At 41.7% G+C, this 117,500-nt stretch overlaps 2 protein-coding genes across 8 annotated transcripts in view; both read right to left on the bottom strand.

Annotated features, from left to right (window-relative positions):
- Positions 1-8,683: 8,683 nt before the first annotated feature.
- On the bottom strand, positions 8,684-72,976 carry wbp4 (WW domain binding protein 4). Of its 5 annotated transcripts, none has more exons than XM_078559585.1 (10): positions 72,803-72,976; positions 60,608-60,680; positions 57,012-57,074; positions 56,782-56,908; positions 52,947-53,093; positions 32,564-32,634; positions 30,716-30,791; positions 29,776-30,008; positions 16,608-16,777; positions 8,684-9,418 (listed from the first exon to the last, which is right to left on the bottom strand). In XM_078559585.1, coding segments are annotated over exons 1-10 (1,164 nt in total). In that variant the 5' UTR covers positions 72,805-72,976; the 3' UTR covers positions 8,684-9,216. The 5 variants fall into 5 exon arrangements, with proteins under 5 accessions (XP_078415711.1, XP_078415710.1, XP_078415712.1 ...); XM_078559584.1 differs by having other exon boundaries at positions 16,608-16,780; XM_078559586.1 differs by lacking the exon at positions 57,012-57,074 and having other exon boundaries at positions 16,608-16,780; positions 72,803-72,957.
- A 34,196-nt stretch (positions 72,977-107,172) lies between these two features.
- LOC144691476 (diamine acetyltransferase 1-like) overlaps positions 107,173-117,500 on the bottom strand; it is a 24,530-nt gene continuing 14,202 nt past the window's right edge. For all 3 annotated transcript variants that reach the window (XM_078559591.1, XM_078559590.1, XM_078559592.1), the window contains 3 exons: positions 115,587-115,688; positions 112,157-112,197; positions 107,173-107,819 (listed from right to left, as the gene is read on the bottom strand). In XM_078559591.1, the coding sequence (XP_078415717.1) occupies positions 107,649-107,819; positions 112,157-112,197; positions 115,587-115,688 (314 nt within the window). In that variant the 3' untranslated portion in view covers positions 107,173-107,648. The remainder of the gene's footprint in view (positions 107,820-112,156; positions 112,198-115,586; positions 115,689-117,500) is intronic.

The raw sequence follows: 117,500 nt of genomic DNA on the forward strand, positions 1-117,500 counted from the left end.
GGATGAGCAGAAATTTCCCCCAATTAAATATTGGAAAAGTCGAAGCCATTCCATCTGATCCCCGCCCCAAACCCCATTCTCCAGTCCTCTCTCTGGCAACTGTCTGAGGCTGAATCAGACTAATCGCAACCTTGGCATCCAGTTTGACACTGAGCTGGACTTCCAACCCCATATCCACCCCATCAACAAGGCCGCCCACTTTCATCTCCTTGACCTGTCGCTGGTCCTGCCTTAAATCATATGCTGCTGCAATCCTGAGCCACATCTTTGTTACCTCTGGACTTGACTGTTGACCAATCGTCTTCTGGCCAGTCCTCTCATCTACCACCCTCCTAAGCTCTGAGTTAAGGTAGAAAATCAGCCGTGGTTTATTTAAAGGCTGGTGGAGGCAGGTTTGATGGAGGTACTCAAGTGGGAATTGGATTGCTGAATCCTGAAACCTGAAAAAAAAGACTGTGCAAGGTTCTGGGGATAAGGCAGGGGAGTGGGGCTAGGTGGAATGCTCTTTCAGAGAGACAGTGCAGACTCGATGGGCCGAATTGCCTCCTACTGCACTGTAAAGATACTGCGATATGAGCTTATTGGTGGAGCACGCTCAAAGGGCCAAATGGACTATTCCTGCTGATATTTTGTATGTACATATTGTAGCTCTGCCTTGCTTAAAATCAATGCCGATGAAGATTTTGCTGCTTTTCAGCCAACCTTCAGCGGTGAGATGTATCATTCCAAGATCAGTTTGAAAATGGAGAAGCAACAAAATCAAATCAATCTCACCTGAACTATCAGCATGGTGAGCTGAATGAGCTCCTTCTGTGCTGTTTCATTCTGTGAACAGAACTGTTGCTGAAACAATTATCATCAGCAGCATAATCATGATCCAGTATTTCTTGACAAAGAAGTTTTGCCTTAATGCTCTGAAGAAGGGTCATACGGACTTGAAACGTCAACTCTGTTTTTCTCTGCGCAGATGCTGCCAGATCTGCTGAGTTTTTCCAGCATTTTCTGTTTTTCTTTCAGATTTCCAGCATCCGCAGTATTTTGCTTTTAAGTTATGCCTTAATCATGATTCAATTGGTGTAGAACAGACACTGTAGTTCCAGTCATACGGCAGATTTCATTCCCTAAAGGACATTAGTGAACCAGATGGATTTTTACGATAACTGACAATGGTTTCATGGTCATCATTGCTGAGACTAGCCTTTTAATTCCATATACATTAATTGAACCCACGTCCCCAGAGCATTAGCCCGGGCCTCTGGATTACTAGCCCAGGGACATTTCCACAACGCCACCTCCCAAATTTGACAAGACACTCGGTCCCTGTGGCACTTCACTAGTTAGCTTGCCAATCTGAAAATGACCCATTTATCCCAACTCTCCATGTCCTGTTAGTTAGCCAATCCCCTATCCATATTACCCCGAACACCATGAGCTCTTATCTATTTGCCACCTTCCAATCCTCTGGAACCCCTCATATTGAAAGAAGATTGGAGACTTATGGCAAAGCTGTCTGCTATCTCCATTCCCACTTCCTTTAGCAATCTAGGAAGCAAACCACTCGGACCAGGCAACTTATCCACTCCAAGCATTGCCAGCCTTTCCAGTGCACCCCATCCATTATCTCTATCATCTTCGCTTCCACCGATATTTTGTCAGCACCCAGTTCCTTCGTAAGCACTGATACAAAGCACTCTAAGTATTCTAGACTTGCCCTGGGCTTCTCAACAGATATCATCCTCTTTATCCAGAATCTCCTCCTGTCAGTCACCCATTTCTCTTCCAATCCCACTGTGTTTAAGTTTATCGCCACTGCATCTTTCCATCTGGTTTTGGGCCTTCCTCCTCTTCTTCCTGGCAGTCCCATCTCCATCACTCTTGTCACCACATTTCCTCTCTCTCTCTCGCTACAACAGATTGACCATACCATTTCAATTTCTTCTCAGCTGCTTTCTTCGATGCTCCCACAACCTTCACTGACCCCAATGTACTGGTTCCTAATTTTGTCCTTTCTTGTTACTCCACATTCTTCTCAGCACCCGCAAATTATTAGTATCCATTGTTCCCCTCTTCTTGATGTTACTCAACTTTCTGCACGAACTAACAAGGTTGGTCTCACAACTCTTATTAATTCTTCCTTTCAGTTTCAGCGATATTTTTATGTTAACTGCCATTCTATCCTCATATTCTCTGTTTGCCAATCTTATTTTTCTCTTCATTTCCCCTCTCAACCCATTGTACTTGACCTGCTACTCTCTTGAAGAATTCACTTGGCACACATCACCTTTTTGTTTCATCATATTCTCTCTTCCTCATCATCCAAAGAACTCTTTGTATCCAGTTTGGTGCATGTTTTTTTTTACTTCATTTTATCATTGGAAAAATATTAACACTGAAATTTCCACACTAATCAAACTGAAATGCAGCAAACTTCTACTTTTGCATCGAGCTTGAGTATTAATCTATTGTTATGTTTTATCTGGGGCAATAGTAACTGTTGGTGCTGGCTGATGGGCTGGACTTAGTCTATTCAGAAATACGGATGGGAGGACATAGACTTAGCTTTGGTTTCTTCCTTTTCACAATACACATAGGGTTAATAAAAATGCATACACAGGAATTGAGAATGGAATGAGGTAACAGATCATCAGAGTCAAGTAATAGGCAAACTTTGACATTGAAGCTAGCTAGTGGTGTATAAATAGTCATAAGGAGGCCTGGAGAAATGGGAGATATGGAATTGTAGGGATACGCATGTTCCAGTGGTTTATGAACTTGGACGGTATCCTATCAAAGTCAGTTTCAGTACTCTATGCTAATTAGTCACTTTAATGATTTAAAGTAGCACACAACATTGAAACTGTTTTCATCCTATGTATACTGTTTTAATTAATTCATCAAACTTTAAACCAAGGAATCAATGTCAAGATAGCAGAGTGATCAGCTCTCATAGGCACTTGACTTCTTCTGCCTCCTCTCAAGGCTCTCACCAACTGTAGTGCCAGACCTGCCACTATGACCCAATTTTAGACTGTTCTTGCTGATTGGAGCGCAAGATAAAATTAGTTCCATTTTGACCGCCCACTGTTGCTGGACAGAAATGCTGAACACAGCCATTTGTTCAGGAACCATTAAACTTGGAAACTACACCAGCTTACTCATACAGCAGTTCTTGTTTTTCCCAACAATTTCTAATCATCTCAGTAGTATCAAACCAAGAATTGTTTTAACTCATTTTGTTTTTAATCGGTTTTTTGGGCTCCTTGCAGCAATTTCTTCAAAGGTTACCTTTTCATTTTAACAACCCTAGAGCATTGTGTATTTAATTCTTACCCTTTAGAATTAAAGCAGGGTTGAAAATGAGGTTATGGTTGAAGCCTGCAGTCGGTGCTCACTTCTAGGAACAAGATGAGATATTGTTCTTAGAGCTTATACTGTTTCAGCAAAGCTCTATGTATGTGACCAAAGACAGGAATCAGAGTGGAAACAGGAGGGTCAATTAATGCAACAAGCATAAGGGGGCTCAGGGTTGTACTTGTGGACAGAGTGGAGGTGTTTGGCACAGCAGGTGCCTTTCTTGGCTATTTACACACTCTCCAACCCACTCCCAACTATTTACTTCCTCCCATACACTACTACCCAACACCCATCTATCTCCACCCGTGCACTCCCCAATCAACTCCTTTCTATTTATATTCAATGGAAGCAATTATCCAAAGCAAATATTGTGAAGACTCGCTAGTGGGCAGAGTCTTGAAAAGTAGATTTGTACGAAATACAGTTAAGTCCTCGTTTTAACTATTAACATTGTTTCATTTTAAAGTCATTCTTTAGGGCGTTTGCCAGTGCTGCACTTAAATGACCCAAAAGCGAAAACGTCAATACAAATTAGGAAGAGTTGTGCGTTGTCATCGCCATCGGCAGATCAATAGAAGTGATATCGGGAGGTTTGTCTGCAACCTCAGGAGTTGGCTTGGGAGATTCCCAGTTCAGCCCTGCTTCCACCTCGCTCTCATCCTGCTCCTGTTGCCTCGCTTGTTCCTGCTCTCTCCCCATTTTTGCCTCATTCCAAGTGGCCAAAAGTACTATCAATTCACCGTTTCATGTTCACGATCCGCCAGGGATCGGGCGGGGTTAGCCATCGGCGATCAGGGGAGACATGCTGGGGAACCTAATTCCAATTTATACATTATAATAAAAGCAAAATGCTGCGGTTGTGGGAGATCTGAAATAAAAACAAAGTGCTGGAAAAACTCAACAGGTCTGACAGCATCTGTGGAGAGAGAAACTGAGTTAACGACTCATATGGACTCAAAACATTAACTCTGTTGCTGCCAGATCTGCTGAGTTTTTCCAGCACTTTGTTTTTATTCCTGTTTATACATCAATTTGTATGGAAAAATCTGATTTGCTTAACATTATACTTTTAAAGAACGCAACTAGGATAAGGAATTACTGGTAGAAGTGAGATTGATAAATTTGAGTCTGTATCCCACATTACCAAAACAACAGATACCTGCAAGTGTTTACAACATAGAAATTGAATGTGAAGCTCCAGAAAATTAAAGAACAAATGTGTATTTATATAACACTATTCACACTTTAGGGCATTCCAAAATGCTTCTTAACTCTAAGTACTTTGAAATTGTAACTGTTCTAATAATGGAAGGTTCTACAAACAGCAATAAGATAAATGACCAGGTGTGGAGCACAAGTCCTTGACTCTGAGGTAAGAGTGCCAGCACTAAAACAAAGCTAACACTGATCCAGAGACTAAAGCTCAATTTAAAACCAACAGCTAATCTAAGAGGCAACTATTACCCCAAAATTATTCAATTAAATAAAAGCAAAATACTGCGGATACTGGAAATCTGAAATAAAAACAGAAAACGTTGAAAATATTCAGTCTGGCAGCACCCATGGAGAAACAGTTAACATTGAGTCCAATATGATGCTTCTTCGGAATACAAAGAACAGTCATATTCAACTCGAAACGTTAACACTGTTTCTCTCTCCACAGATACTGCCAAACCTGAGTATTTCCGTTTTTATTTTATACATCATAAATTTTCCTCCTTCATGGGGATAGGGCCGATCAGACAACAGTTAGCCTCCAGGTCCTCATTATTCATGAATCAACCAACCTATACAATGAATGTAAAAACAAAAAGCTAAAAGCTACTGCGGATGCTGGAAATCCAAAACAAAAACAGAATTACCTGGAAAAACTCAGCAGGTCTGGCAGCATCGGCGGAGAAGAAATCAGTTAACGTTTCGAGCCTTCATGGCCCTTCGGCAGAACTGAAGCATAGTTAGAAGAAGGGAGAAATATAAACTGGTTTAAGGTGGGGTGGGGGGGGGGGGGAGAGACATTGAGGGTGTGGTGATTGTGGAGATGAGCGGATAATCAAAAGATGTCACAGACAAAAGGATCAAAGAGGTGTTGAAGGTGGTGATATTTGTCTAAGAAAAGTGCTAATTAAGAATGGAAGACAGGATATTCAAAGTACAGCTCTAGTGGGGGTGGGGTGGAAAGACTAACAAGGTTTTAGTTTTAGATTTAAAAATAATGGAAATAGGTGGGGAAAGAAGAATCTATATAAATTATTGAAAAAAAAGCGGGGGGGGGAGGGGGGTGGAGAAACGGGGTGGGGATGGGGGGAGGGGGAGTTTTAAGATCTAAAGTTGTTGAATTCAATATTCAGCCCGGAAGGCTGTAAAGTGCCTAGTCGGAAGATGAGGTGCTGTTCCTCCAGTTTGCGTTGGGCTTCACTGGAACAATGCAGCAAGCCAAGGACAGACATGTGGGCAAGAGAACAGGGTGGAGTGTTAAAATGGCAAGCGACAGGGAGGTTTGGGTCTTTCTTGCGGACAGACCGCAGGTGTTCCGCAAAACGGTCGCCCAGTTTGCGTTTGGTCTCTCCAATGTAGAGGAGACCGCATTGGGAGCAACGAATGCAGTAGACTAAGTTAGGGGAAATGCAAGTGAAATGCTGCTTCACTTGAAAGGAGTGTTTGGGCCCTTGGACAGTGAGGAGAGAGGAAGTGAAGGGGCAGGTGTTGCATCTTCTGCGTGGGCATAGGGAGGTGCCATAAGTGGGGGTTGAGGAGTAGGGGGTGATGGAGGAGTGGACCAGGGTGTCCCGGAGGGAACGATCCCTACGGAATGCCGTCAGGGGGGGTGAAGGGAAGATGTGTTTGGTGGTGGCATTATGCTGGATTTGGCGGAAATGGCGGAGGATGATCCTTTGAATGCGGAGGCTGGTGGGGTGATAAGTGAGCACAAGGGGGACCCTATCATGTTTCTGGGAAGGAAGAGAAGGCGTGAGGGAGGATGCGCGGGATATGGGCCGGACACGGTTGAGGGCCCTGTCAACGACCGTGGATGGAAAACCTCGGTTAAGGAAGAAGGAGGACATGTCAGAGGAGCTGTTTTTGAAGGTAGCGTCATCAGAACAGATGCGACGGAGGCGAAGGAACTGAGAGAATGGAATGGTGTCTTTACAAGAAGCGGGGTGTGAGGAGCTGTAGCTGTGGGAGTCGGTAGGCTTGTAATGGATATTGGTGGACAGTCCATGAAGGCTCGAAACGTTAACTGATTTCTTCTCCGCCGATGCTGCCAGACCTGCTGAGTTTTTCCAGGTAATTCTGTTTTTGTTCTATACAATGAATGATTGCATTTCCAAAGTACTTCTTTGCTTGTGAAGCACTTTGCATGTCCTAAGGTTCTAATAAATACAAGTCCTTTACTTTGGTTATTAAAAGTCTCTTTCTTGTTTCGTAAAGGATTTCAAATAAGTGCCAAAATTGCAGTTGAGAAGAGCAATTGTGACCTTCACCAGCTCCCGATTCCCCAATTTTCAAATTCTCACCTTTGTCTTTAAATCCCTTGCCCTTCCCCATCTCTGTTTTCAGCCTGACAATTAGTCTTTGAACACCACCCACACACTGTTCTCTGACTCTGGCCATGTGTTCTACCCCTCTTTTCAATTTACTCTTAGTGGCCAAGCTTCACTCGCTAGAATTCCCTCCACAATACCTAACTGCCTCCACCTCCCCTTGTTAAAGACCATATCTCTGCCCAACCTTGTGGTTACCCTTCAATCTCCCATTGGCTTAGACTTCTTTTCACCATGCATCTGTAAAGGACACTATAGGACATTTTTCTATGTTAACAGGCATTATATAAAAATTATGAGTAAGCATTTCATATGCCAAAGGAACAAGTTTTACAAACACTCAATTTACATGCAGACCAGAGAAGCTGACATTCTAATGATCTTTACAGTAATAAACCACATCAGCAAGTTAGGTGGAGTAACTCTTCATCTTCACTGCATGGCCAGTACATCTAGCAGAGTGGATCATCTGCCTATTGTTATAATCCATCTAATTTTTATTCCACTAAAATCAAAATCCAAGTGGTTATAGAACAAGTAGGTGATCAGCTCTGCCGGAATACTGCCAATTGGGTGAGGACAAAAATTTACCTCTTGCTTACTGACCACTAAACCTTTCCTAATTGATTGGAAGTGGTCCAGACAGGTCAAAAAACCTAAAAGTATATTGTTGACCTGTGTTGATGGACAGGAGGGCTTTACATTGCAACTGGGGACAATGTAGCTGCTGGAGGTACCTTTGGATGATTGCTTGCACATTTCAGATGTAGCAGTAATTCACCACAGTACTGCTAAATCTAGGACCACCACCCATCATCTTACCTCCCCTTCCCAATTTTTTGCAATAAACAATGTTAAGTGTTTTCCTGCTAACTGCAATAATTCCATCAGACTTCAGGTGAAAATAACTTGCATTTATTACTTACACCTATAACACAGTAAAAATGCCCAAGGCACTTCATAGAAGGGTTAACAAAATTTGACACCGAGCCACAAGGAGATATTAGGACAGGATGAAAATCTTGGTCAGAAGTGGGTTTTAAGGAGGAGACACACCCAGGGAATTTTAGGGAGGGAATTCTAGAGGCACAGTCAACGATGGTAGAACGATCAAAACTGGGCACGCGCAATGGGCCAGAACTGGAGGAACGCTGATATCTTAGAGGGTTGTGGGGCTGGAGGAGATTAGAGACAGGGAGGGGAAAGGTGATGGAGGGATTGAAAAATAAGAATGAGAATTTGCTAACCAGGTGTTGCCAGAAGCAGAGCTAATGCAAGTCAGCGAGCACAGGCACGATGAATAAATAGGACTTGATGTGAGTTAAGCCACAGGCAGCAGAGTTCTGGATGAGTTCATGTTTAAAGGAGTTGCAAATGGGAGACCAGCCAAGACAGCACAGGAATAGTCAACTCTAAAGGTAACAATGGCATGGATGAGGGTGTCAGCAGATGAGTTGAGGCAGAGGTGGAGATGGGCTTCAACACTATCAGAATACAATGCTGATTCCATTCTCATTCTCCACCTCCATATTTTTCAGCATTCTCGCCCAAAGCTATTCCCCTTTCAGTCAAACAAATAGCTGGGTGGGCTACACAACTGCCATCAATATGCCTCTATCTGACAGGAAACCCTCTCCCCCCCCCACAAAACTGTCTTTTCATCTGCACTTTTACTGCAACATTCTAACAGCTGGACTTGGATTTAAAGTAATGGTGCAGCAAAACACAATTGAAGGATCTGATGACACGCCAGTGTATTAGCACTCAGTAAAATCTCAATCAGTGGGCACATCTCACAATTTTATTTTTGACAGCATTATCTTTGCATACACAAGTTACTGTGCAAAAATATTTTAAACAGCTTTCTGTAAGGACTTTATGCAAAGATGCGATTATGTTTAAAAAATCATTAAATCCAGCATACACTCTACAGAGCTCAATTTAATGCATAACTATAGGCTGTCAGGGGATACATTACTTTCTTTTTTATTTAGTACAACAAAAAAAAACTTGACGTCTTAACAAAAGAATTACCAAGACAGATGCAGTAAATGCTGCTGTCAAACCAGTCACAAATCTAAATTAATCTGATAAAAATGGCCACTGAAACACTATGTTTTGCAGGATTTTGCACTCTTACTCAACTTGCAAGTTGTTAATTCTAAACCATATATTTTAAAAAGAAACACTTTTTAAAAAAAAATAATGCAGTATTTTACACCAAACAAGGCAATTAACTTTCATGAGTTGAAAATCTAGGCAAATTTATTTACTACAACAATCAAGACCGAATAGCACTGAACATATTTCTGAACTGCATTCAGTTATCATTTCCTTTCTGCCGCAGGTTTCTGGATTTGCCATTTTCAAGTTTTCTTTTTTTAAATACCGTCTCTCCACCTGCGTCATCCCTCAGGGAAGTTATTTCTTTTTGTTTAAACTTAACTTTGGGCTCATGCTTTACATCAATCACTGGTGTTGCTGAGCAGTCAACTGTCGGTAACTGCAAGTCGATCTGCTCTCTGTGGGGAAAAAGGCAAAAGTTTAAGTAAGCGGACCAATTAACAATTAACATTAATACTGCAGACACGGAACTAAATAAAGCTTCTGATCAATTTAAGCAGTTATAATTTATACAAAGAACAAAGTAAAGTACAGCACAGGAACAAGCCCTTGGGCCCTCCAAGCCTGCACCGATCATATTGCCTGTCAAACTAAAACATTTTGCACTTCCGGGGTCCGTATCCCTCTATTCCCATCCTATTCATGTATTTATCAAGCTGCCTCTTAAACACCACTATCGTACCTGCTTCCACCACCTCCTCTGGCAGCGAATTCCAGACACTCACTACCCTCTGCGTAAAAAACTTGCCCCGCACATCTCCTCTAAAGTTTTCTCCTCTCACCTTAAATCTATGTCCCCTAGTAATTGACTCTTCCACCCTGGGAAAAAGCTTCTGACTATCTACTCTGTCCATGCCACTCATAATTTTGTAAACAAGACCTTTCACATCCATAGCCAGTTCCAAAGCACTTTACAGAAACATAGTGACTATGTAATGTAGGAAAAGTGGCACCAATTGCCACACAGCAAGGTCCTATATACAGCAACAAGACTGTATGACTAGATTTCTATGATTTTTTATGTAATGCTAGTTGAGAGATGAACATTTACTGGGATACTGGGGAAAATTTCCCTGCTCTTCTTCAAATGCTGCCATGGGACTTTTTTTTAACATTCAGCCAAAAGGGTAGACAGAGTTTCAGTTTAACATCTCATCAAAACGATGACACCTCTGACAGTACAGCACCCCAAATACCAGACAGGAATGGGGAGTCTGGAACACGACTTAAATCCACAGCTGTCTGACTTGGAGGTGAGTGTGCTTCCGAATGGTTATGATCCTATGATTCTTTGAACTGAGCCAGGGCTAATATTAACACATCAACTGCTCTAATAATTAGACACGATTTTATCCTTATAATTTTCTCCTCCTGGTTTTCCTGTACACATTACCCAAATTATAACCATTTACCACCTATGTTGAATTCACTGTTACACCTACAGGAACTGTATCCTGCTGTAGTGCTACATACACACACTATTTTCTGATCACTTTTTTCAATATTGCCCCCCACTTCCACCATCTCCCATGCCCACATTGCTGACATTGTTACCCTTTACAGCCACAAAGTTCTTTAGGTGCCTGGCTACAGCCAGAGGAGGAAGTGACTGACAGTAGGTCACACCAATGGCATGTTGAGCTGCCAGGATCCCAATACCCTCCAGATTTACCTGACATTAGCATTTAAAGCCAAGAATATGGAGCCTTTTTTGGCCCCAATTAGAGCCTTGTTTAAGGTGACTGGTTAATTTCTCTTCAGAAGATGGCACTCTTTTGGAAGTACATTTGCAGTAGGGAGATGGTGGCATAGCAGCTAATGCAATGACGAGTTCAAAGCCCACCACGGCAGCTGCTGGAATTTGAATTCAATTAATAAATCTGGAATATAAAGCTAGTCTCAGTAATGGTGACCATGAAAATGTCGTCGATTGTTGTAAAAAACCCACCTGGTTCACTAATGTGCATTAGGGAAGGAAATCTGCCGTCCTTACCTGGTCTGGCCTACATGTGACTCCAGGCCCACAGCAATGTGCTTGACTCTTAAATGCTCGCCGAAATAGCCTAGCAAGCCACTCAGTTCAAGGGCAATTGGGGATTGGCAACAAACGTTGGCCTTGCCAGTGATGTCCACATTCCATGAAGGAATAATTTTTTTTAAAACTGCCTTCTATAGCACAAAGGCAAAGGCATATTAGCAGTGTCCTGTGCATTGTAAATCTCAAAGGAATGTCATCCATTGTTGTCCCAGGTGGAAAGATCAAAACGATCAAGTCACGTGACCAATGCTCCCTCTAATTTTTTTCCAGCCACGCGCTGAACCAATTTTGTCATGTACACTAATATCAAGGTAATATGGGGATGTACACTATGAGTAGAGACAAAAAACCCTCCGTGTAATAAATATTTTTTCAAAGTTACAAAAGGTATGGAAGGAGAAGAAAGAGTACCACAGCCAGCCATAGACATGGAACATCACATCTAGACAGTCCACAAATTTGGCATCTGAACTCAACCTCTAGGTTTTGAGTTCAGCACCATAACCACTACACTACCATGCACGAGAGGGGCATTTGTTAGTTTTTATATCGTAACTATATTTTAGTCATTTGACAGAAGAAAAGTTGAATTGGTAGCAATGGCCCAAGACAAGGCAAGTTCAAAATAGAAAGAGCCAAGGAGGTTTGTCTTTTGAATTGATGGAAAATGTGGAGAAGGCAACTTTTTTTTTCAGTTTACTGAGTGTTTTCTTTACTTAAAACTGCTAATGAATAGTGAGGTAAATAGCTCAGTAATTTCTTCACACAACAACCAAACAATCGGGCACAGGTAAAGGATCTCTGTGAATTTGGAGAGTAGTTGGCTCTTGTGAACTGGAGGGTGAAGGTCTGAGAGACACTGGGCTGAATTTTTGTCCAGGTTTAGAGGTGGGTTTTGGTGCACGAATGGCCACACTGGTTTTTTTTTGGAGGAAATCTGATTTCCCTCTGCATTCTTGACCCCATGCCATTTTCCTCTGGCCTTTTTGTGGGTCAGGAATGCCAAGCATGCAAATGCACACCCACCTCCACTGATGTTGGGTTCCCCATTTTAAACGGGGGATGAAGATCGGATTTGGTGGTGTGGGGTTCTGGGAGCCCATTAAAAGCAAATCAGGTTTGAGACTTTGTGAAGAAAATTAAAAGTCTGCTGAGGAGTCGGGAACATTTGGAAAGGTAAGTGTAAAATGTTTTCACTATTAGATGCTGAGCAGGGTGAGAGTTAAGGTTTAGGGGGTCTTTGAACAATGTTGGGAGCCATGCTTCTGTCGCTGAGAACCGAGGCAGACCTTTTCACCAGCCTGTTTCCACACCCGCACTGGTTTGCAGCTTGCACACTACACTGTGAACCTGAACCCTTCAGCAAAAGAGAAAAATCCCCAAAGTCACATCAGTTGGAAGTGCAGTTGGTGAGCTGCAAAATTGTCTGACTCACAAGTGGGCTCCCAAGAGAAAATCCAATCCACAGTGTCCCTGTGGTGAATTGAAGGTGGGAAACTATATCTGGGAACTGGGGAAGAGAGTGTTGTGGTGAAAAGAGAATAGAATCCCAGGAGGGAGAATAACTGTTGAGGTATTTCTTGAGGAAATGGTGTCATTTATTCTATCTAAAGTGTTTCAGAATTGATGGCCCATATTGAAGTAAATAAATACAATTTGATAGCAATTACAGAGACATAGCTGCAGGACGACAAAGATTGGGTCCTTAATATTGAGGGGTACATGACAATCAAGAAGAATAGGAAGCTAGATAAAGATGGAGGGGTAGTACTGTTAATCAAAGAGGGCATTGGTGCAATAGTTAGAGGTGACCTTGGAGATCAGGATGTAGAATCGGTTTGGGTAGAGATGAGGAATAGTAGGGGAAAAAAGTCATTAGTAGGAGTGGTCTACAGGCCCCCTAACAGTAGCCACAGTGTAGAGCTCAAGATTATTCAAGTATTCAAGAGAAAATACTGTGTGCTTGTGATAAAGTGACAGCAATAATCATGGGTGATTTTAATCTATACAAACTGGAAAAATCAGATTGGTAGTAGTAGCCTGGATGAGGAATTCTTAGAATGCTTTCGAGATAGTTTCTTGGAGCAGCATGTTCTGGAACCAACAACACATCAGGTTATATTAGACTTGATATTGTGTAATGTAACAGGATTAATTAATGACCTCGGAGTAAAGGCATCCCTAGAGAGCAGCGACCACAATATGATTGAATTTACATCCAGCTTGAAAGGGAGAAGAGTGGGACTAAAGCTAGTATCTTAAACTTAAACAAGGGCAACTATGTGGGGATGAAAGCTGAGCTAGCTGAAGTGAGCTAACTGGGAAACTAGGCTAGAGGATGGATCAATAGAGAATCAGTGGCAGACATTTAAGGTGATATTTCAGAGTATTCAGAATAAGTATCCTACTATAAAGAAAAATTCTAAGGGGAGGACCCACCATCCATGGTTAATTAAAGAAGTTAAGAAAAGCATCAAACTTAAGGAAAAAGCATTCAAACACCACAAAGATGAGTCACAGGACAGATGATTGGACAGAATATAAAGAATGGCAGAGAATGACTAAAAGGTTAATCAGGAGAAAGAAATTAAGGTATGAGAGGAGGCTAGCTAGAAATGTAAAACGGATAGCAAGAGTTTCTACAGGTATTTAAAAAGGAGTGAGTAAAGTGAGTATTGGTCCTCTAGAGAGTGACAGAGAGGAATTAATAGTAGATAATAAGGAAATGATGGAAGAAATGAACAAATATTTTGCTTCTGTGTTCACTATAGAGGATACAAAAAACATTCCAGTAATAGCTGCAAATCAGGTGGTGAACGGGAGAAAGGAACTTGGTGAAATTGAAATCACTAGGATACTGAGTAAATTGATGGAGCTGCAGGCTGGCAAGTCTCTGGATCCCAATGGGCTAAATGCTAGGGTCTTAAAAGAGTTGGCTAATGAGGTAGTCGATGCACTGGTGATCATTTTCCAAAATTCGTTAGATCCTGGAAAAGTTCCATCAGATTGGAAAGTAGAAAATATAACCCCTCTATTCAAAGGGAGGCAGGCAGAAAACCAGAAACTATAGGCCAGTTAGCTTGACGTCTGTCGTAGGGAAATTATTAGAATCGATCATTAGCGAGGTTATAGCTGGGCACTTAGAAGAGCTCAAGGTAATCAGAAAGAGTCAGCATGGTTTTGTGAAAGGAAAATCATGTTTAACCAATTTATTGGAGTTTTTTGACGGAGTAACATTCAAGCCTGTAGACATACTGTACTTGGATTTCCGAAAGGCATCTGATAAAGGTACATCAAAGGTTATTACGGAAAATAAAAGCACATGGTGTAGGGGGTAACATATTAGCATGGGTAGAAGATTGGCTGGCAGAAAGCAGAGAGTATGCATAAATGGGTCTTTTTCGGATTTGCAGGATGTCACGAGTGGAATCCCACAGGGGCCTGTACTTGGGCCTCAACGTTTTACGATTTACATCAATGACTTGGATGAGGGGAATGAAGACCATGATAGCTATATTTGCAGATGACACAAAGATTGGTAGGAAAGTATGTTGTGAAGAGGACATGAGGAGGTTGCAGATGGCTATGGATAGGTTGAGTGAGTGGGCAAAGATCTGACAAATGGAATTTAATGTGGGAAAATGTAAAGTTGTTCACTCTGGCAGTGAAAACAAAAAAGCAGAGTATTACTTAAATGGAGAATGGCTGCATAATTCTGAGGTGCAGAGGGATCTAGGTGTTCTAGTCACAGAAAGTTAGTATGCAGGGACAGCAAGTAATCAAGAAGGCTAATGGAATGCTATCCTTTATTACAAGGGGTTGAGCATAAAAGTAAGGATGTTATGTTTCAGTTACACAGGGCATTAGTGAGACCACACCTCGAATACTGTGTGCAGTTTGGTCTCCTTATTTAAGGAAGGATGTAAATGCATTGGTGGCGGTTCAAAGGAGGTTTACTAGATTGATACTTAGAACAAGTGGGTTGTCTTTCTACTGGGGTTTAGAAGAGTGAGGGGTGATTTGATTGAAGTATAAAAGATCCTGAACGGCCTTGACAAGGTGGACGTGGAAAATATGTTTCCTCTTGTGGGTGAGTCCAGAACTCGGGGGCACTGTTCTAAAATTAGGGGTCACCCTTTTAGGACAGATGAGGAGAATTTTTTTCTCTCAGAGGGTTGTGCAACTTTGGAACTCTCTGCCTCAGAAGATGGTGGAGGCAGGGTCATTGAATACTTTTAAGGCGGAGGTAGATAGATTCTCGTTAGGCAAGGGAATCAAAGGTTATCGGGGTTAGATCGGAATGTGGAAATTAAAAGACAAGATGATCAACCATGATCCTATTGAATGGCGAAGCAGGCTCAAGGGGCCGAATGGTCTACTCCTGTTCCTATTTCTTATGTTATGTTCTAGATTAAAGATTTATAATTTGTGTTGCAATTAACCACTTCACCATTTTTAAAGTAAACTGTCTCTCATAAAGCACACAAAAGTGAATTGGGGAGAGGGAGTATTTGGAAGCATGCATGGTTTAAATTGTCCCATGAGATAACCTCACAGGAACCTTTTAAATTATTATTTGGAGACTTGGTTTTAGAATCTAAAACTTTTCACAAACTCCCTAGAAATGCCCTTGTGTTTTTAAATGTGTTGGATGTCTTTGGGACCAATCTTCCTTTAATAATTCCACAAAACCAGCTGCAACAGAATGACTAGATCAGTGTATTAACAAGCCCAGACATCCTCCAACTCCTAATGCTTACTCGTCTTTCAACTTGCCTCATGCTCACTACTTCCTGCCACTCCCAACTTGACGACTCCCTCCCCAACTCTCCATCCCACTCGCTGCCCCACTCGCCGCCTCCCCTCCCAGACCCTCCCTCTCACTGCCTCCTCTCCCGATCCCTCCTGCTTGCTGCATCCCTTCCCACTCACCACCTCCCTCCCCGACACTCACTGTGAACAAGGACTCAGGAGAGGGGCTGCGAGGGTCGGAGAGGGAAGCAGCAAGCGCAAGGGAACCGAAGAGTCAAAGGCAAGCATGCCCCAGGAAAGACAAATGCTGATATAGCTTCAGGCTCCAGCAACTGACATGGGTGAATTTCAGCTGCTAATTCTACCTGATTAATCAGGTTAGGCTTGGCTCATATCCATTAATTTCCCACCATGTGGGAGGCTACCAGTTCTTTGCTCATCGGCTTGAGTGACAGTAAAACCTCACTGAACCATCAGGATGTGTGCAGCTGTAATAATTAAGTGCACAACACTTCATGAAGTGCACTGTTATGCGGCTGTGCAGGCACTTAGCTGAGAAGGAACACTGCATGTGACTAGGAGTTTAACATGTTTAACTGCACGATGATCAGATTTATAAGAGTCGAATTCACTGGTGCATGAGAAAAATGGGATCGAGCAGGGAATACATGCTGTGGCCTTAGAATTCACAAAAAAGTGATTAACAAGTGAATAAACAGTGGAAATGTAATTTTCTTTGAACATCAAATATTTGATATTGGAAGGAAGATTAGTGAGATAAGTGATTAGATACTCACTCCTCTTCCTCTTTTATAGTTTCCCATTCTCCATATGGGTTTACTTTCTTTTTATTTACAGTATTCTTTGCTTCTTGTTGGGGCTCATCTTGGGGCAAATTGTTTTCCTCTTCTGTGTTGAGCATTTCTCCAGGAGCCTTCACTTCACTGCCATCACCTGGACCACTTTCCTGCTGGAACACATCATATTTAACTACAATCTTTGAATACACACAGGTCATTTTCTACAACCAAAGAACACTTCAGCAGTTAAGGATTATTCAGGTCCTCATGGATTACAATGAAACATTTAAAAATGGCATTGAAACAAAGGATCATTCAAAGAAGTAAATTAGCTTGCCTGTATGGCAATGTGTATCTGATCCAAAACAAATGGGGCAGCAGGAGGCACTAATTCATTATTAGAAACCAAACGTAATCAGGATATCAGGAAATGTGGGTGTATATAGAACAGGACTGATGGTTAAATGCTGCAGGATAAACATTTTAAAAGGACAGGGAAGGAAGAAGGGGAAGGGATAGCTGCACTAATCAGAAATAACAATGGCAGTAGAAAAAAAAAGATCAAAAACAACATTGAGTTGAAACAAAATCACATGGATGGAAATAATGGGTAATAAAGGGACCAATCATACTAATAGGAGTAAACTATAGACTTGCTAAAAGGGAAAGAGAACTGGAGGGAGAAATATACAGGTAAGTCCATCAAATGAATAGAAGATATAGAATAACCATGGGGGATTTTAACTACCACCAAATAAAGTGCCAAGAAGAGGTACTGAAAGAAAAAAAGTGAATGGCGGTTTTCGTGAGTTCGGGAGTAACAGGAATCATGGCTGGGTCTAATAATGGGAAATGAACCACAGTAGACAAGAGAAGAAAGCACAGTGGATTACCTAGGCAAAGTATACTATACAATAGCGATCACAACATAATGACTGAGAACCAAGCAAGAAATTACGAAGCAAAAAAATTGGAAATAAGCAGATGAGAGGTGAGAATGAAACTAAGGAAGGTAAACTAGACAAATATATTAACAGAGGTTCAATAGAATAGGAAACAAGTGATCAGTAGGGCTCAGGAGAAACATATCTTACTAAAAACAAAAACTAAATAATGAATGATACCAGAACATTGAGGGTACAACTATCAGGAAAAACTCAAAGGCTGGAGCTCTTCTCTTAAAAAAAAGACAGAGATAACCTAAAAGAGCTATTTAAAACTATGAAGGTAATTGGCAAGGTAGAGAAGATATTTCCACTTGTGCAGAGTCCAAAACTAGGTGCCATAAATACTAAATGGTCACTAAAAAATCCAATAAAGAATTCAGAAGAAACATTTTTACTCAGTTAGAATGTGAACTCACTACCACAATATAACATAAGAAATAGAAGGAGTAGGCCATTTGGCCCTTCTTGCCTGCCATTCAATAAGATCATGGCTGATCTTATTGTGGCTCAACTCCACTTTCCTGCCTGTTCCCCAAAATCCTAGACTCCCTAGTAGGGCAAAAATCTGTCTAACTCAGCCTTGAATATATTCAATGACCCAGCCTCCACTGCTCTCTGGGGAAGAGAATTCTACAGACTAACAACCCTCTGACAGAAGAAATTCCTCCTCATCACTGTCTTAAATGGGATACCCCTTATTTTTAAACTGTGCCTCCTAGTTCTAGATCTCCCCACAAGGGGAAACATCCTCTCAGCATCCACCCTGCCAAGCCTCCTCAGAATCTTATGTTTCAATAAGATCCCCTCTCATTCTTCTAAACTCGAATGAGTATAGGCTCAATCTGCTCAACCTTTCCTCTTAGGACAACCCCTTTGTCTCAGGAATCAGCCTAGTGAACCTTCTCTAAAAAGCTGCAATGCAAATATGTCCCTCCTTAAAAAAGGTGATCAAAACTGTATACAGCATTCTAGACGTGGTCTCACCAATGCCCGTACAGTTGTAGCCAGACTTCCTTACTTTTATACTGCAACCTTCTTGCAATGAAGGCCAACATTCTGTTTGCCTTCCTAGTTACTTGCATGCTAACGTTTTGTGATTCATGTACAAGGACACTCATTCCTCTGTACAGCAGCATTCTGCAGTTTCTCTCCTTTTAAATAATATTCTGCTTTCCTATTTTTCCTACCAAATTGGACAACCTCACATTTTCCCACATATACTCTGCCAATTTTTTGCCCTCTCACTTAACCTATCTACATCCCTTTGCAGGCTTTTGCATCCTCCCCACAACTTGTTTTTTTTTAAACCTATCTTTGCATTAAATGTGTCAGAAAATTTGGCCACAATACACTCTGACCCTTCATCCAAGTCTTTAATTTAGATGGTAAACAGTTGACACCCCAGCACTAATCCTGTGATCCCACTAGTTACAGTTTGCCAACCTGAAAATGATCCATTTATCCTGATTCCATCGCCTGTTAGTTAGCCAATCCTCTATCCATGCTAATATATCATACCCAACACCCTGAGCTCTTATCTTGTATAGTATCCTTTTATGTGACATGTTATTGAATGCCTTTTGGAAAAGCAAATACACTGATCATTTTAAGTTCTTTCTTCCCTTTATCCCCTTTATTTTCTACAATTCTTGGGATGCTTTTTGTGTCTTCTACCATGAAGACAGACACAAAACTCTTGTTCAAAGTCTCTGCCATTTCCTGGTTTCCATTACTAATTCCTGTCTCATCCTCTAAGGAGCCAACACTCACTTTAGTTACTCTCTGCCTTTTTATATACTTGTAGAAGTTCTTACTGTCTGTTTTTATATTTCTTGCTAGATTACTCTCATACTCTTATTTCTCCCTATCTATAATTTTTAGTCATCCGTTGCTGATTTCTAAAATTTTTCCAATCTTCTGGCTTAGCAGCAATCTTCACTCATTGCATGTATTCTCTTTCAATTTGATACCATCCTTAAACTTTGTTATTAGCCTTAGGTATTACATCCTTTGCATAAGAGTCTGTCTTTCTCAATGGAATAATAGCTTTGTTGAGAGTTATGAAACATCCCCTTAAATATATTCCCATTGCTTTGCTACTATCTTAGCTTTGAATCTATTTTCCCAGTCCACTGCAGCCAACTCTGTCTTCTACTTTTGTAGTTGCCTGTATTTACGTTTAAGACACTAGTTTCAGACCCACATTTCTCACCCTCAAACCGAACATGAAATTCTATCATGTTATGATCACTCTAGCCAAGAGGATCCTTTACAATGAGGTCATTATTAATCATGCCTCATTACACATTACCAGGTCTAAAATAGTCTGTCCTCCGGTTGATTCCAGAACATATTGTTCTAAGAACTCTATGAACTCATCCTCAAGACTACCTTTGTCAATTTGATTCATCCAATCGAAAAGATCCTTAAAATTGATAATTGCAGGATGTTCTTACAGGCTCCACTCTGGCCTACAGTAGTTACTGTTAGGGGGCCTATAAACTTTTGAAAGCGACTTCTTTCCCTGCTATTTATATACGAACATACGAATTAGAAGGAGAATGCCACGCAGCCCCTCAAGTTTCTTATTTCCACTCAAACTGATTCTACATCTTGATCTTTTGAGCCAAGGTAATTTCTCACCACTGTACTGATCTCACCGTTTATTCACAGAGGTACCCCACCTTTTTTTTTTCTATCTTTCTGAAATGTCAAATACCTTTGAATATTCAGTTCCCAGCCTTGGTCACCTTGCAATCACATTTCTGTGACAGCTATCATATATGTATTTGTTTCAATTTGTGTTATCAATTCATCCATCTTGTTACGAATGCTGCAAGCATTCAGACAAAAAGCCTTTAGTTCTGTCTTTTCACCATTTTGCTCTACTCTGCACCAGCAAATAGGGTCAATCATGTTTGTACACACTGTTCCTTCCTGTCACACTCTGGTTATCATTGCCCAGATCACTACCTTGCACTACTGCCTTGTCCTTCCACGTGAACTTTCTACATCTCCTCTTCATATGAATCCTCCCCCCACTATTTAGTTCAAAACCGTCTCTACAGTCCTAGTTATATGATTCACCACTTGAAATATGCTAGTGTCCTGAAGGCCCCCACGTGCAGAGGTTGCAGCAAATAACACAAATGCATTTATGGGGAAGATCTATAAGTACTTGGTGGAGAAAGCAATACGAGTATATGTTGATAAGCTGCAATGAAGTAAGGCAGAAGTTTTCTTGACTGAAGAATAAACACTGGTATAGACCTGTTGAGTGAAATGGCGTGTTCCTGTGCTGTAAATTCTAAGTATGTAACAATGGATGTGTTGCAAAGTTTGTTTACAGAATACTCTTGATTTTTGAAAACAGAACCTGACAATTTGGAAATGGTACTCGATCAATACATGGTCAATGAGTTACTTAACAGCAAAGGAGCTGTATACATGAGACAATTGCTTCTTTTATTTATTTCTTAAAATCCAAGTGCCAATTCCTCAGTTAATTAAAAAAAACTAGAACTAGATCTTGGTATTCTCAGTACTTTCAACTGGAAATTCTAAGTGTAGTCCAATAGTAACAATCCAAACAATCATAGGCCAGTTATACTATGCCTTGCTATGGATGCCAGATGTACTGTGAGAAATGCATTTTTTAAAATATATTTTTGGGGAATATTGTGTTATACTGTGAAAAGGCTGTGTGCACACGCATGTGTGTATAATTTTGTTAAACTGGGCAGAGATTAATAGGAGACAGGTTGTTGGGGGGGGCGGGGTTTAAAACATGAAAAGGATTGAGGGGTTAAGTTTGAGGTACAAGTAAACAGGCTGGATCTAACATTTGCATTTTTAGATAAGTTGAGGGTTCGTTTGAATATCAAAGGGGAGTCAGAGGTAACACAAAACAAGTTTGCATTTTCCAGGAGGCCCATAGGCAAATAGAAGGGGGGATATTATATTTTATTTACCCGAAAAAAAGACAAGATGGAAACATGAAAGATCTTATATTTGGAAGGATCTGAGTTTCAAAGAGGTGTGAAAATAATGGAACCTCAGATGAAAGAAGAAAAAAAGGTATTTTAGAGTTATTGTGGAGAGCTTAGAGCAGCTGTTTGAACAGTAGTGGCTGCAGCTGGAGCTGTGAGATGTAGCAGCTGGAGATATAGCTGGAGCTGTGGCTGAGAGATGATGCAGTTTGAATCAGTCATCCAATCAAGCCAGAAAAGTCTTGGGTTGCAAAAAGGTTTTATTCTGAAGTTTGGATTTTCACAGCAGAGTGGAAGAGAGTTACAGGTCACGTGGTATGCCTTTACTGAAGCTACAGCACTTTGCCCTGGGTAATATTACTGGATTGTTTATAGTTAAACATCTATAACAGAGTGTTGCCTAGAAGGTGTTTACTTGTGGGTCTGGCCAAGTAGAGAGTATTTTTGGTATGACTAACTTTAACTGTGTATCTGTAATCTTGTGTGCTTAAGTTTTCTTTTTTCTTGTTAATAAAAAGTTTTATTTTTAATTTTTAAAATCCCAAAACTGTTATTGGACTTAATGCTGCTGAAGTCAGTATGTCCCTTTCTCATTTTCAGAATACAAAAAAAGTGTATGGCCCATAAGGCAAGTTTTCCTCTGGGATTTGGTTTGCGCAGCAATTAACACCGGCTGTGGTCATAACAGTACGTGGATCTAAACCCAGGTAGATTAGAGTCATCGCCTGACTTTCACACTGATACAGTGAAAATGTTCCCAGGTCTCTACAATGAAATTGTAAATGTTGGAGAAAGCACTAGTTATTGAATAACTACCACCAGCAATCATAGGAGTCTTGTGCTAGTTACATCAACTTTAAGAACTCTCAGTCAGTGATCGAGGGCTCCTCAAGTTTTGTAACATAGACCACTAAAGGACTTACAAAGCTGGATGGTCTAAAGTTTAGGGGACTCAGACATGCATTGATGGGAGGAGTCTAGAGTTTTACAATTCAAAGTATTTGGGGATTACTTCTGGCAATGAGAAACAATAACTTTGGACAATATTCTTGTGACCAGCATTCCTCAATGCTGTTTGAACTATTTAGGGATAATACCAATCTCTTATATAGTTTCAGCTCTAAAATGCTGAGATTTTGGAGACGTTCAGCTCATTTTCAATATGAAAAGCATCAACAAAAATTCTTATAAGTGGATATTGATCTTACTTTAAATAAATCAGTATAAAAGGTGATTAATGCCATTTTTAGAAGTATCAGTACTAAGCATTACCTATTAAAAACAGATGTTGTTGAAAATACTCAGCAGGTCTGATGAAAGATTATTGAACTGAACATCAATTCTATTTCTCCACAGATGCTGCCTGACCTCTGTATTTCTAGCAGTTTATGTTTTTATTTAATATTTCTAGCAACTGCAATGCTTTGCTTTTTTTCAAGCTAATTTGGGTATAGTTAAGCTCTTTATTCTATGAACATACAAATTAGGAGTAGGCCACTCACCCCCTGGAGCCTGCTCTACCATTCCATAAGATCATGGCTGATCTAATTGTAGGCTCGACCCCACATCCCTGCCAACCCCCGATAACTTTTCACCCCTCTTGTTACTCAAGAATCTATTTAGCTCTGTCTTAAAAATATTCAAAAACTCTGCTCCCACTGCTTTTGAGGAAGAGAGTTCCAAAGACTCATCACCTCTGGAAAAAAAAATGTTCTCCTCATCTCTGTCTTAAATGAGTGACCCCTTATTTTTAAAGTGACCCCTAGCTCTAGATTCCCCCACAAGATGAAACATCCTCTCCACATCCACCCTGCCAAGACCCCTCAGGGTCTTAAACGTTTCAATCAAGTCACCTCTTACTCTTTTAAATTCCAGTGGATACAAGCCTAACCTGTCCAACCTTTCCTCATTAGATAACCTGCCCATTCCAGGTATTAGTCTAGTAAGCCTTCTCTGAACTGCCTCTAACACAGTTACATCTTTCCTTAAATGAGAACAGTACTGTACACAGTACTCCAGGTGTGGTCTCACCAGTGCTCTGTACAACTGAAGCATAACCTCCCTACCTTTGTAATCAATTCACCTCATGATAAACAATAACATTCTATTAGCTTTCCTAATTACTTGCTGTACCTGCATACTAGTCTTTTGTGAATCATACACTAGGACACCCAGGTCTCTCTGAATTTCAGAGTTCTGCAATCCCTCCCCATTTAGATAAGAAGCTTTTTTTATTCTTCCTGCCAATATGGACAATTTCACATTTGCCCATATTATACTCAATTTTCCAGATCTTTGCCCAGTCACTTAAGCTATGTCCCTTTGTAGCCTCCTTATGTCCTCTTCACAGTTTACTTTCCTACCTATCTTTGTGTCGTCAGCAAATTTAGCAACCATACCTTTGGTGCCTTCATCCAAGTCATTTATATAAGTTGTAAAAAGTTGAGGCTCCAGCACTGATCCCTGTGGCACACCACTTGTCAACCAGAAAAAGGCCCATTTAAGCCAACTCTCTGCTTCCTGTCAGCTAGTCAATCTTCTATCCATGCCAACATGTTACCCCCTACACCATGAGCTTTTATTTTCCACAACAACCTTTGAAGTGGCACCTTATCAAATGCCTTCTGGAAATCGACGTACAGTACATCCACTGGTTCCCCTTTATCCACAGCACGTGACTCCTTCAAAAAAACTCCAAAGAAATTGGTTAAACATGATTTCCCTTTCACAAAACTATGCTGACTCTGCCTGATCACTTTGAATTTTTCTAAGTGCCCTGTTATAAGTTTCTGTAAATTTTTCCCATTCCCGATCAGTTGTTCCCATAACCTTTGCAAGATTGTCAATTCAAAGACAAACAATTCACTTCCATATAGAATGCTGATAACCTTAATAGAGAACGCTTATATGCCAACATCTTAGGCTGAAGGTGGTGGGGTAGCTCTATTAATTAAGGATGACACTAGTACAATACTAAGAAATGACCTTAGTTCTAAAGATCAAGATGTGGAATCAGTTTGGGTACAGATGAGAAATAACAAAGAAGTCACTTGTGGGAGTAATTTATAGGTCCCCCAACAGTAACTACATTGCAGAATGGGGTATACAGAAGAAATAATGGAGCTTGTAAGAAAAGTGTTGCAATAATCATGGGTGATAGCAATCTACATATAGATTGGATGAATCAGATAGGTAATGGTAACCTGGAAGATGAGTTCATAGTGTGTATTCGGGACAATTTCTTAGAGCAGCATATTCTACAGTCAACCAGAGAGCAGGCTATTCTAGACCTGGTAATGTGTAATAAGGCAGAATTAATTAATAATCTCACAGTAAAGGAGCCTCTGAGTAGCAGTGATCGTAACAAGATTGAACTTCACATTCAGTTTCAGGGTGATATTTGTGAGGCTTTTAAAAGACTAGCCTTTTAAACTGAAATAAAGGCAATTGAGAGGGAATGAAGACAGAACTGGCTAAAGTGAGCTGGGCAATTAGTTTAAAGGATAGGACATTTAAAGGAGATATTTCATAACTCTCAGTAAATGTATATTCCAGTGAGAAAGAAAGGCTATGAGAAGGACACACCATCTTTGCCTAACTAAAGTAGTTAAGGATAGTATCAAATTGAAAGGAAAACTGCACAATTCATGAAGATTAGTGGTAGATCAGAAGATTAGACAGAATTTAAAAACCAGCAAAGAATTACTAAAATCTAATAAAGGAGGGAGAAATGAGAGTATAAGAGAAAGCTAGCTAGAAATGTTGAAACTCAACATCTGTTTTTTCTGAGTATTTAAAAGGAAAACAGTAACTAAAGCAAGTGTGGGTTCTCTAGAGAGTCTGGGGAATTAATAATGAGTAATAAGGAAATGTCAGAAACGTTGAGTAGATATTGTGTCTGTCTTCACTGTAGAAGACACCAATAGCATCCCAGAAATACTTGTAAATCAAGAGGTGAAAAGGAAGGAGGAACTTAAAATAATAAAAATCATCAAAGGGTACTGAGAAAACCATTGAACAAAAGGTTGAAGAGTCGCCTAGGACTTGATGCCCTGTATCCTAGGGTCTTAAAAGAAGTGACTGCTGAGATAGCAGATGCATTGGTTGTAATTTTCCAAAATTCCCTAGATTCTAGAAAGGCCTATCAGATTGGAGAAAAGCAAATGTAACCAGCAGCAAACTACAGGCTAATTAGTCTAATTAATTAGTTAATTAGGGAAAACTTTAGCATCTATTATTAAGTAGGTTATAGCAGGGCAAAAGTCTTAATGCAACCAGGCAGAGTCAACATGGTTTCGTGAAAAGGAAATTGTGTTTGACTAATTTATTAGAATTCTTTGAGGAAGTAACAAGCAAGGTGGATAAAGGGGAACCTGTAGATATGGTGTACTTGGATTAAGGCATTTGATAAAGTGCCACATCAAAGGTTGCTACACAAATTAAGAACTCATGGTATAGGGGGTAACATTAGCATGAATAATGGATTGGCTAGCTAACAGAAAGTAGGAATAAATTGGTCATTTTCAGGTTGACAAGCTGTAACTAGTGGAGTGCCACAGGGAGCTGTGCTGGGACCTCAACTATTTACAATCGATATCAATGACTTGGATGAAGGGACTGAACAAATTGTTGTTAAATTTGCTGATGGCATCAAGGTAGGTGGGAGAGCAAGTTGTGAAGAGGACATAGAGAGTCTGCAGAATGATATAGATAGGTTAAGTGAGTGGGCAAAAATTTAGTAGATGGAGTATAAGGTGGGAAAATGTGAACTTATCCACCTTGACAGGAAGAACAGAAAAGTAGACATTATTTAAATCGAGATTGCAGAACTCAGTGGTAGAGAGAGATCTGGGTGTCCTCGTACATGAATCACAAAAAGGTTAGTATGCAGGTACAGCAGGTGATTAGGAAGGCATATGGAATGTTGTCATTTATTGAAAGGGGATTGGAATATAAAAGTAGGGATGTTTAGCTACAGTTGTACAGCATGTTAGTGACACTATATTGACAGTACTGTGTACAGTTTTGATGTCATTACTTACTGAATTGGCAGCAGTACAGGGAAGGTTCATTAAAGTGATGCAGGATGAAGGGGTTATGAGGAGATGTTGTACAGGTTGAGCCTGTAACCACTGGAGTTTAGAAGAATGAGAGGTGATCTTATTGAAACATACTAGGTTCCGAGGGGACTTGACAGGGAGGATGCTGCGAGGATGTTTCCCCTTAAGGGAGGGATTAGAATTAGGGGACAGAATCACAGTGTAGTAGAGGCCCTTCGGCCCATCGAGTCTGCACCGACACATGAGAAGTACCTGACCTACCTACCTAATCCCATTTACCAGCACTTGGCCCATAGCCTTGAATGTTATGATGTGCCAAGTGCTCATCCAGGTACTTTTTAAAGGATGTGAGGCAACCCGCCTCCACCACCCTCCCAGGCAGTGCATTCCAGACTTTCACCACCCTCTGGGTAAAAAAGGTTTTCCTCACATCCTCCCTAAACCTCCTGCCCCTCACCTTGAACTTATGCCCCCTTGTGGCTGACCCTTCAACTAAGGGGAACAGCTGCTCCCTATCCACCCTGTCCATGCCCCTCATAATCTTCTACACCTCGATCAGGTCGCCCCTCAGTCTTCTCTGCTCCAATGAAAACAACCCAAGTCTATCCAACCTCTCTTCATAGCCTAAATGTTTCGTCCCAGGCAACCTGGTGAATCTCCTCTGCACCCCTCCAGTGCAATCACATCCTTCCTATAATGTGGCAACCAGAACTGTACACACTACTCCAGCTGTGGCCTCATCAAGGTTCTATACAACTCCAACATGACCTTCCAGTTTTGTAATCTATGCCTTGATTGATAAAGGCAAGTGTCCCATATGCCTTTTTCACCACCCCACTAACATGCCCCTCCACCTTCAGAGATCTATGGACACACACGCCAAGGTCCCATTGTTCCTCTGAACTTCCTAGTGCCATGCCATTCATTGAATACTTCCTTGTCAAATTACTCCTTCCAAAGTGTATCACCTCACACTTTTCAGGGTTAAATTCCATCTGACACTTATCTGCCCATTTGACCATCCCGTCTTTATCTTCCTACAGGCCAAGACACTCAACCTCACTGTTAACCACCCGGCCAATCTTTGTGTCATCCACAAACTTACTAATCCTACCCCCCACATAGTCATCTATGTCATTTATATAAATGACAAATAATAGGGGACGCAGCACAGATCCCTGTGGTACGCCACTGGACACTGGCTTCCAGCCACTAAAGCATCCTTCTGTCATCACCCTCTGCCTCCTACAACTAAGCCAATTTTGAATCCACCTTATCAAATTACCCTGTATCCCATGTGCCTTTGCCTTCTTTATAAGTCTCCCATGTGGGACCTTGTCAAAGGCTTTGCTGAAATCCGTATAAACTACTTGTTCAAAAATAAGGGGTCTCCCATTTAAGACGGAGTAGAGGAGAATTTCTTTTCTCTCAAAAGGGTCATTAGTCTGTGGAAGTCTCCAGGGAGCTGTGAAGGCTGGGTCATTGAATATATCCAAGGCTGAGTTATATAGATTCTTGATTGACAAGGGAGTTATAAGGGGTAGACAGGAAAGTAGAGTTGAGACCACAATCAGATCAGCCAAAATCTTATCAAGTGACGGAGCATGCTAGTGGGGTTGAATGACCGACTCCTGCTCCTAATCTATATGTTCAACAAAATCAAAGCCCTTTCTTGAAAGCCAATATAGTCTGTGACAGTCAATAGTTATTATATACTAGCAGATAACCCTAGCTGTCAGGATTTTATAACGCTAAGGACATTTATGCCATGTGTGACACTGGAGCCACTGATTCAGTGACTGAATAATTCCCCTTTGATTCCAAAATGGAATTTGGGAAAATGGAGGAGCGGACTTTAATCTAGATCACCAGGGATAGGGACCTGGGATTTAGCTCAAATGGGCTGATTTAAGACTTGGCTCACGAGCGGCTTATGGCTTTCAAGGATTCTAAAGTGTCCTATGATTGGTTTATGGTAGTGTGTGTTTGTCAGTTTCTTTGTCCCTCTGTCTTACAAAGATGTAAGTGGTCTAATTAGTGATGGACAAAGGACAAGTGGAGCCCAAATACAGTTGTATGACAAGTTTTCAGCTCTTGTTTTCTTGTACAATCCATGTACAATACAATTATCTTTTTCACATTGTTCAATCTTATGCTTAAGTGTGAAGTGATTCACTTTGGTTGGAAGAATGAGGAAAGGCAATATAAAAAGTACAATTCTAAAGGGGGTGCAGCATACAGGATCCTGGGCTTTATAAATAGGGGCGTTAGAGTACAAAAGCATGGGAGTTATGTTAAACCTGTAGAAAACATTGGTTCAGTCTCAACTGGAGTATTGTGTCCAATTCTGGGCACCACACTTTAGGAAGGATGTGAGGCATTAGAGAAAGTGCAGAAAAGATTCACAAGGATGGTTCCAGGAATGAGGAACTTCAGTTAATTGGACAGATTGAAGAAGCTGGGCTGTTCTACTTGGAAAAGAGAAGATTTGATAGAGGTGCTCAAAATTATGAGGAGTCTGGGCAGAGTAGATAGAGAAAAATTGTTCCCAGTGGTGGAAGGAAAGTGAGCCAGAGGACACTGATTTAAGGTGACTGGCATGAGGAAAAGTACTTTTACACAACAAGGCTATGGGCCAAGTGCTGGTAAATGGGATTAAGTAGGTAGGTCAGGTGTTTCTCACGTGCCGGTGCAGACTCGATGGGCCGAAGGGCCTCTTCTGCACTCTGTGATTCTGTGATAACATTCAAGTGGTTCGGATGTGGAATGCTCTGCTCGAGTGTGTGGTGGCAGCAAATTCAATTGAGAATTCAAAAGAGAATTCGATAATTATCTGGAAGGAAAAAATCTGCAGGGCTATGGGAGAAAAGGCAGGGGAGTGGAACTAGGCGAGTTGCTCCTACAGAGAGCTGGCATGAACAACACAGGCTGAATGGCCTCCTTCCGTGCTGTAACCATTCTATGATTCTATGATATACGTTTTTTAAATACTAGTGAGTTTAGCATTGAGAAGTTGACTACATGCATGACCAGCCCATACTCCACAGCTATCTCTCCTTCCACCACCCTGCTCTCGCCAAGGACACCTACTGCATTCCTGCATGGCTTAACACCTATCTTGAAGTTCTGTTAAGGTTGAGATAGTATTATATTAAAAGTGACAACTTACTTGGAGAGAGATGTTCATTTCCTGGTGTGGATCAGTAGCCTCTATGTCCGTGCACAGCTGTTCTTCCTCTGCTGTATGATGATCTTCAGAGCTTTTTTCAGTCATTTTCACAGCTGTGGGTTCTTTGGAACTAGAGGCTGCAGAGGACACCTCAGGTTCAGTCTCATTCTTACCAGCTGTAGCTGAGCATGCACTGGCAGAGATGAAGCCATCTGGCTTTTCCCATCGCGATTCTGAGAAGTACCAAAAAATGAAGCTTTTATTGCAGCTTACAGTAACAAGCAGACATGAAGGGTCTGCCAGGAGACCAAGTAGCCTTGTGATCAAGGTCACAAAACAAGTCAGCTAACCATGACACACCCTTTACTCAGATACTTGAAGCAAGCAGGTCTGCTGTATCCCAGGGTACTGTGGATAACTAACTCTGGCTCATTAATAGAACCTCAGGAATAGACCAGTTACTTGAAGCGTGGGCATCTTTTCTCTTGGCTCCAAAGAATCCTATAAGCCAGTGCCCCAACAACTAGACTGGCCTTAGCTGTATAAGAAGTAGGATATTTACTATGAAGATGTGCAGCAATAGCTGGTTAAATTCTAGCAGTACTAATGCATCCTGCTGCCATGTTGGACCAACCTGCACCTATGCTTTGTGCACTTGGGTCAGTTTCCATGGGGAGACAACGTGCACCGGGCATACAGAAACTCTACTAGCATAGCTTTCTCAGGAGCTTGGTTCAGAGACTGAAACATTGTGATGGGTTTCCATGCCTGTCAGAAGCTTGACCTACAAAAACAGAACAGAAGTAGCTACCATAGTAAACATTAAACTGATATTCAAAAGTCATATTGCAATCTAGAACTTCAGTCAGCAAAATTGAAACTGGATCAACACTGATATCCATACACTTGAACATAAACAGCTCATGTTCAGTATACATACCTCTTGTTAAGACATTGTAATAGTAGGTGCAGCCCTCTGGAGTAAGTCCTTCTACCCACGAAGAGGCTGAAAGGTCCTGATAAGAATGCAATTATGCAAACAGTGAGGCAAGGTACATTACTGGAGCTGCAGACAGAGCTGTTTAAGTTTTTCTATCAATTGATCTGGGGATCATTTTTACTTCATTCATTTTTAACTCATATCTACACATAGAACATGCTAATTAGATTTTTGACAGTAAGTCTGATATTGAGTTAATCAACTTTTGCAAGTGTAACCAGCTCCAGTCACATCAGTTTTCACGGCACTTGCAAGTTGAAGAGCACGTCAGGAAATCACACACCATTCATGTTGTTTGACCGTGGCTTCTGTATAAGACCACGACAACCATCACAACTCTGTCATCAGTGCTGTGGTGAACTAGACTGCACTAAGGTGACTAGATTTGTTCTTTAGCACAGCAATCAATAAGGTGCAACATAACCCCCAGTGCAACACAAGGACATGTTTAATTTTAAGTTGCTGGAAGGTTATGAAATTCTAATGATCTTCAGATCCCTAATGTTAATTGGGGTGGCATTCTTGTTTTTGAAATAGGACATGGCTAATCTGATAAGGTGGAACAATAACGAGTGCAGAACTGGATTAGAATGAGACGAGATGCATTTATATAGGATCCTTAAAATGTGAGTCACTAAGAATATTCAAAGGGCATCACAGCCAATAAACTGCTTTTGAGGCACTATCACTATTGTAATATAGAGAAACATGATGGCCAAATTGTGCATAGTAAAATCCCACTAATGACAATGAGGTACAAAGCCAATTTGGCAGTGTCAATTGAAGAGTAAAGGGTCAAGGCACCAGGAAAACGCCCCTGTTGTCCTTCAAATAGTGCCATGGGATCTTTTGTGTCCACAGAACAGGTTGACCTTGGTTTAATGTCTCATGGGAAAAGGTGACTGCACAAGATATTGATCCTCCTTGCCTTACTTTATAAACAAAATAAACACACAATTTAACATTATGGGTCTCAAGGCTTTTAGAACATCATAACTGCTTAACCTTTAAGCAATTAAAAAGTAGATGCATCCTACGTATGCTGCTCTAGGTATTGTGTTTACATTGACATCCAAAGAAACTGGAATATAAAATACTCATCTTCATGAGAACCCAGCTGCATAAGTTTACAAATTTCTGTGAAAATATTTGTGCACTTTGGCAAAGGAGATCACAACATATGACTTCTCACCCAAAGGTGAGTGAGTGGCAAGTCAAGTGACCTCACTGAAACTAGACCAATACCTGACATTCGATCATGTACTGGTAGGGAAGTGAAAGGACCTTCTGTTCCTCCTTCTCAGGCTGTGTCATTACAATCCTTAGAAACCAGTGAGGATTCTCACCTGGAAACTCCACATGCACCGGATTCTCAACAAGCATCGAAGCAAAACACACCACAACATCACAGGTGATGTACCAGCTTCATTTTCAATGTACAAAGACACGATATCCAAAAGCACAAAATTAGTTCAGAATACAGTTAAATAATCAGGATCACAGAAGTAAAATGTTTGCAGTTTTGCCAGAACACTGCCAACTCAAACCTTTTAAATGGCCCAAGACTCCATTTGTATGATTAGACTGGACTATAAAATAGACCAGTGTTAGGTTTTTATTTTAAAAGGAGTGCACTTACTTTGAACTAATTGCCCCTGCCAGCAAGCACAGGACATCCTGCTAGAGGAGACATTCACTTACAAAATAATGGTTAATAAAGCGTACTTATGGCCCACAGATATAAAAGCCCTCAATGATGTGGTAGGCAAATGCAAACCAACAATGTACCTGTTGTGCAACTTCACTCTGCACAAAGTTTGAGCTCTCTTGGAACCCTTCAGGCTTTTCCCATTGTGATTCTGTACAATGAAGAAATAATTGCCTGTGAGTCTCTCACTGCTACTTGGCCTGAACACAATCTGTATATTACAACTTCCCATTTCCATATAGGATACAACGACTTAGCAGTGACTTTGAAATATGAACAGGCACTACCCCATGAAAGCATATGGTAATAATTTAATTTAATAGTTTTGAATGGTTCCTCCACATCTTCATAATCTATCATTTCTGCAATACCAATTTTCACACTTATGATTAATCAAGCATGAACAATTCCAAGGCTACAACAAATTCAAATTTATTTTGCTTCATTAATACTAAAAGGAAATCACCCAAGGTTAATCAGACTTCTAGCTTGAGAACATCTAAAAAGATTATATATTCCCCACAGAAGTTTGCATGACCACTTAATCACACAATGAAAAGTACAGTGAGTCTTGTGCTTGTATCAATTATATATACACATTTGTGCTCTAAACCTGGATACACACTGGAACAGTGGCAAGGTGGACTACATTGTATATGAAGGCACATTTTTTAAAGAATTCAACTTTGCAATTATTGCACCACCTATTTATTTGAGGGAAATATAGCAATTGATATTAAATATAACAGTACAATACTTGAGGTTAAGTACATATTGCACAGATAACAATTAAGCACCACAAATGCAAAGCTACACATAGCATTTGATACACATGGTAAATAAAGATGCAAATTTAGTGAGGTCCACAGAGATATTAAAGACAAGCTGACCAGCTCTTTTGTCAATTTTCTAAACATTTGAAACTTTGTCAGTGCATGCGCCTCATGTTAATAGTCCAAAACTTCAGTACACAGGGGAATGTCTCTGTGCAAATCCTACCATTCCACAGAACAGGGCTTTATCTTCAGATAGAACCCATTCCTACAGATGGAACAGGCCATATTGCACCCAACTTGGCACATTTTGTTGGGAGTTAAATTTTCTATTCAGTGGCAGTGATATGAGATATGTTAATCCCAAATCAAAAACTTAATTTTTTGGAAGAATTTTCTTGAATTTCTTTAAGTTCCTCACCATTCCTATGGCAGGGAGAGGGCAAATGACAGTACACTTAGTGAATGGCCAACTAGGAGATGCACAAGAATGGTTTAGAGATTTATCCTGCCTCCAAGGAAAACACTTTGCCATCCGCTGCCACCTCGTCCTTTTGTCTGAGGTCAACATTTCCGTCTCCATTGCTTCCTCCCTTTCACTGAGGGAAGCACCTTCCCCTCCACTGTCTACTCCTTTCTCCTCCATCTCCCAGGGAAGCACATCATCCTCCATGGAGTTCCTCAGTAGGCACCAGGAACTCATTGAGCTACAGCAACAGGCATTCTGTGGCACAACCTCTTAGACTAGCAGCAGGACTACTACTACCTTTTTCTATTTAAATCTGCTTACTTACAAATAATCACAGCTCAACTTAATATAATGAGGAGGAACACCAGTTGACAGTCATGTGTAGAACTTAATTGGATTTATAGACCAGGAGCTAAATTCAAGGTGCAAGTCCTTACTATTTTAACAAGATTTATTTCAATTCAAATAGCATTTATTCACTCCAGCTTTATAACCACAGTCATCTTTTTGGCAGGGTGCAAGGAAATCACTAATGCTCTTCTAGCTAACATTAGACAAAATTTATGTAATCAAGCAACTGAACCTCCAGAAGAAAGGACCATGATCACTGTACCCAATATCCTTCAAACTTTTGCTGCTATTTCCCATGGGTAGACAGATTCAGTGTTAAGTACTTACCTCCCTCGCACAAGAATGATGCTAAACTGTTTTCATGTTTTCTCCCCCCCACTCCTCACTTCTTCCCCAGTCACAATTTTCCCCCAACTCCCTTAATCATTGAAAGGAAAAAAAAAATCTGAAACATAATCAGAAATGATCTGGATGACAAGCTGTACGGGTATTCAGTATGGTTTTAGAAGCTAGGTACAATATTACAAGACTTCAGTATAGGGCGCCTGGTCAGGTCACACGTGACACAGTGTATAGCTCTGGTCTCCAAATTAAGTAAAGGACATAGGTGCAGTGGAGAAATTTGCAAAAAATGATTTATTAGATGGTACGAGAGATTACAGCCTTTGGGAAAGTTGGAACAAGTTAAGGCTCTCTTTAGAAAAGAGGAAACTTAGAGGTGATCTAATAGAAGTTTTAGCTTATGAATGGGCTGGACAGAGTGGATATGGAGAAAATGTGTCTACTTGTCAGAGAACCCAAAACTAGGACCATAAATACAAGGTAGTTAATAATAAACCCAATAGGGATGTTAGAAGAAATTCCTTTATTCAAACTGGTTAGAATGTGGAATTCACTTTCAAGGATAGTGGTTGAGGAAATTGCTTAGATGCTTCCAAAAGGAAACTGGATGAGTACAAGAGAAAAGGGAATAGAAAGATACGCTGGAAGGCTGAGATGAGGCAAGGCTCAATGGGCAGGGACTCACATGGCAATAAACACCAGAGCAGACTAGTTAGACAAATGGCCTGTTACTATGCTGTAATGTAACCCTATGTGAATAAAGGAAGCTATACATGACTAAATATTTGCGCAAACTCGACTTTGTCTGTTATAGAAAACCTGTACACATCTGAAACTGGGGACTAAATCAACTAAATTATAGGGCAATTTGGTCATCACCTGGCACCATAAATAAGCCAAATAAAAAGATTTATTTTGAGTCAAATGTACTTAAGCCAGAATTCCTGCTGCCACAAGCCTCGTCACACTTCACAAACAAATTAATGTCAACTAAATGGTTACCTCAGCCATCTTACCTCCCGCCTTAATATGCACTATTAAGCCCTTTCAAGAAAATAGTAGATCTCCCATGTCAGTTCTTACTGCTGGCTTCAAGTCAAGAGAATAGTTATGATGGTCCAGCCTGTTTCTTTGAAGGCCCTTGCTATAAACTCGTGTCAGCTGTTGCTCATTTGGTAGCTTTCTTGCCTGAATCAGAAAGTTGTGGATGTCAAGTTCCACTCTAGAGACATAAAGCACAAAATATACGCTACCACGTTAGTGCAGTACTGAGGGAGTGCTGCGCTGTCAGGTGTGCCATCTTTCAGAAGAGACATTAAATTGAAGTCCTGTCTGCCCTCTCAGATGGAAGCAAAAGATCCCATATTAGTATTCCAAAGGAAAACAGGAGTTCTTACTGGTATCCTGGCCAATATTTATACCTTAACCAACATTACTGAAACACTATCTGGTCATTATCACGTTGTTATTTGTGGGATCTTGCTACATGCAAATTGGCTGCTGCGTTTCCTACGTTATTTGCCATACAGCACTTTGGGACAATCTAAGGACATGAAAGGTGCCACACAACTGCAAGTCTTTCTTTAACAGCTTCGGTTCCTTCTATTTTAGAAACTATTGAGTTGATAAATTTTGGGCTCCAGGTCATTGCCTTTCTCTTTTTCAAAAGGAGGCTGTTATCTGTTATAAGACTGTTATATGAATATCTGTAATAAACGTGATACCTGGATTGTGACAAACAAGCCTAGGCGCAAGGCCATATACATATTTTTGAGACACCTATCTGGGTTTTAGGACCCTCAAAACATGTCTTTGCCAAAGCCTTATAGTCATCCTTCCATATATCTCCTCCTTTGGTTTTTATTTTTTTCTGTGTAAGGGCTTCAGACATTTTATCTACTTTAAGATGCTTTATAAATGCAAGTTATTTGGTTCTTCTTGTCATCAATTTAAATAGAAACAAAGATGCTTATATAAAAACTTACAGTACACTGTGCAACAATTTTGGTACTTATAGTTTGTAAACATTTGATTGCTTTATGCCACTTACACCTCACAGTAAGAAAAGCCAATCCCTCAAAACAGAGTACAATTCAACTTGCAGGATAACAGGCAGGTTGCAAAAATTAACTTTTTTCCTAACATTAGTGAAACTGCTTCCCAGTATGTTCAAGGTAGTTTGGACGGGGTAGGGGGTGGTGGTGCAGTAGGGAACCAATGTTAAAAGCAGTTATCTGATCACCTCTTCTGTCTACAAATTTCTGTCAGAACAAGCATGCATCTGGTTGGCTGTGCTGTCAACATACAGTTCTAAATGCATATTTGACACTGCCCCTGCTTTATTGGCTATATACAGAATGCCATCCTTTATGCTGCAGAGCAGAATCCAGTCAGTTCACAAAGACATATACAGATGAGTGAGGACATTCGGCTTGGCTAGCTCACCCTTCCATAGGCACCCTGGAGTGAAATCTAATTTTTCTACAGCAGTGAGGGGCTCACCTCCCAGCTCAGAACTCTGGAGTATGATGGAATAGTCTTCACTTGCCTGGATGAGTGTAGCTGCAACAATACCATTCAGAACTGCAATCTTCTTGATTGGGACCTCATCCATCCCCTTCACTACCAGCACACCATGGCATCAACGTGTACTATCTATAAGATGCAGTGGACCAACTTGTAAGGCTCATTCAGCAGCATCTCCTAAGCTCAATCATTAAGGACAAAGGCAGCAGGTGCATGGGAACATTACCTCAGAGTTCCCTTCCATTCGCACCCTCCTGACTGGACATATCATTCTTTCATTGTCGCTGGATCAAAATCCTGGAACTCCCTACCTGGAGCACCTCCATCACAAAAACGCAGCAACTCGAAAGCAGCTCATCAGCATTTTCACAAGTGTAGCTGGGAACGGGCAATAAATGCTGGTCTTGCCAGTGGTGTCCACATACAGAGAATGAATTAAAAACAGTCATGTCATTTCTGTGTTATTTATTTTATGCATGGGGGGGCAAGGGAGGAAATCGAAAGATGTTCAGACCACAGAAGGAGCCCATTTATGCCTCTGCTAGCTCTTTGCCAAAGCAATCTAAAACTCACTCCACTCTTTCCCCATTGTCCTGTATCTTCGTCTGTTTCAAATGTTTGTCTAATCAATCTAAAGGGTTGCAGCTCCCTCCAAGTCTGAGTAAATTCAACCATATTTGAGTCTATCAACTATTACTAATGTTCAATAATTACTGAAAGTTCAAAGGAGCAGACTTTAAACAGCCTGAGAAAGAGTGCACTGCTCCAAGTTGCTGATAAATTGGATCTTACTGGGTAGGTACCCACCCAATATCCCTCCACTATATTCATTCCTGAGCAAATATGGGGTTGGATTTGCACTGAATTAGAAATGGTGAAGTGAAAGTGAAAATGTGAAAATTCTGGATGGCGGGGAATTACTGGGATTATAGAGAAGCACACCTGCAAATGGCATGGGACAGACCATGCAGCATGACAGCTGGTGGTCATAACCCCAGGGCAGTTCACAGCGTAGTCTCCAGTCTTAAAACAGACGTTCTCTGCTTAGGACTTGCTATTGCTTTAACTTAATTCAATCTTTAAGACAGAGTCAAAGCTTCTGAGGAGTGCACTCTGCTCCTATCCCAGGAGTCCAACTTGAAAACACTTGATTGAAACATACAAGATCCTGAGGGGTCTGGACAGGGTGGATTGGAAAGGATGTTTCCTCTTGTGGGAGAATCTAGAACATGGAGGTCAAATGTTTAAAATTTAATGCAGATAAGGAGAAATTTTCTCTTTCAGAGGGTTGAGTGTTTTTGGAACTCTCTTCCTCAAAAGGTGGTGGAAACAGAATCTTTGAGTATTTTCAAGGCAGAGCTAGATAGATTCTTGATAAGCAAGGGGGTGAAAGGTTAATTGGGGGTAGGCAGGAACGTGAAGTTGAGGTTACAATCAGATCAGCCATGACCTTATTGAATGGTGCTGCAGGCTCAAGGGGCTGAGTGGCCTACTCCTGCTCCTAATTTGTATGTTCAATTTAAAATGGCTCAATGATTCAGATTTTGCTTTGAACGGTAAACGAACAGTGTCAGCCATTCATTGGACTTACATTTTACCCATAGGAAGTCTATGAGCTTGTCAGGGCTCCTGTCAGGCAACCATCCAAAAAGCACATCTCCCTCGACAGTCACCTGGGACCTTTATTAATCAGGAAGCAACTGTGCTTCCCTTAACCAATCAGATTAAAGAAGTGTTAATCAAAAGCATTTAGAATTGTGCAAGTTAGAATAGTGAATTCAATGTCAAATCAGGTACAGAAAGCAAAATTAAAAAAGCAAAGATTGGATTAAGAGAGATGAAAGACACAAGCTAAATAATTTTAGCTCCTTTTTAAATCTCCAACAATTAAAAGCAGAAGGAGACGCCACACATGTAAAAGTTAATTTTCAGTGGCAGAGGTTATTCAGCAGTAATTAAGATTTACTACACTGTTAAAGGGATGCTTACACTGGATTGGATTATGGGGAGAGAGCAGGGGGTGGGATTAGTTTTGGATAGATACAGAGCTATGGAGAGTGGGACAGTGAGATCAGTTCTGAATAGATACAGGGCTATGAGGAGAGTACAGCAGTAGGATTAGTTTTTCAGCACTGTACCAGTGACATGGTACGATGGGCCTCTTTATGTGATGCAAGTCTCTAAAGTTGTCTTTAGTTTAGTCGACAGTTAATGATGAATTGGCTTATACTTCTTCACACCCTTCCTCGCCAACTGCTTTGTCACTTCAGCTGTAAGTGCAGTGCTGGAGTTCCATTCTGCCACACCAGTTTGGTTCAAGTGTATATTTGAGCAGTTCTAATGTCCTAGATGGTTTTCACTGAAGACCAACTGCCACAAAATCATTGAATTTACAGCACTGAAGGATGCCCATGCCTGTTCCAGCTCTTTGAAGTGGTATCCAATTCACCCCATTCCCTTGATCTTAACCCATAGCCCTGCAATGTTTTCCTGTTGAAGTATATATCCAATTCCCTTAGATAATCATTGAATCAGCTTCCACCATCATCTTAAGTAGCACATTTGAGGTCATAACTTGCTGGTGAAAAAATATTTTCATCTCATCTCTCTGGTATTTTTGCCAATTATTTTAAAGCAGTGTCCTCTGTTTACAGACCCCCACCCGTCAGTGGAACAATTTCTATCAATCTCACAGAATCACACAGTGCAGAAGAGGCCCTTTAGCCCATTGAGTCTGCACCAACATGTGAGAAACACCTGACCTACCTACCTAATCCCATTTACCAGCACTTGGCCCATAGCCTTGAATGTTATGATGTGCCAAGTGCTCATCCAGGTACTTTTTAAAGGATGTGAGGCAACCCGCCTCCACCACCCTCCCAGGCAGTGCATTCCAGACCATCACCACCCTCTGGGTAAAAAAGCTTTTCCTCACATCCCCCCTAAATCTCCTGCCCCTCACCTTGAACTTATGTCCCCTCGTGACTGACCCTTCAACTAAGGGGAACAGCTGCTCCCTAGCCACCCTGTACATGCCCCTCGTAATCTTGTACACCTCGATCAGATCACCCCTCAGTCTTCTCTGCTCCAACGAAAACAACCTAAGTCTATCCAACCTCTCTTCATAACTTAAATGTTTCATCCCAGGCAACATCCTGGTAAATCTCCTCTGCACCCCCTCCAATGAAATCACATCCCTCCTATAATGTGGCGACCGGAACTGCACACAGTACTCCAGCTGTGGCCTTACTAAGGCTCTATACAACTCCAACATGACCTCCCTACCAAAACCCTCCCATTTCTGAACATCTCTGTTAAAGCAGAGAAAGTTAAGCAGGGATTTAAGGAAAACAAGCTCAATTTCTTTGGTCTCTCCACGTAACCATTTCGGCAAATCTCCTCTGCAGCCTCTCAAAGATCTCGATGAAAATTAGATTTATAAACATTTATCATGAATATCTAGAGAACTCTTCCTTAGCAACTGAATCACTGAATTTCAACCTGTTGTGTAACGGAAAGAAATTAGGAAAATTTTAAAAGTTATACAAAGTACAACTCTCCCTAAAGCAAGGCAAGCAGAAGGGGAAATGCAGCAAAACTTGTACCAAAAGTATAAAAGCAACTATGAAGCTCATTTATCCAGGAAATAATGTCCAGGAGAAAGAAATGGAGCAGAAAGGAGGCCTAGGAGGTAAACAGTTGGTGAACTTGTAATGATGTGCAATGGGTGCATTTTGTGAATCACTTTTAGAACTAAATATTCAAGCTTGTTTCAGTATCCACTATGTTATAAATTTTAATTGCACCGGTATATAATGGAATGCTGAGGAATCAACATACTCACTGGAAGAAGCTATCCTAAGAGATAATGAACCAATACTACTTCTTACTGGCAGCTTCATGAATAAGTGGGAATTCCATTTAAGATCACAGGGAACAATGAAGCCAAGAGTGTTAATAGATAAAAGCAGAGAAAGAGCGCAACCAAAGGCCAGAAGCGATAGCTGTTGGTTGGATTCAGGAGTCAAGAAAAGAGTCTATCTTTTAATCTATTTTCATTCTTCAAATGACATTCCTCCATTGTACAACATAGAATTGGTTTGTTAAAGTCTGGGGAAGCCACATGCTGAGCACACAAGAGAATGACATTGCACATAGGTATGCAAAACAGGGTACCTAATCCTCCTCTCAGAGAAACATTCAGAAAGTGCAACCTTCAGCCAGGTTGTTCTGATTCAACTCATCACTTAACACTGATCTAAAATTGCAAGGATTGCAGATGAGATTCTCTTACATCATTTAAAGAATGACGGCCCTACCAGTGCCATTCTCCATATACTGTGGAATACGGCAAAGTAGTACCAATTTAGGAAAGGGTAATACCATCTATTTGACCCAATCTTCTAAAGACATAATTATACATTGCACTTAAATCTAGACAGTAACTTTTACTAAATATGTGAACGTGTCATCAACTGGAACCTGAGTGAGGGATCACCAGGAAGTACTGTGAACAGAAACGCCTTTAACCTGCCCTTCAGGAACCTTCCCTGCAAAACAGTTCTCTTGGCTCTACTATTACTTTGCATTGGAGTCTTGTAGCATAGGAAACATAGCTCTTCAGGCTGCTTAAGTGGTTTTGAGAGAGAACACAGGCCTCTGCAAATATCCATACAATGGAAACGATGATCCAGTTTGTGGTTGAATCCCAAGAAACCCCTCAGCAAAATGTCAAATCTACAAGAAGAATTTACAGTCCTATAATAAAAACAGAAAATGCTGGAAAAACTCAGCAGCTTTATTTACAGTCCTATACTTCCAAGAGCTAAGCCTTTCACCAATTACAAGTTTTTAAAGAAACAATGAACACAGTAACAGGTGTTGAACTGAGTGCAAGTGAGGCCCTAACTCTGTACAATTACCAGACAGCTTGCATAAGACAGTACATCAAAAAGGTACCTTTCTCAAGAGTCCAAATAGAAGTGAGTCATGAAAGACAAACATACGACAAATCCTTGATTAAAACTAATGCCAGATGCTGAATATAATCCAGAAAATGAGGGACAATGTAAGATGGAACTAAATGGTTTAGTAGGACACCAATACACCAACAGTTTAGATTGTCTGGAGCTGGTCAAGATTCGATGATGCAAATAATGTACTGCAATGCAAACTACTGCTAGGGCAGCACATGCTCAACCTGTAAACCTATTTATAAAGCACATATGTAAACATCCTGCATCGAGTTAATGTAACTACACAAACAGGGCACGTATATAAGAAATGATTTGCTCATTTATAACCAGTTTCACTGGGATGCTGGAGTGCCTCACCAAGCTGCAAGAATGCGACTGCTCTAATTAAAATTGGGTCAGTCAAAGTAAAGATAACTGAGTGCTGCCTGAGACAAGGTAAAGGTTTTAAGACAAGAACCTTCCACTAATTCACTCCATTTTAGAATAGTGCAAAATTCGTAGACTTTAAAACTTGAGTCAAGCCTTCAGTGCATTAAGCTCTTCCAAATTGGCCTATTAATATGGAATAAATTACATGTGATCCAGGTAGAATGAATTCCTATTTATAAAGCACATATGCAAACGCCCTGCATCGAGTTAATGTAACTACATAAACATGGCATGTATGTAACAAATGAATTGCTGGGATGCTGGAGCGCCTCACCAAGCTACAGGAATGCTATTGCTCTAATTAAAAACAGATTAATAGTCACTTGGTAGGGCAAATTACCCTGGAAAGTATCTCAAAAATTTGAACAGGTTCAACAAGTTGTTTCAAGCTGCAGTAGCTATGCGAGTGGTATTTTCCACTGACAGGATGCTGCCATCAGACGAAAAAGACATTCTGCATAATTATGCAACGTAGTATATGAATTTCTGTGCTGGTGTAATGCCAGGTACATAGGCCATATGCCCCTACGACTGGCTGATCAAATTAAACAGCATGTTCCTTTGGCTGTTCGTAAGGAACTGCACTCAACCACCCTTGTGCTTGTAAAACCCGAAACTACTGTTAGATATGATTCTTTGATTGGGCAGCACTTGCTGGACAACCCCGAGTGCTCTAATAGCTACACTAACAAGCAATTTAAAATAATCAGTCGAGCTCGTAACATGGCTCATTTACGTTTGCTAGAAGCGACATACATTCACATGCAGGGACCCATTCTTTGCAAACAAAAGCATTATGTTCAAGCCTTGTGCCATTTATGATTTACCCGGGAGCTTGGGGAGCCTATAGTTCCCGTTTTCTCCACTGCAACACCTCAGCCAAAGTCGACTTATCAACCAATCAGCACCCCTTTAGAAACATAGAAACAGGAGCAGGCCGCAGTGAAGTACAAATTGCTGACTGTTTAAAATTTGGCATCTTTGCATTTGTCCTGATAAGTGCAAGACAAAAAGCTTCGGCAACATGTCTCTCTTTTCAGTAGGGTTTATTAATGCATCAACATTAAAACAAGTAGTGAGGATGGTGCTTTTCAGCATCAAGTCTGAGACATGCAGAGATGCAACAACCTGCATTTATATAGTGTCTTTAACATAGTACCTCAAAATGTCCCAGGGCACTTTACAGGAGCTATCAAACAAAAATTGAGAAAAATGATGAGACAATATTAGGACAGGTGCCTGAAAGCTCTATAAGCAGGGAGAGAAAGAGCACTGAGGAGGGGTTTAGGGAAGGAATTCAAGAACTTCAGGTTTATTCAGCCAATAGTCAGGCAAAGGAAGTGAAGATGAACAAGCAGCCAGAATTGGAGGATATCTTGGAGGGTTGTACAGCTAGAGGTTACTGAAATCAAGCCCATGGAGGAATTTGAATACAAGAGGAGTTTTAAAATTGAGGCATTGGTGAATAAGGAGCCAATGTAGGTCAGTGAGAACAGGGTAATGGATTTGGTACGAATTAGGTCGTGAACAGCAGAATGTTGAATGAAGGTGGTAGATGGAGGCCAGCCTGGTGAGTATTGTAATAATTGTGTATAGAGATAAGAAAGGCATGAATCAGGGTTTAAGCATATGAATGATGCAAGAGGTACAAGAGGATATGGGATTAGATGTTCACCCCAGGGTCAAATAGAAAGCAAGGTTACAAACAGCCTGGCTGAGCCATAGACAATGCATAGCAAGAAGGATGGGATCAGCGGCTATAGAATGGAATTTGTGGCTGGGGTCGTAGACAATAGCCTCTATCTTCCTGGTGTTCAATTCAAGGAAATGTTGACTCATTCAGGGCTGTTTGTCAAACAGAGACAGTGCAGAAATCAGAGGAAGTGGTGTTGAGGCAGAACTGTGTGTCGCAGAGAACACATAGAACCTGATGTGTTTAAATGATGTCACCAAGGGGCAGCGTGGAGAGGAGTAGTAGTGTGGCTGGGGTGGGGGTGTGCTGCAAGGGTAGATCCTTGGGGAGACTCCAAAAGTAACTGTGCCGGAGATGGGAGAGAAGTCATTGCAGGAGACTCTCTGACAATGACTGGGTAGGTTAAGAAAGGAACTAGACAAGGGCAGTCCCACTCTGCTGGATAATGGAAGAAGGGCACTAGAGAAGGACAGTGTGGTCATCTGTGACAAAGCCTGCAGACAGGTCAAGAAGCATGAGGAGGGTTAGTTTACTTCAGTCTGAGACGTTGTCATTTGAGATTTTGATTTGAATTTTAGTGCTGAGGTAGGGGTGAAACCTACTTGCAGACATTCAAAAGTGGGGGGAAGGATTTGGGAAGCAGCAACACATTCAAGAACTTGAGAGGAAAGGGAAGTTGGAGGTGGGGCCAAAGCTGGCAAGAACAGAGGGGTCAAAGGTGAGGGTTTTTGAGGAGGGGTGCATTGATGATTTGAAGGAGGGGGGAGCTGTAACCAAGAGGGAACCATTTACAATATCAGCTGACATAGAGGTCAGGAAGGGAAGTTGAGTAGTTAGCAGGGTAGTTAGCAATTCAGTGGGAATAAGGTCACAAGGACAGAAGATGGGGCTCATGAAAAAGATCAGCTCAAGGAGGATATGAAGGGAGATAGCAGAGAAAGTAGAGAAAGATAAGGGTTCAGGCTAAGGCACCTGTTGTGCAATCACTAAAAGGGAATATGAAAATTAGCGAATAGCCAGGATGTAAAGCAGCACATCACCAGCAGCGAGTAGTGTGGTGCAGAATCGCAGCTGTGCTGTCCATTGAGAGTAATAGTTGCTGAATAAAGTAGATCTGTCTGCTGAGCAATCCCATACTTCAAATAAACCGAACTCACATATAGTTTACCAATCCTGGTGTGAGATTGTGCAAAGCAAACAAGCACTGGAGAGCACAGCCTGATGGTGCTTGATGTGTTTCTGCCAGATCCGGCAGTCAACGGCTAAAACAGTTTTGAGCCATAAACCTTCATCTTTTAAGTTGAAAAGAAATAAACGAATGAAAATGGGGGCTGTACCAAGGTGAACAATCAGGGTGGGAGAGAGTAAAGTTTTTTTTGGTCTTAAGCAAAAGCAGTAGTGATGGTGTGACTGAGCTGTTTGGTGGCTGCAGAAGTATCATGGCAAATGGAGGCCCAGGAGCATTTGAGAGTGTATTGTAAAGTGATTTGTGGGAAGAAGAGCTTTTACCCAGGGTTGGACACAGAAGTGAGCGGGGTTGGAAGGGGGAGCAGGGGTGTGAAGTGATCAGAGATGGACATATCTGTGATTGAGACGGTGGGAATGGAGAGACCACATGAGAAAGCAAGGTCAAGGGGACAGCCGTAACTATGGAGTAGAGTGTTTATATGGAGGGAGAGATTATGGAAGGACAGTAAACTCAGAAGAGAGAGGTCAAGATGAGATGGAGGTTGAAATTGCTAACGATGAGAAGTCAATTGAGGCAGCATTTAGGGGCTGAACCTTGTGAGGTAGCACTATCAGTGGGAAGGGTGGAGTGTACTTATCTCACTGCTGCAGACAGGGACTTGCTCATTAAAAATGAAAATTGAAGTTCAAAAAGTGTATCTAAGCTTGTTTACAGTCATTTAATTATAACTATAATTGATTCAGCCAAATGCACTCAAAAAAGGTAGCATACCAATTTGGTGTTCACTATATATAGGTTTATTCGTTTCCACGGAAAGGTTACTTATGGTATAGGGTTACATCCGGGGTATACACTTGAAGTTAAACAGCTAAACAAATCAACAACTTGTGCTTTCAATCTCACAAAAAGATCCTAAATTTAAAATCAAAGAAACCAATGTATAAAGCTTGAAGGAGGGGAAAAAACCAAAAGGTAGGTAGGATATAGAAAAAGAGCATGTCACAAGTTTTTAAATAGTAAAAATAAACAGAACAAATAAAATGGGCAGAGTGGAAGTCAAGTCCAGCATTGTTGATTATAAATAAAAACAAAGTGCTAGCTGGCAGCATTTGTGGGGAGGGAAACAGAGTTAATGTTTCCAGCTGAATATAACTCCTCTTTTGAACTCAACAGTTCTGAAGAGTCATATTCAACTTGAAACATTAACTCTTTTTCTCTCTCCACAGATGCTGTCAGACCTGCCGAATATTTCCAGCATTTTGATTTTATTTCACCTTTCCAGCATCTGCAGTATTTTGCTTTTACAACATAATTAATTTCCTGTTTCCAAATCAAAATTAGATATCCTCTATTTTACTTTTTAGCGTGCGCAGGCCATTTGTTTAAGTGCATGGCCCTTTGAATTTTTTTTGTGCAGCCAGACACATGCTAACTGAAAGGGGCTGACTGTGTGTGGCCTAGGCGGGAACTTTTGCAGCTTAAAGGGAAAATTGGACTAGAGCATGACAAAGAACGGAAAGATAATATTTGAGCTAGTTATCTTCATTTACACACTGTTCTAAATGTACACTCCTGGGGCATAAACAGCAATTTGAGAATTCCTTCTCAAAAGCACAAGGATGACCCTCCAAAGTTCGTAGGGAACTTTACAGACTTCATGTGTATCTGGAATATTTCTGATAGGTCTATTTAATTTTGTGGGAGCCAACATATGAGGGAACTTTCAGCACTTAACTGGGTTGCATTAGCAAGAGGTCTGAAAAGAAATGTGACTGGGGTCTCAGAATTCTTCAGGCAAACACAGGGCCAAAATCTGACTTAAGGGTATAAGCACAGTAACTAAAGCACATTTGTTTAAAATGAACAAACTTCTTGAAAGACCAGCAAGTACAATTCATCCCACCCTCAACCACTTCTCAAGTGTTGGAGATATGGATGGCAGTGTAGGTGTCAATCTGTAAGGTAGGAGGCGCTGCACATTGGTTTAGTTAGAATGATCAAATACTCTGTGGACACCGTGCTTCCTGTGTTGCTCGGCTGGCGATCATGGGGATGTATAGTCTTTGAAAGGAAGCAAACCAAAGATAAATATTGTTCATTTTTGATCCATATCCTTTGGATTGTAATCTTTGGAAGACTAGATAGATCAGGAGAGTGCACAATTGAGTAATTATACAGTCCTTAGAGAACAATCATGTTTATTGTGCCAAATGGACCCCTGCCATTCCACACTTCTAAGATCCTAGTGCAATAATTCCAAACTTTCAACTGCCTTCTGCCATAAGATAATTGGGAGTATAAACAGCAAAATGATCTTTCCACTTATTTATTCAAGTTGTGACTGTTGAAAATGACAAACTTGTAGCTGCACAAGTGCTGAATATGAAAACATAAGAAATAGGAGGAGTTGACCATATGCCCCATCGAACCTACTCCACCATTCAATACAATCATGGCTATGTCGCTTTGCAGCCTGTGTCCTCCCCACAGCTCAGCTTAAATCATACATGCATCATAGAATGATACAGCAATGAAGGAGGCCCATCATACCTGTGCTTGCTTTTTCAATGAGCTATCCAATTAGTCCCAGTCCCATTTCCCCATAGCCCAAAATTTCTTAAGCATATTTATCCAATTCCCTTTCTAGAGTTGTCAAATCTGCTTCCACCACCTTTTCAGGCAGTGCATTCCAGATGACCTAATCCACTGGGTAAAAATGTATCTTTATTCACCTCTGTTCTTTTGCCAATCACCTTAACTCTGGTTATGGACCCTTCAGCTGCTGGAAATAGTTTCTCCCTGCTTATTCAATTAACAGCTTCTTTCTTTGATTTTTGAGCACCTCTGCCAAATCTCCCTATAATCTTCTCTGCTTAAGGACAACTCGTGTTTTTCTTGTAACTCCACGCAACTGAAATCCCTTAACCCTGGTGCCTAGATCTCCTCAGCGCCCTCTACAAGGCCTTGATGAAATCCTTCCTAACGAGTAGGGCCCAGAAATTGCTACAATATTCCAGCCAGGGCCTAACCAGTGCTTTATGAAGGTTTAACATAACTTCCTTACTTTTGTACTGTAAGCCTCTATTTATAAAGGCAAGGATCAGTTGTGCTTTTTAAAAAGTCTTCTCAACTACTACTACCACCTTCCAAAGCAGGCGCACATACAACCCAGGTTTTTCTGTGCCTGCACTCCCTTTAAACATGCACCATATAGTTTACAATGTTTCTCCTTATTCTTCCTACCAAAATTAATTACTTTGTAATTCTCTGAATTAAAATTCATTTTTCAGCAGACTGTCCATGCCCTCCTGAACTCTGTTATCACCCACTTCAATATTTATAACATTTACGAGTTCCATGCCATCTGCAAACTTTGAATATACCCCAAATCTACAAACTTTGTATACCCAAACCCAGGACATTAACATATATCAAAAAAGCAGTAGTCAGTAGGTGCTCAGTTTGGGTTCCGCCAGGGCCACTGTGCTCCTGACCTCATTACAGCCTTGGTCCAAACATGGACAGAAGAGCTGAGCTCCCAAGGTGAGGTGAGAGTGACTGCCCTTGACATCAAGGCAGCATTTGACCAAGTGTGGCATCAAGGAGCCCTAGCAAAACTGGAGTCAATGGGAATCAGGGGAAAAAAATCTCCACTGGTTGGTGTCATACCTAACACAAAGGAAGATGATTGTGGTTTTTGGAGGTCAATCATCTCAGTCCCAGAACATCGCAGCTGAGTTCCTCAGGGTAGCGTCCTAGCCCACCATCTTCAGTTGTTTCTTCAATGGCCTTACCTCCATCATAAGGTCAGAAGTGGGGATGTTCACTGATGGCTGCACAATGTTCAGCACCGTTCGCAACTCCTCAGACGCTGAAGCAGTCCATGTCCAAATGCAGCAAGACCTGGACGACATTCGGGCTTGGGCTGAAAGTGACAAGTAACACTCACGCCATACAAGTGCCAGATAATAACTATCTCCAACAAGAGAGAATCGAACCATCTCTCCTTGACATTTAATGGTATTACCATCACTGAATCCCCCGACTAACAACATCCTGGGGGGTTACCATTGACCAGAAACTGAACTGGACCAGCCACATAAATACTGAGACTACAAGAGCAGGTCAGAGGCTGGGAATTCTGAGGTGAGTAACTCACCTCCTGACTCCCCAAAGCCTGTCCACGATCTACAAAGGCACAAGTCAGGAGTGTGGTGGAATACTCTCCCCTTGCCTGGATGAGTGCAGCTCCAACAACACTCAAAACTCAACACCACCCAGGACAAAGCAACCCACAAGATTGGCACCCCATCCACAAACATTCACTCCCTCCACCACCAACACACAATGGCAGCAGTGTGTACCGTCTACAAGATACCCTGCAGTAACTCACCAAGGCTCCTTCAACAGCACCTTCCAAACCTACAACCTCTACAACCTAGAAGGACAAGGGCAGCAGGTGCACGGGAACACCACCACCTGCATGTTCTCCTTCAAGCCATACACCATCCTGACTATATCGCCATTCCTTCACTGTCGCTAAGTCAAAATCCTTGAACTCCCTTCATAACAGAATTGTGGGTGTTCTGACACCATATGGGCTGCAGCAATTCAAGGTGGTGGCTCACCACCACCTTCTCAAGGGCAATTAGGAATGGGCAACAAATGCTGGCCTTGCCAGCAACACCCACATCTCGTGAAAGAATAAATTAAGTCTCAACAGCAACCCCTAAGGAATACCACTATTTACTAGCTTCCATTCTGGGAAATAATCATTCACCATTGCTTTATGCTTTCCATCCTTTAGCCAATTATATATCCACACAACCAGTGCCCCTTTAATCCCAATGGCAAGGTGTCAGCTGTGGCTCAGTTCATAGCACCCTTGCCTTTGAATCAGAGGGTTGTGGGTTCATGTCCCACTCCTGGAAACCAAGAACTGTGATTGTACTCAAAAGAGTTGCAATCTGTGACTGTTGATAACTCGAAAGAGTTTAATCCCAATGGCAGAGGTGTCAGCTGTGGCTCAGTTCATAGCACCCTCGCCTTTGAATCAGAGGGTTGTGGGTTCGTGTCCCACTCCCGGAAACCAAGAACTGTGATTGTACCCAAAAGAGTTGCAATCTGTGACTGTTGATAACTCGAAAGAATTTTAATCCCAATGGCTTCATTTTGCTTTATCAAATGCTTTTTGACACAGCTCCAAACACAGCATCAACTGCACCATCCTCATCAACCCTCTGTTAATTCAAATGATTCAGTTAATTCAAATGATTCAATCAATTTAATCAAAGAATTCAATCAAGTTAGTCAAAGACAATTTGTCTTCAACAACTCCATGTTGGCTTATGTTTATGTGCCAAGTGCCAATTAATTTGTCCTGAATTAATGTCTTTAAAAGTTTCCCCGCCATTGTTAGGTTGATTAGCCTGTTAATGTCAGGCTTATTCTGCTGCCTTTTTTGAACAGTGTAAATTTAGAAGAAGACAAGAGATCACCAAGTTAGAGGGTTCTTTGAAAAAGATCTGATACAGAGCCTGATGTCTGGAGGAACAAGCTGTCCCCAAAGCCATAAAATATGATACTGATGAAATCTAGCTGGAGGGAATATTTGAGTTAGTTGTCCTTAAGTAAAAAGTCTTGCACAGTGTCTACAATATTTACAGTGCTGACACCAGAAAAATTAGAAGACTCAACTAAAATTCTTAAACTGGACACCATCCTAGCAATTTCCTGTCTCATGGGACTATTCTAATCTAGCTGAATGACAATTGCAGAAGGCTACTTCAACTGACGACATTAAAACAAGCCCACTCTTATTTTGCACATTGTATATTTAACATAGTTCTGTCAGTTTGCATTCTTTGAGCACATACTCCAAGTAAATATCCTTTATTAAATCTCTTCACTAACAAGGGTTTCTATATATTAGGTCTACATGTACTTTGAGTAATTTGACTCCAAGGTATTGAATGAAGCAACACTCCAGCACGCTAATTTAGACATGTAACAGTCCAAATAAAACAATCTCTCAAATTATATTACCTAAAATAACAAATGGCTTTTATTGCAATAAATCGTTTTCACTAATTCATGTAAAATTGTTCACAAGCTACTCTACTTACATTGAGAAATTTTGTGCACGTATGCATTTTTACTCATTTAATTCAACAGAACTACATTCTTCAAGGGAACAAGCTATTTTTTAAACTTAAATTGAAAAGGCAAGGAGAACAAGCTTGAAAAATTTAGAAGAGGTGATACAAAGTAAGGTGTAGTGAGTAGGTTACTACCGTGGGTTTGCAAAGCTTACAGCATGTTGCAGGAACGTGCAAAGACGGGAGCAGTATGGAATGAGTTCCAGGGATTCATGTATGAGATTATAGAATCAAATGCCAATTACAATACGAGGAGGAGGATGAGACCATTTGTCGCTTTTGAAGTTTAAAAGAGATAGATCACAGCAAGAAATGCTGTAAGAGCAGTGTAGCTAATTGAAAGGAGGATCAGCCATTAGATGAGCATCTTTTTGTGAAACCGGTTTAGGTATACAGGAACAGCCTCTCCATATATAGGACTATGAGTACTTGATAGACTAGAGCTTTAAACTAAATTCAGAGTTGATGGGGGGGGGGGGGTGGGGTGGTAACACAAAGGATATTAAGCTTCCTAAAAGGCAATTTAAGATTCAAGATCTGCATGTTGCATTGAGATAGCAAGGTGAAGAATGTTAATATATAAACAAGATGGAAACAATGAATAGTGAGCTGTTGGTTGCTGTTAGTCTTTGAGAAAGATACACAGAAAGCCTCTCTTTCAAGAGTGAAATACAATATTTTTTCATAAAGCATGAAGGAGATCCCAACAGTGATCCTGCAAAAGGGATAAAGGTATTGAACAAGTAAACACATATCAGGGTGAGAAAAAAGAATCATCTAGAGACAAGAGGGTAAAGTGGACAGTCACCTCTACTTGGAAGAGAGGACACACAGTGAGGGTTCCTGCCACGCTTTGTAAATGTACAAGTTAGTATCAATCACCAAAACATTCAACAGAGCTCCAGAGGTGAATAACATATCTGCCACATGGCTGCCAGGGGAAATCACAGCAAAGACCCAATCTTTAAAGCTAACAGCTGCACTCAATAGAAAGAGTGGAGAGACAGCACAAGTCAGTAATAGATCTGAAAGTGAAGGTTCAATGAGTATGGTGGGGGGATAAAACAATAGCAGAACACAATGAATCAATGGAGCTAGGTACTTGCCAAGATCATCTAGATTAGAGTAAGGGGACAACTGTAAGCCAAAAAGATCAGCTTTTTCCTCCAATATGGTAGGAAGCAGATTTGGATTTCAGTCATCCTGCTAAGGGTGAGTAGAAAGCAGTGAGTAGAAGCCAACAACTGCCAAACAACTGGTCTGCTAGTGAGAAGGATGCTGCATGGTACAGGAGTGAAAGGGAGAATTATTTATTTTTAAATTGAGTTTTAAAGTAGATTTAATGACAACAAAAGTGGATCTGTCCTTGTAGTTTTTCGGAAGTTGCAGTGCTATACTTCAATATATTTCTCATTTTAACAGCTTGTGCTTCAGAAGCAAATTCTCCTTGTTTGCCACATTTTAGGGAATAAATCTTAAGTGATGGACAGGGTTCAGGCACATTTTTCTTTAAGTACACCAAGCTGAATTTTAATAGAAGCCAAAGTCAAGTCTTACCTCCTGTTTTAGAGTTGTAGTAATAGAAATATCCTTCAGGTGAGATGCCTTGCACCCAGATATTTGCTATATTCGGCTTTGTACTACGTTGTGCATCAGAGGCCTTTACTGTCGGCTTTTTCTCAGTTGTACTTGACGATGAAGAAGCTAAGATGATAATGCATTTGTTACTCAGTTACAGAATTTGAAGAAATAGAAAGTCTCCCAATTATAATATATTCCATTTTTTCTTTAAAATAGACACCAAGAAGGTTTTTGGGAAAAGTGATGCGAGGGGAGAGAGAGGAAGAAGAAATCGGAAAGAATTTTTTTTTTTTAAATCATTGCCTCAAAATTAAGGGATTTCATTCTTTTTTGCGAATAAGAATTTCCCCAAGAGATCCACCGTGTGAATGAGTGCCTAAATATTTCTGATTGGTAGCTTTATGTGAAATTTGACTTTTAAACAAATCACAGTAAACTTCTAACCTACCTCTCATAACATTTTTTAAAATGTTCAAAATGCTAACAGAATATGCATTTACTCTAAAAACTGCTTACGTAAACAATAATAGAATTCTGTAAATATTTTATGTGAAAACTATGTCAATATTTTATTGATAGTTTGAGAATCTAATTATTCAATGCTTTTTCAAAAAACTTTCAACTGCTATTTTTCGCTATTTAAAATTTCTATTACATATTTCATAATAAAAGTTACATTTGTGTTTGCTTGATGTCTTGCTATCTTTGCAGTGCTGATATCTGGGAACAAGCAATTTTTGTCAGTAGTAAAATACTACTGCCTATACCGCAGAGCATGATATATTCCAAGTGTGATTACAAAGGCTTCAATAACACAGGTAATTTTTTCCATTACCGCAGAATGCGGTGTATATGTTTTCAGCACCAAAAATCATGTTTAGGCCTATACTCAGCATATAAATCGGCTCCTCTTTTCTGGTAAGAAACATACTCGCATTAAGAGTCGGCCTTAATTTTTCACCTCAGAAATACAAGTTTTACTCAGCTTATAAGTCGGCGCATGGGATCAAGCAGGCAATATGGACTGTGTTGTGAAGATGATGCGTGGGAGTTTAAGACACGCCCACACAGAGCAGATCACACATGGCAACTGACAAAGACATGGGCCCTCCATCAAAAAGAATGAAGTATGAAGCTGCTTTCAAGCTAAACGTTGTAACATTTGCTAATTCATCAAATAGCTATGCTACAGTGAGGCAATTCAGTGTTTGTGGAAAAACTATTGCAAGAATGGAAGAAGGAATCCACCCTGAAGAAGATGCCCAAGACCAAATGTGCCATAAGAGTGGGAACCAGCCACTGGCCTGATCTTGAGAAGCATGTATCATACTGGGAAATGAAAATCATCAGAATGGCTACATCGTCATCAGAAATGAAATGTATACATTCGCAGTTAAGTGGCTAAATCAAACCCTTAGTTCAGCAAAGATTTCAGAACAACGGCTAGTTGGTGTAGCTGCTTTATAGAATGAAACAGTCTAATGTTGCAGCAGAGGACTAAGATCACTCAGAGACTACCAAGAGATCTCTATGCCAAATCTACCAGTGGTTCATCATCAGACTGCAGCAAAAACACTAGAACCCATTCAGTCACATCGGCAACATGGATGGCACACCCATGAGTTTTCATATGCCCAATAGCCAAACTGTGAAGCAGAAGGGTTTAAAACCACATGCACAGGACATGAAAAGACAAGATTCACAGTGGTGCTTGTCTTCTTGGTCGACAGAACAAAGTTAAAGCCCATGGTAATTTTCAAGTGTAAAACCATGCCAAAAATCATGTTCCCTGCAGGAGTTTTTTGTGCTTGTCCATGACAACAGTTGGAAGAATGAAGATGGCGTGAAATTGTGGATTGATTGTGTGGAACAAGCATCTTGGTGACCTACGTAAGGAATGCAGCGTGTTACTGTGGAACATGTTCAGATCCTACATAACTGATGACATCAAGAGGCACCTGCGAAGAAATAACACCCAAATTGCAGTTATGCCAGGGTGTCTAATGTCTGCAGTTCAACCTTCTGTTAGGCTTCATCTCGTTGGTACAACTGTGTAATTAATAAGGCTTAAGTTGTCAAATTGTTCTGTACGTAAGCTTAGTGATGAAAAGTCTTGATTTCTATGTATTACTGGGATAATTTGTGAATGCTAGGATATGTTGTTAAGAAATCTTAAAGTTGGTGTCTCTAAGTGTCAAGTACTGCGATGTAGCTTTAAAGAAAAAACTGAAGTTATGGTCAGGAAGGTGATTTGAACACAAGGTGTTCCCAGAGCTCCTGTCAAAAAAATACAAGTTATAGTTCACAGTTAGATGGGACACCAAAGCTGCAAAGCTGATTGGCTCAATGTGTTGTGGAGAAGTTAGGGGCACTCTTCCCATTGATCAAGAGTTGCAAATGTTTGGTTTGAAGTTTTTAGTTGTGTTGACACAGCAGCACATACTTGGGCTAAATGTGACAAAACTACCTGCAAAAGGGTATAAAATTAGGAGTGCATCACTGAGCACTTTCGAGGGAATAGCATTCATCACAGGACACTTGCTTGCGGGGCATTTGTTGGCAGAGAAAGTCAGGAGTTGGAAGTGGAGCACTTGCTAGGAGGTTGGCAGTTCCAGAGGGCATTTCCAGTTGACAGGTAATTATCATGGGTTGGGGGTTGTGGTAAGAATGCAGTATTAGGACTAAAGGCCTTAAGAGAAAGTGATTAGTCTTTGTTAGAAAACTGCTTGCAGCTTGAGAGAGAGAAACACTCAGCAAGCAACTGTGAAATGTACAACTTCAACAGTTAAGATGCACTGGGAAACTAGAATTGAAGTCATAAAGCTGCAAAGGGGTTTGTATGTACGTTAGAGTTAAGTTGACCAAGTTAAAATCTCGAAGGACGTAATGAGTCAAATGACCAGCTTCAAGGAATCAAGAGAAGACCCAATAAGTCCTGAGATCCATGGAAAGATAGACCAACATGTGTTGTGTATCGTGCCATGCCTTGACTAGCAGAATGTTAAGTATTAATTTTTGTTGTTCAATAAACTTTGTTAGTTTCATTCTAAATCAGTATTTGTCCTTTTTGTCAATAAGGTTATTCCTCAACAAGAATTCTCTTACTCTGGAGCTTAGTACAGACTCCAAATCCCAACACTTTGGATGTGTGCCTCAATTGCTGAGCAATTCAAAGATCATATTAATGGCAAATGGAATAGATGGATGGTTAGTGGAGAAAAAAACCTTCACAAAAAGTGGAAATATGCGCAATGCCCTGCTTGATGTTTTGTGTGGTTTCATCATCAAACCATGGGATGCTATTAATGGACAAACTGTGATCAAATCATTCAAATAGATGTGGAATATTCAATTCAATGGATGGAGAGGAAGATAATTTGTTGTGGAGGTATGATTTTGAAACGATAATCTCCAAATCTGATCCCGAGTGGGGTCCTTACGATGATGCCACAGCCAAAGTGACTCAGAATGAATTTGATGGTTTCTAAAACGTTTTGATTGTGATTAAAGGTATGCTTGTAGAATTAACTTATTCAATAAAACATGTCACACTGACTTAATTTGAATTACCAATGGTATTTTTTCACATGTCAAAATGGTGCCCACCTACGCCAACACCATCATTCCTAGTTTATATTCACCATACGAGTCGATCCCTGTTTATGAAAGGAATTTGCAAGCCTTCAAACGTAGACTTATACACCGTGATCTACGGTACTTGCTTAACAATTCAAAATGACCAGATATCAACACATATAATTCTAACAGTTCTCAGAGAAGCACAGACATTTATAACAAGACTTAATGCTACCTGAAACATTTACTCCAAGTCGCTTGAGATCTTCTTGATAAGCTTTCATAGCTGCATTCTCCATCTCAGCAAATTCCTTTGCTATCCTCTCCTCCTCTTTTGCTTTTTCCAAACTTTTCTTTTTGATCTGGAAGCACAGATGAACATGCCGTTCAGGATCACCTAGAAGTGGGAAGTATGTACACAACAGATAAAGGAAAATACGGATCCAGGGAAACAAGGAGAGATACCTCACTGATTTTCCTGGTCACATTTTCTTGATGGTTCTTTCCTCTTTCATGAAACTCAACACTCTGTGGGAAACATTTGAGAAAAAAACAATGATAACTGAGTTAATAGAAGTGTAAGCAAAAGCTTTAACATTTGAACACAGAACTGTAAAACATCAACTGATACTGATTTTTTTTTCATTGATGTCACTGGAAAGGCCAGCTTTCAGACCCCATCCCTATTTGCCTTTGAGAAGGTGGTGGTGACTTTTATTCAAAACTTATCTGTCCACTTGTTAAGTTCTTGTATTCAATATGTATTATCTTACTCCCCTTAACATGCAAACTGCCTGAGCAAACAACAATTCTCTATATAAATATGTTTAGAATAGGAAAATCGTACGTTATTATTTCACCAACAATTTGATAAATCAAATCGCAAAATGCTTTTTCAAATAATTTCCATCAATTTTACCTTTGCAACTAAAATTTCTAGAGTACAAAATAAGACTTTAACAAAAGCTGAAAAGTCAAATATGATTTATTTCACAATTAATTATTAAGATTACCCACTGAATTGTTTGTGTGCCCTTTCATGTTTTTATTCAAATAAATAATTTCAAGAGATCATCTACAGGCCCACCTAAAAAAGCTGGGCTTTGACTGGATACATCATAAATGTTGTACAGCTTTCAAACATATCTGTGTACACTGAACACATGCAGATTGCAAAATTTTCCAGCATGTAAATTAGTGCACTCTGAACATGCAAACTGTGTCAACAGTGTGGAAGGGTGTGTCACCTGATCCTCAAGGAGTTGTGTCCCTCTGCTTTTTCTAAAACCCTTTAAATGAAACTGTGAGCTGAAATCTCAAATCCTTATTTCAGGCAAGTGATCTTCATTAAGAAATACGCTTTTCCATTACAGACGGATCAGTAGGAACCACTTTCCTTCCTTCCCACGTGCAAGGTTTCTATGAACAGCACAATTTTAAATAGATGCCATGATTCAGCATCCTCATTTATTCTAAAATTGTTATATCATCAAGCCAAGTCTGCTTCCATGCCATTTTATGAGATGAGACCTGGGGCTATTCCACTGGAGGAGAGAGGGCTAAATAGTGATTTATTAGTGGTTTTAAAATTACAACAGGGTGAATACCGAAGGATTATTTCCTCTTGGAAAATTAGTGCTGAGAGGCCATCAATTTAAAATGATCAGTAAGTGTGAGGAGAGGTTAAAAGGAATTAAATTACACAGAAGGCTGTTGGGGCATGGAATGTCACGAGGAGTGTGGCTCAAAAAAATTATTTGAGACTAAGGCCACTGCAGCTTTTAGAGGAGGGAAAATGGGTAAATATTTAAAACAAGGAAAGATACAGGGCTGCGGAGAAACTAGTTCTGGAGATTGCTAGCAAAGAGAGCTAGCAGAGAGACATGTTGTTGGCCCCCTTCTGCGTTGCAGGTTTCTATGGTTTGGTGAAAGCAATACAAAAATAAATGCTAAAATTGAGACAAATTGATGCTTTCAAATTTGGTTACATTTTGTCCTACCATTCTAAATAGGATTCAAATCCAGGCTTATTAGGTGAATGCGCACTATACAGTTTAACCAACCTTTTTATTAAAAAATTGACATCAGGGACTCTAGATTAAACCACTGCAACTTCAGTGATTTTCATCAAATCTGAAAGCACTTCTTTGTATCACTTGTAGCAATTAATTTCAATGTTATCCTGCTTGAATATATTAAACACACAGTGAGAACACAATTGCTCATTTATCCACAAAGCAGTAGTTATGTCTTGCGACTTAATTTGCCAGATAAATCTTTATATTGACACAAATACATCAATTACATTGTGGATTATAAGGGTGCAGAGTATCATTCCAAAATGATCCAATCAAAATTATGGTCTTAAAATAGCCTTTAAGTCAACTGGAGGTTCCCGAGCCCCCTGGATTAACACCAAAACCATTTTCTCAAGGAATGACCCCGTAGTTAAAAAGATACTGTGTGAAAAAGATACCGTGTGAAATGTAAAAGCGAAATTTGCTGTTAACACGTAGCCAGTCCATCAGCAGGTTCTACGAAAGGCAGGAAATCCACTCTGCCGGGTCATACCATTCCAAACAGTCAAGAGGAAAACCTACCCACACAACTCAAAAATGTAAGTGCCATACCAATCAGCAGGTGGCAAACAGAAACAGGGCCTCCAATTGTAATGTTAAAGCTTAAAAAAACTACAGATCTGAAATGAGCAGTCAGCAGCCATTCCCAACCCGTTCAAGGTCTGTTCCCTGCTTAAAGTTAGTTTGCAGTGTACATATTCATAGTAGTAAACCGTACAAGTACATTTACCACTTACAACTAGCTTTTAAGCCACCAATGGCTTAAAACCCACCTTCCCCACACCCCACCCCCAAATCAAGGGTTCTGTCAATTCTCTTAACATGCACTCACCTGCTCCTCGATTCCTTTAGATATATTTTCCTGTTCCCTCTACGGAGCACACTGGGGCAGATACCACGGTAAAGATTTTACATTAATTTAAATGGTTGTTCAGCCGTTGGTACCAGTCATAACTCTGCCTAAGTAACTCTGTCTTCTAAATTAAGGGACACATATTACTCCAGTATCCAGGCCAGGAATATTCCCTCTCATGTTCCAACCTCTCTTCTGTATGTTAAGTTCCCTCAGCTTCTTCAAAAGTTGTGCTTTTCTCATTCGCATAGCAGTTGCAGTTCTTTTTCTACACTGATACAGTGACACTTCTTTTCTGCTTGTAGTAGTGATGGGAAACAGATTCTCAAGACTCCAGCAACACTTCATGTATTCCAGCATGGTGGCCTTACCACCTGTCATCCGTTCATTTTCAATTCATTTCCCTGTCTTATACACATTTTAGACTTTTCAGTTGAAGCACAGACAAATAATCCACCTTATTAGCACAGTGCCCTAATTTTTTTTTTTAAAAAGGACAGAATAATTGAGGACATCAAACAAACCAGTCCAAGATGGTTTACGGATATATTTATTTCCATATTTGAATTGAGATAGTACTCAATTGTTTCTACATTTAAAGTATCCAAGTCACTCCGATCATTAGTAAGTCACAAGTGCAAGAATGATTTCTTTTTGCGAGACCCTGCTGATAAAGTTTGACAAGCACTGTTCTATCACATTCCTCGCCAAGACTGTAAAGTGAAAAATCAAGCTCCCTCACTTTTCCTTTAACCATTTACAGACTTAAAACCCATGCTGCGTCACTTCATCCCTACTCCCGGTTTATCTTGTCTTCCCTCCAACTCTTTTCAACCTTAGTCCTGCGCTAGAACTCTGTCTTTCAGCTACTTTGAAAAAATGTTTGACTTGATGTTACAATATAGTTGCCCTCTAAGAACACTTCCCAATGAATAGAAAGAGTTTTGGTGCATAGCAAAATGATCTGAATAGTAATTAATTTTACCAGAGTTGATCTGAAATGAAGTACCATCATCAAAATCCAGTTCACTATAATGTTGGGAGCTACAATGAAAACTTATTTTAAGAACTTCTCTGCTGAAATTCTATACAGATCAAACATTGTAATTAATAAACAAAATGCAACATACAGGTTTATTGTCTGCTATCCAACATTTGCAGTAATCGCAGAACTTCTTTGGTTGAGACTTCCAGTAGTCAGCCCTGCAGAATATATAAACACAGGTGTTAAATACATTATTTCCACATGTCCATAAGCACAAAAGGGACCTAATACACAAAACTAACATTTTATAGCTGATACACACAGCCTGTTCAAAAACAAAAACAATAACCACTCTTCCTTTACAAAATTGAGGACATCAATTACAAAATATCCCATGCAGCAAATAAGCAGATTAAGCAGCCTCAGTGCTTGCCTACATCATAGGATGAAAAGCTGCTGAGCGAGCTCCCATATTGCACATTACAAAATTTCACCATGATTATGGTGATGGATTAGTGTGCAAATATACACCTTAAAACAAAATACAGCTATAGTAACATTAATAAATATCAAAAGCAATGAGCAGATATGTAAAGTTTATCTAATGCATCTGCTTCACTAAGTTATAGCACTAGTTTTTTTTTAAATTTAATTACAAAAGAGTCATATGGTCTTTATTCCTGATTCACACTTTATGCTATTAAAACTATCTCACCAGGTTTGACAACAACTGGCAAAATGCAGCAGCTAAAAGAAATTGCGATCAATCTCACATGATGTCCCTCTGAGCTCCTGCCCTCCCCTGCCAATTTTCTTGAGCAAACTTTCCTTTCCTCTTCTCAACAAGGGACTTTTCTATAGCAAGGGCAATCCAAATGCAAAGAGGTACTGCTAAACGTATACAAATCATTGGTTTGCTCAGTTTAGATGTCAAGGCCATGAGGTGAGTGTAAAAGAGATTGACTATAAGGATCACAGGCATGTGATGTTTTAGTTATGAAGGAATAACCTGTAGCCCTTTTCACTCAGAGAGATGATCTGACAAGTGTTCAAAATGATAAGTTTAACTCAAGCAAATCAGAAAAAATTATTGACATTGGCTGATGAGTCGTTAACTAGAGAGAATAGACTTAATATTGTTAATACAAGAAAGAGGAGCTGGGAGAAATTCCATTTATGGAATGGATTGTTAGGACAAAGGCAAGACTGTGAGAAAGGGATCTTTATAACACTAAGGCAAGGATGCTGACACAGGAAATTTCAAGGTATGGAAGTATTGATTTTTTTTCCCCATTAGTTCACAGGATGTGGGCATCGCTGGCTAGGCCAGCATTTATTGCCCATCTGTAATTGCCGTTCATAAGGTGGTGGTGAACTGCCTTCACGAAGCGCTGCAGTCTATGTGGTGTAGGTACACCCACAGTGCTGTTAGGGAGGGAGTTCCAGGATTTTGACCCAGTGACAGTGAAGAAATGGCGATATATTTCCAAGTCAGGATGGTGAGTGGTTTGCAGGAGGACTCCAGGCGGTGGTGTTCTCATCTATCTGCTGCCCTTGTCCTTCTAGGTGATAGAGGTCACGGGTTTGGAAGGTGCTATTGAAGGAGCCTTGGTGAGTTCCTGCAGTGCATTTCATAGATGGTACACATTGCTGCCACTGTGATGATGGAGGGAGCAAATCTTTAAGGTAGTGGATGTGGTGCCATGTAAGTGGACTGCTTTGTCCTGGATGGTGTCGAACTCGAGTGTTGTTGGAACTGTACTCATCCAAGGAAGTGGAGTATTCCAACACACTCCTGACTTGTGCCTTGTGGACAGGCTTTGTGGAGTCAGGAGGTGAGTTACTCGATGTAGAATTCCCACCCTCTGATCTGCTCTTGTCAGCACAGTACAGATATGGCCAGTCTGGTTGTTTCTGGTCAATGGTAACCCTCAAGATGTTGATAGTGGGGGAATCAGCGATGGATGGTAACGCCATTGAATGTCATGGGGAGATAATTAGATTCTCACTTCTTTGAGATGATCATTGCCTGCCACTTGCCTGGGACGAATATTACTTGCCACTTGTCAGCCCAAAGTTGGGTATTGTCCAGGTCTTGCTGCATTTGGACATGGACTGCTTCAGTATCCAAGGAGTCAATGGTGCTGAACATTGTGCAATCATCAGTGAACATCCCCATTTCTGACCTTATGATGGAAGGAAGGTCATTGATGAAGGAGCTGAAGATGGTTGGGCCTAGGACATTACCCTGAGGAACGCCTGCAGTAATGTCCTGGGACTGAGATGACTGACCTTCAACAACCACAACCATCTTCCTTTGTGCTAGGTATGACTCCAACCAGCGGAGAGTTTTCCTCGATTCCCACTGACTCCAGTTTTGCTAGGGCTCCTTGATGCCACACTCAGTCAAATGCTGCCTTGATGTCAAGGGCAGTCACTCTCACCTCACTCGGGAGTTCAGCTCTTTTGTCCATGTTTGGACCAAGGCTGTAATGAGGTCAGCAACTCAGTGGCCCTGGCAGAACCCAAACTGAGTGTTCGTGAGCAGGTTATTGATGAGTAAGTTCCATTTGATAGCACTGTGGATGACACCTTCCATCAATTTGTTAATGATCAAGAGTAGACTATTGCGAAAGTAATTGGCCAGGTTGGATTTGTCCTGCTTTTCGTGTACAAAACATACCTGGGCAATTTTCCACATAGCCGGCTAGATGCCAGTGTTGTCGCTGTATTAGGGCTAGTTCTGGAGCACAGATCTTCAGTACCATTGCCAGAATATTGTCAGGGCTCTCAGCCTTTGCTGTATCCAGTACCTTCAGCCATTTCTTGATATCACATGGAGTGAATCGAATTGGCTGAAGACTGGCATCTGTGATGCTGGGGACATCAGGAGGAGACCAAGATGGATAATCCACTCAGTACTTCTGGCTGAAGATGGTTGCAAATGCTTCAGCCTTGTCTTTTGCACTGATGTACTGGACTACCCCCATAATTAAGGATGGGGATATTTATGGAGCCACCTCTTCCAGTTAATTGTTTAATTGTCCACCACCATTCACAACTGAATGTGGCAAGGCTGCAGAGCTTAGATCTGATCCATTAATTGTGGGATCACTTACCTCTATCTATCGCTTGCTGCTTATGCTGTCTGGCACACAAGTAGTCCTGTGTTGTTGCTTCACCAAGTTGACACCTCATTTTTAGGTATGCCTGGTGCTGCTCCTGGCATGCCCTCCTGCACTCTTCATTGAACCAGGGTTGATCTCCTGGCTTGGTAGCAACGGTAGAGTGGGGGATATTCCAGACCATGAGGTTACAGGTTGTGGTTGAATATAGTGCTGTCAATGCTGATGGCCCACAGAGCTTCATGGATACCCAACCCTTGAATTGCTAGGTCTGTCTATCCTCAACGTGAAGACAGGATTTCGTCTCCACAAGGACTTTGCGGTGGCCACTCCTACTGATACTGTCATGGACAAATGCATCTGCGGCAGGCAAGTTGTTGAGGATGAGGTCAAATAGGTTTTTCCCTCATGTTGGCTCCCTCGCCACCTGCCACAGGCCCAGTCCAGCAGCTATGTCATTTAGGACTCGACCAGCTCAGTCAGTAGTGGTGCTAGCAAGCCACTCTTGGTGATGGACATTGAAGTCCCCCAGAGTACATTCTGCACCTTTGCCACCTTCAATACTTCTTCCAAGTGATGTTCAACATGGAGGAGCACTGATTCATCAGCTGAGGGGAGGCTGTAGGTGGTAACCAGCAGGGGGTTTCCTTGCCCATGTTTGACCTAATGGCATGAGACTTCCTGGGGTCTGAAGTCAACAGTGAGGACTCCCAGAGCAACTCCCTCTCGAATGTATACCACTATGCTGCCACCTCTGCTGGGTCTGTCCTGTCCCACTGACAGGGATGGTGATGGTGGTGCCTAGGACATAGTCATGGAATCATGCTTTACAGACAATGTTGCTCGACTAGTCTGCAGGACAGCTCTCCCAATTTTGGCACAAGCCCCCAGAAGTTACTATGGAGGACTTTGCAGGGTCGACAGGCCTGGGTTTGCCATTGTCATTTCTGGTGCCTTGGTTGATGCCTGGTGGTCGTCCGGTTTTATTCCTTTTTTGGACTTCACAGCAGTTTGATACAACTGAGTGCCTTGCCAGGCCATTTCAGTGGGCATTTAAAACATTGCTGTGGGTCTGGAGTCACATGTAGGCCAGACCAAGTAAGGATGGCAGATTTCCTTCCCTAAAAGGACATTATTGAATCAGATGGGTTTATACACAATCGACATTGGTTTCATGGTCACCAAAAGACTAGCTTTTTAATTCCATATTTATTAATTGAATTAAAATTTCACCAGCTGCTGTGGTAGGATTTGAACCCGTGTCCCTAGAGTGTTAGCCTGGGCCTCTGGATTACTAATCGAGTGACATTACCACTACACCAGTCTTCCCTTGTGACTGAAGGAAGGGATAAGAAGAATGAATTGGATGGCAGAGGAGTGAAAAGGATTGTAAAACTGTAAGAGATCAGTATGTTTGGGCGAGGCCAGGAGGAATATAAAGTCAAGATTGAGGATTTTAATCAATTGGCTGTGATAAAGAGACAGTGGTGCTTCAGGGGGGATGGTAGATGGGGTAAAGGCCTCTGTACTCTGAGAGAGTGGTGGTTTTGTCGGTACAGAAGCAAGAAGGCCAGCAGGGAGAACACTAAACACATCAAGAGACACACAGGACAGCCAGGTGCAGACTAATAGCCAATTTCTTACTGATCCTTACCCTGAACCCCCATGGCTTTGACCATAAGTAACAGTCTCTTGTGTGAAACTTCATCAAATGTCTTTTACTGTTTCTAAATTGTTTGCCTTGTACGTAATTCAAACTTTCTATGCCACACTTTCTTCATATTTTCCTGATATCTTGGCAACATATTAATAAGGGTATGAAACTCCATGATCAGAAACTACAGAATCCCTTTAATAAGACCAAGGGACACTCTGGGTGTTCCACTCCCTGCTATTTATATCCAAGATTTACTCGTAAGCAATGACATAGATATCCAATAGTTTTATAAAAACTAAATTTGTAAGCAGCTAAAACTTGCCCACTCCATTTTCTAAGTGCACTAAAACAAACTTGTCATGCACAAACTAACAATTTATTTGAACTGAAAACTCTCAAACATGGTTCTCCTATCTAGAATGGAGTCTATCCTGGGAATTGTGCCCGGGTACCAGTAGAGAGCCCAACCTCCTTATTACATGCCCAGCCCAGATACACACAATGGACAAAACAGATTATGAATCGAATCTGCTCATGGAACTCATCACCTCAACCCATCACACCCTGGGATGGACTACCCTCCTGCTGGCCAATAAATATCCTGTCTTCAGCTGCCAGCTTATGGACCCATCCTTTCTTGCTTCACTGGGCCTCCAAGCTATTCCCGCTCCCTACCTGGTAAATACTCAACAGGCCCAGATCCCAACTGCACTTCCTTCTGATGCATGCCAAAACAAGTCTCCCCAACGCCAGTCACCCCAAAAAATACCAGACTCCCCACCCTCTGGAGTCATAAGCACCAGCGTTCTTTAAAAGGCCCCAGCCTCAATAATTCAACCCTGGTACTTTCAAAGAGTCGGGAAGCAGGGCAACACTTAGAAGACACAATGTTTCTCCCCTTTAACCAATGCTGTAGATAAATTGAAAAGCATACAAAATGTTACACAGAATGACTAGAACCCAGAATAAAGCTACACAAACTGGCATTTCAATTGATGCACTAAGTTAATGGGAACCACCCCTACACTCCATTTCTCCAATCAGTTGCAAAACTCCCAAAAGAATGCCAGACAGGAGAGTCAAAATGTAACTGAGCATGCGAAGGGCTACACACCTTTAAAATGAAAGAAAAGTAAACAAACGTTCTCCAGAGAGCCGGGTCATCTTGTATAAAGCTCTCTGTCTGATCTCTGAACTAGCAGAAGAAACAGCAAGCACTTCAAACAAAAAAAAACCACAATGGCTCTGCAGAGCTCTGAAGAAATCACAATTCAGCCACTATTCTCCAAAAGTGCCCAGCACTCAGAAGTCGACAGTCACAGCAATTAGAAAATTAACCCAAGATAAGCAGCCAATCTACATCACATCAACATGTTGACATTTCAAACTGATGGAGCCAACCCAATTTTTTTTTAAGAGGTAGTTTCCGTGTTTCATTCCAAATACCCTACAGAAGTTCACGTCTGCTGAATATGCTTCACAATTGGGTATCTGAAAAAAAATGTAGGTAAAAATAGGCATTAAAAAAACAAGAGACTATGCATTCCTCTCATAGTACTCACTAAGCCACAATAGCTCCAATTTGCGCAGCTCTATTACCAGTCCAGTATTCAACAATTGATTGTCTACACACCAGATTGCTTGAACCTGCTCAACAACAATCTGTTCACACTAGCCCAGGTCTCCCCTCTCTAACACTTGCGCATTCTTAGAACATCTCTAACATAGTTAAATGTTAACCATCAACAATCCAATAAAGGAAAAGCATAGTAGTACACTTTTCCAAACAACCCAAAGGGAGCCTCAGGGTCCTTTTCCAAGTACCACTTTAATGGACAGTTAAAATTTGTATGTCCCACAGCCTACAAACATTTTGTATGGCCTGAGCTTTTCAATATTAACTGCAACCCACACTGGTTAAATCTCTAATTGCCCAAAATACCTATAGGTGACATTGTTTTGGAGTTTCCCTAGTAAAGCATTTTCATTGCCTCTTCCCCATCACAGGACCCTTGATATTGTCGACTTCTGAGTGCTGGGCACTTTTGAAGAATAGTGGCTGAATTGTGACTCTGCAATACCTCTTCAGCACATTTGGTTCAAGTCTGCATTTGATTTCACATTTCCACCAATGGGTGAGATTTGTCATCTAAAAATTTTTAACCCTCTATTTTAATGTCTAATTGAAATTTCTGCTGTTCAAAATGTAACCAAAATATTACACATTTCACAAGAACATAATCCACAGGATTCTTTTAATGCTTTTACTAAAAAACTAGCTTGAAGGTCTCAGCCTCTCCCATGAGCCTGGCTTTAAACTTAACCCCTTGATATTTTTGCACATGACAGGATCCTTGTGAGCTGAATATATATACTGTGTAGTCTGAACAAGTGCAGTACACTTGATTGCCATGGATACACCAGAAGCAGTCAGCTGTACTAAACATTTTTCTTCAGCTACTAGCAGTCTCTTCAAATAATTTTGAAAAATAAGAGGGCAAATTTCAAATTTAATGAGGTGTGGTTTATACAAAATGTTTTTTTAAACTAGAGGATGTGTGCACATAAGAGAAAAAGAGTGTAGTAATGACAACCCTATTGGTTAGAATTCAGAAAGTGTATTAAGTGGAAGGAAGTTAGGTAGAGAAGAAAGATTGGGGAGGGTCACATGGAAAGAGAAAGTAAACTTGGATCATTGTTCAGCATGAACTCCTTAAGATATGAGCACATGTTCTCATGCTTGCTCCCCAGGTAATTCCTGCCAAGCTGCTGTCATCCCAAGTCTCAAAGTTTCCTCGCCGGCTGTAAGGCACACATCTACTTTCAAAGTGGTGGTAAATTCCTAAAGAGCTGCTTGCAACATGTCAGTTCTAGATGCCCAAATCTGGATGGAATTTACATCAGAAATGTCAGTCGAAGAACCACAATGTAACCAATTCAGGTTATTGGAGGTCTTTTAGTTGCTGTACAGATGAAATGTGTCTGTGTCCTTACACCAACACTGGCCTTAACCTGTCAATATCGTGTTATGGCATTTTAAACAGGCAAAAGCAGAACAAAGCTGTTTTTTGGTTTAAATAAATAAAGCATGTCCATTGACAACGTGGCAATAACCACAACAGACTTATTGGGTATTCAAGGTGATTAATTACCTAGACAACTACTATAGGCCATGTTCAACTTTTAAACATGCTGTTTGCACTTTTTAAAAAAAACTAGAAGCTCCAGCTATACCAAACACATTTAACAACAACTACACTTATATAGCATCATTTAACATAGCAAAACCTCCCAAGGGACTTCACAGGAGAATTATCAAACCAAATCTGCCACCAAGCCACATATTGAGATATTGGCATAAGCAACCAAAGCTTGAACAAAGAGACAGATTTTAAGGAACATCGTAAAAGGAGAGAAAGGTAGCGAGGCAGACAGGTTTAGGAAGGAAATTCCAGAGTTTAGGGCCCAGGCAGCTGAAGGCACGACTGCTAACAATGCAGCAATGGAAATCAGAGATGCGCAAGAATATAGAATTGAGAGAACTGGGAGTTCTGAGGGTTGTCAATCTGTAGGAAGTTACAGAGACAGCAAGAGGTGAGGCCATGGAGGGATTGGAAGATAAAAATTATAACTTTAAATTGAAGGTGTGGTTGGAGCAGGAACCACTGGGTGAAGTGGCTGATGGGCGAACAGAACTTGGTGCAAATTAGGATACAGGTATCAGAATTTTAATGAGCTTATGGAGGGTGGAAGAAGGGAGAGCATCGGAATAGTCAAGTCTGGAGGTAATAAAGGCATTAGTGAGGTATTCAGCAGCAGGTGGCAAGGACAGAGGAAGGCAATATTATGGAAGTGGAGGTAGGTAGGTTTAGTGATGGAAAGAATATGCAGTTAGTTGTTCAGCTCAGTCAAGTAGGGCATTGAGGTTGCGACCATTGTAGTCTGGACAGAGGCAGTGGCCAGGTAGAGGGATGAAGTCAGTGACTAAAGAACAGACTTTGTGGGAAGGGCTGAAAGCAACAGCTTTGCTCTTCCCAGTGGTTAATTTTCATTCCAAAACAATCTCAAACATTCAAGAGTGTGTAGAATCCGTAAAACCATTAAACATAGACATTTCAGTTGATCAAACTTATTTACCAGAATTCAATTTGTAAGAACATATATGAGCCACCTTTAACACCTCTTTGTTCCTTTGTCTTTGACATATTTTGATTATCTGCTCCTATCACTGCTTGCTTGTCCCTACAACCACCCCCTCCCCCAACTTCTCTCCCCCCCACCCTTAAACCAGCTTATATTTCACCCCTCTCCTAATTTTGCCCAGTTCTGTTGAAGGGTCATGAGGACTCGAAACGTCAACTCTTTTCTTCTCCGCCGATGCTGCCAGACCTGCTGAGTTTTTCCAGGCAATTCTGTTTTTGTAACAAATATGAGAAGTTGTTTTTCGCTTTGTTCGGCAGTGACTGTTAACTAAACTCTGCCCACATACCATGTCTAAAGCAAGTTCTGATCTTTACCGAAAAGGACAACAGTACTTATCTGGGGAGTCCAGGCACAGGGCACTCCCTTCAGCAGTAAAATATCTGAAACTAAGCCAAGCTCCCTGCTTAGCTTTATACTTCATCTGGAGAGGGAACATTTCAAAAGTGTAAACAAAAAATGTTATCTTAAATGCTGGCTGAACCGATGAAACGTCAGCTATTTCGATCAATAAGTCTTCAATAATACAAGAAATTGAAAGCCAAAGTAGGAGTGTGTTAGGGACAAGGAAAGGTAAAACAAATATAGAAAATGTTGGAAATATTCAGCAGATCTGAAAAAATTCCAATGGCAGGTCTGCAATGTAAACGTTAACTCAGTTTTTCTCTCTCCACAAACCTGCTGAGTTTTTCCAGCATTTTCTGTTTCTATTTCAGATTTCCAACATCCGCAGTATTTTGCTTTGGTGTTGTGGTAAATCAAACACTGCTCAAGAGACTTGACACTTAAAAATACAGGTTTTAAAAGAATACTACGTAAGAATTGTTTTGTAAAAGGAAAATAAGTCATTTGGCTCCACAAGACTTGGCTGCGTGCCTTTATTATCTTCAAACTCTCTATTCCAATGCTCTACTCGCAAACCTCCAATATTCCGTGCCTTGAGACCATCCTTCCTTTCAAAGCCCTTGACAGCCTAATCCCTCCATTTCGCTGTCACCATCTCCAGCAAAAAGTGGGGGTGGGGGGGGGGGGGGGGGCAGGGGGGTGAAGAGGGGGCAGGAGATTCGAGGGGGGGATGGTGAGAGAGATGCGGGGGGGGGGGGGGAAGGGGGGGAAAGATGCGGGGCGGGGGGAAGGGGGGGAAGATGCGGGGCGGGGGGAAGATGCGGGGCGGGGGAAGGGGGGGAAGATGCGGGGCGGGGGAAGGGGGGGAAGATGCGGGGCGGGGGAAGGGGGGGAAGATGCGGGGCGGGGGAAGGGGGGGAAGATGCGGGGCGGGGGAAGGGGGGGAAGATGCGGGGCGGGGGAAGGGGGGGAAGATGCGGGGCGGGGGAAGGGGGGGAAGATGCGGGGCGGGGGAAGGGGGGGAAGATGCGGGGCGGGGGAAGGGGGGGAAGATGCGGGGCGGGGGAAGGGGGGGAGATGCGGGGCGGGGGAAGGGGGGGAAGATGCGGGGGGTGAAGAGGGGGGAGATGCGGGGGGTGAAGAGGGGGGAGATGCGGGGGGTGAAGAGGGGGAAGATGCGGGGGGGTGAAGAGGGGGAAGATGCGGGGGGTGAAGAGGGGGGAGATGCGGGGGGTGAAGAGGGGGGAGATGCGGGGGGTGAAGAGGGGGGAGATGCGGGGGGTGAAGAGGGGGGAGATGCGGGGGGTGAAGAGGGGGGAGATGCGGGGGGTGAAGAGGGGGAGATGCGGGGGGTGAAGAGGGGGGAGATGCGGGGGGTGAAGAGGGGGGAGATGCGGGGGGTGAAGAGGGGGGAGATGCGGGGGGGAGATGCGGGGGGTGAAGAGGGGGGAGATGCGGGGGGTGAAGAGGGGGGAGATGCGGGGGGGAGATGCGGGGGGTGAAGAGGGGGGAGATGCGGGGGGTGAAGAGGGGGGAGATGCGGGGGGTGAAGAGGGGGGAGATGCGGGGGGTGAAGAGGGGGGAGATGCGGGGGGTGAAGAGGGGGGAGATGCGGGGGGTGAAGAGGGGCGAGATGCGGGGGGTGAAGAGGGGGGAGATGCGGGGGGTGAAGAGGGGGGAGATGCGGGGGGTGAAGAGGGGGGAGATGCGGGGGGTGAAGAGGGGCGAGATGCGGGGGGTGAAGAGGGGCGAGATGCGGGGGGTGAAGAGGGGCGAGATGCGGGGGGTGAAGAGGGGGGAGATGCGGGGGGTGAAGAGGGGGGAGATGCGGGGGGTGAAGAGGGGGGAGATGCGGGGGGTGAAGAGGGGGGAGATGCGGGGGGTGAAGAGGGGGGAGATGCGGGGGGTGAAGAGGGGGGAGATGCGGGGGGTGAAGAGGGGGGAGATGCGGAGGGTGAAGAGGGGGGAGATGCGGAGGGTGAAGAGGGGGGAGATGCGGGGGGTGAAGAGGGGGGAGATGCGGGGGGTGAAGAGGGGGGAGATGCGGGGGGTGAAGAGGGGGGAGATGCGGGGGGTGAAGAGGGGGGAGATGCGGGGGGTGAAGAGGGGGGAGATGCGGGGGGTGAAGAGGGGGGAGATGCGGGGGGTGAAGAGGGGGGAGATGCGGGGGGTGAAGAGGGGGGAGATGCGGGGGGTGAAGAGGGGGGAGATGCGGGGGGTGAAGAGGGGGGAGATGCGGGGGGTGAAGAGGGGGGAGATGCGGGGGGTGAAGAGGGGGGAGATGCGGGGGGTGAAGAGGGGGAAGATGCGGGGGGTGAAGAGGGGGAAGATGCGGGGGGTGAAGAGGGGGAAGATGCGGGGGGTGAAGAGGGGGGAGATGCGGGGGGTGAAGAGGGGGGAGATGCGGGGGGTGAAGAGGGGGGAGATGCGGGGGGTGAAGAGGGGGGAGATGCGGGGGGTGAAGAGGGGGGAGATGCGGGGGGTGAAGAGGGGGGAGATGCGGGGGGTGAAGAGGGGGAAGATGCGGGGGGTGAAGAGGGGGAAGATGCGGGGGGTGAAGAGGGGGAAGATGCGGGGGGTGAAGAGGGGGAAGATGCGGGGGGTGAAGAGGGGGAAGATGCGGGGGGTGAAGAGGGGGAAGATGCGGGGGGTGAAGAGGGGGAAGATGCGGGGGGGGAAGGAGGGTGAAGATGCTCATGATGAGGGAGATGAGGCTGAGGGAAAGATGCGTGGAGGGGGAGGTGCGGAGGGGGAGATGCGGAGGGGGTGGAAGGTGCGGGGTGGGGGGAGAGGTGCGGGGCCTGCCACCTTCGTCTCCAACACCTTCTGGAACTTTCCAGCTCCATTCGCGGTTGAAACCTGGCGCAGCCTGACGGGGAGGCCCCAGCCACAGCCCCGCCCGGGCTCAGTGCACTGCACTGGACAAACCGTGTGGAGAGACCGAGGCCGCGGCCTACACAACCTAATCCGAGTGACACCATCTCAGAGGAATGGAATCGCTCCGTTTACTCACATGGCCGCCGCTCTCCAGTTTCTCGTTCCGATCACCAGCCACTCTGTCCGTGTCCCACAGCCAGCAGCTCCTCCTCCTCCGGCTCCTTTCCAAAATGAAAACACGCCTCCTCAGCGACACTGAGCGCACAGCCTGACCCCGCCCCCTGCTTGGCTCCTCCCCTCAGCTGGCCGCACCCCCACTTAGCCCCACCCCCTCAGTTAGCCCCCACCGCCTCAGCTGGACCCTCCCTTCAGCATGCCACACCCCTCAGCTGGCCTCCTTTCCCAAAGGTGGCCCCACCCCTCTGCAGGCCCCTCCCCATCAGTTGTCTCCCCCCCCTCAACTGGGTCCTCCTCCTCATGTAACCCTGCCCACCCTAGCTTTCCCCTTCTGCCTTAGCGTCCCCTCTCAGGTGACCCCACCCCCTCTGCTGGCCCCCCCCTCTTCTGGCCCCTCCCACACAGCCCACCCCATCAGCTGATCCATTGTCCCACTCCCCTCAACTGGCCTCTCCAAACTCAGCTGCCCCCCTCCACTGGACCGGCCCCCAGTTTGCCCCTCCCCCTTCAGTAGCCCTCCTCCACAGCTGCCTCCAGCCCCTCCCCTCAACTAGTCCCTCCCCTTCAGTCTCCAGGCCCAGATGAAATGTATCCCAGGCTGTTGAGTGAGGCAAGGGCGGAGAAGCAGGGGCACTGGCAATAGTTTTCAATACCTCTCTGGCCACTGGAGAGGTGCCAGAGGACTGGAGGACAGCCAATGTGGTACCGTTATTCAAGAAGGGAGGAAGGGATAAACCAGGGAGCTTCAGGCCAGTCAGTCTAACCTCAGTGGTGGGGAAACGATTGGAAGCAATTCTGAGGGACAGAATTGATCTACAATTGGAGAGGCAGGGATTGATCAAGGACAGTCAGCATGGTTTTGTCGCACCAATTTGATTGAATTTTTCAAAGAGGTGACCAGGTGTGTAGATGAGGGCAATGCATTTGACATAGTCTACTTGGACTTCAGCAAGGCTTTTGATAAAGTCCCGCATGGGAGATTGATAACGAAGGTAAGAGCCCATGGGATCCAAGGCAATTTGGCAAATTGGATCCAGAATTGGCTGAGTGGCAGGAAGCAGAGGGTGATGGTCGAGGGGTGTTTTTGTGACTGGATGCCTGTGTCCAGTGGGGTTCCACAGGAATCAGTGTTGGGTCCCTTGCTGTTTGTGGTATATATAAACGATTTAGACTTGAATGTAGGAGGGTTGATCAGTAACTTCGCGGATGACACGAAAATTGGTGCGGGGGTAAATAGTGAAGAGGATAGCCTTAGATTACAGGAGGACAGGAGGATATAGACGGGCTGATCAGTGGCAAATGGAATAAGCGTGAGGTGATGCACTTGGGCAGGACAAACAAGGCACGGGAATACACGATGAGTGATAGGGCCTTGGGAAGTACCGAGGATCAGAGGGACCTTATTGTGCATGTCCACCGGCCCCTTAAGTTAGCTGGGCAGCTAGATAAGGTCCCCTCCCTCTCAGCTGGCACTTCGCCCTCCTCTCCCCCCATTCTCAATGATTTTACATCTCTGCAGTTCAGCTTCTTAATGTATGAACATTTAACGGGTGGTTGCTCCGCACACTCCATGTCGGTGTTTACAAGACAGACTTGCATTTATATTGGTGCCTTCACAATTCCAGGATGTCCAAAAGCTCTTTCCAGTCAATGAAGTATGTTAGCAGTGTAGTTACTGTTATAAACACAGCAGGCAGTTTGCACACAGCAAGATCCCATAAACAGGAAAGTGATAATAAGCAGATAATCTCTTTTAGCCGTTAAAGGACAAATATTGGCAGGAATCTGTGGTGCAGCCCCCTGCTCTTTTGGAAATTGGCCGTGTGAAACTGAGAGAAGGGCAGTGCTCCAGACACATCACCATTCCCTTTTGTCCTGTAAAACTAACTCTTCTGTCATTTAATCTCTCCTGTCTTCCCCCTTATCATAGACCTTCCTTTCGCTCTTGTGTCACCCATCGCTGTGATCAAAGTCCATTACATCTCCAACTTTTCCCATTTCTGATGAAAGGTCACAGTCCTAAAACATTAACTCAGTTTCACTCTCCATAAGATGCTGCCATATCCTGCTGAGTATTTCCACTGTTTTTAATCCTAATTCATGCGTCAATTCCAATAATTCTTTATTCCACTTTCGTTTAATTACCTGCCTAACCAGTTCTTAATGTTGACATCATCTCTGCATCAGTCTGCTAGTATGTTCCACAACCACACAACCCTCCAAATAAAGTAATGTCCCCTGCTCTCTCTCTCTCCTAAATTTGTTAATTTTATATCTCTATCTCCTCTCTCTTGGAAAGAATCCATTTCTATCTACCATGTTGCATTCCTTTAAAATTTTAAGTACTTCTATTTAATCATCCCATAATCTCCTTCATGCTAATGAAAATAGCTCCAGTTTTATTCACATCTTTCCTTGTAATTGTATTAGTACTTCGTCATGCCAGTGGAAGCTCTAATGAATCTGCATTGTATTGTTTCTATGCCTCAATACACTTCCTCATGTGTGGAGCCCCAAATTGCTCATACTGCTGTGCAGAAGTCACTGGGTACTGCAGATACAGCTTCCACTAACACCAGCTGTCCTTCACCACCTCATTCAGATGGCCATACCTCAGTTGGGAACATAGACACTGGAGTGGATCATTCAGCTCCTTGAGCCTGCTGCACCATTCAATAAGATGGCTGATCGGTATCTTGACTCCATCTATCTGCTTTCAGCCTTACTGACCAAAAATCTAACCATCTCATTTTTAACATTTTCAATTTTCCAGCCTCAACAGCTTTTTGGGGCAGAAAGATCCAAATTTCTACTACTCGTTGTATGAGCAAGTCCTTTCTGATTTCACTCCAGAAGGGTCTATTTCTAATTTTAAGACTGTGCCCCATTGTTCTGGAGTCCCCAACAAGAGGAAATGGTTTCTCTCCATCTGTCCTATCAACTCCTTTAATCATGGTAAAGACCTCAATCTATTGAATCCGTGCTCCACCCTCACCATATCCTTCCTGAGCTGCTGTCCCCAGAACTGTCGTCAATTGTGGTCCAACAAGAGCTTTATACAACTGGAGCAAGTCAAGTCAAACAATTTAGACCAGCAACAGCAATGACTCTTCATGAACCATAACATAATGTAGAATCTGACTAAAACTGTCACTAGTGGGAGCCATTTAACTTCATTACTGGGAAAGCTCTGATGATACTTGCATTGGCACCTTCACATAACTGTGTTGCTTCTAGTGGTATATTTATCATAAAGTATAAAGAGGGATCATAGAACAGAAAACAATATTGTCCCCTGAATGGAAAAAAACATTTGCATTTATATAATGCCTTTAAATACCACAAAATGTGTCAGAACCAAGAAAGTATTTTTGAAGAGTTCTCACTGCTGTAATATGGGGAACCTTGGCAGGCAATTTGTGCACAGCAAGATCCCACAAACAGCAATGAGATTAATGACCAGTGTTATGACCGGGATGGGAGAAGTGTGCGAATTATCAAGCCCCAATACTCCGCAGGCCATACCATTAATTTAAATCACCAAAATGGCCAATTGTTTACCTATACCTCCAGTACACAGAAGAAAAGAGAGTCTGACCAAACTTCTTTCAAAAATTCAGAATGATTAATTTATTTTAAAGCAAAACTTATTTTAACAAGTTGCCAGTACTGGTTAACACACAATTGTAATCGGGAAGTATAACTATCTATCTGTTCCTAAAGAAATCCCCCCAGTACACACACACAAACACAGACAAGCAAAGAACAAACAGAGCCTCTCTGCAGAGATGGGCTTTGGAGGATGGGCATTATAAAATAAAGGATAAATTTCGGAGGGTCTGGGCACTGTCGATCTGGAGTTCCCTCATGTGAAGATGGTAACACTGGTCCCGGTGGATGCCTGGAAGTTCCCACCAACCAGTCTCAGCTTTGCAGGTCCAAATGCAGATGAGTTACACTCAGATGAGGGTTCTCTGGCTACAGGTACACACAATTTTAAGCAAGGTAGAGTAAGAGAGGGAGCCAGTCAAGGTAGCCTTCCTTCCTCAGCTTGTTCTCCAACAAAACTGTCTTCAAAACAAACAGGTTCACAACTTAAGTTTTTCCCCTCTCTCCCACTTGATTGCCTCTTGTCTCCCATTTTTCATTCATTAAAGTGCTTTGCAGTTCAACACAAACAAACAACTCCTTCTCAAGTACCATATAGGTCAGGTGATTTCTTGGAAGATGCCTGCTTGTTGACAGTTCCAAGGTGAACTTATGACCTTTTAAAAAAATCTTAGGTTAGCATCAGATAACCAGATCATGCCAAATCCTTCCATTTTGTAAAAGAAAATTTCAATTTTGAGATATATGATTCTAACACCAGCGAATCTGTTTTTATGAATATTAGTTGAGAGATAAACATTGGCCAGGATACTATCAATCTTTGAATGGTCTCTTGGGATCCTTTGTGTCCCCCAGAGAAATGTCCCTAGTTTAATGTCTCATCTGAAAGACACTCCCCTGAAGTGTCAATCAAGGTTAAGTGCCCAGTGCTCTGATATAGGGCTTGGACTCACAACTTTCTGACTTAGAAACAAGGGTGCTACCTCTGAGCCAAGACTGACAACTTACACGTCGAAGAGATTCCTTTACCATAAGCTCTTCTCCATTGAATCAGAGTACACCTTAAAGAGAGGCATTAGATAAATTGCCAGATGAAGCAGTTCACTTCAATGGAGCTCTGCACTCTCTGCTTGTAAAACTGCGCATGCTTTGTTGTACTTGCCCATTGGTTGACACTGAGCCACAGGCAGAATCGGAAATATCAAGATAAAAACACAAGCGATTCATCAGTACTCATTTTCCAGGTTGGTTGTTTATCTTTGTTGTAAAGTTACACAAGACCAGCCATAAATCTGGAACAAACATTGAAAGATTTACTTTGCAATGCAGAAAACATGGGCAAAGTTAATAAATGTACAAAGCAATAATGCTTTTAAAGATTATGTTTACTTTTCCCCAAAGCAGATAAGACTGTTTTCTCTTGATTTATCATGAATATCATTCCTTTCTGATTTAAAGAACAGTTTATTTCCCTTGCAGGCTAAGTATTGACAGGCCAAAAAGATCCAATGTTTGAACCACAAATGACACTAAGGCGGAGAAATTAACTTGTGTAGTGCCATCCGCACTCTGAAGCCGATTCCTGGGGTAGGCAGCATAAGGGATTCTTTAATGATACAAGTCTATGTCACTGTGCAAACAAATTTATCCCCCTAACTTGGGATGCTCAGTAAATAATGTGGGTGGAAGCAGAAAGTTGCAGTGGGACATTGGCAGATTAAGTGAGCGGGCAAGTGGCAAATAGAGTTGAATGGGGGCTAATATGAGATCATCCACTTCGGACCCAAGAACAATAAATCTTTTTCAAACGGTGAGAAACTAAGAGATATAGAGAAGCTAAGTAATTTGTGAGTTAAAGTTCCAAAATCATTAACAGAAATTAAGACAGCTACAGAAAGCAATCAAAATGCTTTGTCCTTTTGAGATGGAATCAACATTCCTTTTCAGAGTTACAAAGGGGAGGAGGACATTACCCTTCATTCGTGTAGAAGCTTGGTTAGACCCCTGTCTGAATGCCCCATTAGTTTTTGGGCTCTGTACTTCAGGAAGGATACATGGCTTTAGGTGGGGGGCGGGGTGGGGTTGCAGCAGCACAGATGCACCTGAATGATACCTGGACTTAAAGGGTTAAGTTATGGGGCTAGATTTTATAAATATGACCTTCCTTCCCTTGAAGATAGGAGAGATGTGATCAAGATATTTAAAATAAGATTCGATAGAAATATAAAGGAATTATTTCCTCTGGTGGAGCAAATCCACCATGGGAAAGTAACTTTAAAATCAGGGCTGGGTCATTCTGAAATGAAATCTGGAAACACTTCTTCACAGAAAGGATAGAAAATATCTGAAATTCTCTCCTTCAAAAGGCAGTGGATTCTGTGGGATAATTGGAGATGTCAGGATTGAGAGTGATAATTTTTTGTCAGATAAGGGTTCGGAGGGACGTGGAGCAAGGATGAGTATATGGGGTTCAGGTACGGACCCCTTGAGGACATTAGGATACCTAGACGTCAGGCCTGCAGTGCCCAGGCTTTCCAGGTGTGGATGTGGCCTAGCAAGAGGCTGCCGACAAAAAAATAAGGTTATTTACTTTTTAAATTTGCTTGGAGCCTTGAGGGCTCTGCTCAGCTCCACGGTACTCCCACTGGCTGTGATCAGCCTATCCCACCTCCCCACACCCCACTCCACTGTCCTTCCTCCTCCGCTTCTCAGCACGTATCCCAAAGCTACCACCAGTGAAGCTTGTGTAAAGGAAATATCATGTTGTTCCCTAATATTACTGTGGGATACTAATCAGGCTTGTGTGTGTATGTTTGTGTGTGTGTATGTGTGTGTGTGTGTGAGACTAATTTAATTAAATTGAAGACAGTCAAACTGCGAGGTTTAAGTCATCAAAGGAGTTAGCTGTAAGCAGGCATTTTGAAATGGAAATGGACGAGCTAACATCTGCATTATTAGATAAGTTGAGAGATTGCTTGAATTTCAAAGGGGAATTAGAAGGTGCCAAGGAAAATGGTTGAATCTTGCAGGAGTTCATAGGTAAATAAGTAGTAGGGATATCATGTTTTATTGACTCAAGAGCAAAGACAAGATGGAAATATGAAAGATCTTATACTTGGAAGTGTTTGAGCTTCAAAGAAAGTTTGAAACAATGGATCTAAAGAATCAAAAGGGAAAAATATATTTAAGGAAAGATTGAAAGCTGCATGAGGAGTGGGCCTGTGAGAAAGAGACCTGTGAAAAAACAGCCTCTAGCCACCCCAGAGAACTGCTGGTTTGGTCCAGAGTGCAATGTTTTATTCCATTGTCAAGTGAGAGGGAGAGAGAAAGAGAGAAGCTGTGAAATACCTCCTTTTTAGCAAAAGTGGGTGCTTGTGGTAATATTGTTGGATGTTTTATAGATTAAGAATCTATTCAGACTGTTGCTTGAGAGGGCTATGTAGTTGGGAGCCTAGTTAAGTAGAAATCTTTTGGGAACTGTTATAACCTTGTGTGTATAACATTTTCTTTTAGTTTATTAATAAGTGTTTTAATTTAATTTTTAGAATCTCCAAAAGTGGTAGTGGACTCTTTACTTAGAACTTCAGTGTACAAACCTCCTTGTAATAAATACAAATTGCAAAATCATTGTGCTAGCTTGACCAAGTTTCCCTTTGGGATTTGGTCAGCCTGGCAATTGCCAGCTGCCATATCATAACACCTGAATGCAGTGAACTTAACTTGTTCTCCTGGATTTTCATCTAGGCTAAAAAGGAGGTACTTCACAGCTTCTCTCTCCCTCTCACTTAACAATGGAACAAAACCTTGCACTCTGGACCAAACCAGCACTTCTCTGGGGTGGCTAGAGGCTGTTTTTTCACAGATCTCTTTCGCCAGGTCCTTCTTGATTGGCAGCAGGCATCCCAAGACCCTCCTGGTCATGTGTAGCCGGTCCTTGATGTGCCATGCAACTCATTGCCATGGTGGGTGGGATGAGGAGCTCTCAATTTAACCCAAAACTTTGCCCAAACTTTGCTGAAAGTCCCAGAGTTGGTGCCATCAGCTGAAAGTCTGGCTAAAGCTGCTTTCCTTCAGCTCCCACTCACCCAGTTTGCTTCAGGCCTGTTTTCTATTTTTCACACCACACATAGAGTTAAATTGCCAGTTCATGTCAGTCTTGCAATATGAATCCAGACCTACTAGGAGCTGGGACTCAGAGTTGCAAGGCAGTTGTATCTCTCTGGATTAAAGCCCAGGTTTCAACGGTAAACAAGTAATGCATATCCCATTACACAACCTTCCAACTCCTGCACTTCAAAAACTCTGCTGTCTCAGCAGACTTAAGCACCCAAAATTGCATCTAAAATAGGAAAAATGAAATACTCGAAGCTCAACAGATCTCATTTATTCCCCTGTATTGATCAATCTCACTCTTTAAATTCAGCACAGTTTTGTGGGAATGAACAAGGCCTCACTCTCTTTAACCAGTGCTGTCTCTCTTCCCAAAACCTCTCCACAAAACCGGCAGCTTAACCTGGGCTACAATTCATGGAACTTCAGGCCCATGAAATAGACACCAGCCTGAAGCTCCCCATGCCGGATTCAAAAGTTGCTGCCATCGCCTAGGTCTCTCACACTACTGGCCCACGCTCTCTCTCTCTCTTCACCAGATCTCTGCCTTACTAAGAGTTTTGGGTCTTGTCCCCAGTTCCTGCCACCTTCCCGTCTCTGCCGCCAGCCACACCTCTGAGCTTTCAGCACCATGGCAGCAGCCACTCTGGTAACTGTGCGCAGCACAGAACAGAAAGATCGTGTTCACTTTTTTTATTCATTCACGGGATGTGTGCATCACTGGCTAGGCCAGCATTTATTGCCCATTCCTAGTTGCCCTTGAGAAGGTGGTGGTGAGCTGCCTTCTTGAACCGCTGCAGTCCATGTGGTGTAGGTACACCCACAGTGCTGTTAGGGAGGGAGTTCCAGGATTTTGACCTAGCGACAGTGAAGGAACAGCAATATATTTCCAAGTCAGGATGGTGAGTGACTTGGAGGGGAACTTCCAGGTGGTGGTGTTTCCATGTGTCTACTGCCCTTGTCCTTCTAGATGGTAGTGGTCGTGGGTTTGGAAGGTGCTGTCGAAGGATCCTTGGTGAGTTCCTGCAGTGCATGTTGTAGATAGTACACACTGCTGCGACTGTTCATCGGTGGTGGAGGGAGTGAATGTTTGTGAATGGGGTGCCAATCAAGCGGGCTGCTTTGTTCTGGCCGGTGTCAAGCTTCTTCAGTGTTGTGGAAGCTGCAATCATTCAGGCAAGTGGGAAGTATTCCATCACACTCCTGACTTATGCCTTGTAGAAGGTGGACAGGCTTTGGGGAGTCAGGAGGTTGAGTTACTCGTCGCACAATTCCTAGTCTCTGACTTGTCTCACATCAAGAGAAAATGCATTTTGGAAAAATCGCTCAATTGCGAGTATGGCCTGATTTTACTTAGAAACTGTGTCTCTTGTGATAAACCCATGAGATTTGGACTCCACTAGACTGCAAAAATTACACACATGCTAGGAGACTGGGAAAATTCACATTTTCCACCTAAGATCCCCAACACTGCAAAAGAAGTGTCCCATAAAGAGAGCCTACCTGTGAAGCTGTGCCAAGGGCATAATTGCATGCACTCAGGAACCAGAGTAGGCACTTGAGCAAGATTTCCCCTCAAAAACATTAGAACATACTGTAACAACGAGATTCATTTGGCCCTGTGTCAAAGCCTCTCAGCTTGAGGAACACAAGGAAAGCTGCCTAGGGCCACTATTTGGCAATGGAACATTGTTATTTCAGCTGCACTACATTAATACACAATTGTTTTAACTTTTCGCAGAATCATTACTACACAGCAGGAGGCCATTCAGTACCAGCTCTCCAATTTACTGAGTGCCACTCCCTTGCTTTCTCCAAATTCTTCCTTTTCAGATAACAATCCAATTCCCCTCTTGAATTCCTCGATTGAACCTGCCCCCATCACGCCGTCAGGCAGTGCATTCCAGATCTAATCACTCACCGTGTGAAAAAGCTTCTCCTCATGTCATCATTGCTTCTTTTGCCAATTACTTTAAATCTGTGCCCTCTCATTCTTGATCCTTTCATGAATGGGAACAGTTTCTCCCTACTTACTCTGTCCCAGAACCCGCGTGATTTTGAACACCTCTATCAAATCTCCTCTCAACCTCTCTTCTCCAAGGAGAACAGCCCCAGTTTCTCCAATCTATCTACATAATTGAAGTTCCTCATCTCTGGGACCATCCTAGTGAATCTTTTCTGCAGGTTTTCCAATGCCTTCACATCTTTCCTAAAATGCAGCACCCAGAACTGTACTCAATACTCCAGCTGAGGCCAAACTAGTGTCTTATACAAGTTCAACATAACTTGCTTGTGTTTGTATTCCATGCCCCTATTTATGAAGCCTAGGATCCTTTATTAAGCACTCTCCCAACCTGTGCTGCCACTTTCAATGCCCAGGTCTTTCTGCTCCTGCACCCTCTGTAGAGTTGTGTCTTTATTTATATTGTCTCTCCATGTTCTTCCTACCAAAATGAATCACTTCACATTTCTCCACATTGAACTTCATCTGTCCCCTGTCTGCCCATTCTACCAACCTGTCTATGATCTTTTGAAGTTCTACACTATCCTCCTTACAGTTCACAATGCTTCCAAGTTTTGTATCATGCACAAATTTCGAAATTATGCCCTGTTCACCAAGGACAGGTTTTTCTGGTTGGGAAGCGGGAGCAGGGCACACTCTATACAATATTATCTATGTTACCTCATCAAAAAATTCCAGCAAGTTAGTTAAACATGATTTGCCCTTAAGAAATCCAAGCTGGCTTTTCCTTAATTTACCCATATTTGACCATGTGACTATTAATTTTGTCCTGAATTATCATTTCTAAAAGCTTCCCCAAAACCAAGGTTAAATTGGCTGGCTTGTAGTTCCTGGGCTTATCTTTATTCCCTTTTCTGAACAAGGATGTAACATTCACAATTCTCCAGTCCTCTGGCATCACCCCTGAGTCTAAGGAAAACTGGAAAATTACGACCAGTGCCTCTGCAATTTCCGCTCTCACTTCCCTCAGTGTCCTTGGATGCATCTCATCTGGTCCTGGTGCCTTTTCAACTTTAAACACAGACAGCATATCTGATACCTCCTCCTTATCAAATTTAAACCTTTCTTGTGTCTGAATTACCTCATCTTTCACCATGACCTGTGCAGCATCCTATTCCTTGTAAAAGACTGGCACAAAGTATTGATTTCATACCCCAGCCATGCTCTTTGCTTCAATGTGTGTTCCCCTTTTGTGTTCCCTAATCAGCTGTACTCTCCATTTTACTATTTCTATGCCTATAGAAGACTTTGGGATATCTATTTATGTTAGCTGCCTGTCACTTTTCATACTCTCTCTTTGCTTCCCTTATTTACTTTTTCATTTCCCCCCCACAACCTTCTATATTCAGCCTTGTTCTTAGTTGTATTGTCCACCTGACATCTTTCATAAGCAAGTGTTTTTGTCTTCATATTAATCTCTATCTCTTTTGTCATCCAGGGAGCTCTGGGTTTGATTGACCTATCTTTCCCCTCCATGAGAATGTACCTTGATTATACCCGAACTATCTCCTCTTTAAAGATAGCCCATTGTTTAGTTACAGTTTTGCCTGACAATCTTTTGTTGCCCTCTGCAGCAAAGAGTGAGAGTCCAGATGGCTGTGTTTCCTGCCCAGTGTCAGGGTTCAGGACATCTGTTCAGGGCTGGAAAGGAACTTACAGTAGGAAGGGGAGAATCCAGTTCTCATGGTCCATGTAGGTACCAAAAACATAGGTAGAACTAGAAAAGAGGTTCTGCGTGAAGAGAATCCGGAGCTAGGCATTAAATTGAAAAGCAGAACTTCAAAGGTAATAATCTCTGAATTATTACCTGAGCCATGTGCAATTTGGCATGGTGTACATAAAATTAGAGAGGTGAATATGTGGCTCAAAGACTGGCGTGGGAGAAATGGGTTCCAGTTCGCTGGGCACTGGCATCAGTACTGGAGAAAGTGGGTGTTGTACCATTGAGACGGTCTACACCTGAACCAGGCTGGGACCAGTGTTCTAGTGAGACACATAACTAGGGAAGTAGCGAGGGTTTTAAACTAAATATTGGGGGCAAGGGATCAAATTTGGGAAGATGTGGTAAATCAAAGAGTAGAGAAAAGAGAAGAGAGATAGATATAAATTTGGGAAATGATAAACAGACAGTGACAGGAAGGGACATGGACCAAAGAGTAAATCAGCAGATAAGGCTAGACACTACAAAAATAATAAAACGACAAAACTAAAGGCTCGCTATCTAAACGCACATAGCATTCAAAACAAAACAGATGAACTGTGAACGCAAATAGAAGGAAATAAGTGTCAGGAAACTGTCATATTTTTCCTAATTTTATTGTGGGATATTTTAAAGCAGGTTTATGTGTGTGTTGGTGTATAGTTCTGTGTGTGGGGCTAATTTAGTTAAACTAGAGACGATTAGACTGCAAGGTTTAAATTATCAAAGAAGTGAGGTGTAATACAGGTGTTTGAAATAGAGATGAGTAAAGCTCAGGTGAAGTCTCAGCAGAGATGGTGTGAATGAAACTTGCATTTTTAGATAAGTGGAGAAGTGTTAGATTTTCAAAGGGACATGGAAGATGTTTACAACTGGCAAGATAAGGAAGGCAAAGTGATTATGTTTATTTTTCCCAAAAGTGCTGGCCATAATGATAACATGAAAGATTTTTATATTCTGGGAAACGTAACTTCTAAAGACAAATGGAAACAATGAGATTTACAAATCAAAATGAATAAAATATATTTAAAGAAGGAATGAAGGCTGTGTGGTATGTGGCTGTGTGAGATCTTGAAAGGTGACTGTGTGAAACAGACTAGGGGAAAAGCCTCTAGCCACCCTGAAGAAGTTTGCTGTTCCAGTAACCAAAGTTGTGTTAAAAGCCTTTGGAAGTCCATTGTCCAGTGGGTGCTTGTGGTAATTTTGCTGTATAACTTTATAAATTTGCAATCTATTTGGACTGTTGCCCTAAAGAGGGTGTGTAATTGGGAGCCTGGTTAAGTAGGAATTTTGGTAACTGTTAGAACTGTGTGACTGTAATCGTGTATGTGTGCTTAGGTTTTTTCTCCTTTTGTTATTAAATGTTTTAATTTAATCTTTAAAATCTCTAAAGGTGGTGGTGGATTCATTACCCCTGACTTCAGTGCATAAGCCTTCTCGTAATAAATACAAATTGCAAAATTGTTGTGATAGCGTGACGAAGTTTCCCTTGTGGATTTGGTGAGCTTGGCAAATACCACCTGCCATATATCATAACAAAATTGGGGGCTCTTTGTGGGATCTTTAAAATTCCTTGATTGGCTTGGAGTTGGTGACTTTTAAGGCTATGAGTACAAGAAGGACTTTGAACTCAGGATTTGTTGTTGAGGGATTTTAAAGTGGTTAGACTGCAAGTATGGCTTTAACAATTGCTAAGACTTTTCTGGGAGTAGAAGATGTAACCCTGATTGGTTTACAAAAAATAACCAAGGCACAGTTAACAGAATTGGCGGATAGGTTGCAGTTAAGATTAACTGTGGGGGCAAAGAAAGTGGACATACTTGAAGTCACAGCACAGCATTTGAAATTGGAAGGAATACCTGAAGCTAGTGAGTCAGTTGAATTGACTAAGATTCAGTTGCAAATGAAAAACTTGAATTAGAGGCAAAAGAACAAGAAAGAGAAAGAGAATTAGAGTTGAAAAGGCTATAGGAAAAGAAAAGAGAATGAGCATTTCAAAGGGAAATGGAAATGTTAGCCATGGAGGAAGAGAAATGGAAAGGGAAAGAGAATATTAGCTTAAAAGGCTGGAAGTTAAAAAAAGGACTTCAGATGCTGAAGAAAGTTCTGATGTGGAAACAACCGCTTTTAGCCCAAAGCCCAGTGGGGAGGTGTTTAAATTTGTGCATGCTCTTCCTAAGTTTGAGGAAAGGGATGCAGAGGCATTCTTAATTTCATTTGAGAAGATAGCTAAGCAAATGAAATGGCCACAAGAAATCTGGATATTGCTTTTACAATCTAGATTGGTAGGTAGAGCTCATGAGGTATATGCATCGCTGTCAGAAGAGGCATCAGTGGATTGTGATGCAATAAAAAAGGCTATTTTGAGTGCATATGAGTTGGTTCCTGAGGTGTACAGGCAGAAATTTCAGAATGTAAGGAAACAGCCTGGTGAGACTTACATTGAGTTTGAGAGAGTAAAATAAGATAATTTTGACTGGTGGATATGGGCATTAAAGGGAGAGATAACATCTGCAGCTTTTAGAGAAGTAATTCTTTTGGAAGAATTTAAAGATTCAATTCCTTCAGTAGTTAGAGCTCATGTGGAAAAACCAGGGTTAAAACAGCTAGCGAAGGAACAGAAATAGCTGATGATTATGAGCTAGTTCATAGATCTAAGCCTTTCTTTCATCACCCTTTTAAATCCGAGAAGGACAGAAAGTGGGAAGGTGAAAGGAAGGCAGGTAGTCAGGGAAGGGAAGGAACAGCTGGATATTTTAAGGAAGTTTCTCCTCACACCAGAAAGTAAGGTGCTGAGGGTAGAAGTGATACTCAAATACTTAAATTGTTTTCATTGTAATAAGGTTGAGCACACAAAGTCAATGTGTTGGAAGTTACAAGGAAATCTATTGCAGTAGTTGGAACACAGAAAAGTTCTGGAAATAGGAGTTCTGTGGGTTCTGAGATCCATGGACAAGGAGAACTAATGGTTTGTGTACAGGTGAAGCAGAAAGAATCAGTGGTACATAAAGAAGTGGGAATGTGTTCACAATTTACCCAAGAGAGTTCTGAAGGCAGGTTACAGAAATGTTTAAAGATTTTGTGTGTGAAGGGGAAGCCTTTCCATGTGTACAGGGTGGAGCAGGCAAAGATGTTAACATTTTAAGGGATACAGGGCTAGTCAGTCCTTAATGTTATTGGATAGTGCCATTTGTTGTCCAGAGGGAGAACTGCAGGAAAGAGTGGCAATAAGTGGATGTCATGGAGATGCTAAACCTATTCTATTGTGGAAGGTAAATTTAAAAAGTAAGTTAAAAACAGGTGAGGTGATTGTTGGGGTTGTGGAAAAAATGCTCATTGCAGGGGTTCAATTTATATTAGGTAATGACATAGCTGGGTCACAGATGTTGGTGATGCCTACTGTAGTCAAGCAGCCTATGGCGATGCATTCAACAGAGGTGTTGCAGGAAGAACATTCAAATTGTGTAGTAATGATATCACAAACTCACAGGTTGAAACAGGGGGAGGAGGAGACTAAAAGGCAGGGGAAGAATGCTGACATCCAATTAGCTGGATCTGTTTTTGAAAAGATTGTGCAGGAAGAGAAGGTTGAAGAGAATGTGATGGAAGTGTTTAGCTCAGTGAAATTGGTAGAGTTACAGCAGAAGGATTCATATATAAAGCAGTTACATCAGACAGCTTATTCGGAAGCAAAGGCAGAATGTATTCCAGAATGTTATTACTTTACAGGTAATGTGTTAATGAGGAAATGGAGGCCGTCTCATATTATAGCAGATGAGAAGTGGATGGTAGTAAATCAAATAATTATACCATCTGGAAACAGAAATGAAATATTGAGAGTAGCTCATGAAATTCCAATAGCTGGACATTTAGGAATTAGGAAAACTCAGCAGAAAATACAAAAACATTTTTATTGGCCTTGACTGCATAAAGATGTAGTAGTCAAGTTCTGTAGATTATGTGACACATGTCAGGTGACAGGAAGACCTCAAGCAGTGACTAAACCTGCACCTTTAATTCTGATTCAAGCATTTGAGAAACCTTTTACCAGGGTCTTGATTGATTGTGTAGGGTCCCTCCCTAAGGCCAAAAGTGGAAATCAGTACTTGCTGACAATCATGGATGTATCTACAAGATTTCCGGAAGCAATACCTTTATGAAATATTGCAGCAAAGAGGACTGTAGAAGAGTTGACCAAATTCTTTACAAGATACCGATTACCAAAAGAAATACAGTCGGATTAGTGTTCGAATTTCATGTCACAGCTGTTTCGGGAAGTAATGAACAGCCTGGAAATAAAGCAGTTTAAGTCATCAGCTTATCACCCTGAATCACAAGAGATTTTACTTTAAAAACTACAATGAGAGCTTATAGTCAAGACTATCCACAGGACTGGGATCCAGGGGTTCCATTCTTGTTGTTTGCTAATAGGGATGCCGCTAATGAATTGACAGGACTTAGTTCTTTTGAATGAGCCTATGGTCACAAAGCAAGGGGACCACTGAAATTGATTCAGGAAAAACTAATGGGTCACAGTTCATAAACTACTCTCTCGGATAATGTGACAAAATTTAGAGAAGGATTGAACAGGACATGTGAGTTAGCTAAGGAACATTTAAAGATTTCATAGCAGGCGATGAAGACAAATGCAGATAAGAGGACAAAAGCTCAAAGTTTTGTTGTTTGAGATAAGGGTGTTACCAGTGTCAGGTGAACCATTAAAGGCAAGGTTTAGTGGGCTTTACAGGATTGATAAAAGACTGAGTGAAGTAAATTATTTAATAAATACACCAGATAGAAGAAAGAAGCAGAGGGCGTGTCATGTAAATATGCTTAAAAAGTACTTTGACAGGAAAGGTAACCAAAAGGAGATATTAGTCTTAGGAGGTATTAGATGGATAAAGAGAAAGAGGTAGAAATGAAGGAATCTGAAATTGACTTTCCTCTAATCAAATTGGACAATGACAGGGTACTTAAAAATGTCAATGTAGTATTGAGTTACCTTCTAGAAAAGTCTCAAAGTGAGTTGGAAAAGCTATTGCAGACACACAGAGCTATTTATGGAAATAAGCTGGGGAAGACAAATTTAGCTACACATGACATAGATGAGAGAGATTCAGTTTCAATAAGGCAACATCCTTATAGATTGGATCCAGTAAAATTAGCTCAAATGCAAAAAGAAATCGAATGCATGCTATGAAATGGCATCACGGAGTCTAGTTGCAGTAATTGGAGTTCACCTATTGCGATAATGCCGAAGCTGGATGGAACACAAAGACTGTGCGTGGATTATCGAGAAGTAAACGCAGTGACAAAAGCGGATTCATGTCCTGTTCCATGATTGAAAGATTGTATTGAGAAAGTAAGACAGTCAGAGTTTATCACAAAGATTGACTTGCTATGAGGATATTGGCAAGTACCATAATCAGAAAGAGCAAAAGATATACTGGCTTTTGTAACACCAGATGGACTATACCAGTTTAAAGCTGTGCCATTTGATATGAAAAATGTATCAGCAACATTTCAAAGGCTGACAAACAAAGTAATTGCAGGACTGAGCAATTGTGCTGTTTATACTGATGACTTGGTAGTTTTAGTCAAATGTGGGAGGACTATTTACAACATCTGAAGGAACTGTTTGATCAACTGCAAGAAGTTCATTTAGAGGTGAACTTGGCTAAGAGTGAATTTGCAAAAGCGCAAGTTAAATATCTAGGCCATAGCCTTGGACATGATCAGGTGACGTGAAAGTAAAAACCATTGTAGATTTCCCAGTGCCTACAATAAAACAGAAAGTTTTGAGATTTCTGGGCATGAGTGGATTTTACCGGAAATTTGTACCAAATTTTAGCAGTGTGGTTGCTCCATTGACTGAACTACTAAAAAAGAACAAGAAATTTCAATAGACACAGGACTGCATGGATGCATTTAACAGTTTAAAAACTATGTTGACTACTACACCAGTCTTGCCAGCATCTAATTATGCCAAGCAGTTTAAGTTGACAATTGATGCAAGTGATTTGGGTATTGGTGCTGTGTTATTACAAGAAGATGAAACAGGCATTGAAAAGCCGATGGGATATTTTTCACGGAAGCCGAATGTACATCAGAAAAGATACTCAACCATTGAAAAAGAGACTCTAGGCCTGGTGTTTGCATTGCAGCATTTTGAAGTTTATGTTGTGAGCAATTCTTCAGAAATAATTGTTTATACAAACCACAAATTTCTGGACAAAATTTCGAGACTGAAGTGCAAGGCTATTCATATGGAGTTTATTACTGCAACCATTTAATTTACAGATTATACATGTAGCTGGATGAAAAAATTTAATTGCGGATGCATTGTCAAAAGTTTAAAGCTCAAAGGAAATTGGACCTTTGAAATGTGGACACTGGACTGAAATGACCTCGGTCGATACAAAGGATTTGTATATATTGTTATGATAATGCATGTACCTGGCAGTGTAATAGTTTTGTGTATATAGTTAAGTATAGTAAGCAATGTAAGATGGGTTGAGAAAATGAAATCGTCTTTTAAAATTACGGCGGTTCATTTTTTCATAAGGATGGAGGTGTCAGGAAACGATCATATTTTTCCTAACATTATTGTGGGATATTTTAAAGCAGGCTTATGTGTGTGTGGGCGTTTGGTTCTGTGTGTGGGGCTAATTTAATTAAACTAAAGACAAATATACTGCAATGTATAAATTATCAAAGAAGTGAGGTGTAAAACGAGCATTTGAAATGGAAATAAGTAAAATAGGGTGAAGTCTCAGCAGAGACGGTGTGAATGAAATTTGCACTTTTAGACAAGTGGAGAAGTGTTGGATTTTCAAAGGGACATGGAGGATGTTTACAACTGGCAAAGTGATTATGTTTACTTTTCCCAAACGTGCTGACCATACTGATAACATGGAAGATTTTTATATTCTGGGAAAAGTGACTTCTAAAGGCAAGTGGAAACAATAGGATTTACAGATCAAAAGGGATAAAATATATTTAAAGAGGGGTGGAAGGCTCTGCGAGGTGTGGCTGTGTGAAATCTTGAAAGGTGACTGTGTGAAACAGACTTAGGGGAAAGCCATCAGCCACCCAGAAGAAATTTGCTGTTCCAGTAAACAAATTTGTGTTAAAAGCCTTTGGAAGCCCATTATCCAGTGGGTGCTTGTGGTAATTTTGCTGGATGGCTTTATAAATTTGGAATCTATTTGGATTTTTGTTGCCTTAAAGGGGGTGTATAATAGGGAGTCTGGTTGAGTAGGAATTTTGGGAACTGTTATAACTGTGTGACTGTAATCTTGGGCAACATTTCCCCCACTGTACCCCCACCCCCCCAAGGGGGGGGATGTGCGGGACCGGGCACGGGCAGGCGGGTTCCCGATCAGCACCCTCAGTTGGGGGCGCACCACTGTGCACTCCCTGTGCAGGCGGGTGGGGATTCCCTGATCCGGGAGTGCGCTCTTTCACATATGCGCGCAAAAGAGCGCACAGATCTCCCTGACCTTAAAGTTGGATGAGCAGGTCCATTGATTACCTCAATTACTTTATTAATGACCTTAAGTGGCCGTTGACAGGTCGGCGGGTGCACACCAACTCAGCTCCACGTGCACTGACCTGAAAATGTAAATGACGCGGGGTGACATCAGGACACCCGCCCAACCTCACCGTGCATCATTTTACACGTTGGCGAGCGGGCCCTGCCTCCCGCTCGCCGACCAGAAGACGCAGCCCCTTGTGTGTGTGTTTAAATTTTTTCTTCTCTTCTTAATAGGCGTTTTAATTTAATCTTTAAAATCTCTAAAGGTGGTTCTGGACTTATCACCTCTGACTTCAGTGCACAAGCCTTCTAGTAATAAATACAAATTTCAAAATTGTTGTGATAGTGTGGCCAAGGTTCCCTTGTGGATTTGGTCAGCCTCACAAATACCACGTGCCATATCATAAAAAACTATGATCTGATAGCCATTACAGAGACATGGCTGCAGAATGACATAGATTGGGACCTGAAGACTGAAGGGTACATGACATTTAGGAAGGACAGGAAAAGATGGAGGGGTAGCTCTCTTAATTAATGATGGTATTAACATATTAGAGAGGGATGGGCTAGGTTCAGGAAACCAGGATGTACAAACTGTTTGGGTTGAGATGAGAAACGATAAAGGCAAGAAGTCACTTGTAGGAGTGGTGTACAGGCCCGCTAACAGTAACCACACGATAGGACGGGCTATAAAGGAAAAAATAATGGGAGCTTGTCAGAAAGGTACGGTAATAATCATTGCGGATTTTAATCTACATATAGGCTGGAAAAATCAGATGGACAAATGTAGCCTGGATGAGGAATTCACAGATTGGTTTCAGGATAGTTTCTTAGAGCAGCACATTCTGGCACCAACCAGACAGCAGGACTTGGTATTGTTATGATCCCAGCTGATGTTACTACTGGACAAGCCAGATTTCAGGGTGGAACCTGGCTTGATAGATCCTGACTTTTATTTTTTGTTTAGATATGTGGAGAGTGGCTACTGAACAGAGTCACAGGAGTCAGCTGATGAACTTTTAATGAAAGAATAAAATTTATTAAACAGGAAAAGATGAACTATATTGCAATACTCCTTCACCTTCAATCACAACTATACCTTAATAAATATATACAGATTTACAAGAATAACAACAGAACACCACTGCTTCATATGCCCGTACTGAAGAGGGCGGGTGAATCGGCCAGGCGGCCTCTGGATCTTTTAGGAAACCTCATCCACAGGTGGGGTGAGGTGTCCAAAACTAATTTTAAAAAGATAAAAATGTTTTGACAGAATTTTTACTATGTCCTTGTTCATGTGAGCGAGTCCTAGGTGGGGACATGTTTTGCACATTTTCAGAATCTTTATTTTTGATTTTAATGTTCTTCAGCTCCTTGAGGCAGCTCCCTGCCTTCAGATCTCTTGGAGCCACCTTACCATGTCCAATGGTATGGCCTAGATATGTAACTTTTGCTTTTGCAAATTTTAGCTAACTTCATCACCAAATTAGCTTCTTGGAGTCGACTAAATAATTCTTCCAGTTGTTGTAAATGCTCCTCCCATCTTTGACTGAAAACTATCAAGTTGTCAATATAAACAGCACAATTTCTCAGTCCTGCAATTACTTCATTTGTCAGTCTTTGAAATGTTGCTGGTGCATTTTTCATACCAAATGGCATGACTTTAAACTGATATAGTCTATCTGGTGTTACAAAAGTCGATATTGCCTTTACCCTTCCAATAACGGTACTTGCCAATATCCCCTCAGCAAGTCAATCTTTGTGATAAACTTTGATTGTCCCACTTTCTCAATGCAATCTTCCAACCATGATATTGGATATGAATCCGCCTTTGTCACTGCATTCACCTTTCGATAGTCCACATACAGTTTTTGGGTTCCATCTGGTTTCAGTACCATTACAATAGGTGAATTCCAGTTACTGCAACTAGACTCAATGATGTTATTTTGAAGCATGAATTCAATTTCTTTCTGTACTTGTAATAACTTTGCTGGATTTAATCTATAAGGCTGTTGCCTTATTGAAGATTAACCGCACATCATGTGTAGCTAAATTTGTCCTCTTCAGCTTATTCCCACAAATAGCTTTGTGTGACTGCAATAGTTTCTCCAAATCACTTTGACACTTGTCTGAAAGGCAACTCAATATTACATTTAAATTTTTAAGTACTCCCTCATTATCTAATTTGATTAGAGGAAAATCAATTTCAGAATCCTTCATTTCTACCTCTTTCTCCTTATCTATCAACACTAATACCTCCTTTTGATCCTCTTCCCTGTCAAAGTACCTTTTAAGCATATTTACATGACACACCCTCTGCTTCTTTTTTCTACCTGGAGTATTTATTAAATAATTTATTTCACTCAGTTTCTTTTCAATTCTGTAAGGCCCACTAAACCTTGCCTTTAATGAGTCGCCCAATACTAGTAACAAAACTAACACTTTTTCCCTAAGAACAAAACTACGAGCCGCAGTTCTCCTATCTGCTTTCACTTTCATCATTTGCTGTGATATCTGTAAATGTTCCCTAGCCAACTCATATGCTGTGTCCAATCTTTCTCTGAAGTTTGAAACATAATTTAGGAAAATAGCTTCTGACTTTTGATCCATCAATTTCTCATGAATCAATTTCAGTGGTCCTCTTACCTCATGACCATAGACTAATTCAAAAGAACTAAATCCAGTCAATGCATTAGGAGCGTCCCTAATAGCAAATAACAGGAATGGAATGCCACTATCCCAATCCTGTGGATAGTCCTGACTATATGCCCTCATCATGGTTTTTAAATTTGATGCCATCTTTCCAAAGCCCCTTGTGATTCAGGATGGTAAGCTGTTGATTTAAATTGTTTTTTCCCCAAACTGTCCCTTACTTCCTTAAACAGCTGTGACATGAAATTTGAACCCGGATCTGATTGTATTTCTTTTGGTAAATCATATCTTGTAGAAAATTTAGTCAACTCTTGCACAATTCTCTCTGTTGTAATATTTCTCAAAGGTAACACTTCAGGAAACCTTGTAGGCACATCCATTATTGTCAACAAGTACTGATTTCCACTTTTAGTCTTAGGGAGGGGTCCTATACAATCAATCATGACCCTAGTAAAAGGTTCTTCAAATGCTTGAATTTGGAATTAAAGGTGCCGGCTTAATCACTGCTTGTGGTTTCCCTATCACCTGACATGTGTGACATGTCCTACAGAATTTGACTACATCTCTATGCAATCCATGCCAGTAAAAATGTTTTTGTATTTTCACCTGTCTTTCTAATTCCTAAATGTCCCCCATTGGAATTTCATAAGCTATTCTCAGTATCTCATTTCTATATCCAAATGGTATAACAATCTGATGCATTTCCATACAGCTTTCATCTGCTGAAAGCTGATATGGTCGCCACTTTCTCATTAACACATTACCCCTAAGGTAATAATATTCTGGAATGCATTCTGACTCTGTTTTTGAGTAAGCTGTCTGATAAAACTGTTTTATTTGTGGATTCTTTTTCTGTAACTCTACCAACTGCCTTGAGCTAAATGCTTCAGTTGCATTCTCTTCCATTCTTTCTTCCTGAACAATCTTATCAAAGAACGTGTCAACTAATTGAACTTCAACACCTTTTCCCTGCCTATTAACTTCTTCTTTCTCCTGCTTCAACCTGTGAGCTTATGATCTTGTTACCACAAAATCTGGAAACAATCTAGGATGCTCTTTCTGCAACACTTCTGTTGAAGCACCTCTACAGGCTGCTCAACTCCCATAGGCATCACCCACATCTGTGACCCAGCTATATTGTTACCTCAGATAAATTGAGCACCTGCAATGGGCAATTTTCCCATTACTCCAACAATCACTTCACCTGTTTTCCACTTCCTCTTTAAATTTACCTTCCACAATGGAATAGGTTTAGCATCGCCATGAACCACACTTATTATCACCTGTTCCTGCAATACACCTTCTGAACAACAAATATCACTAGCCCATAATATTAAGGATTGACTAGCCCCTGTGGAAGTATAGTGGAGGCAGGTTCAATTGAGGCATTCAAGAAGGCATTGGGTGATTAGTTAAATAGAAACAATTGCAGGGTTATGGGGAAAAGGCAGGATATTGGCACTAAGTTAAAATGCTCATAGAGCCGGCGCAGACACAATGGCCTCCTTCTACATCGTAACAATTCTGTGATTCTGTGTCTCTTAAAATTTTAATTTTACCTACTCCGTCCACCCTGTACACATGGAAAGACTTCCCCTTCACATACAAAATCTTTAAACATTTCTGCAACCTGCTCCTCAGAACTCCCTTGGGTAACTTGTGAACACATTCTCACTTCCTTATTTATCATTGATTCTTCCTGTTTTACCTATATGCAAACCGTTGCTTTTTCCTGTGCCTCAGAACCCACAGTACTTCTATTTCAAGAACTTTTCTGCATCCCAATAATTCCAACAGGTTTTCCCTGTAATTTCCAACACACTGACTTTGAGTGCCCAACTTTATTTAATTGAAAACACCTCAATTTTCAAGAGTTGCTTCTACCCTCAGCACCTTCCTTTTTAGTCTGAGAAAAAAAACTTCTTGGGAATTTCAACCTATTCCTTCTTTTCTCTGACTAACTACCTTCCTTTCACCTTCTGACTTCCTATCCTTCTCTGATTTAAATGGGTAATGAGAAAAAGGTTTAGATCTATGAACTAACTCATAATCATCAGCTATCTCTGCTGTTTGTCTTACTGTTTTAACCCTCTGTTCCTCCACATGAGTTCTCACTACCTAAGGAATTGAATCTTTAAATTCTTCCAAAAGAATTCCTTCTCTAAAAACTGCATATGTCATCTCTACCTTTAGTGCCCATATCCACTGGTGAAAATTACTTTGTTTTACTCTCTCAAACCCAATGTAAGTTTGCCCAGGCTGTTTCCTTATATTCCTAAATTTCTGCCTGTATGCCTCAGGAGCCAACTCATATGCACTCAAAATAGCCTTTTTCATCACATCATAATCCACTGACATTTCTTCTGACAGTGAAGCATAAACCTCATGAGCTCTACCCACTAACCTAGCCTATAACAGTAATGTCCAGTTTTCTAGTGGCCATTTAATCTGTTTCGCTATCTTCTCAAATGAAATAAGGAACGCCTCCACATCTCTTTCTCCAAACTTCGGAAGAGCCTGCACAAATTTAAACATCTCCTCATGGGTTTTAGGTTGAAGTTTTTTTCATTGTCAGAACTTTCCTCAGCATCTGAGATCTCTTTTTTTAAAGTTTAGCCTTTTAAGTTGGTATTCCCTGTCTCTTTCCTTCTCCCTCTCCTCCATTGCTCACTTATCTCTCTGGAGATCAAGTTTTCGCATTTCCATTTCTTTTTGAAATACTTTGTCTTTTTCTGCTGCCTCTAGTTCAAGTTTTTTTCATTCCCATTGCTTGTTCAAATTCAAGCTTCTTCATTTGTAACTGAAACCTCACTATCTACAGCTGTGACTCACTGGCATTATGTATCACTTCCAATTTCAAATTCTGTGCTATCACTTCAACTATGTCTGCTTTCTTTACCTCTACAGGTAACCCAACTGCACCTTATCCACCAACTTACCCTTAGATACTTTTTGTAACCCAATCAGAGTTATATCTTCTACTTCCAAAAAGGTTTTAGCCATGGATACAGCCATTTTGCAGTCTCACCACTTTAAAAATCCTTCGCACCAGTTCCTGAATTCAAAGTGCTTCTCGTACTCATCACCTTAATATTCACCAACTCCTAACCAATCAAGGAATTTCAAATATCCCATAAAGAGCCCCCAATTTGTTATGACGTGGCAGATGATGTGTTCCAGGTGGATCAAATCCATGAGTGAAGCTTGATTGTGCTGTCACAATGGTTTTGCAATTTTTACTTACTTCGAGTTGGTGCACTGAATTCAGAAGTAATAAGTCCACCAAGACTTTAGTGATTTTTTGAAAAAACTAAAATTAAAATATTTATTCACAAAACAGAAGATTTCAAGCACATGCATGGAATGACAAATTACTACTATCATAACTTCTAAAATCCCTAATTAACAGTTACACCCCCTTTCAGGCAACAGTCCAAAAATGGATATTTTGGATTTTAAACATATCCAACAAATTAACACAATACCCTGGACAGTGGAATTCAAAATTGCTTTCTCCAGCTTCAGTTCCTATAGACAGCAGGTTTATGCACAAATGCTGGGGGCTTCACACACTTCTGTTAGGTCTTACAATGCTTTTTTCCTGACACATAGCCTCATTCTCCTTTATACATATTTCACTCTTTTTAATATGTAAATTCCGTTGTTTCCATATGTCTTTGGAACTTTACCTTTCTTATAATATAAACCTTTTCATGTTGCCAATATTCTCATTAACGTCTCTGAAATTTAGGAAATGATGAGAAAAACATTTTTCTCCTTCCTTTCAATTAACCTATCTGTTTTATTTCTCTTTCTGGCTTGGAATCTTCTTCCATTTCCATTAGCCTGACTCAGCTCTCTCTTATCATCTCTGACTGTATCAATTCTGAACATTGATTTTGACTACCAACCGCACTTAATGATTGGAACTGTGGCAAAGATTGATTCATCTTAATCAAAGACACTTACTCACTTTGCTCTACCGGAGGATTCTGTAATACTGGCAAACTTTCAGTTTCTTTATGACTTTCACTTAGGGCTATAGGAGGAATTTGAACTATAGAAGGTTTCTCATTCTCTCTTTGTCATATTTCCTCTCTAAAGCAAATGATACACATGACATTGTCTCTCCGATCTTCCCTAGATATGTAAATGCACCTAGTCTCATACAAATTTCATCTACATACTTCTCCTTATCACCTTATTGGATCTTCTGACCAACACTGAACTGTCTAAGTTTCATACCTCATGTATCATGATTTATCTCCACTTTGTCTTGCTTATCTTTTACTTTGCTATTGACATCATGCTAAATCCTGTGCTAGGAGTGTGTTTAAACACTAACTCACAAGGTGAGCAACTGTGGGATTTTTCTGTAAGAGAATAGAAAATTGTCTAGCCTATGTGGAAGAGAAACTTGGGGATTACTGCCTATCTTGTCGCCTAGCAAATACTTTGACAAAGACCTCTTCACAATCTGTATACTTCTTCCTGTGGCATCGTTTGATGCTGGGTGATAATTTGGTATTAAAGTGTGTTTGACTCCATTCTTACTCAAATATTTCAACTCTTTTGACATAGACTGTGAACCATAATCTGATAGCACCAGCTGTGGAAACCCATAACCAACTTCTCAAAACCTCAATAATTATGGTATTGGGCATAAACTCAACGTTTATCCACTTGCTCCAGCTATGAACCAAAACAAACTACTCTTTCCGTTCCACTTCAAAGAAACCAGCGTGTGCTTGTTTCCACAGTTTTCTTGTGTTTGACCATGGAATGCAAGGAAGCTTGGTTGAATCATTTCTCACTCTGAGACACACTTCACAACTTTTCACCCTCTTAATTGCCCCTGTTCTTTCTAATCTATCCAGCTCTTTACTTACTGCCTCTAACTGGGCATAAGGCATTGGCCTAGTCTTGCAAAATGCATATTGTCCTTTATCTTGGCTTCAGCTTTGTGACGCTTAATTTTATCTTTTGGTCTTTCTTGCTCAATGACCACATTGTGCTCTCTTAGCACTTCCGCAATGTCAGACGTACTCTGGCTGATCCTTACCGTGAATAACTTGGCCCATTTTAACCCTATCTTCTTAAGCCAATTTCTTCCCATCAGTGAGACTTTGTTCCCTCCTGCTACCACTCATGGCGAGTAATAGGATGCATCATCATCTTCCACCCTAACATTAACTTCACCCAACACTGGGGTACAGTTATTGGAATAACCGGTTTCACATCAGTTTTGCGTAAGGGAATGTGGCTCAGGGGTTTCTTGTACTCTCCTTCTGAGATAACATACATGATTGCAGCCAATGAAAGCAAATTCTGAGGGGAGAATTTTCTCCCTGTCAGGCAGGCCAGTTGGGTGCGGGCCCCCTACGATTGGCTCCGCACCGCCATTTTACATGGGTGGGCCAATTAAGGCCTGCTCAGCGCTACCGGTGCGGGCGGGGGGAAGAGGGAGAGTCAGAGCCTGCACTCTTTCGTGCATGCGCGCGAAAAAGCGCAGAAATCTCCCTGAGGCATGGAGCCACCTCAGGGAGATTAATATTGATATATTTAAATAAAGATAGGTAGAAATTAGTCAGACATGTCCCCTCATGTGACAGTGTCACATGAGCTGGGACATGTTTATGAAATGTGAATACATTATTTAGTTATTTAATAAAACCTTCAGGAAACCTCATCCCGCCCATGGGTGAGGTTTCCTGAAAACCGCGGAGGCCGCTTGGGCTCTTCGCCTGCCGCCAACCTTAAGGTTGGACGGGCAGCATTGATAATTATGTTAATTGGTTTTTTATTGGCCTTAACAGGCCTTTGACAGTTCGGCGGGTGCACAGCCATCAAACAAAAGATCTGAATGATGCGCAGTGACGTTGGGACGCAAGCCCAACGTCATCGCACATCATTTTACGCGTCAGTGTGAGGGGCCTGCCCCTGCATGCTGACCTGAAAATTCTGGCCTGAATCTCTGACTTTCATTTCTACCATGGGAATTGGAGTTATATTTTCAACCCTTTTACTCTCACCTTCCTTGTGCTGTCTTTCTTGCTCTCTGATAGGGTACAACTCTTGATCTTCCTGCTCGATAACATCAACTTCTGCTTATCATGTGCAAATCTGAGGATTTCCAAACTCATATTACTTAAATCTACCACAACCTTGACCTGGTGCATTGCAGCGACCTGGAGCTTTACTGTTCCCTCTATTCCAGCATGCCATCTGGACATGACTGAATTTCCCACAGGCATCGCACTTTGACTGGAAATGGAGGCATTTAGATTGTTGGTGGCTACCATGGCAATGGTAAAATCTAAATTTCTGACTCTGAGTCGGTGAACATGGTTGTTGCAGCCTGAGTCCAGTTGAAAAGAGGTGGACCTCAACCTTCTCTGCCAGCACAGGAAAGGAACTCCCTTATAGTTTGCAAATATCTCTTTCTGCCATTTTGATAGCTGTGATCTCATCACAGGCCTCCTTACATGTCAGCTTATTGCCTTTACTCAAAAGCTTGGCCTGGGTTTTATTGTTCTTTAGGCCTCCTCTGAAAGTATCTCCAAGGTTGAATTCTAAGTTCACGCCATACCCACAGCGAAGAGAGAATTTCTTCAACTCGAGTATGTAATTCATAATATCACCTGACAACTGTTTCTTTTGACTGAATGCAACTCTCAGTGCAAATTCATTCCTAATCATGCCATGAGTCCAGAATCTGATTAATTTTTGAAAATTCCATAATACTAGGGTCTTGTGGGCAACACTGGTTAGACATGGACAACATTTATTTATCTGAAGTAAAGTACATGTCCCATTGGCTCCAAATATGCCTTCAGTGCCATTGCTTTCATTCAACTATGTACTGTGCTGACTCACTGAGCTGTACATGAACATGGCCTGCACATGGAACAATCTTTCAGATCACTCAAACTTCCTTAAATTCAAGTTTCAGAGTTCCAAAAAGTGTGTCATAATGTTCTTCAGTCTTTAACTTCTCAAATGAAATATAAAATAAAATCCATCCTAACCATCGTTCTGTTGTGTATTGCACCGAGAAAAGACTTGTGTGGACTCACTGTAAGCAGCCATTATTGATCTAACTTTATTTACAACTCCCCAAGCAAAGCAGAGAGGCAGCTGTACAAGATCCCACATCCACTGGCAGTTCATGTTGTTGTTATTGATGCTTTGGGGGAACTTCTGCAGCTGGGCCACCTCTGGCCTTTCTCTGGGCACGCTGGATGTTGTGAGTTTGGTGTAGATGGTCCTCGAAACATGCTGAACCAAATTTCAGTGCTTGCCTACCTCGGCAGCACCCACTACCCCCAGTAGGGCTGCCAGCCTGGCATTTCTGTGGCTCCTCTAACTGCATGGGCCTCAAGCCCTGGGGAACCTGTCCACCATTCTTAATAAGATGGTGAATGCGGAAGTGGCCAATCAGGAGGCTGCCTCCCAGAGTCTCAGCGCCTATCATAAAAATCCCATTAACTCTGTTTCTCTCTCCATTTATGCTGCCTGAGCTGCTGAGTGTTTTCTGGCACGTTCTGTTTTTATTTTGAGGCATGTCAGGATGACTGATGCTATGATTGGCATTTAGGGGTTCGTAAACAAGGCCTTGGTCTAGTCATGAGCAGCGATCAATGGTAGTTCAGCGATCAATGATCTTAATGAATGGTGGGGCAGGCTTGAGGGGCCGAATGGCCTACTCATGCTCCTATTTCTTTTGTTCTTATGTAAGAGGTGAGTCAAGATGACAAAGATGTCGATCAACTCGAATTTCACAAATATAGACAAGAGGTCCTGCTGCCACCCTCACGCACCAGGTACGGGAAGTTTGAGTAATGAGTAGGTAGATTGCTGTAGCTTAGGCTCTTTTGAAATGAAATTGTTTTGACAGGGAGAATTTTACTACTTCTGCATTGAGCATTTTATTTGGTCCCTAAGTGTTGCATTTTTTTCTTTCATTGTGCTACACTTGTCCATATTGTGTATGGTCCTGTGAAATACAAGTGGCATCCAAAAAAGCTGGGAAGATTGCACTTGCTGGGTCAGTTTAAGTGAATGATTTATATGAGGATAAGCATCTCATGATGGGACATCTGCTGGTGCAAGGACACTTACTATTGGCATTCTGTTGTAGCCCGTCCTGCAGACACTGTCAAAGTCTGGGACAGCCCCTTACAGTGCTGGCAAAGCCATCGCCACACTAAGCTTTAAAGCTGCCGGATGATGCACTCTCTACTTCATTCCTGAATAAGGAACTAACCGGCTGATGCTGTGTTTTCTTCTCAGTGGATAGGATTTCTTTTCTGGCATTTGTTTTATAAATGAATGTTGCCCCAGAGAGGTGAGACTACCCAAGAATGCACAGGAGTCAATATATGGAATCTGTTTGTCTCTTGGGCTCCTGAATTCAACCACATAGGCCTGAGTTTTCACTCCTGGGTCAGGAGCACAGATTCAGGACAATTCCCGGCTGCACAAAGGTGTCCTGGGAAAAAGTGCCCTGGGAGGTTGGATTTTTGGTCTGGGTGAGGCTGTTGAAAGCCGAAGAAGTGGCAGGAGACCCTGGAAGGCTTTCAGAGGCTGCCAACTGCGGAGTGGACTGAGCGAGAGGCTGGCATCGGTGCTCCAGCACTTTGTCAAGGCTATGAAAGTAAACAATAAAACAAAAAACAGTCCCCCCTCACACCCCCCCCATGCATTCACTCATGCCACCTCATGCCCCCACCCATCCCCCATGGACTCTTGTAGCCTACATGCCAACCTATGCCTCTCTACCCATCCCCATGGCCCTTTATAGCCCCATGCCCACTTAGTGCCAACTCATGCTCCCCATCCACCACCCTTTGCCCTTCATCTACCATGCCAACTCACCCATTATCCACCATGGACAGATCAGGACCCATGCTGAGATTAAATTGATTTCTTATGTGTCTATTGATGAATTCACTATTTCAAAAAACACTCTCATTGATAAAAAAAACATTCACCACATTTAACTTCATTTAATCCCTTATGAAAACAAGCATTTATATTCACTGTCGGCCTGAAAGAGTTTATAACCACTTTGAGCTGTCAATCAAACTGTGGACAGGCACCCCACTATGATAATGAAAGGTTGTGAAATCAGTCAGGCAGCACTAACCCTGTAATGATAACCCTCAGGCTTAAGTCAACAGGCCGAGTAAAATAGCAAGCGCTGATTTTTTAAACACAGAATTTTTTTTAAGGGCAGGAGATTTAAATACCTTGACAGCTTGACAGCCAACATGACAGTTCTCTTGACAGCTATTTTGACAATTCCAATGAGCTGGACAGTTCCAAGAGTTTATACACTTTTTATGCACATTCATATCTACTTTTAATAATCCCAAAGGGCACCTTATCTCTCCCAAAGGGCACCTTACCTCTGTCAAATGTGTCCCAGGGCCACATCAAAAGCATACCCTACCTCTCTAAAGGACTCCCGCAGCTTTAAACCCTCTCCTACCCGGTCTAAAGTGCACATGTCATGTTTTAGACATATCACCAGCCAAAATCAGATCTGACTGAGGTAGCCACACTGTGCAATTGCCCCTGTGAACCACGGAGGTATAAATTACAACCTGCCCCCATTCCCCCCTACAAAAATGGTGGGGGCCAGGTTTGGGGGCAGAACTTCTGGATCTGGGCCTCCTCTGCCATTTTCACAAAGATAGAGCCTCAACACCTGTGCAAAAATTCAGGCCATTGCCTATGACTCTATACAAAGAATTGGCATAAGTATCATTATGCATGTCAACAGCTTGCATTTTTCATTACACCTTTAACATTGTAAAATATCATAATGTGACCACCCCCGCCCCTCCCCCTCCACCTCCACCCGCTGTGCCCACCCTGACCTTACAACATATTGACAAATCTTTGTCATTGCACCATCGGGCAGAATGCATTAAAAAATAGATGAATTAGTAATTATAAGGGACCTTTCACAATGGTTAGAACATCCCAAAATGCTTTACAGCCAATGACTTTTGAAGTGTAGCTGCTGTTGTACTTTAGGAAATGTAACAGCATACTTGCACACGGCAAGGTCCCACAAATAGTAATGTGTTAATGACCAGATGATCTGCTTTTTAGTTATGTTGGTTTAGAGATACATGTTCGCCAGTACACTGGGGAGGCTTCCCCAGCTCTGCTTCAAAATAGCACAATTGATATTTTACATTCGCCTGAAAGGACAGACAGTGCCTCAGCTTAAAACCTTACCAGAAAGATGGCACCTCTGACCCTGTCAGCCTAGATTTTTTATGTTTAAGTGGAAGTTGAACACACAATCTTCTGATTCAAAGGCAAAATGCTCCCCACTGGACCATGTCTGTCAAACAAAATTTGACACCGAGCCATATGAGGCGATCTTAGGACTGGTGATGAAAATCTTGGTCAAAGAGGTAGGTTTTAAAGAGAGGTAAAGAGGTTTAGGGAGGGAATCCCAGAGCTAAGGGGATAGGCACCTGAATACGCGGATGCTAATGTTTGACAAAAGGAAATTGGGATGAGCAAGAGGCTAGAATTGGAGGAATACTGATACATCTGAGGATTGTAGGACTGGAGGAGGTTATGATATAGGGAGGGGTGAGGAGCTTGAAGGATGAGTTTTGAAATTGGGAAGTTGCTATACCAGAAGCAATGTATGTCAGTGAGAACAGGAGGGGTGGGTGAATGGAATACAGTTTGAGTAAGGGAACGGCAACACAGTTTCGGATTATCTCAAGTTTATAGAGGGTAGGAGGAGGGTGGACAGCCAAAAGAGCATTGGAATAGGCAAGACTGCAGGTAACAAAAGCATATTTGAAGGTTTCAGCAGCAGATTAGCTGAGGCAGGGCAGAGATGGGAAATGTTATAGGTGTAAGTAGTTTTAATGATTCCGTAGGTATGTGATCAGAAGCTCACCTTGGGGTTAATTACCACACCAAGGTTGTGAACAGCTTTGTTCACTCTCAAGACTGCAGCCAATGAAGGTGGTGCAGTCGGTGGTTAGGGAAGAAAAGTGTATGGGGGGGGGGGGGATTAAAGACAATGACTGGGTCCTTCCTGTTGTGGTATGCCTTTAAGGAGTGTACCTAGAACTGTTGTGCTTCACCAGGCAGGATATGATGTAGATACTCATGTGATCAACAGGTAGAAGATAGGGGCAGTCCTAGAGATGCGATGTGTTAAGTAGCCTGAAGATGTTACTGTATATAGTTGAATTTCTTCAAAATAAGAACCACCTAATTGAGTTACCAATCCTCTTTGTGTTGTTGGTGTGGTCATGTAAGGTAGAAAGCACAGTACTCCCAATGTTTAATTGTAGCGCACGCGCGCACATACACGCACACCGTTATCTCTGAGGAGACCCTAACAACCCCTCGTATGCTGAAGGCCAAATCCAAAAGGAACTATACAGAGGACATCTGCAATTCATAAGCTAGGTCTGGCTAACAGGACAAAGGACCCAGACAAAAGGATACACACCCCTTTGTCAAAGCCAAAGTGGAGAGATGGGAGTCATGTGACATGACAGCCCCCTCCCCCCTCTAGCTGGTGGAACCAGTAATATTCCCTTGTGGCGCTGCAAAGCTCAGTCTGCCATCTTTCCATCTACCGAGCAACAGCACAGGAAAGGGCTCTCTCCAGGTTTGAATGCCTAATCCCACAGACACTGTTTGCACTGGAACTTCTGTGCCATTGCCTACAAGACTGATTCATCCCTGCATGTCGACCTTATCGTGAAAGTCAACTGTACTGGAAAAGTGAATTATTGAGCATCAGTTCAGCCTTCCAGCCTCTGTGAAGGAATGCACCATTGGACTTTGATTCTGGACTCATGTGAAGCAATAATTCTTTTATCTGTGGTCTTTGCCCTGTAAATCTTTCTTTCTCTGTCCCCCTTTTATGGTATGAGTGAAAAGGAAGTAATGTTGCTACCCTCCTCCCACATTTTGAATGTGTGCAAATAAACTAATCCTCTGAGTTCATCCTATCATGAGTTTGCTGTGGAATTATTAATAGAAATTGGATCACACCAAAACTGAGGGGTTGGGAAATACACCACCGCTTATAAAGGGGGAAATCAAAATCAAAACATCTTTCTATTTACAGACAGGCGGAGAGAGGAGAAATCAGAGCTGTTTAAATTAAACCCCCTCTAGTCCGTAACAGAAGTCAGAGCAATGTTAAGGCCAATACGTCATAAGTGGTATGCAGTCAAAGCATGCACCATTGTTTTGTGAGCAGCATATTTTTAATTTTTGTTTCTCTAAACACTTCTGTAGTGATGCAACTTTTCAATGCCTTGAAAGTATACAATTTCAAAGTTGGCCTTGTCAAAGAAGAGCAGGCGAGTTTTGCCCTGTGTCCTTGTCATATTTATCCCTCAACTAACATCACCAACCAAACATTGTTAAGCAACTCATCTGAGAACGCAGCACTAGAGCACAGCCTGGATTATGCACTTAATTCCTGGAGTGGCGTTAATTCCTGCTGCCTCAGAAGTGAGTGTGCTCCTGATCTAAAGTGACCTGTTATGTTAATTTTTCATCCAAAATACTTCTGAGCTTCCAAACTTTATTTTTTATGCTTCTAGCTAAGCCTATTGAGATCGACATCAAAAGATAATTTAATTGCAGCTAAAATAATGGGGATGAGAGAAAGAACAAGTGAGCTTTGGCTCTCCTTGAGAAGCAGTAGTTTCTAAAACACAGCCATAGTTTTATTTATATACACAGAACTGGACAACATTCCTCCATATTGACACTGTATCCATGTAAAGCTATATATACACACCAAAACATGGCCTATATTATAGTATGCCATTTCCTAACGGCAGAAACATTTTTGATTGCCACAGGTAGCATTGATCCACTATTTACCTTTTATTATATAAACAGGGTTTATCAACAACGTAACACATCATTTTACACCTGAAGACAACTGATTAAATAGTGCAAGTTCAATGGCATAAAAGCTACTGCAATATGGATTCTAGTTAAAAGAATTGCTAAATGATGATCTTACAGGATGAGAGTCGATATTAAGCATAAAAACAATCAAAATTGAGGTCTTAAATCTACAACAACTGCATAAAACTTTCAATTAAGGTTCTTTGGGAAGGGACACAAAGATATCCAGACTTCACTCTTCAAACTCATTCTTCAGTTGCGATTTTAACCAAGTGTTTCTTCTGAAGCTCAAAAAGATGCCATCCACCCTGTTTGGACATATCGGCAGCACCAAGCTTCTTGTAAAAGTTTATTGAGCGGTGGTTCCAATCTGCTACAATGAAATGCAAACTGCTGCAGTGGTCCTGCACAGCAGTCTGAAAACAGAACAAAGTTTACTCTCAACATTAGTTCATTCCCTCAAGCACAATATCATATGGCAATTTATTCAATGGCTCAATTCAGGACTACAGCGATTCAAGAAGGCAGCTCGCCACCAACTTCTCAAGGGCAATTAAGGATGCTGGGACGCCCAGGTCCCATGAATGAATTTAAAAACAAACATCCACACAGCACAGAAGGAGGCCATTCAGCCCATTGTGCCTGTGCTGGCTCTTTGATAGAGCCTCACTGCCCAGCTCTTTCCCCACAGCATGCCAATTTTCATTCCTTCAAGTTATTAGTCAATTTCCCTTGGAAAATTACTATTGAAAGCTATGCTCAGGACAGGGATTGATGGATTTCTACATATTAAAAACATCAAGGGATACAGGGATGGTGCAGGAAAATGGTGTTGAAGTAGAAAATCAGACATGATCTCATTGAATGGCGGAGCTCCTATTTCTTACGAAGCAGTTATCCTTTCAAGCAGTGTATTCCAAATCATAACACCATTGCATAAAAAGATTTCTCCAATATCTCCTCTCTGGCTCTTTTGTCGGTTGTGTCTTCGGGACACCAACTGCTTTGTCAGTGGAAACAGTTTTCCATTATTTAACTTAAAAACCCTTCATGACTTTGAACGCCATCGTTAAAATTTTCTCTTAGCCTTTTGCTGTTGTAAGGGGAACAATCTCAGCTTCTCTAGTCTCTCCATGTAATCAAAGTCCATTATGCCTTGTTGCATTCGAGTGAATCTCCTCTGCATCTTCCCCCAAGTCCTTAGCATCCTTTCTAAAGTAAGGTGTTCAGAATTGAACATACTACTAAAAGTAGCACCTAATCATTGCTTTATAAACATTTATCAATACTTGCTTATCTACTCCATGTCTCTATTTATAAAGCAACCAATCCTCTATGCCTTTATAAAAGCTTTCTCCATTTGTTCTGACACCTCCAAAGATTTCTGAACTTTAAACCTCGGGTCTATTTCCAGACCACCTTCAAAATTGTACCATTTCATTCATATTAACTCTCCTCATTCAGCTACCATTGTATATTATGTCTTTCACCACTGCACCTTGCTTTATACAAATAAAATGACCTTAAGTGACTGCTGATCAAGGTTATATGACCAAATGCCCATCTCACAGACAAATAGTCAGTGAGAAGGACTGGGAAGTACACTGAGTCATAGAGTCAGAGGTCTACAGCATAGAAAAAGGCCCTTCGGCCCATCAAGTCTGCGCCAGTCAAACAAGTACCTAACTATTCTAATCCCATTTTCCAGCACTCGGCCCATAGCCTTGTATGCCATGGCATCGCAAGTGCACATCCAAATACTTCTTAAATGTTATGAGGGTATCTGCCTCCACAACCCTTTCAGGCAGTGAGTTCCAGATTCCCACCACCCTCTGGGTGAAAAAGTTTTTCCTCACATCCCCTCTAAATCTCCTGCCCCTTACCTTAAATCTATGCCCCCTGGTTATTGATCCCTCCACCAAGGGGAAAAGTTCTTTCCTGTTTACCCTATCTATGCCCCTCATAATTTTATATACCTCAATCATGTCCCCCCTCAATCTCTACTGCTCCAGGGAAACTAACTCCAGTCTATCCAATCTCTCCTCAAAACTAAAACCCTCCAACTCAGGCAACATCCTGGTAAATCTCCTCTGCACTCTCTCTAGTACAATCACATTCTTCCTATAATGCAGATTCCAGAACTGCACGCAATACTCTAGCTGTGGCCTAACCAGCATTTTATACAGTTCCAGCATAACCTCTCTGCTCTTATATTCTATGCCTCGGCTAATAAAGGCAAGTATCCCATATACCTTCTTAACCACCTTATATCTACCTGGCCCGCTACCTTAAGGGACTGGTGGACATGCACACCAAGGACCCTCTGATCCTCGGTACTTCCCAGGGTCCTACTATTCATCGTGTATTCCCGTGCCTTGTTTGTCCTGCCCAAGTGCATTAGCTCACACTTATCCAGATTAAATTCCATTTGCCACTGATCAGCCCATCTAAAATTGTACCATTTCTGTCTATTTCCTCCTGTAACCTAAGGCTATCCTCCTCACTATTTACCACCCCACCAATTTTCGTGTCATCCGCGAACTTACTCATCAACCCTCCTACATTCAAATCTAAATCATTTATATATAGCACAAACGGCAAGGGACCCAACACCGATCCCTGTGGAACCCCACTGGACACAGGCATCCAGTCACAAAAACACCCCTTGACCATCACCCTCTGCTTCCTGCCACTCAGCCAATTCTGGATCCAATTTGCCAAATTGCCTTGGATCCCATGGGCTCACCTTCGTTATCAGTCTGCCATGCGGGACCTTATCTAAAGTCTTGCTGAAGTCCAAGTAGACTGTCAAATGCATTGCCCTCATCTACAAACCTGGTCACCTCTTCGAAAAATTCAATCAAGTTGGTCAGACATGACCTCCCCTTAACAAAACCATGCTGACTGTCCTTGATTAATCCCTGCCTCTCCAAGTGTAGATTAATTCTGTCCCTCAGAATTGCTTCCAATAGTTTCCCCACCACTGAGGTTAGACTGACTGGCCTGTCGTTCCCTGGTTTATCCCTTCCTCCCTTCTTGAATAACGGTACCACATTGGCTGTTAACCAATCCTCTGACACCTCTCCTGTGGCCAGAGAAATATTGAAAATTATTGCCAGCGCCCCTGCTATCTCCTCCCTTATCTCACCCAGCAGCCTGGGCCTGTTTCATCCGGGCCTGGAGATTTATCTACTTTTAAGCCTGCCAGACCACTTACAACCTCCTCCCTTTCTATGCTAATTTCTTTAATTATATCACAGTCTTTCTGCCTGATTTCCATATCCATGTCATCCCTCCCACTTGTGAACACGGACACAAAGTATTCATTTAGAACCCTACCTACGTCTTTCGGCTCCACACACAAGTTACTACTATGGTCATTAATGGGCCCTACTCTTTCCCTAGTTATCCTCTTACTCTTAATGTGCTTGTAAAATAACTTTGGATTTTCCTTTATTTTACCTGTCAGTGTTTTTTCATGCCCCTTTTTGCTCTCCTAATTTCCTTTTTAAGTTCCCCACTACACATTCTATACTCCTCTATGGCCTCCGCTGTTTTGAGCCCTCGGTATCTGCCTTAAGCCTCCCTTTTCCTCTTTATCCAAACCTGTATATCCCTTGACATCCAGAGTTCCCTGGATTTGTCGGTCCCACCCTTTGTCTTTACTGGAATATGTTGGCCCTGTACTCTCCCTATTTCTTTCTTGAAGAGTCCCACTGCTCTGACCCAGATTTACCTAAAAGTGGCTGCTCCCAGTCCACTCTGGCCAAATCATATCTGATCTTATTAAAAATCGGCCTTCCCCCAATTTAGAACTCTTGATTTCTGGCCCATCCTTGTCCTTTTCCATAACAACCTTGAATCTAACTAAGCTATGATCACTATTGCAAAATGCTCTCCCACTGATACCTCTACGACTTGCCCGGCTTTATTTCCTAAAATTAAGTCCAGGACCCCAAGTGAAATGAGTCTAGCTGGTCTCGATCTTGGTATCTTTGGGTTATTTGCATAACTGACAACTTGGTCAATCACAACATTGGTTGAAATAAACTGTATCACAGTAATAACTATTGCCAAGGTAGCTAGGAGAGGGAGCTTTACTCTGCAATGCTTCTGATTTACTGCACTCCTTATCCCGCCTATTGCACTCCCAATGTATCTTCTATTCTATTTCATCTAGGTCTAAGTCTTCATTCTAGCTGTTTGTGCATTAGAACAGGGATGATTTTCTGCCACTGTCTTTTCTCACTCAAGCAAAGCTATTTCAGTCTTCCTTGTTAACATTACATCAGTTTGAACTCAAGAGGATAACAGACAGCTTTCCAAATCTCCTTTTTTGATTTGAGAGCAATCTTCCCCAACAACAACATTTGTGCCTTCTATTTCCTTCTTTAACAGGATCCACGGCAGCTGGTGAAGCCGAAACCAAGAAACAGAGCTTTCCTTTACTGAGTGTTTATTGACTTGTTCAGTCTCACAGCTCTCCTCCAACACAACCCAACGTCCCAACTATCCCCTATTTATACATGCTCAAAGACAATTAATATCTATCACCTGTTTCTCTTAACCTTAACAACATAGTCACCATTAACAAACTTTAACAATGTAATTGACGAGACATTAACATCCTCAAGGCAAAAAACAGACAAAAGGAGAGGCTGAAAGTACTTGGGAGAGAATGTTAAGTCTGAGGTTTCCTACTGCTTTTCTCATCATTAGTGATTAAGATAATAAATAGGAATCTCTTTTTTACCTGACTGACCTTCTTCAGAAATTCTGAACCAATTCCACATCCTGCAAAGGGAATCCAAATCATCATTAGAAGCCCTGCAATTTGCCTAAATAAAAATTACTAAACAGGGAACGCACAAACAGTTGGTCACATTGGGACTATAAACCTCAACAGTTGTTTTGCTTTACTCTCTGGACTTCCCTCAGATATGTACCAGAAAATAATAAACTCAACTGGAAGTACGTATATCCCAGTGAGGAAGAAGGATTCTAGGAAGAGGATAAACCAACCATGGTTAACCAAGGAAGTAAAGGATAGTATCAAATTCAAAGAAAAAACATACAATGTGGCAAAGATTAGTAGGAAGCCAGATGATTGGGAAAGTTTTAAAAACTAACAAAAGATGATCAAAAAATAAAGAGGGAGAAAATAAACTTTGAGGGTAAACTAGCAAGTAATATAAAAATGGACAGTAAGAGCTTCTTTAAATATATAAAAAAAGGAGAGAGGCCAAAGTGAACATACACCCCTGAGAGAATGAGGCTGGGAAATAATAATGGGGAACCAGGAAATGGCAGAGGGGTTGAATAAGTACTTTGCATCAGTCTTCACGGTAGAAGACTCTATTAGGCATTCCGAAAATACTAAAAAATCAAGGGGCAAAAGGGGGTGGAGGAAATAGATACAATAACTATCGTTAGAGAAAAAGTACCAGGGAAACTATTGGGGCTAAAGGCCAATAAGTCCCCTGGACCTGACGGCTTGCATCCTAGGATAATAAAGGAAGTAGCAACAGAGATAGTGGATGATTGGTAATAATCTTCCAATAATCCTTAAATTCTGGACAAGTCCCAGAGGATTATAAAACTGCCAATGTAACACCCTTATTCAAAAAGGGAGGGAGACAAAAAACAGGTAACTATTGGCCAATTAGCTTAACATCTGTCATTGGGAAAATGTTAGAGTCTATTATAAAGGATGTAATAGCAGAGCATTTAGAAATACATAATATAGTCAAGCAGAGTCAGCATGGCTTCATGAAGGGGAAATCATGCCTGACAAATTTATTAGAATTCTTTGAGGAGGTAACAAGCAGGATAGATAAAGGGAAACCAGATGTCATATATTTGGATTTCCAAAAGGCATTCAATATGGTACCGCACACAAGGCTACTTAATAAGAGCCCACGGTGTTGGGGGTAGTATATTAGCATGCATAGAGGATTGGCTAACTAATAGAAGACAGAGTTGGGATCCACCCGTAACAAGTGGAGTGCCACAGGGATCAGTGCTGGGGCCACAATTATTTACATTATATATTCTTAATGACTTGGATGAGGGAAGTGAATGTACTATCGCCAAATTTGCAGATGACACAAAAATAGGTGGGGAGGCAAGTGGTGAGGATGACACAAAGAGTCTACAGAGGGACAAAGACTGGTTAAGTGAGTGGGCAAGAACTTGGCAGATGGAATATAATGTGGTAAAATGTGAGGTTATGCACTTCGGCAGGAAGAATAGAGGAGCTGAATATTATTTAAATGGAGAAAGACTGCAGAAAGCAGCAGCACAGAGGGATTCGGGGGTCTTCGTGCATGAATCCCAAAAAGTTAACATACAAGTTTAACAGGTAATAAGAAAGGCAAATTGAATGTTGGCCTTTATTTGAAAGGGAATGGAGTATAAAAATAAGGAAACCTTGCTAAAAACTATACAAGGCACTTGCTAGACCACACCTAGAATACTGCGAACAGTTTTGGTTCCATTATCTGAAGAAAGATATACTGGCATTGGAGGCAGTCCAGAGAAGGTTCACTGGGTTGATCCCAGGAATGGAGAGATTTTCTTATGAGGATAGTTTGAGTAGGTTGAGCCTGTACTCATTAGAGTTAAGAAGAATGAGAGGCGACCTTACTGAAACATATAAGATTCTTAGGGGACTTGACAGGGTAGATGCTGAGAGGTTGTTTCCCCTGTGGGAGAGTCTAGCACCAGAGGGCATGATCTCAGAGTAAAGGGTTTTCCATTTAAGGCAGAGCTGAGGAGGGTAGTAATCTGTGGAATGCTTTACCGCAGAGGACTGTAGAGGCTGGGTCGTTAAGTATATTCAAGGCCGAGATAAACACATTTTTAATCAACGAGGGAATCAAGGGTTATGGGGAAAAGGCAGGAAAGTGGTGGAGCAGACTGATGGGCCAAATAGCCTACTTCTGCTCCAGCACCTTATGGTATGTTCTGTGATAGACAAGGTCAATCTATGAGTCATGTGCAACTCTGTATCAAAGTGTTCAGTATTAATTGAATACAATTGGGTGTTTAATTGTATCCAGTTGGTGGACATTAACTGGGGACTCACCCATGCTTATACATATAGAAGCAGAGTGAAAGATGTGTTGATTGGAGATGCACGATGAGTAATGTGTTTCTCTGTAAATCAAAGCTTGTAAATACTAACTCCGGTTCTATCCTTCATTACCTGGCTACCCAAGTGGTGAAATTCAATTCAACTACTATCATACACGTAACACTTAAACCTGTCCGAGGACAAGCCAATATATATTTATAGTCAATGAATTACTTTTGAAGTTTAGTCATTGTCACGTGGGGCAAACACTACAGCCGTCTGTCAGCAGCAAGGCTGTACAAACAAACAAAGAAGTTCAACGAGCAGTTAATCAATTTTTGGAGGCATCATCCGGGAACCTCAGCTCTTTTGAATGGTGCCGTGGGATCTTTCCACATCTACCTCAGCAGGCAGATATGGCTTCTGTTAACATCCGATCCAAGAAACAGCACCTCTTCGGTATTGCACTGAAGCATTAGTCTGGGTTACTCATGCCCTGCAGCAGCACTTGATCCCACCATCTTCTGAATCAGGAAAGCAGAGCAGGGTAACATACTTTCCTTGCTGGGCCCTTAAGATGTACAGCTAGGAAACAGTACAAGTATAAAGGCAAAACACTGCGGATGCTGGAAATCTGAAACAAAATCAAAAAATGCTGGAAAAACTCAGCGGGTCTGACAGCATCTGTGGAGGGAAAGACAGAGTTAACGTTTCGAGTCTGTATGACTCTTCTTCAGAGCTAAAGAGAAGTAGAAATGTGGTGAAATAAGAAATAAATACTAATAAGAACAAATAGAAATAATAAATATTTCACCACATTTCTACTCCTCTTTAGCTCTGAAGAAGAGTCACACGGATTCGAAATGTTAACTCTCTCTCTCTCTCTCCACAGATGCTGTCAGGCCCACTGAGTTTTTCCAGCATTTTTTGTTTTTGAAACAGTACAAACATCTGTACTGTATTCTGAACATAAAAGATGCTATAATAAATGCAAGTTACTATTGTTGAAGTTAGCTAAAATCAGTTTGAATGACACTGACATGTGCCCCTGTTGCAAACAGTGGTTAGAAAACCTCTTTTCCAAAAAATAATGTAATTTTTATTTTACCTCTAACTTCTTCCATTACATAGAAATCCTCAAGGTGTAGTGATTTTCCAATCCAAGCATCATACGCATAGTAGTACATAGCATATCCCACAATGTTGTATCCTGAAAAAATGATATCAGATACATCAGCTTCAAGGGTTGAATAATGCATCTCCAGAACACAGACAGAACACTACACGGAGTCCATACAGTCCTTCGTACGCACACAGTCAAGTGTATCCAACTTTTAGGAAATAAATAAACGTGCATTTCAATTTTGCCTTTCATGACCTCAGGATGCCCCAAAATGTCTTACAGCCAATGAAGGACTTTGGAAGTTAGTTGCTGTTGTAACAGGAAATACTGCAGCCTATTTGCACACCTCAATGTCCAAACAAAAGTAACTTGATAAGCGGTCACATATCCATTTTAGTAATGTTGGTTGCACTGCCAGGAGAGGAAAGATGTTTCATCCAAAAGGTGGCTTCTGCGACAATACAGCACTCCTTCAGTACTGCACTGAAGTGTCAGGCTAGAAAATGTGCTTAAGTCTTGAGTCAGACTTGAACCCACGGCTTCTGTCCCAGAAAAAACTAAAAACAAACCTTCGAGAGGTTAAGGGAGGGAAACCCAGAGGGAGAACCTGGATGGCTGAAGGTAGGCCACCAAAGAGTTGGGGTGGGGGTGGGTTTACACAAATGGCCAGCAGAATAATGGACAGTGGGAAGGCGAGAGGGGTGGACGTTGTAGGACTGAGGTTCTTACAAAGAAAGAGAGCAGCAAGACCATGAAGGGGTTTAAACACAATGATGATCATTTTAAACATGTTTCACATCCTCAGGACATCCCAAAGCACTTGAGCATAGTCATTGTTATGTAGGAAATGCAACAAAACGTGCAAATAGCAAAATCCCAGAAATAACAATGTGAAACCAGATCACCTGAGTGATATTCATTCAACAGAACTACCCTGCCCTTCCTTGAAACGTGTCATGGGAGCTTTTAAATCCACCTGAGAGGGCAGACAGTTTAAGGTCACATCTTTTTTTATTATTCATTCCTGGGATGTGGGCATCATGGGCTAGGCCAGCATTTATTGCCCAACCCTAATTGCCCTTGTTCAGGGTCAAACCATATTGCTGTAGGCCACAACCAGGTAAGGACAGCAGATTTCCTTCCCTAAAGGACGTTAGTGAACCAGATGGGTTTTTACAGCAATCAGACAATGGTTTCATGATCATCATTAGATTTTTAATTCCAGATTTTTATTGAATTCAAATTCAAATTCAAATTCAAATTCCACCATCTGCTGTGGTGAGATTTGAACCCAGGTCCCCAGAGCATTACCCTGGTTCTCTGGATTACTAGCCCAGCGACAATGCCAATACGCCATCACCTCCCTCCAACATAAGCATCTATTTTATTAGATATCAACCTCCAAAGCTTTTAAAAATAATGATTTTGTGGAGTTGTGGTGGCCTAGGCAAATATAGGGAACCCATTTAGTGCTAAAAGGGTTAATGGAGAAGTTGAATTATATGCCTCGGCCTAAGAGAAAAATACTGCAGCCTTGAGAACAATACCATCTTGTCTGACCACAGTTGTAGGATGAGCCCTGAGACATTCCATTTTGTTCTTTTTCAGGCCAATATAATCAGGATTGTGATAAGCATTTGCGTAAGCACTATGTCTGTTGTGCTGGGAATGAAAATTTACTGAAATATGGATTGGTCAGTTAACTTATGCAAATAGGCGGATAGGTTTGTGCAAAATGTACTGATTGGCTGTAAAAATGCTTTTAACAGGTCTGTGTGTATTCTGCTACGAGACTATACAGTAGCTCTTTGTGTGCTGTCTCCCTGTGCACAAGTAATAAATGGGGTTTCTACGTATTAATGATGCCTTGGTGTGATTAATCTCTGACAGTTTCTTGGA

This window comes from Cetorhinus maximus, chromosome 16 (assembly GCF_964194155.1).
Source record: "Cetorhinus maximus chromosome 16, sCetMax3.hap1.1, whole genome shotgun sequence".
NCBI classification, from domain to species: Eukaryota; Metazoa; Chordata; class Chondrichthyes; order Lamniformes; family Cetorhinidae; genus Cetorhinus; species Cetorhinus maximus.

Bases quoted from the DNA above. Each gene is read 5' to 3' on its own strand.
- wbp4 (XM_078559584.1), bottom strand. The intron at 16,781-29,775 runs GTAAGTTGTCAC...GATGTGTTCCAG, and splicing joins AAATGAACATCTCTCTCCAA to CAGGAAAGTGGTCCAGGTGA. The intron at 9,419-16,607 runs GTGAGTATCTAA...TTTTCCCCACAG, and splicing joins ACTATAAAAGAGGAAGAGGA to AGAGCAGATCGACTTGCAGT.